Source organism: Stegodyphus dumicola, chromosome X2 (assembly GCF_044657685.1).
Source record: "Stegodyphus dumicola isolate Sdum_Otavi_A_Nest chromosome X2, ASM4465768v1".
In the NCBI taxonomy this organism is placed as follows: Eukaryota; Metazoa; Arthropoda; class Arachnida; order Araneae; family Eresidae; genus Stegodyphus; species Stegodyphus dumicola.
In genome coordinates, this window is record NC_140781.1 from 25,405,795 (window position 1) to 25,549,973 (window position 144,179).

The 144,179-nt window shown below is 33.0% G+C and overlaps 3 protein-coding genes and 1 long non-coding RNA gene across 10 annotated transcripts; 2 read left to right on the forward strand and 2 right to left on the reverse strand.

The window, feature by feature from the left end:
• The first annotated feature begins 9,117 nt into the window (after nucleotides 1–9,117).
• On the forward strand, nucleotides 9,118–34,594 carry LOC118202878 (aspartate aminotransferase, cytoplasmic-like). Its single transcript, XM_035375091.2, has 9 exons — nucleotides 9,118–9,358; nucleotides 23,383–23,564; nucleotides 24,613–24,721; nucleotides 27,146–27,258; nucleotides 28,268–28,372; nucleotides 31,229–31,379; nucleotides 31,541–31,706; nucleotides 32,903–33,045; nucleotides 34,053–34,594. The coding sequence occupies exons 1-9, from the start codon at nucleotides 9,127–9,129 to the stop codon at nucleotides 34,202–34,204; spliced, it is 1,353 nt and encodes a 450-aa protein (XP_035230982.1). The 5' UTR covers nucleotides 9,118–9,126; the 3' UTR covers nucleotides 34,205–34,594.
• Nucleotides 34,595–44,581: 9,987 nt separating this feature from the next.
• On the forward strand, nucleotides 44,582–77,341 carry LOC118202877 (uncharacterized). Of its 4 annotated transcripts, none has more exons than XM_035375086.2 (3): nucleotides 44,582–44,727; nucleotides 61,687–61,922; nucleotides 74,575–77,341. In XM_035375086.2, exons 2-3 carry the CDS (start codon nucleotides 61,712–61,714, stop codon nucleotides 75,045–75,047), a joined length of 684 nt encoding a protein of 227 aa, XP_035230977.1. In that variant the 5' UTR covers nucleotides 44,582–44,727; nucleotides 61,687–61,711; the 3' UTR covers nucleotides 75,048–77,341. The 4 variants fall into 4 exon arrangements, with proteins under 4 accessions (XP_035230977.1, XP_035230978.1, XP_035230976.1 ...); XM_035375087.2 differs by having other exon boundaries at nucleotides 44,605–44,752; XM_035375085.2 differs by having other exon boundaries at nucleotides 44,646–44,784.
• A 16,231-nt stretch (nucleotides 77,342–93,572) lies between these two features.
• Nucleotides 93,573–101,734, reverse strand: LOC146992706 (uncharacterized). Its single transcript, XR_015038824.1, has 3 exons — nucleotides 100,770–101,734; nucleotides 96,699–96,788; nucleotides 93,573–93,695 (listed from the first exon to the last, which is right to left on the reverse strand). It is a non-coding gene; the product is annotated as an uncharacterized LOC146992706 (long non-coding RNA).
• A 1,282-nt stretch (nucleotides 101,735–103,016) lies between these two features.
• LOC146992707 (uncharacterized) lies at nucleotides 103,017–104,626 on the reverse strand. 4 transcript variants are annotated; one of them, XM_085808767.1, is made up of 6 exons: nucleotides 104,410–104,626; nucleotides 103,969–104,328; nucleotides 103,789–103,846; nucleotides 103,601–103,679; nucleotides 103,464–103,500; nucleotides 103,019–103,300 (listed from the first exon to the last, which is right to left on the reverse strand). In XM_085808767.1, the coding sequence occupies exons 1-3, from the start codon at nucleotides 104,621–104,623 to the stop codon at nucleotides 103,842–103,844; spliced, it is 579 nt and encodes a 192-aa protein (XP_085664893.1). In that variant the 5' UTR covers nucleotides 104,624–104,626; the 3' UTR covers nucleotides 103,019–103,300; nucleotides 103,464–103,500; nucleotides 103,601–103,679; nucleotides 103,789–103,841. The 4 variants fall into 4 exon arrangements, with proteins under 4 accessions (XP_085664891.1, XP_085664893.1, XP_085664892.1 ...); XM_085808765.1 differs by having other exon boundaries at nucleotides 103,017–103,300; nucleotides 103,789–104,328; XM_085808766.1 differs by having other exon boundaries at nucleotides 103,601–103,846.
• Nucleotides 104,627–144,179: the final 39,553 nt, after the last annotated feature.

Genomic DNA, 144,179 nt, shown 5'->3' on the forward strand with positions numbered 1-144,179 from the left:
TCCTAAAGAAAGACGTGTGCTTGACAACTTTCAAAATCCAAAATATTTCATTAAAAATCTACGCCTACCTAAAATTCCTTTATTTCCTAATTTTATAATTCTTTGATTTATTTTTCTTCATGTTTTGTAGAATAACAACCGAGGTTACGCTGAAAACTAGATATTTCAATTAAAATCTAATTGAACTGAAGAGAGAGTTTTAACATTCTATGGAGAGTAAAAAATTTTTAAAAAGAAACAAAATTAATTTACGAATGAAAATCACTTAAAAATCATATCAAACTATTTAAAATATATCCTTACTTATAGATTTAAAATATTATTTCCTTAGAAATTTCCCTTTTCGTTTTAAATTCAAATTGAATTTACTTATCTTAAGGCATTAAACTACTACAATACAGACAAATGATCAAATTTCTAACACTTTTTTTACAGACCATTCTCTCATTAGAAGTACCGAGATTAGTCAAAGAAAAGTGCAGAGCTCATTTGTTTCTTGGAAAAATTTCGCTCCTAACATTTCGCTCCTAAAAACTAGGGAATTGCTGCAATTTTGTATATACATAATGTTGAAGTAACAAATAATTAATGATATAAAGAACAGACAAAGAAATTAATATTTCTTTAGTGTAAAAAATGTTTTTTAACTTCTTCATCTCAATTTTTCATTCATTGCTTTCTTTCTCCATACACAAACGACAGAATAATAACACGAAATGCAGTCCCTCATACTTTGTACTAGCGATACTCCCATTTCTGTTAACAATTAATTCACGCATGCAGTTATAGATTATAAATCCAATATTATATTTCTGTATGTTTTCCATAATTCGAATCTTTAGAATTGCTGGTGACTTTTTTATTAATAAGTGACCTTGGTAATATATCTTTCTCAAGGAATCAAAGAAAGACATTTGGCTTACCTTGACTGGATATGAGAGCAGGAAATAGAAATCTACACTGAAAAATCTTTACAAGTTTATATTTTACCAAGGATACATTATTACAAATTATGATGTTAAAGGTTCTTGAAGGTTTTTTAGCCGGAAAAGAAGTTCCTATCTGACTAAAATGCGCGTATGCATTTAGCATGATAAATACAAAAGAAAGCCTACTTGAAAATGAAATCCTTACGCTTGCGTCAGCCTCCAAATGTTTTAATTTGCTTTTATAAATGCTTTTTAGCATAGACGTGACCTGCCCATTAACGAGCCCTTTTTATTCCATATTCTAATTCACTTTCATTTCAATCACGTTCCGTTCTTGTGAAAGAACATTATGCGCACTCATCTTACTGAGTAAAATGCAGCCCTTTCATAGAAATGGTTTCAAATATTTTCAGAATATAGTGCTCAGTTTGCTAAGATGTAACTATCCTTTATCACTACTATTATTTCAATTTTCATATCTAAAATCCTTAATTTCCGAGTTCTATTTATCAGTAACTACAAATCCGAAAGATTTCTTCCTGTTTTATCACCGACAAGGATTCTTTCTTCCTGTTTCATCACTAACAAGGATTTTTGTCTTCCTGTTTTATCACTGTCAAAGATTTCTCTTTTCCAGGTCACTCTTCTTTTGTAGGCCTTAGGAAGGCATTTAGTAAATTTTTTAATTCAAAGTAGTTCTAAATAGTCACTTTTGAAAAAGATTACTTATAAAAGACTTGTTTTAATTTATCTTTATACTAAATATGTAGAGGCTATTGTACACAATTTTTCTGAGACTTAAAGCAAAACATGCAGTCTGAAGTTCTAATGTTGAATATAAAATATGAAAAGCAATTGGTACGCATTTTATGAAACGCCATCATCAGCATAATTTTAAGTAAGAGATGACTCGCCTAGTTAAACGAAACGTTCTTCATATTTTGAATTAAAACAACATTGTTTATTAGTTTTGGGGAATCAATAAAGAAAGGTTTTATCTTTAACAAGGATTAATAACTTTATTTCGTGCCAGAAAATAACACAGCATTTTAATTGTATTAATTTACGTAAAGAGCAAAATTTTCTCAGTTTTCTGAGAGTTAAACTGATTGATGTGACAGAAAATTGCTCAGAAGAAAATGTTAAAATTCTAGTTGTTTTTTTGCATAACAAGAATTGTAGATTCTTATCCGGTTATTATGCTTTAATTAATAAGAGTATTTAAAAACTGCACATTCCCAGGAAATATTTAATTTGTGAAGAAAACATTAGCTAGTTTTCTGCCTGGAAAAAGGAATCTTAAATAACTTCTGTCAAGATGGGGACTGTTAAAAGGTTTTGAATCGTTTCAAAGAAGAAATAATTGAGAATATTTCTAATGGTTTCTTCTTTGCATTTTACAACTGTTATTTTTTTTTAACTGGGAATCATTTCAAAGAGGCAATAAATAAATATTGGAAAATTTAAATAAACTTTTCTAGCATTTGAATGAGCGTTAATTTATTGAAATTCAGCTGTGAATACGGGCATTATTTGCATTAAATTAATTTGTATGTAATGGTTTGTGTTTTTATAACCTGTGATGAGTTTTGCAAAATATTTTAATGTGTGTTAATTTAATTTATTCTGCAATGAAAACTGTTAAAAAACTAAGAATGCCTTTTTATTGAAAGTTTTTACCAAACACTTGAGCACATTTTAACTGGATTTTCTTAGGAACTTGTAAACACATTTAGATGTTATAATTAAAACAGAAATTCTATCCCAGGAGCAAGTGACTTCTCAGTCAAAAGGTCCAGCTACAGTTAACTTTTGTAACAATAAATAGTTAACTATTGAACAAATTTAAGCATCAATTAAAAAATTATGATTATAAACAGATAACTGTTGCGAAAAATTCTCTAAAAACATGAAAAATTTTGACAAAGACTTACATGTTTAACAGATGTTTCTGAACTGCTCGTATATGTAGTCAAAAACTGAATTGCGGCATACTTATGATTATCTAACTCTAAAATCTAACGACACATCCCAGTCACAAACAAATAATTCGAGTTTTTCCCCCTAAGGTAGACATTTTCTGAATTAGGTTGAGAACTTCTGTAGCTAAAACATTCTTAACCCTTCTGTAGCCGAAACTTCCCTAACATTTCGTTTCCCATAACTGAAACTTTCTTTTTTTCTCACTTTAAGATTTATATTTCAATCAAATGATTAATCTGTTATGGCATGTGTACGCACAAAATATTGTCCCCATATTACTCGCAAATTTAGAAAACTCATATTTAACCTTTCATAACTTCACTGAATTAGAGCCGATACGCACCAAATTGGCTCGTTTGGCTTTCAGAATCCCAGTTTTTCCAATGATTAATTTATTTACTTATATCAGAAACTTAACGTTATGATTGCAGTGAATATTAAGTAAGAAACTAAAGAAAGAATAAAAGACGAAGGGAAAGGAAAGCGCTTTTATATATCATGAATTAAAATTCATCATTTTCCTTTAAAATGTTTTAATTACCAGTAAACTGCAGCTGACTCTTCAGCAACGTGCGAGTTAGGGACACCAACAGCCCACGTTGTCTAAAGCCCATGTGTCACTTTTGAATTTATAGAGCACTTCTGTCTGTTGCCGATAGCATAAACAGCCAATTAATATCGTTTCTTGTCTGTAATAAGCTCTACGCTCTGTTTTCTTTTAGTAAAGCAAATTAGAGGAAATGAAACATCATTATACAAACCCTACTGCGAAAATACTTTTGTAACACTATAGTGTGTATTTCAAAACCTAATTAAATTAACTTTCTCTGTTTATAAGGAGAATTGCCTGTTTATCTGGATCTGCATAAATATTATGTTATAAACAAATGTTAAACACCCTGTACTGCTAACAATAAGTGATAAAAATGAATTTTTGGACTACATTTGTCTATATGTTACTCTAATGAAAGGAAAAAAAAAATAAGATATACTTAAATTTATAATTATGTTTTCATAGTACACTCATTTTTGGCTAATATTTTATAGTTTTAAGTTACATGATTCCTTTGCAAGTTATTTAAACTGTGGTAAATCTTGAGACATTTTTTAGAACACTTTCTGAACAAATTCGCGTATAAGTAGGTGCAGCCGTGCGTTTCAAATCCTCACTGTTCAAAGGGCAACCAACCATATTGATGTCCCCGTAGGACTTCGTTGCTTATGATAGGTTTATCAAACATGCACATGCTTTTAGAAAAGATGTTAACAGCTTTTATGTTAAGCAAGTTACCAAAGAATTTGTCCTTACCCATTTCAAAAGTGTTCACAATATGTGTTTATGAGATTTAACGAGTCGTTCATCCGATAACTTAACATTTCTGCATGCAGTGAAGCGACATTTGAGATTCAACAACGATAACTTAGACAAGCTGCAACATAACATAAACCCAATTTGTGTCGCTAGTGTCTTATCCTTCACTTTTAATAAACGGTCAAGCATCTCGAATACAAATGTATGGAAAACGTTCTGGCATATTTGAGACTTTAGAGATGTCAGGTAATAACCGAAATTAAAGCAATATTGAAGCAACATGATTTTTTTTCGCTTTGCCGAATATATTGAAGAATGAAAAAACAGCATATAGTAATTCTACAAACATATGAGTAAAATTTATTATTAAGTAAATTATTTCATACTTTATTTATATTTAATCAATTTTTGTTTTCAAACCGTCAGCATTACCAGTGCATGAAGTCAAATAAAGTTCGAATGTCCATTTGCTTCATAGATTCTGCTCTCCACCATCCTGCCAAAAAAGTAAAAAGGGAAAGTTCATTCCATGGCGGAATATAAATATTCATTATTTCTCCATTATTATATTTTTTAGTATTTTCGGTGACTTTCATGCATGTATTTAACGTTTCGCAATCCTAACGCGAAATGATAGTAGCTGAATCTATTTTCTCTTCTTTACTGTCCATGTTTTTTGGTATCTGTGAATTCAATACACTTTGCTATTCAATAGATTTTTACAACACACTTAAGATGTTGTGAATTAACTCTTCCACAATGCAGCTAATGACATAGTAGCCAAAATATCGTTGTCTGTAAATTCTACTCATCCCTAACCAGTTTATTTTTATCGCTTTCAACCCATTCATAAATTTCGTTTCTTAAAACGTGACTAATCCTTTGTTCGAAAGAAGATTTTAAAATGTTTTAAATAAATCCGACTAGTTAGTTAAATCATCAGTATTTTTGTCTTCTTCGCTAGAATTTCGCTTCATGGTATTTGACAACAAATTTCTCCAAGCATTTTTAAAATTGCACTCTTTATATTGAACTGAACTTCGAAATCCTTGACACTACAGTCAGAATTTAATAAATTTTGCATAAAATGTCCCCCCCCTTACGTTTAAAATGTTAAGTCGTTCTTTGATATATAGGTTGGACTACCAGTATCTAGTTTCTGGTCAATTGTTAAAGTCATTTGTTTCCGTTTTACTCCTTATTCAGCCTTTTTACCAAGTTTTGAAAATGTTCTGATTAAATGAAGATAAAGAAAGCTAACGATATATACACCTGAAGTTTTGACAGAAGACTTAACTGAAAATGGTAAAAAAGATGCAAAGCAGCAATCGAGCCTTTCTCAAAATTGCCATATTGAAACACTAATTAGCACCATTTTATGGCAGAAATATCTATGAAATGGATGCTGGATTATCAGGTGGCTCCAATCGATGCTGGAATATCCGACTTTTAATTCTTCTGATCCCACTGTTAATCCTTCTGATAATTACTTGAACACTTGCCTTGAATTGTCCCCTTTCCTTTTAAAGAAAAACGGATATCGCATGTTCTAGTGCAATATCTGGTTTTTAACATTTTATTTTTTATCATTTTTTGTAAGAGCGTTTGATACTACAATACTGCTACATTTTTAACTCAGATATCTTACTCGCAGTGGTATACAGGTGTAGCAGGTGCGTTGGCACAATATTAAAAATGCAAGAAGTTTCGAAATGGAGCAAACCAAGAATTAGTGTAATTCTCACCCTGATAAAACTATTTATGAATAATTGTTAGTGTATCGCGTTTGCTTTATTGTTCCTGTCTCTATTCAGTGGTTCAAAAATAAAACTTTTATTTTTCTGATAGAGGTGGATGATTTGGACATCCTAATATTGCTTGCTTCCCATATCAGCCTGTTCTTTCCCAAGGCTTCCGCTTCTTGTGGATAAGACTCAGGTATGACTTTAACAACAACAGAACTGATGCTAATCCTTTGTCTTGCTGATAGTCCCAAAGTAACGATTTTTTTTTTTTAAATCACAGAAAAACTTTTATTCAAAACTATTACAATTCCCTTAATATCCCCAACATGAAAGCAAAATTACAGACGGTTTCTTGTTTTCAAAATGCCAATAGTTAGCATTGTTCTGGTTACAATGCAATAGCAAACATATCTCAGGTTCTATACGTAGAATAAACAGAGATACATTCAGAAATGCATTTTTGGCATCTTGCTGTCTAGACAAATTTGTCGTACATGAACGATGCCTTGTGATATATTGCTATGCTGTGACACTCATAATCCAAGTATGCAAAATACACTAGTGTGCGAATTTAAGAAAATTTGTTCTTTATGTCGAACTTCTGAGAAACTATTGGACAGATTTTAATGAAATTTGATGTGAATATACAAATGTGAATATACATATGTGAATATCACAAAGAAATAGATGTACCGATCAAAAGCCATTTTATATACGCATGATTATCAGTAACGCTCATAGTGCAGGGAGGCCTCAAATCCCTGCTGTTATATCGAACTGAAAGTTAGTCTAATATGCGGTATGGTCCTTTTTCACAACCAGACGGAGTGCGCAGCGTGGCAGCATATTGGACAGGCAGTTGATCCCACTCGTGCAGCAAGGCAGGTTTCAGCTCCAGGATGGTTCTCGGAGAGAAGAGCGAGATAAAACTGCCCTCCCAAGAACGTCCAAGACCTGCTGTATAAGGTTAAGGTCAAAAGATCTGGTTGGCCAAACGATTTGGCGAATATCCTCACTTCCCAGGTAATCTTCAACCAGCTGAACTCTATGTGGACAGGGGTTATCGCCCATTAACAGGACCATCTGCGCCCCTAAAAAGTAGAACACAAAGCTCTAAGATCTCCTCTCTATACCTCATACCAGTCAGAAAGCCTTTGTCAAACACATGCAGGGGTGTGCGGCCGTCCAACATAAAACCTTTCCAAACAATTACACCACCGTAATGATCTTTTTCCGTGAAGAAGGAGGGATGGCGTCGTATTCTAGGTTCTCTCCATACACAGGTACGCCGAGAATCAGTGTCGAAGCTGCATCTCGACTCATCCGCAAAACGCTACAGCTCTAACTAACTAAGTCTTTGGGCAGCTGTATACCGTGAAACTCGGGTTCCAGTGGCAGCATTCATCTCGCGTGAGATCTGTGGAGCTCTAACAGTCCTGTGTCGCCGCGCAGCAAGTGCCAAAGAGCTATCCTCAATCGTCGTTGTGGATCTTGGCCAACCTTGTCTTCCCTTGTCTTCTCGATATGCATACCATGTCCTGAACCTATTTCTGCAAACTTCAGACGAAACTGGGCGTTACATTGAACTCTCAAGTCACCTACGCTTGTGACTGGCCTACCTTCAGTCTAACGACAGTTATCCATATCATTCCTTCATCCATACTTTCGTGGCTACTGATTTTACCTGATACCGCATAAAATTTACCCAACTCTGGCCAGAAACATGGCGAATATCGTAAAGTAATAGGAGCATACAAGTTGCTGAAAACCTCTTATGCGCTTATATCCCTCCAAAATCACGGCTCCACAGAGTCGCGCGTGTAAGCATACGTATTCGACTTCGAATAATTCAAAATAATTCTTCGGCCGTATAATTGGCACCTTCAGTTCAATACTTTTCGTAGAAGTAGACATTATTTTTCAAATTATCTTAATTTTGCGCAGAAGTGTATTTGCTTTAATTGACAACCTGGTCCTGACCTACCGATATACTGATACTATAAAATACTTCAGCCATTAAACCGAAAAACATTGAAGAAATCAAATGCTTTACAATTAAGCTTCTAAAGTTTTCTATATTCCTTCTTTCTTCTGTTATATAATTACTAATTATGTCACAAAATACACAAAGTTTTGTTCCTCTTTTGATTTTTGAAACTGTATGTTATTTCAGGTGTACATATTAGTCTCAAATTGTGAGGAAAAGGGAATGAATTTTCTTATCACTTTTTAAACATTGAGGGAGAGAGTTTCTGCGGAAGAGTGTACACACGACAAATTTTGGAGTATATTATAAAAGCTACCTTGCAGTTGAAAACATATTTAAGTGTAATTGTAAAATACAAACACGAGTTTAAAATGAGTTTAAATGAGCTGATGTGAATTTAAACTCCGTATATTTACAATTGAACTTAAAAACCGAAACATTAACCATTCATGTGAAAGACATTCCGTAGACGTTCGAAATTAATTTTTGAAATTATTGTGAGAAATTAATTTCGAACTCTTTGTATTTAACTGTTATGTGAATATTCATAAAATTTTACTTAGCATAAATGCACTAATATTCTTTTTAAATATATGTATTTTTTCTGTAAGTGACTGTGACGCATTAGCACATTTATTTCAACAATATGTATATATAAAACTGCCATGGAGAATCACAGCGGTGTCTTTTTCAGAGAAATTCTGCCACATAATGTTTTTATTGCTTGCGATATCTACAATATTGTGTTTTCAGATTGTCCTTTAAGTGCTCAATATTCTTTCACAGATTTCTTATTCATTGAGAAAATTCTACATCCCAGAAAGAAGGAAATATATGACCAAAATAAATCCTATTTCTCAGAAAAAATACATTTCCTTTATTAATTAGAGAAAAGGGAGGGAAAGGAAGGAAACCTTCGAACTAAACAGAAATGAAATAAACAAATGATTACTCATTATCGTCGAGATTCTTTCTTATATTTGAGAAAGGTGAGCCTCGAACGGCAGCCGTAATAGAAAGCGTAACGGAGAGATTTAGAGACAGGAAGGTCGCGTGGCGATCAACCAATTAGATGACGAGTGCCAGCTTACGTCATTCGGCTAGTGGACGAACAGCGTGCCTGAGTAAGTTCAGCGCGCGAGCATAAAATGAGCTCGTGGTTAATTCTTTATGAAAACGCACACAGGGATTCAGATCGGAACTCACACCATTCACCCGTTTGTTCCTTCAGCAATGTCCCAGATGATCTACCCCTACGAGAACGGGCACCCCGACGTCCGAACTGGGGAGGACAACTCTCTCTTTTCTACCGTAGACCCAGCGCCCCCAGTAGAGATCTTTGCTCTCCACAAAGCTTATCATGAGGACAATTTTGCAAAGAAAGTTGACCTCACTATCGGAGGTAAGAACAACAGTAAAGTTCATTTCACTATCATAATATTGTAAACACAATAACCTCTCAAATAGCTCTGCAGATATCCATCATTAAAAGGTTCCTTAAATATATAAAAATATAAGTATATAAAAATCACCTATTTTAATACGGACCTTGTAGATTTTAATTTTTTTTATTAGCATTTTTTTTTTTCAAATGACATCATAAATATCATTCACAGTGAAAAGTGATTGCTGTTCAACAACATTTACTTGGGCCTTATTTTTAAAGAGAATTTAATATCAACTGGATAGAAGGATATTCAACGATGATATATTAGCAAATACAAGTATCTGTATAATTCCAAATGTGTTTCCATAATTTTCTGATACAACAGACTTCTCGATTTTATTGTGTACTCTAATTTCTCTCTTTCAGACTGTATATTTTAAATACTCACGTTTATTTAATTGCTATAAAATGCAAGAGTAACCCTACTTTCATCCCCCCCCTTTTTTTTTCCTTTTTTTGAAAAGGGGTTTCTTTGTTTAAATCAGATTAAAGCGGATGAAATATATTTCTTTCTATGTTCTCTGTTTTGATTTCAAAAATAGTTCTTGTTACTTTGAGTTTAAACTGTTAAATTTCATAAATATGCAAAGATTTCCCCTTCTTATTCTTAAATTTAAATTTACCCACATCATTTGCTTTCCATTCATCAACAAAATTAAGTCTTAGTTTCTAATATTTTTATACCCTTTTTTAGTCGAGTGACTATTTGTACTCTGTAAATTGTACGTGGATGTTTATGTATGTTTACATTGCTGTATCATTTGGAGCCTCTCTTTTAAAAATATGTTAAGAAAGAGTAATGAAGAATAAGCTACTAATATTTTAACAGTTTAATAACATCTTAAATGTCCTCGTTGTCTGTTCAATAGTAATATGAATTTTAAGACTGAGCTCTATTCCAGTTTATCATTTCTGTCTTACTACCATTTCTGAAAGAGGGTAGAGAGGAATGAATAGCATAAGTTAAAGAGAATCATTGCTCGCAAAATGCGCTCGGTATTTTAGGTAGGCAAATTATTTCGTGGATCACTCAGAGGGTTTTATATATGCCTTTTTGGGATACTTTTCAACGGAAATTTGTTGTTGAATTTCAACTGAGGAAAACCAATAGAAATACCCACTCAGCCAGCCCGCTCAACCATCGAGCATAGGTAGTGAGATAAATAACTGTCTTTCGATTATCTTATCTACCCAATCGACCTCGGCAGAGACCCCGTTATGAACAACTATTCTGATGATCTAGATGTTGTAGCTTACTGATACCTGAAGACGGAAGAATCTGAAGATTCATAAAAGCACTAGCATTCTTTCTGAAATATGCGAGCTCCAAAACTAAAGTCTCCGGAATAAGGTGTCATAGTTTTGTACATGCTGTTTCATTATAAAATGGGTAACCTTTGCAAAGAGGAGTTAGCAAAATAATTTGTGAAATTTGAATCGCATGTAGAATTATTTAAGCTACAAGCTGCAATCTATGTTTGTCACAGACACTTTTCTTATTTTAATAAATCATTATAGTCTAATAGTTTGAAAAGTAGTTTTTCAAGAAAAGAAAATATTTCTAAGGAAATTCCTGAAATAACAGGAATGACAGATGTATTGTTATTACCTGTGATTCAGATAGAAGTATCTGTTGCGCTTGAAGGAAGATGAAACAGTTTTCACCTAAAGAGGTCTATTTAGCCTTAATTGAAAATATTGATAGTTAATTGTACGGGGAGAGGTTCGTTTGGAACTCTTAATTCAAATGAAATGCGATTATAATTGTACTAATTCAAAACTTTTTAATCAAAGTAGAGCATATCAAAACTTTCACTTTAAATTATATTCAGATGCATATTCATTATTTGCTAGCTTATATAATGGGTGAAATAATTTTGATCAAGCTGATTATTTAAAAAGCAGGTAACTATGTAGAGACATTAGGATTTTTTTGGAAGCTGGTAAGATGAAAAATGAGCAATCACCTTCCTTGGGAACGAACCACGGTCCTCTGGAATACTGGCCCAGCGTGCATAACCACTACACCACGAAGGCACGCTAAGAAGGTGGGAGAAATACCTTATAACTAGTTTCTAAATAGTTAATACACTCAAAGCAAAGCTAACTTGAAATCATTGGGAAAGTTCTAAGTCACGATTATCCGTTCAAGTAATGTATTTTGATACAAAAAGTTTGATAACAAGAAATAGTAACAAAAATTTGATGATGAGTAAAAAAAATCATTAAATATTATTTTTGTTGACTCAGTGGCAAAATGAGAGATTCTGTTTTTGATCTCCTATTGAAGAAAGATTTCTAGAATATAATTACTGCATTAAGTAAGTTGTCATATTCTTAATCTTGCACTCATCTTTCAACGAGTAAAATAACCCGTACAAGTATTTTTTGTAATCGCTCTTGCGAACACTTTACATAAAGTCTTTGATCCAGATAACCAGCTTAATATTTCTTCGAATGATTTTATGAAGTTTCGCTAAATAAGAATTTAATAGTATTACGCCTCGCAGTGAAATATACATAAACAAATTTGAATGATAATCAGGATAAAAAAATGCTGCTCTTCTTACTTCTTTAAGTGTCCTCAGATTAACGGGAATCCGGTTCTTCTCGTGCTAGAGGCAACAAACTTTCACAGTTCTATGTCAAGGCCGTCATTCTCAGAAATGGTTCAAAATGCGTGAAAGGATCTGAACTTGCTCGATGATTCTGGTTGAAGGCGAAAGAACAAAAGCTCTTATCAATGTGCTTTGAAATTTTGGGTCCCATAGCAAACAAACTGAAGATAATTTGTTTTTCGGCACCAACTAGTGATTCAAAACGCGCTTGCAATCATACGACAATAAAAACATTTCCGTAAATTACGTTTGCTTCCTCAGATTAAAATGCACCTTTGTAACGCAAATAAATATTTTGCACATTAACTTTAGCACGCTATAATTGAAACTTTTACATGCATCAGATCTGGAGTGATATTTTTAATATTTCTATCTCTGTTTTATAGATTTCTATGACTTAAAGATGTTGAAACAAACTTTTTTCTTTTACCAAGATTGGAGAAAAGTCTTTTCTGTTTTAAGGAAAATTTTAAAACTATATTGCTCATTTTCAATTATTTAAATATCCACTTTTCTTTTAATTAATTCTCATTTAATTTAGGTTCTATTTTAAAATTAATTTGTACATATCCATTCTTAAGAGATTCCTCACGCTTAGTTTGTTAGCCCTTTTGTATTAAATTTTTTGAGTTGGCAGTTAATTTGTTTAATTCATTGTTTTTTTGCTTAATTGTGAACATTTTAATTGAGGAACGTTTTTCAGTGAGTTTTCCGTTCTGCATGGTGGACTTATTTCAGATTCTGATTACTTAATAAAGCCTTCTTCTTTCACTGTTAAATTTATTTCGGTTGTTATTTAGAAATATGCCGTTGCTTTGATTTAAGTCATTTCCATTGCTTAACAATATTATAATCAGGAGAATTAATTTCATTTCTTTCTCTATTTGGGTACCCAATATATGTAACATTTCTTTCTCTGTTTGAGTACCCAATATATATGTTAATTTCTTTCTCTGTTTGGGTACCCAATATATGTTACATTTCTTCTTCTGATTGAGTACCCAAATATGTGTTTCATTTCTTTCTCTGTTTGGGTACCTACGCTGCAAGTTCTTTTGTTCGATTCGTTATCACCATAAAACTGGATTTAAAAGCAAAAGTGACTTAAAACTTAAATTGAGTTGACTTAAAAACAAAACACGCAGAACGCGAGGGGGGAAGGTGAGAGGTCCCGAAGCAGTTTTTTTTTAATTTCTTTCCCACTTCCCCCCCTTCCTCCTTCTCGTTATACCAGCGTCAGTCTGTGCAACCTTAAGAAAGGCTTGTTTCAGAACTTATCATTTTATATTACTCTGTTCATTCCATTGGTAAAGAATTTTTCAGTAGCAAAGTAGCGTAATTTGCAGTACTAATTTATTTTATTAAGTTGAGAGAATGTTAAGTGAATTCTTTCTAAACGAAATCTTAAATGACTATTTTTATTTAACGATTATCAGTGGAAGTCGCTGTACCGTCAGAACAACTTTTCTATCTAAAATATGATGCAATGCAGTGTCGCTGTTGAAGTACTATGTTTCTTAAATTAAGGAAGAACTGTCATGCATAATTGCAGTTTTGATCTATCCGAAGAAGGAGGTTACAATTTAAGTTAATATTTATAGGAAAGAAATTGCTCTAGGGCTTGTAGAATTTCCGTTGTATCGCTTAAAATTTTGAAAATATTTAACTTTAAGTTTCACATTAGGAGAATTTCCATTGAATGAAATGCGATTACAATTGTACTAATAATATTCCACTGAGATAACTAAGATTTTGACTGAAGAATTAGGGTATTTCTAAATGAAGCTTTATAAATCTTCTGTTGATACTTCTACCTCAGCTGAAAACAGCAAGTTGAAAAACTAAAGCAAAGGTTATAAGGTATTTCTCCAGCCTTCCTAGCGTGCCTTCGCGGTGTAGTGGTTCTGCACGCTGGGCCGGTATCCAGAGTTCCGTGGTTCGATTCCCGGCGAAGCCGATTGCTCATTTTTCATCTTGCCTGCTTCCAAAAAATACCTAATGTCTCTACAAGGTGTCCAAGTTTTCAAAACTTCAGGGCCTCATTGCCCAAAAAGATAAGAGGAAGGCCACACAGTCTAAGAAAAGTTACGCTAAGGGCTGCAACACAGAGTTTAAAGTGTATTAAAGACAAAAAATATAATATTTCTATCTCAGTGAATGGAAATATATTTACTTTTTTATCCAAAACGTGTTTATCAAGAAAATATATGAACTCAGCAATTTTAATGTGCATATTGAGTCTTTATTATGTTAGTGCCTGTATATCTATGTATAATAGATGGACAATAGAGAGGATGTAAAGATGGATGGATGCAAAGAATGTACTCAAAAGTTCATCGAAACTTTTATTCTTATTTAACTTTGTGGTTACATCACACGGGAAAAAATACAAAGTTTGCTTTCAGACGTACATGATTTCTAAAAGAGATGTCATGAATAGTATAACTTTCATGAAATACTTTTTTCAAGAAGGTAAAATTTACAAAGTCTGCTTACATATTTCTTTACATAACGAGTTTTACTCTATATAGTACGAATTTAACTATACTTGTAAGTTCACAAGTAACTTTGATATTAACTGAGATTGGAATTTAGCAAATATAGAAAACTGCTGTTAGTTTTCAAAATCTTAAAAATCTGTCCTGAAAATTTTCTAAAAAGAAATGGTATTTGTACCACCTATATATTACTGTTTACATGGCTTTGTGAGAATCAAATGGAATTAAATTCTTTTTTATAACGAGATATTGTTCGTTGATTGCTGTCATTGTTTAAAAATACCATTTATTAATTGCTCTTTGAGTTTTTTAAGACGCAAAACTAGTTCATTAGAGTAAGCAGCCATACACATCTAGTCAGCTCTCAATTTTAAATTCAACATAGTATTTCAGTTATACGAGGCGGGCCGGATCAACCAGCGTTAGGGAGCACGAGGCTATCGGGTTAAACATGCCTGGGATAAATTAAATAATCATTTATTTTCTACTTTATTAAACACATTATAATAATTAATAAAACACTGAAATATTCTTGCATTTTTTATTATAATGATATTTTATTTTATTAGACAGGAATTCTAGGATTTTAGTATTTTTATTCTCCTCTCATGCTGAAATATGTATTAAATAAAAGAACCTCAAAACAGCAAGTATGAAGATAAATTTCGAGTTAGGAATGCAATTCACTTGTAATTTATGTTGCTGTCGACTGATTAATTTTAAGTTCCAAAAATTATCCGTCGTTGTGATTTAGGAATTCATACTTTTCAATTTGTCTAAGCAAGAATACGCTTTTTAACTTATAAGTAAAATCTCTTACTTGTTTCGTCTTCAAGTATTACAAAGCACATGTAGCTTGAAACTGCAGCTGTATTGAATTAAACAAAACACGGATCAAAAGAGGGTAGGAAATGTATCCATCTTTTAATAAAGGGCAAAGTTAAACCTCATTTAGTGGAGTCTTAAGTAATGACGTAACTTAATATTTTTTATCGCTTAAAAAGAAAAAAAGAAAACAGAAAGAATTTATTCTTTTAGCCTTTGAATGTTTGCCTAGTAAAAAATCTGACATTTAGTCAAAGTAGTTTAGTTTATTCCATTGAAAATTTTTTATTTAAACGCTGTGATATTATTATCCTTTTCCTTTTTCAAAGGTAAAAACCTTTTACATCAGTTAGAGATCTCCATGCACTTCCACACAGTTTGTAAGATAAAGTCTACCTGAAGTCAAAATGACTTCTCAAATTTTGGCTTGTGTGCTAATCCTTTCCTAATTTGTTCTTATAACAATTGTTCGATAGTAATTGCCACTAGTCCTATTTTAGTTAAATTCTTTATAGTTATTTAATTGCCTTGATGAATTTCTTTCTATCTGTGCGCACTAATATATACCTACGAATAAATAGGAAAGCAGAAAATATTAAAATAGGCAACACTCTTTTCAGACGAGAATTATGTGGTTAAAATATTTTTAATAAATAAAGTAGAGATATTACTAAGGCTAAAAAATTCCAAATTCTGAGCATGGCTAACTAGCCATTATACACCTACAAAGTCAATATATCTTGCATATGCATGTTAGAATTTTGTGCTTTAAATGTTTTAAACAAATAAGGCATAGTATTAAAGCTAACAAATTCTAAATCCTGAGCATGGATAGCTAGCTATTCCGTTTTAACTCCTTTCGGCAAAAAGACATTTTTGAGTCTGAAAGCTCAAAAGTTACTACATTGCCCGCTTTGGAAGATGGAAGAAGCATCCACCTCCCGATCTTCTTCATGCTGAGAGCCATAGACTTCCTTCCTATCAGGGGTGTCCATTTGCAATGAATCTGAGAGTCTCAAAGGCATATACATACCAGGTGGAAGGCCGTAACATGAAAATATATTCCCATATTATACTGGTGAATAGTTAGGTTTATTAATTATTACAGAGAAACATATAATTATGCATTTTAAAAGTAGCATATTTATCGAATGTGACCTAAGACTGCGATCAACATCAATTAGAAGATTTAAGATTTCCACATCAATTTCTGTTGCTGCGCATAACCAAAAATGGAGTGGGGAACAGTTTGTGAGACAGCTTTTGTAGTAATTCCTGACAGATTTCATATTAGAAAATGCCCGTTCACGTAAATAATCATTGGCGTTCACTATTTAGGAACCCATTCATTATTTTTTTGGTCTATTATAATTTTATAAAAGGACGGATCACTCTGAAGATCAGAATCACAACTGTAATTTAGATGGTTCTTCCTCACTTGAGTGGATTATTGAATAACGCAGTGTTTCTATTTATCTGATCATAATCTGTAAATTTAGACTTGAAATCGTTCATCATAATCTTTATTTTCATGCATAACTCTGAGTTCATGTCTTAACGTGCGCGATAAGCATAAGCACTCATATGCATTTCATACAAATAGAGGAATCGAAAGAGATTAAAAGAACACGAAAAAAGAAGGAAATGATGGACGTGGGTTTTATATGTTTTCCTGGAATCGTTACACTCAAAACCATCAAATGTAATCGAACGGCTACTTGAATATGTGTACTTTTCTTTCTCACTCATATAATGAACTTAATTATTTAAATTATGTATGCACTATAACTTAAAGAAATACAAGAGTGGAAAATCTCTTATATAAGCTGCTAGTTCAGTCACTCAACAGTCTGAACGAATCTTTAGAAAAAGAGAACAACTTATTCATATGCCAAATGAAGTAATTCATGATTAGCATTTAGTAGCAAGAGATTTATTAAATGACACAAGAATTAGAACTCGAAAACTAAACACTTCATGAAAATATCTCATGTAAACCGTGACACACAATTGAACGAACGTTCAGAAATTTTATTTTCTGTGCCAAGGTGTTACGCAACGATTATGGAAAGTTGTGAGTTTTGATATGACTACAAATGAGTTGGAGGGCAGAGCTCGGTCTTTAAACTAGTTCCCCTAAAACTGTGCTATGCCCCAAAATCATGTACCGACCGGTTCCCAAAGTTATTTAATCAAGTCTCCCCTTCAGTTTTTATTTCTTCTTTTTCGTCCAATGGAGGTCCTCCCACTCAAGACCTTACAGCTGGATCCTAAGTGAAAGTGGGGTTGCAGGTTTCGAGGGAATGGGTCAGTGGGGAATAAAACTTTTTAAATAAACTTTCTATCTCCAGTTGATGCCATGCTTGCTTTAGAATGCTAATGCGGCAATTACCTCCAGGCTTTTAGTTAATGGAACATAAACTGTTTTCTTCAAAATCCTGACGCAACTCTGCCTGAAAGTCTTCGGACTATTTTATTTAAAAAGGAAAGTAAATGCCTTAGAGGTTATAAGAAAAGGATTAGACTTGTGAGTTTTTTCTTTTGAATCAACAGGAGATGTTGCAGTGATATAACCTTCTTTAAGCAGCACCATTAAGTTAACGCGTTCATTTGAAGATCTTAATAGGAAACGGTATTAGGATTCCTGCGGATTACGAAACTTTTCATGCAGGAGCAATTTAATTTTGTACTCTAAAATGCACCAAGTAGAGAGAGGCTCTTGTTTCAAATAAATGAATAAGCACGACGGCTGTGGAAAAATTAAGCTGGATTTGATTAACGAGGACGACAGCAAGAACTTTCAAGGGTATTCAAGTATGGCTATCTAGTCCTCGATGATTTATGGTGTTTAGCAAACATTATTTCTTATCTCGAAAATAAACTCTTAAGACAACTTGAGTTAGTTTCTGTGAACAGGTACTAGTAAATAACCACCTTAGGTTATACAAATGATGATGGGTTACTTCTATATCGATTATTTATCTACTACAACTCTAAACAAAATTAAAGATAGAAACTTAGCATATAAGATTCTAGTATATGTTTTCCAGCTTTAGATTCCTTCTTTGGAGGTCTTAGAACTACGACGAGAGAGAGACCACGACGAGGCTTAATGCAGATGATTCCTTCCTTGCACGGACATATTGGACTATGACATTGAAATGCTTAAAATCATTTATATTAGAGGAAATCGTGTGATAGAATTTGAATTCTTCTTTTTCAAATGATTGATGATTTTAAGCAGGCAAAACTGAAAGATAAGTTTGTAAGAACTGTTACATTTCCTTTTGCATGCGTTCGTCTATCTAAAAAGTCTAAATGTCTTTCCAGGTCTGCTTCTTCATCAGTAAAAGAATTCGAAGGCAAATTATGAGTCGCACATAGATAGAAATGTCAATAGATAGAAGACATATGTTCTTTGCAAATATTATTATTTAACTATGAAGCAAATTATTTTGGGTTCTTGTTAGCACAGATATGTCTTAATTAAGCACAGCTATGTTATTTATTGCAATTACCTTCCGTAAAATAGCACAATATAAACATCATAAAAAAATATTGTTTCTTGAAATCCAAACATATTAAAGAAGAAGAAAAGTAAGATTAATTATGGCTGGATTTTTAACATATCAAATTCTATGATGTCTTTGCATGAAGTCAAAAAAATTTAAAAAGAGACTGAAATCCTGGCATTCATTTCATTATTCGATACTGACTTTAGCCTTTAAAACAAGAATAAATTTTATCAAATTTCTTGCCCTTTTTTAGTCCCACTGTGGGCAAATGATTAACTGTTTCTAAAAAATAGGGACATAACTGTCCGGATCTTGCGTTTCCTTAAAAATTTATGCAATTAAAATGCGTGTTTTTAAAGTAAAATTAAAAGCTTTTTAATGCAGTGATTTGTTTAGAAAATGTGTTATAAAATGAAAAATTATAAACTTATTTGGGTTACAAAATGTAGCTAAGTTTAAAAAAAGCAGGGGGGAACTATAAAATCTGAACTTAATATAAAATTCCGTCCCGCATAGAAGAAAACGTAATTCCATCATCAATAAAACATAAATTATGAAAATATAATTCCATTATCAGTAAAACATAAATTATGTTGACATTAATATAAATTAATATAATTAATATAAATTTCAAGAACTAAAAGTAAGATTCATCTTCTCTCACTTTTCTACCCGCAGAAGAGTTGGCCTAACTTGATCATATTTTAAAGAAATGTAAAAACCTTAAAGAAATGCAAAAGCAAAAGAAATCTACTTTCCTCAAGCAACGGAATCTACTATCATTGATATTGCACGTTTAGAGGTCAAACGCATCGCAATTAACTTGGACGTTACACAACCGGAAAAGCTGTCTGCTGAAATGGAAAAAAGAGATTAACATTATACTCTAAATTAAAAGTAATCATTCCTGAAGAGTCGACTACCCAAGTATTGAAATCCGTAATTGTGTAAACAAATCTTGAATCTTGTTTGTAAGTGAGAAAAAAACTTGGTTAAACGCGTGACTGGAATCAAATGTTTTTACAGCTTGTGGCAGGAAAGGTCACACAAAGCGAGTAAGTAGTAATACATTTCTGTAGTTTCTCGCAGGTCGTTTAACTTCATTCATATTACGCAATCTCCCTTAAAGCTCGCGTCGTTTGAAAGAGCAAAATATTGAGGTTAGGGAATTACTTAGCTCTTTATATTCGCCAGAAGTATGTATTTTATGTGATAGCTGGGTTTTTTTTTTTTTTCCTTATATTTGCCAGAAGCATGTATATTATGTGATAGGACAGAATGAGCGTTATAAACAACATTTATATATGAATAGTTATAAACAACGCCTGGGCAGAATTTTGTAAAGGATGAAAAATAATGATCCTTTTAACTGTAATATGATAGCTTAGACAAAAATTGCATAAATCCAGTTTTATTGCGATGAGCCATTAATGAATTAAATTCAAGAAACCACAGACTTTTCTCAGCCTTCCCCATGTTGTTATACATGACAATTTCACAGCAGTTCTCATGGCTGACTGTATATTAAATTAAAGTGAATAAAAATATTTAATATCCGGAGTTGAAGAATTTATCTATTAAAAGTTTTAAAAAAATACACCGTTAAAAATTCTTGCGCCGCAATTGTCAGCATACGATTCTTCTAAATGTTCATTACTTCTGAGTTTGAAAAAAATAGGTGGACGACAACTAATTTAATTTTTATTTAAGATAAAGTATTCATAATGTCAAATTAGAGGAATATATTACGGGAAACGAAAATTATAATTTTTCATGGGCGTTTGCTTAGTAAATGCTTTTTTTCCTTCAGCTGACATTTAAAGATGCCAAAAAGCAAATATAAACTTTCTCCTTAATTGATCATATTAGTAGCACATGACCAACATATACTAATAAGTTGCCTGTATAAAAAGCAATATTATGACAGATTAGTAAGTGATATTTAAATTTAATTCGAATTTTAAATATTGTAAGTCACTGCAAATGCAGCAGAATTTTTAAATAACCAGTATCTCATAGATTTCGGCAGAAAGTTTTACTTTTGTAATCATTAAGAAGCTTTATTCACGCTATGCAAGATTTATATTAGTTTCGGACGGAAACTTTTATAAAAACAAATAAACTGTTTATCAAAATTCAAATATTTCATAATATTGGTTTGCAATATGAGGTATTTGTAACTAGTTATTCTGTTAGAAAACTTGATTTTTTTTCGTTTCCCCCTTTTCTCCTTTTTTTTAAAGAAATTAACACATAGTCAAGTCAAATTAACACATAGTTCTCCTTATTCAAGGACAGCATTTTTAGTCTACTGAAAGAATGAAAATGAGAGTGTTTCAAGTCTATGTTACTAGAATTTTATATTAACGAACTTATTTTTTATATGTTCTCTAGATGGAGATAAATGTCGTCTAGAGTAGCGTAGAAAAGAATGACGTTTTGAACCTTCAAAATTCCTCTGCAAGTTCCGTTGAACTATAAACAGTTTCTTATTATTTTACTGCTGTAAACCTAACAGTGGCCTGTTGAATAAGACTCCTTAACATTTGTAGTCCGACTTGAGTTTTGGTCTTGCTGAACGTATTTGCTGCGTGAACATTTTTGCGATTTCTCTCTGCATGCAATAGGAATATGAGCTGGTATACCTGAAAAAGTCCTCCTCGAAGTCATTACTTCCTTGCCAGACAGCTTTCGTTGCTTTGCCCTGATTATAACCAAAAAGGATTACTGTTGTTTTGTATTGAAGTGTGTTGCTCCTTGTTTTCATGACTTATCTCACTTTTCTGGCAGTAATATCAGAACAAGCCCACGAAATTCATTCCGACAAGGAGTGCAAGATTGTGCCTATCGTTGGCAAGATCCTTGAGCACCATACAGGTGACAGCACAACGGTCCTTAATTCCGCCTCCAATTTTGATGGGGGGGGGGTGCTCTGCCACCCCTCTTCTCCTACCACCAACCTCTAGAAAGAACTTTAGAAAGATTCTATGTAGAAATTATTCTATATAGAAAGGATTTGCATATTTAGAGTGCCCCCATGCCGCACAGACTCTATACATTTGCAGACATCCATGGCTTCTCCAAGATTTGAACCCGGGTGGTCCTTCTGTACCGCAGTCAGTGTCGCTAACCACTGTCCTGGTTGGGCGGTTATGTTGCTCCTTTCATGAGGTTTCCCATATTAGATAATAATCCCAGAAATCAAATTTTAATGCCGAAAAGTTGGTTTTTCTACAGCACAAGTACCTTTTAAAAACTGAAGATGTCTCTTGAGTCGCATATTTACTGCTTAGTCAGTAATAGACTAAAATGAGAGCTTGAAATAAAATTTCTCGGTCCAATAAACTAAAGCAAGGTGAATAATTCATATTCCAACAGAAGTACACGCTGATCGTAATTACATCTGGCCTAGTCAGAGCACTCTGTAGTTGTAACTAAAATGCGAATTGATTCAAAAATGTGTTGATAGATAATACAAAGAATCCTCTGAAAGATTCTATAATAATTATAATAATAATTAAACAAATTTCCCGTGCGAGGCGTGTTACCTCGAAAAGAAAGCAACAAATAGAGTATTCAACATCTGGCCGCAGCTGATGGCCAGTAATCTTTCGTTCATGCAACGTTTTATATGGTTATATATGTTACATATCGCTGAGTGTCCTGAGTTGTATATGGTTATATATGTTATATATCGCTGAGTCTCCTGAGTTGTATATGGTTATATATCGCTGAGAGTAAGGGTTTTCTATATTATCAGATTTGTGTTGCTTACTAATAACTCATTTAATTAGTTGTTAATGGTCATTCTAACAACCAATATATAGGTTAAATTAATAATTAGAAGTATTTCATTTATAACTGGTATTTGCGCGCTTTAGATACAATTTAAGGTTTTTGTGACCACAGTTCTTTCAACATCATATTTTCGCTTTTTTGCTCCCAGAAATACTTATATCATTGCCTAAAATCATAAAGTTTTTTGCTTCTTTAACCAGTTAAATATAATGTATTCTTTCAATCGATTTTCTTTCTCATCATTTCATACACTCTCTCAAGGCTTTGCAAATTAGTAAAAACTAAATAAAGAAAGAATTAAGAAAACGTAGACATGAAAATTTTAGCGGGTCAGCCTTTGATTGGGCTATTAATAAAGAGAAACCGTATGTGTAAATGTATTTATATTTGTCGAGGAGAAAAACCGAATTGGCAATTCCTCAGAAAAGTAATTCGTTTAAATACTGAGGCTAAATCATTCTGTGGACATGTAATCTGTAGTGGGCTTGCTACAGTAATTTTCCCTCAAGTCATATTTGCTCTTCTTGTTTCATGAAATAATGGAAACAATTACAGGTAAAAAAGTGACTGATTTATTTCAGTGTTACATTGATGACTGATTGCTTCCATTACCCTGAAGAAAAGCTTTTTTTCACAATTGTTTTTCATTAGGCTTGCTGATGATATTTTATTATGTGTTTTTTAAACATGTTTATTCATGCCTTTAATCAAATCTTTCTCTTTAGCATACCGTGATGAGGAAGGAAGACCATGGGTCTTGCCAGTTGTAAGACAAGTGGAGGAAGAAATTACATCCGGAAATAACCTAAGCCACGAGTATCTAGGACAGCTGGGCCTTGAAGAGTTGAGCAAAGCTGCCACAAAGCTTCTGCTGGGAAATGATTGTATAGCACTGAAAAAGAACAGAGTAAGTTCATATATCTTTCCAAAACAACGTCCCCCTTCCAGAAAATGCAAGACGTATATTCTAAAACTAATGCTTCATCACTCTTTTCAGCAAAAAGAAAAATTAAAAAATTAAGAATCTATTTTTCTATGATATAAAATATATAAAATTAAGTTTAAGAAATTCTACGCATAGTTTATTCAGTTGTATTGTTATTAACAAGCTAATAACGTAAAAAGGCAGCAAGTTAGCCTAAGAGATTTTACTTTTAATTTACCTTTTTTTTTTTTTTTTTTTTTTTTTTGACGCATTTGTTCTATTGTATTCTGGGTCATAGACCTATCTGGTAAGTCATTTTGTTTTGTTTTTTTGAGATCAATTTTAAGGCCCTGCACATTAGAGATTAAAATTTGCTTTTAAAACGCAACTTGTACTCTTTCATACCTAAAGAAAAGAGTTTTTCAACAAGCACAGAGGTTCACAGAGAGACTTATCTCAGTTCAACGCGTGAAGCACTTTATAATATCAATCTCATTTTTTGTAAATATCTCTGTATTTTCCTTTTATTATGGTTTATTTTAAAAAGGAGAAGAAGGACTGTTGCGTTTTAAAAGTCATGTTTTAATTCATTTGATGATAAGAGAAAAACATTAAATAAAAGAAAGGTAGGTAAATATCAATCATTAAATAAATCAAAGGTAAATATCAGTCATGAAATTAATAAGTCATGTTAATTAACATTAAATAAATCAAAAGTAATTAAATCTCCCCCGCTTAGAGTTATTTCTCGTTTATGATGATTTGTTATTTATGTTACGAGAACTTATTTAAAGATTCTATGCTGTAGTTACCTGTTATGTCAAAATGGTTTTAGAATTCCATATTCTCTCAGAATGATTTTCGTAATTTCCGAAAATTTTGGTATTTTGTTCAATATTTAATATTCATAACAAAGTCCGTCTATTGAAAAAACTGAAACGAAGAATCTTTTTAATTAAAAGAGTGAGTATAAAGAGAAGTAGCTGCACTTGTTCTTATTTCGAAAACTGACCACTTATTTTTTATTCAGGCATTCGGGGTGCAGACTGTAGGTGGGACTGGTGCTCTCAGAGTCGGAGCGGATTTTTTGGTGAAATGTGCTAAACTTACAGTTTTCTATATGGCTGATCCATGCTGGCGTAAGTAAAATATTTATAACTTTCTTGTCTATTTCAGAAGTAATTCTGCGTATGTTATATGTATACACATACACACACACATTCACATATCCGTTTGTTACTAGCTTGTTATATTTAAGAGCAATATACTTATCTGAAGTTTCCAGTAAAAAAAGGTAAATAATTTTGCAATACACGGATTTGTTCTTTTCATATTAAAAGAAAAGAAACCTTTGATTTTTCAAATTTTAAGCAAAGTACACTTCCTTCTTAATGCGTTTGAAGAAACTTACCACCATTTATTTTAAATGCATGAGACATAAAAAGTATATATTCAAACGTCACATAAATTGCGTTCGAGGTATGGGGAAGAACATTACACAAATTAATACATTCAGAATATAAAGGAATCTATAATCTATATAAGTGCATCTATATTCTGCTAAATAAGAAACATATAATTGCATCTGTATTCTGCGAGCTATAGTTAATAAGTCCATCGTCTTACTCTTTTCCATTGAGCCAGTTGAAAATGCAATCGAACTAAAGTTCATAATAATACTTTACGAGTGTAATAATACTTTACGAGTAATAATAATACTCGTTTATGACTAGTCATAATATTATTATGACTTTACGAGTCATAATAATACTTTACGAGTGTTTATTATACTTGTAATAAGCTCGTAAATTATTGGGTTATTTAGGTTATGGCAAAGCATGCAAGTGCTGTTTGCGTAATTGGATTGAGGCTTCGCGGAGGGCTTCTTGAAGGAAACTAGTTTTTATTCATGTCACACATGGCAAAAAGCGCAAGAAATCTTATGAAACCATAATTAAATTTCTAAGTTCTCTGGAAACTCATAAAATCATGATAGGTATGATATATAAACCATGATATAAAACCGTAATGTATAACCATGACATACTGAATTAAATTGAGAATTGTACGAGAATTCCTCAGTTAAATGTAAACTGCAAAGATAACTGAAGTACATTATCTGTGAATTATTATATAAGGAAAATCAATTTTTCCTTATATAATAATTCAATCAATCATTTCTTTTCTCTTCTTTATTCATAATTCAATGTCGAAATAAAAAGTTTGATGCTCGGGAAGGAGAAAAGAACTCCATTCAGGTAAATTAAATAATATTCGAGAATAAATACTTTACTTGTAATAAGCTCGTAAAGTATGAAAATGTATTATCTGAATTCATTTTTGTTCAACTTAATTCTGTAAATGAATCTGGGTTGTACATTTAATTTCACTAATAGCTAAAGACAAAGAATAAGCCTTAATTCATAAATAATAATAACCCTAAGATTACTAAATATTAGCTTAATCCAATCTCTCACACGTCTTTCTACCTGTGCGTAACAAAATTGCAGCCCAACTGAGATTTTTGTCTTCCCTACTTTTCCTCTAAATAAGGCAGTTATAAGAACGCTGTGGATATATCTTATAGTACAGTTCGTTTTTGGTGAAAAATGTACTTTTCTTCCGATCACGATTTTCTGGGTCAGATTACCATTTTAATCATGCTCTAGCAAAACATTATTTTATTTGTTCATAACAAAAAGCGTATTCTTGAAATCTATTGTATTTCATTATGAGTTTAAAATATCTCATCTGCGTCTTTGTCACATGGAATATGTTTACATACATTGTAAACAATAATAGCAAAAAAATTTAAATTACATAACAGATGTAAATCTGTATATGATTAGTAAACACAAAATGAAAGTGTTCATGAAAACCTAAATATCAAGACTCGGTGTCTACACTGAGTTCAGTTTCTGTAACAAATTTTAAAATGCAAGCAGTTCAACATTCTATATATATAAGCAACAGACATCATTCTCGAAAGATGCTCTTCATCTGAGAACCAGTTCCTACCATTCTCTACCTATCTTACACCACAATTTTTTTTTTTTTTTCAGTCTTTATAATTACTGACAATCACAACAATTTAGAGCGGAAAATGCTCTTAACAATACTTTAGAAATATGAAGAAAGATGTTAGTTCTGTCCAAATTTTTGAAGTAATGCGAAGCGATATAGTAATCTTACTTCCTTTACAATGCTGTAACTTTAGTTCAGTTTGTATTGGTTTATTTGATTACGGCAAAGAATTCGAGGACTAGCCACCTAAGGGAAGGGATGTCTTCATGGAGAACTTTCTAAGGGAAACTGGCTCGTATGCACCTTACACATGGGGAAAACTACCATCAGCCAACCCGTTCGCTCAGATTCGAAAACCGGACCGAACTACCAGTGGCCGCTAGTGGCCACTGTAATTTTAGATAGTTTAATTGAAACATAACAAACAAAATAACCTAAAATTTCTCCTGAATGTATTTTATGTTTAGCAAAATATATTTAAAATAAAATAAAAAATATTGTGTTTTAACTTTAAAAAGAATTTCTTTTCTTATTTTCAGCCAGCCATCATCTTGTTTTCCCTTATGCTGGTTTCGCTGAATGCAGAATTTATAGGTACTGGCATGCGATGAAGAAATGTTTGGACATCGAAGGAATGCTTGATGACTTGCGAGTAAGAATCAGTGTATCATTAAGTTCATTATAATACACTGCCTAAAATAAACCAGCGAAGAAGCAGCAGTTTTAGGATAAACTTATTTAGTAGCTTCCGCTAGATCTGTTGTTCTCAACTTTTTTTTTTTTTTTGCCTCGTGCACCTCTTTCGCCATTGCTAGAATATCATTCCCTCCTCCTTTTCAAACTTAATAAAGTGCATCTATACATTTATTTAGATTATTTTCCAGTATGTTTTATAAATTAAATAAGAAAAAGTATAGAAAATATTGGCAAATACCAAAACTTGAGTGAAAGTAGTTGTTTATAGTTACAAACTAAAACTAATTCTTAAGAGTTAAATAAAAAGCTTCAAAGGAGCTCACTGCATTCCCCTTCTCTCACGAAAATATGAAATCCTCCACGAAGAAACTTCCCCGTGGTTGAGAACCCCTGCGCAGGGGGAAAAAACGCCCCGTGCCGTTCTTTGCGCCTGTGCTATACAGAAAAATAATTAAATAAAAAAAATTTCACTCTCATGCAAAAATCCAAAGCTTATTGCTTAACTACGGGATCAAAATGATGAAACATCAAATTTAAGTAAATGTGGTTATATGTAAGTAAAAGATATTTAGATTTAAGTAAATTACATATATAATTTACCTAAATTACTTTTATACTTAAGTAAATTGCATATTTATTATTTAAAATTTTAACTACATTTACAGTTTAAGCAAATTAGTTTTGATAAATTATGGTGAAAAAATTATCATTTGTAATTAAAAAGCGTGACAACTTTCATAATGAAACAAACTATATATCTAGACATTAGCCACTTAAAAATAAGTTTAAATATTAACTAACTAAAAGAGTTTAATACTACATATTCTTCACCAGCTGAAGTGTTTTTTTAATATACTTGTACTGTGCCTGTATAATTTTGTTCGTTTAAATAGTAATCGTACAAAGAAATTACAGTGAATGTTTTCCTTTAAATAGAATAATGACAGAAAAGTTTTTCTTTTCAGGATGCTCCACAATATTCTGTTGTAATTCTTCATGTGTGCGCACATAATCCAACCGGCATTGATCCTTCAAAAGAACAGTGGATGAAAATTGCTGATGTTATGGAGGCAAGTAGTAAAGCATAAAAATAACTTGAAAAATATTTTTAAAATTATGGGCTAAGTTCTGAAATATATTCTCCTCCTTATATTAATTCCAGATTTATTTCCATCAATAAAAGTTTCTGCACATTTCTTCTCTATGCGTTTATCACCTAAAAATATTTAAATTACAGCTCCTAAAATGTTCCAGAATCTCTCATTAAAATAGACAAAATTTAGAAAGTAGAGAAATCTTCCGAAGACGACAATCTACGATTTCCTTTAGAGACAATCTAAGATTCTTCTGTGCAGGTAGCCCTTTAGAGAAGCGATCAGGTGTTTATTTATGTTGTAAAAAATACTAGTTATAATCAGAGGTGATCGACCACTGGATTTATCATTACGGAAGGTTTCACTGTACAGTTTTCATTTGACAGAACTTCATAGCATTATCAGCATAACAACCAAATATGACTTCCAGAATTATTTATTTATTTTGTATGGAACTACAAATTTAGAAGATTTATATTAGCAAAGAAGTCAAACGCATAACAAGGGAAGACAGCATAACTCTTGGTTACTAAAAAGGATCAGAATTTTAAGTACAAAAGATGGATACGAATGTCTTTCAGAAAATTTGGAGAATTTAGTATTCCTAAATCATTCTTATGTGTTCGAAAATTTAGTGTAAAATTTAGAAAATTTATTTTATAAGAATCGTGTGTTTTTTCCTTCAATATTTTCCGAACCTTGAAGATTATTTATATAATTTCTTTTTTTATTTTACAATGCAGAATTTGCTATTTTACTCACATAGTGTTATTTCACTCACAGTTGCCATTTTGCTCACAATTTCTATTTGACTCTCATAATTGTGAGAGTAAATATAGACTCTCACAGTAATTGCTTAATTTTATTTATTAAAATAGTTGCATTTCTAAGTGTCATGTGCTTACCTGCAGCGCACTAGAAATATGCTAACTGTGAAACTTATCTGTGGTGAATCTGGCTAAAGTGCTGTAAAGCATTCTCATGCAAAATTTCCTTTTTCATTATCGAACAGTCGCAACAAGAATCTATTTTGCAATCCTCTAGAAAATAGAAAATTTTTCATCCTTTCTTTACGTATTTTCCTATACAACTTTAAAGGGTTGCTGATGGACCATCTATATGTGTATTCAAGTGTCTTGTTCAGTCAAGAGGTTACTATTACACACAGAGGTCGATTTCCAGTTGCTATATTTTCAAGTTTATAAATATAAAAGAATTAATGATATATTTAAAAAAGAATTCTTCAACATTATAAGTGCACAAAAAAGTTTAGCTGCACACACACATTAAAAGTTTAGATAACTTCACATTAAAAGTTCAGCTATACGAGCATCTTCGAGGCCATAATCGATTTCATCTGATGCTCGCTCTAGCTTCTCTTTTGCCACAACGCCGTAGCGTGAAAACTGCAGTGACAAACTTAAACAAATAAAAAGGATGGTATTGGAGCAAGTAAAGATACATTTAGCCTTTCTCCAATCAAACAATCATTCAGCTAAACCAAAATGCTCTGTCAGTCTGTCTGTGCTTTGACGGAAGGTACAAGAAATATCGAAGTAAGTCGTAAAATTTTATCATATGCGCTGTGAGATTTACTGCTGTAATAATAATACTAATACTAATCATGATAATAATAATAATAATAATCACGTTTTCGGTTATTCAAATTGTTATAAACTTAACTTTCTTTTCTGAAACAAACTACTTAAATCATACTCTCGGTAGGACGGCAAAGGGTTGCAAGGTAGCCTCATGCCAAATCTCAAGATTTATTTGCCACTTAAAACGTCGCCCAGGGAACAGCGTCATTTGAAGGTAGATCGGTATAGCTTCCCATTTAAATTTGTATAATGTGGTAGAAGGAAACTGGAAACAAGTGTACAAAAGGCAGAAAAATATAAAAAGTTAACCAGTTAACGCACTTTCAAAATGAAATCTCGCAGTGAGATGGAAGTATGTAAAAGGATGTAAGATTCTTAGGCGTTTTAATCTGTAGCTAAAGTTGAGGAATCTTAAGAACTGATAAGCGAATAATCGCTTGAGTTCGTGAGACAGAGAAAAATGTAAGAAAGGGTGAAATTACCCTTTATTATTCCACTAAAGTTTTAACAGACGATTCCTTTCTTGAAGCTACAATAAAGCCTCCACTCGGGCTTGAACTGAGGAAACTAAGAACTAAAACTTAACTAAAGGATATAGCTGAAGCTATCAAGATTCTAACAGACTTGGCTCCTTAACGCTAATTAACGGCGAAGCTATCAAGGGCCTAAACTACAACCGAGCGTAGTAATAGCTTAAGAGAGAGAGTAGCCTAAAAAGGCGAACGCGCGATAGTCAGAATCACTGGCTCTCTAACGAAGTCGGTAGAACTTCCCAGTTAAATATTCCTCCTCATTTGCATTTAAACGCGATTCTAAAAATACGTTCTGGACTACAGTTGTAAGCTTGAAATTAAGAAGAGATAGAAAAGTAACATTAACTCAAAATTTAACTGTTAGATAAATTAAGATAATCCTTACAAGGTATTGCAAATTTCTATTTTTTTTAGAAGAAATTTAATTTAATGCACGACAATTTCAAAAATGTATGTTAATGGTTTATGTCACTTCATCGTTACTATGTATAATTGTTCGCTTCGGGTGAATGAAAATTTCGTGAATGTATCTGCGTCCTAAATTATAATAAAAAAAGGGGGGGGACGATTCCGTATTTTTGCTTTTTGAACAGTCCGAGAAATAGAAAATTTCCTGACTACGTCTGTATTCCTCTTTAATTTACCCTAACATATGATAAGTTTATAGTGAAATCTAGATTGATTTTCTTCTTAAATAGGAGAGAAATTTATTCCCATTCTTCGACTGCGCCTATCAAGGAATTGCTTCAGGAGATTTGGACAAAGATGCATGGCCAGTTCGTTACTTCGTATCCAGAGGCTTCGAACTGCTATGCGCGCAGTCTTTTTCAAAAAATATGGGGCTGTACAGTAAGTAAAAATTAGATGTTTATGTTGAATTAACTATTAACTCACAATTTTTTATCGGTTTAACAGGCAAATAAAAGCGAACCGAAATTATTTTTTCTGGTTTTATTGGATTCATATGTTGCATTTCAAATTTAACACATTTATTATTTTATCTTCCATAGGTGAAAGGGTAGGCAACTTAACTCTAGTGTTCAGAGATCCAAATGTAATACCTAATGTTCGTTCGCATATAACCATGATGATTCGAGGCAACTATTGCAATCCCCCAAGACATGGCGCCGGAATCGCAACCAGAATTCTCAATGATCCCACTCTCATCGACGACTGGTAGGTCAAATTCTTTTTTTTTTTTTTTTTTTTTTTTTTTTTTTCATACCTCATTTATTTACATATTCTCATTAGCAGCAAAGTGACAAAAGCAGTTTATTTTTGGAAAAGATGTAGAAACTGAAACTGCAAAGCCATAGAATTTCCTTTCGAACAGGAAACGAAAGAAATCAACGATGCCCACACCGGATGTATTTTCAGTTACACCACGAAGGCATGCGGTAAGCAGAGAGAAAAAACTTGCATGCCCCGCGCTTAAAGGGCGATAGGAGAAACCCAGTCACAATTGCCAACCCCTGGGAGTGACGCCCATCATCTTTAATTTCGGCGCCAAATTTAATGTCATTAGATTTATTTCGGAGCAGAAAATGTGAAAAATATGTAATGCCCTCGCTGGGACTTGAACTCTGGAACTTACGATTGCTAGCCGGACTTGTTTTACAGTTACACAATGGAGGTACACGGTAGGAAAGCATAAAAACCTACAAAATAATCAATTTACATTTACTAAAACCTTAAATTTGCAAGTATAAAATCATTCATACAAAAAGATTTAGAAGCGTACTTGTTTTTGCGCACTTTTAACGTGTATGAATTAATAATTTTATTTTATTTTAAATAAATTTTTAAGTTTTCTTTTATTTAAGAACTGTTCAAGAAGAGAAGTGTAAGTAATATTGATGCAAAGGAATTTGAGTTAATATCATCCTAAGTAAATTTACTTGAATTTCTTTATCTTTACTACCTTTTGCCAGATCTGTGTGTAATATTTCAATCGCTATTATTTATACCTCTGCAGACAAATGATTTTGCCCACATATAATATCCTAATAAACTCTTACGAGCAACTACTGTCATTAAACGAGGAAGTTTCCCAAAAACTGAAAATTCATTATCATAATTAAGCTTTTCAAATTATTATTGTATTCTTCCTTAGACCTCAATAAGGTAAGTCTGATAATGACGAGAGCTTTAGGAGAAAAGCGTAACTAAAGTAACGAATTTTCTGACTGTTCTTGATCAATCTTAAGCTAAACTTTAGTTCCAACTCTCAGTTCAGCATTCAACTAATTATCCATTTTCGTAAAACATGCAACATAGGTAACACTGATTTCAGAATCACTTAAAAAGCTTCTTTAAAACAGCAGCATTTCAGATTTTTCAAACTCTTTTTTTTTTTTTTTTTTTTTTTTCAGGAAGAATCAAATGAAAACCATTTCCATACGTATAAAGAGAATGCGATGGGCTTTAAGAACCAAACTTCAAGAATTGGGTACTCCAGGATCTTGGGATCATATCACTCGGCAGATCGGAATGTTTTGTTACTCTGGCCTGACAGGTATATACAAATATTTAAAAAAATGTGCAAGTAATGGTAATTCATGTGGAATTAAATTTCCTTTTCAGCATTTAAAAGCAGCACATTTTGTTCAAAAATTTTAGACTTATACTGTTTTAAAAATATTTTTAAAATGCATCAACATATGCATATATTTGAAAGAGAAAAAAGACATTTCTTTGATAGGTCTGATATTTAAAACAAAATGTAATTTTCAAAATGACTTACTTCAATAAAATGTGTTAAAAGCAAAAGCTGACCCAGAAAGCTCAAAATAAATATAAATTTAAAAAAATAATTGCTGATTTAACAATAAAACCTTATTAAAATATCAGTTTCATTTATTACTCTAATTTTCGTTTAATGAAATACATTGCAGTGAGAGATATATAGCTTATTTAACGCCTAATGCTCTATTATACATTCAAGAATTACAGATAATTATAGAATTGAAAAATTTTCTCAACAAGTCCTTCAAATGCTGCCTTTTTATTCATTAAAATGTGACTCATGTACTCCCATTAGGAAATTCAAAACTTTTTACTTTCACTACAGTCTTAGTTTTTTTCATTGGCATGTATTTAGGATCAAAGTCAAAATATTAATTTGCTAATGCAGTTTTATTTTCAGAACAAAACTTTAAGCTGCCGCATAACATCACATTAAAACGCGGATCTTTCCCACAATATTTGTCTTACTCTCTGTGTCATCTTATTTCATTTATAATTTCTAAATCAATGAGCTATTTTTTACAATTTAAGTTTCACACGAAATTCTTTAAAAAAATTCTTCTTTTGAAATTTCGAAGTTTTACCGAAAAGGAAATTTGAGTTTTTAGATGTATATATATATATATATAAACTAAGTTTGCATAAATATTTTCCACTATACTGCGAAATGAATCTCTAAGAACATGATAATGTAATATGCTTTTCCTTTTTTTCATTTAACTTTTCATACAGAATACTAATAATAATTTTAATACATTTTTATGTTTCATTCCACAGAGCAACAAGTGAAATACTTGATCCAGCGTTATCACATATACCTGCCAACAGCTGGAAGAATAAACATCTGCGGACTGAACGACAAAAATGTAGAATATGTTGCCAAAGCAATAAAAGATGCTGTATTAAATTTTCCTTCAGATGATATGTAGAAGCATGAGACTGATAGACTTCTACGTTCTGCTTGCCATTTCGTTTTCAATGGTATCATAGTCATCATAAAGTTAATATAAAAAGTCATCATATAGTTTTGATAAGTTAAATGAGCAACCTTACAGAAAATGCCACCGCTGAATAATATTTTAATACCATGTAATTTTGATATGTTATTTAAATATCATTTCGCTTCCATTCTGGAGTCATGCTCATGAGCTGTGTTATGAAATGTTCAAGAAGAAAGAGAGAGAAGTAATATAAGAAAAGAAGAGAAAGATGCATCGAAGTGCTGTTCTAAGAAATTATTTAAATTAAGGAAAGTTTGTTGTCATCGTATTTTATATCGATTTCTTTAATATGTTTATAATAAAATATATTTTCAAATACTTCAGTGTTTTTATGTAAGGTATGTTCACATACACATAAAATTCTTACAAATGTATAGTTAATTATAGCTCAGCCTGTCAATCTTTAATTGAAGCATTAAATCTTCAGTCTATACAAGGACTGAAAGTAATTTTAAACTTCAATTTTCCCCTTGCGTCTTCTGGCTATAGTTCTTAGGATTCCTTCCTCCTTCCTCCAAAGCTAGTAACAAAGTGTGTATACCCTTAAACTGACAGAAAATAATCACCCTTATGATGTCTTCTAACAAAGGATAATTACTTTATCTATGAACATGTTCAAATGAGTATCATTGAAGACTTTGTCTATATCTGATAACACGCTTCCGGTAGTGTCTCGCCCCACCAGAGGTCGCGTGGTTAAAGACTGCTGAATATTGGTAGCTCGACCTGTTCAGGTTTGAGCCCACGCGAACGAGATGGCTACATAAATGGTTTTCTTGGTCTTCCCGATGTCTAACGTGAATACGAGCTATTTTTCCTTAAAAAGTCTTCAAGAAGGCATTCATTCTCTTAGGCAGATAGCCGTTCTGGCTTTGCCATATTCAGATAACCTACCACCAAGTAGTCTCCCGTCATTGTATCTCATTTGAGAGTGATAGTTTTTGTTAAATTCGAATCAAAAGGGAATATGGAAATTGTTTCTAACTTTATAGTGTTGTGAGTGTTCTATCGAGAATGGCAGCCTTGAACAGGGTTCGATTTATAAACTGGAAGCTCAGCGCAAATGTATTACGGACCCAAACTCCATTATTTTTTTTTTCAACGTAGCAAATATCCTAAAATTGAAAATATGCATGAAATTTTATTATTTTAAATGCTTGTAGAGACATTAGGTATTTTTTGGAAGCAGGAGAGATGGAAAATGAGCAATACCCTCGCCGGGACTCAAACCACGGACCTCTCGAATACGCGCCGAGCATGCTGACCACTACATCACGAAGGCATGCTAAGAAGGCGGGAGAAATACCTTATATACTCCCCCCCTTTTTAAAAGGCGACTGGGGATTAGGAGACCTAGTCTCCAAATTTTGGTGGTGGAGAATCATCATCCACCACCTTTTTTAGTTCGGGTGCCACTATAGAGACATTAGGTTATTTCGAAACATGAAAGATGAAAAATAAGCAATGCCCTCTCCGTGACTCGAACCATGGACCTCTGGAATACGCGCCGAGCGTGTTGACCACTACACCACGAAGGCATCTAAGAAGGCGGGAGAACTACCTTATAGGCTATAGGAGGATTTGGAGGTCCTCTTGAAAGTGCTGGCCCTGAATACCATTTTCTCTTTTGTCCTTGCGGAAATGTGGCATGAACTTGAGAGATATTCGAAAACTAATTTGATGACAGCTGTTTGAAGTACCTTGTAGGTTCATTTTAATTGAATATTCGAGTACAGAAAACAGTTTTCCTGAAATGCGAAAAATAATAAAGTATTAAATTGATGATTTTTAAAAGCTTAAATAAATACACCTTGGTAAATTTTTGAGCATCTTATTGTTCATCCTATCGAGAATGGAACATTTCTTGATTTTCACCCTTTAAATGGTTAGTTATCGCCAAAGGAAAACCTGGAACTATTTCTTTGAGTGCGGCTCTGTTAAGATTTATACGAAAGTGTTGCATGTCTGAATCTATTGAATGTTATTATCGGATACTGAATCTGCAGATTTTAAAAATTTGGGGCTTCCTCAATTTTATTGTATGCGTTTCCAACACAACCTGCCTTTAAAGGAGCAGAAATTTGGTGTAACCTTTCTTTGTTGGATGCAGAGCTCAGAAACGAATTTCAATCCCCAGAAGAGAACTGAAAAAGTTAGTTCTGCAGAGTTGTGCCTGTCTACTGTATTTTCTAAGTTGATGTCAATAAGAAGAAGCTTAAAAGTACTAATCATTACATCACAACTCAAAACTCGAAGAAAGAATCAACCAATATTGCAACTGTTTAAGTATAACCCTAAACAATTGCCCTTTATCTGTTTCCTGAAATGAAAAACGAATAACAAGTGCCCAGTAACACTGACCTTAGAAATGGTCTCTGCAAGATTTTAAAAAATTTAAGGACGTCGCAAACGTTCTAGTAGAAATATCCCTTTGACATACTATAAGATTTAAAAAGTTAATTATTTCCGAACACAACTATTATAGTCTTTTCTAAATTATGCAATAAATGAGTCAGAATAGAGTTTGTGGCCAGGCTGACTCTGATGTTACATAAACTTTGCAATGCAAAACAATTATTCACAGTTAGAAGAACATTTCTATATTGGAAGGATAGTCCTTTCCCGATTTTTCATTTTGCAACCATTCGTCGTAAACGAATCCTTCCAGCTATAAAAATGTTTTAAACGATGAAAATATTCATATTTTTGTGCTTTTAAATAAAGGAAAGAAAATAATTTTAAATAAAGTACGAAATCTAACTTTTCATAGGTTCATTCTTACATATATTTAGGAAAATTTTATAATTGTTTTAAAGAATAAAACTCAAAATTTTGATTCCCGTACGGCAAAAATTAACTGAGATATTGATTTCAAATTTGCGATATTTGACGTCATTTTTAAGTTGCATTCAGGGACCAGTAAATAAATAAACTAGAATAAATCGAGGTTGAATTTTTTCCCTCAATTTAAAAGCCATTCGATGCCATTTAAGGTCATTCGATGATATTCTTTTGTGATTTACTTTATTTATTATTTTGTTACATTTGGTATGCCGAAAAAATTTCGCACAAGTAATTTATAAATTTTTAAAGTCAATTTAAAAATGCGTCATTAATATTCTTATGAAGTTTTATTATTTTAAAATTATAATCTGATAATCGTAAAAATTCATTAAAATAAAAAATTCCTTTTTAATTTATTCAAATAATATTACGAGTTGGCTACGTACCAATACTGAAGCCTGCCAGTGTTTTATAGAAAACGAATTTTGTAAGATTTTGCGAATAAAATATCCATTTAAAAATATTACATTGATCATTATTTTTACAATAATCCGCATCGAAATGATTGTCACGCAACAGCCTAAAATCAGAAAACTTTTTCTTATTTTTATTTGTGTACAAAGCAAACATTTCGCTCTTTGATTTCTGTACGGCCACTGAATGAGATTCACGATTTTAAAATAAAATATCTCGGTCATTTTTTTTTTTTTTTTTTTTTTTTTCGGACGGGAGTCGAACGGACCGGAAGAAAGTGTAAAAAGTTAGATTTCGTGATTTTTATAAAAGTGATTTCTTTAAATTTAAAAATAAATATGAATCTTTGAGTCGTTTAATTTTTTTTTATAATTAGATGATGTTTGTGCTCAACTGTTGAGAAAATAAAGGCTGGTAATGATTTTTGTGGACATGGTATATAGCTTTCATCTGTCTAACCAGAAACAGTTTTCAGTGAATTTCTCTTAACACGTTATCAGAGTTTTCCAATAAACAGTTTACCATTGCCCAGATCTAACTCAAAATTTAGTAACTATCATTTCCTTAGTAAAAGCCAGAGACATGCCTAGGTATCTTTTCACCTGAAGCAAAGAGGTAAATGTGCGCCCCTTTATGCAATCAAATAAAATGTATTTGTCTACGTCTATATTTAACAAAGGTAAATATATAAAACCATGCCATAAGTCTTACAATATTTTTAATCATAATTTTTTGCATTCGGAAAGCATATAATTATTTATAATTTTTAACAGAAAACGATGAATAGTACCGTTTTGCTAAACAGCAATTGATAAACAGCAAATAACACTGAAATAAGACAACATAATTAAAACCTTAGCTATTAATTCAAAATAAATGAAACCGTGCATATTTTATCTTTGTAAACTTTAGAATTTCTTGTCTTTTAAGGCATCAGAAAAGCTTAATATTAAAACAACTAAATTGGTAAGGAGTTTAAAGTACGCATGCATTCATGACTGTGATGGATATTATTGAATAATACTTATTCGGATTAAAATTTCTAGCTTTTATAAATGTAGATTTTTTTCCATAGCTATCTAAATACATTTCAGTATTAAAATGTTATTAATACGTTTTATCCGAATTAGCTTCTCGTACTGAATAACAATCACAGTAACAGAAAGTTTATTTATGAGTAACTACATAATTAATTCCTCTTCACACTTGTTTAAAATGTATAGAATATAACAGAATGTAATCATAAAATATTAACACACAGAAATTAATATTTTTAGCCTAAATTCCGAGAATAAAGTTCTATTATTCACTGATGTTAATTAGTGTATACTTCGGTGCTTAAATTTATTGCTGGATTTTGGTCAAATTCTGATTTATAAAACTTTCATTTTATTTCACTCACTCAATTAGATGAAAGTTAAAAACCAATATAAGCCTTTTAAATTTCCTTCAAGAGTCTTCTAAATGTTTTGTTCGCCGAAAAACAAGATTTTGTGTCTTGAAACAATTCGTGTACTTTTGTTTTCATTCTTACATTTTTAGATTACATTAAGTTATGCAGTCGTTTTAAGAGTTACAAAAAGTATTTCAAACTGAGATAGTAAATGAGTTCGACAATAGCTTATATTAGTCAAGACAATGCATAATCACGGCCATTACTATACTAATTAAAGTACCGTTTTTTATGCCCGTACGGCAAGCATTAAATATTGCGTTCAGAAGGCATGAAAAAAGTAAATGACAAAAGCACTCAAAGGCTTATTCTCAACCCAAAAGGAGCAAGCTAAACACAATGTGACTGGCGTTTCCGGTTGCCACCTTAGAGAGCGCACCACCGCACCCTTACTCTCAGGTGGCGAGCATTTATAGGCTTCTTCCTGAGCCACGACCGCTTTCCTCTCAATTATTCTTCCACCTCAACGGCCACGCCCTATGCCAATGACCGATGACGCCCTATACCTACCACTTTCTAAGTAGTAACCCGGGGTAACCGCTCTGCAGAAGTTACATCAAAAGAAAGGGGAGGGGTCACTGCCATCTTGGATCACGTAACAATCGGAAGTGACGTAGACAGGTTGGAATGATGTCACGCTTTTCATAGTTTCGTTTTTATTTTACGGCAAAGATCATATTCTTCAAAGTTATCATTTTGATGGCAACGATCTCCTGAACCACATGTTTTGGAATGACATCAACTTTATTTTAGTATTTTCAATTATTTAATAAGTGATTAATTTTAAATATTTTAATATGTCATTATTTTTCAATCTTTTCAATCATTATTTTTAATTGGTTTTATTATTTACAAGGTAACCAAAAAAGTTCTTGCTGTTTCCGATATGACATTGGAAGAGTGAAACCCAATATAAAAATAGTCGCCAAACCTGACGATGAAGTAGTTAGGATGCGAGTTCGGACATTGACCAAGAGTATAAAAGCGCATTGCATCGGTACTTCAAACATAACTCACACAGCGACTGATTGAAAGGGACGAATCAAAGGCGCTCGTTCAGAGTCATTTGGTGTATGATTTTAAAGTAGGCCTGTCCCGCAGCAGAATCTAGTCGCAGAATTTGTCAGACCTTTAGGGATGATGCCGTTAACGAACGAACCGCTAGGCAGTGCTTCCAGAAGTTCAAATCAGGGAATATGTCTCATAGTAATGCACCACGCAGCGGTCGGCCACAAGCGTTGGACGATGAGGTCCTGAGAGCAGCCATAGAGAATGACAGTAGCCAAAACAAGTATCTGGGTGAAACCATCAGACTCCATCTGCATCGTATAGGAAAGGCATACAAGCTGAGCAAGTGGGTACCCCCACTCACAGTCTATGCAAACAAGCAACAGCGTTGCCTGTTTGTCATTGCTTACTCGGCACCACAATGCATCCATATTTGATCGAGTACTGACCAGCGTCAAAAAGTGGGTCCAGTATGACACAGGCGTTCCAGACATTGTGCCTCTCACGGTGAGACCTTCTCTTCATCCACGCAAGATCATGCTCTGTATCTGGTGAACTAGTCGCCAAGTGGTGTACTATGAGCTCCTGCCAGTGGGCCAAACCATCACGGCAGGCCTGTACTCGCAGGAGCTGGAATGTGTGCATTAGACACTGATGCATAAAGAGCCAGCATTGGTCAATCGTAAGGGTGCACTCCTCTTTCATGACAATGCGAGGCCGCATGTGGCTCGGGAGGCCAGGGACACCATCCAGCGACTGAGCTGGGAGACATTACCGCATCCATACTCCCCAAATCTCGCGCCAACAGACTACCACATTTCCCATTCCCTGGACAACCATCTTCGCAGGAAATCCTTCAACAACCAGCCAGACCTCGAAAGGGCCTTCATGGACTTCTCTGTGTCCAAGACTCCAGAGGCACAGTTAGCCACTCGTTAGCAAAAGGCACTGGATGCCGACGGCGATTACTTTGAGGATTAGCGGTGATTATTATTTGTTTTATGACTTTTTCTTTCTGACTGTATAAAACGGCAAGAACGTTTTTTTGGTTACTTTGTAATTTAAAATAGTATTTTTAATGAATAAATTTTATGTAATTGCACTAGATTTAAAAAACTGGGATCGAACCTGCCACTTTTTGCGTGGAAGACACGTATGACGCCCCAAGGCCAAGCTTTTGTATTTTGAATCCTGTTATTCGACCTTGTCCAGCGAAAACCCACTAGGCTAAATTTTCGAGTTTTGTTTCAATAAAGTGATTTTACATTTTTAACTTTACTAATTTTACACAAGTAATATTTATTTTCGTAAGTCGTAATTTTAATATTTTTCCCTTTTCTGTTTTCACAAAGGGAAGTTTTTATTTATTTATTTATTTATTGTTCTGCCTTTTCAAAAGTAAATTTTAATTTTTTTCTATTCACTTTTTTTTTTCGTTTTTCTAAACGCAAATTTTTTATTCTTTAAAATTTTTTCTTGTTGCATTTTTATTTTAGCCTTAACTCCCCCCCTTGTTTTAAATACTTATTAATGTTACATTTCCATTTCCCAAAAAGTAACCTTAAATATATTCTGTGTCTATGAAATTTAAGCAGGAGTTTATATGCATAAAATTTCCGTCTGGAGGCTTTCATAGACAATATTTTCTGCAACTTTAAACCAAGAAGTTCAAGATTCATTCTATATGGTTTAAGTGCAATAAAATTTTCTTACTTTTTATGCTACTAATTCTTAATAGGAGATACTCAGAACTTGTCCTTTTAATGTATTGTACTAATTATTAATGACTATTTTCTTTCAGAAACACTATACAAAATATTGTGGATTCTTTTTTACACATCTTATTTTTATTCCAAACTATGTCAAACAAGTATAAACTTTACTACTTTCTGCTTACAAATTTCCCCTTATAACATTAACTTTTATCCTGCTTCTCAAACATATTCATATTATATTTCCGATTTCTTTATCGAAAACTGAACGCACACTTATAAGGTGTTTCTCCCACCTTCTTAGCATGTCTTCGTGGTGTGGTGATCTGCACGCTGGGGGCGGTTCGATTTCCGGCGAATGCGTTGCTAATTTTTCATTTCTCCTGCTTCCAAAATTACCTTTACAGTGAACCATTTCCTTTACAGTGAAATTTGATTCTTTGCCAAATAGTGAAAGATTTACTATTTTTCGCTTCCTTTCGATTCTGTTATTAGCTTGACTTTAGATCTTTCATCCATACACATTTATTTCCGTTTGGCAAGCATACAAAAATACTTTTAACTTTAACACATATTTCACAAAAATATTTACAATTGCTTTATTTGACTTTACGAAAAACAATTTCAAATCATTTATATTCAACAAAATTGCCTGTAAAACATGCAAAAATTTCCTAAACTCAGTCTCTGAGACTAAAGTAAACACCTTGTTCATATCTTAACTTAAAAATACACTGCTATAAATGATTAAAGCGTCTTGCTCAATGCAAAAATAAAATTGTTCTCTATCGAGCCAAGAACTAAAAGAAAAATTTCCAGCAAACTCCGTATTTAGAATTAAAATAAAACTTAAATAATCTCCGCTTACCTTTTGTTTGTTGAAGTCAGCCATTCTTTTCTGAAAAAACTGTTTTCAAGAGGGAAATTTTCCTGATCTGTTGCACCCGCAGTCACTGCCATGGTCCGCCGCTGCCCTCCATGTCCATCGGCTCTTTTCGTTTTAGAAGCAGCTCTTTTTTTCCCCAAACCACCTTCTTCTGGCGTTGATTAGGGCATGTAGCTGCTGGCTGCTTCTGGGCTCTGGCCTTCGACGTTTGTTGTTCTGTAGAGGAATTACTCACCTGGTTCTTCGGAGAATTCTGCTGTTTCCGAAGAAATTTCTTGAGCTGGGATTGTGGTTCCTCCAACGGCTGATTCCATGGTGAAATCTGCTCTACCAGCCGGTTGATGACCTTCTTTCTTGGCACCTGTAATCCGGATCGCTGGTTCCTTGATTGGCGTTGTTTGTTCTTCACCCGCTCGCTGCGTCTTGTAGGGGGTCTCATTCTGCTTCCGTTTCTTATCGACCTGCTCCTCTTTCTTGCTGGCCCCCGTTTGTTCATACTGTTTCCTTTAGACTCCTCATGCTTGAGTTTTTGACGTCTGTCTCTCCCACATTGGCCTCCTTCCTTTCTTTTCTTTTCTAGAATCACCATTTTTGACGTAGAAGTTCTTTGGCGTTGGTGCTTCCTTTCTACCAAAAGTTGACTCTTGAAAAATATCTCTAAAAGTATATATATCAGAGCAGTCGTAGTATGTTTTCATTTGGTCCACGTTTGATGTCATAATCTCCCCGTTATTTCCTTTTAGGTTATATATCGTGCCACAAATTCTTGGTATAATGAACACTTCTCGAATTTTGTACAGAATTAAGCCACTTTTTCTTGGGGGGGTGTAAGACAACAAATGTTTTATTTTAAGTACTTTGTCCCCGGTTGTAAAGTGACAATCCTTTCTTTTCCGATTGTACTATAGTTTCCGTTCTGCTCTTGCAGTATTTTTTACTCTTTATATTTAATTATGAATAATATACAGTTCAGCATAACCAAATGTTCAGAATACTTAACTGAATTCAAATCCGAATTCTATTTTAAAGTCTTGTGAAATCAATTTGAAACATACTTCTCAAATAACAAAGATATGGAAATTTTTAACAGAAAACGATAAAAATATCAAAATCAAAACTGACATCTGATTCATAAAAAAGAATAACTCATTATGATAGTAAAGAAAATTTACTGGCTGAAGCAAAAAATTCTATAAGCTTCATTAAAATTTTGCCACAGTTTATATCAAGCTGTGTATCTAAGCATTTTACAAAAGGAGAGATACGAAGAACCTATTCTAATTAAATTTAACATATACACAGCAAGTATTATTACTAGTAATATGATTATTTTTCTAAGGGGGAGGGACTAAAAAATATCTTCAAAGTAATCATTCATAAAAAGTAGTAGAAGCCTTACAGCATGAAAGCTGTAAATTAATTTTATAATTTGAGGAATAAAATACAATCATTAGTGAGCAGAATATTATAATGTTGATAATAATGCAATCCATCACATTAAAAACATAAAAATTTTTTCATCCGCTAGTAAGCTTAGACGTCTAGCTATTCCATAAGTGTTTACATTTGGAACTGCTAAAATGGAGAAGCAGCGCCATCTAGTGTACGCGACATTTTAGGACCCGTTTTTTACTAGGCAGTTTCACCTCCCTCATTATGCTCCATACCCTAAACCGCGGAGTGCCCTAAACTTTCGCGAGCTAATGTAGCTCCCTCTAGTGTGCATCATGACAACCAATTATGCAATTTTCTGCTCATTGAGATATTTTTCTGATGTGGAGGTACATGGTTTTGAACCATAGGCACTCCGTAACTTATTATCATTGACATTGGCTTTTACTCATAGATAACAACGGTTAATTATTGGGAGGAAAATCACGACTGCGGTAGCGGAAGTCACGCATTTGAATTTGATTCAACCAAGGAGGTTAGAATATTCTAACCCCCTTGGATTCAACGTTAAAACTTGCACCAAAAATTATTTGGCGATTGGCAACAAATTTGGGCGACTTATGACGCAATGCTTGCGAAAAACGTAATGGAAGAGTAAATGTTTTGAAGTAGAAAAGGGGGGGGGGGTTAGTGACGCAACAGAAGTAATGTGCGTCTAGTTTTTGTCTTAGTACACAAAAAGGTATATGAATATAATTTGTTTGAAGGTGAATATTCATGGTGCTAAGGTTAATTCCGTGTATGTTATTATTGCATAAATGTTGTTTATTTTTAAATATAGCCTTTTTAATTTCATGTTTTTTTGTTTTGGGTTATGCATTATCACTGTAATGCAGCCACTATCCTGGAAAGCTGTGAAATTATAGTTATACAGTGGTTTACATTTTATATGTTTATGAATTTATTCCCGTTTTCATTTAGTGCTTTTCTATCATAAAGTATTTTGAGGTCTCTTTTATATGTATAACGATTAACATCAATTGTTTGGCGGCTTTATGTATATCATAGTAACGCAATAATAATAAATAGAGTATAATTTCTTACTATTCTGCGTATGATACTTGTGTTTATAAATTTGTAACTTTCATTCGTGCGATGTACGGTTCTTTCAGGAAATCTAACAACTGCTAGTCATTTAACTTTCGTGATTTATTATTATTTCTGAAGTCACTTTTATTTAATACTTTCTAATAAGGTCTACTTCCAGTTTCTAGACATATGACAAGTGTAATTGCTTAATAAATTTACAGATATTCGAAGACTGAATGCGCTTTGAAAACTGCTTTGAGTTGTTTTTGGTTAGATAGACTCATACGGTTAAAGCAGACTTGTGTTCATCGAAAACATGCTGTAATTTCCATTAAAAAAATTTAACAAAAAAGGATTTGTGTGTGTAGTTTTTATTACCTTTCCCCAAAGAAAATATTTTTTGGAGTTTCTGAAAGTAATGCTATGTTAAGCCGTTCAGAGACATTTATTGTAATATCAGGGAACTGGACTTTTTTTTTAATTAAGTATGCTTTGACTGATTCAGTAAAGAATTGTGTTTTATTATTTACTCAAACTTTCAATTAAAAAAAAAAGTCTTTTATAGTTCTATACTTTAATAGCTAGTAACTTAAGTGTAAATTGCTAGGTAAGGAAATGTACATTTTTAGAGCTTGTCTTAATAGGTTGGTAGAAAAGATCTTTTCAAGGTTGTATAGAGACCTAATTTTAAAGTAAGAATGAGTCTTTGAAAATGTAGTGTAATGTGTGGTGTCACAGGAGGTAAAGCAAAATTGTTTAAACTTTTACAAAAGATCTAAATTAGCACTTTTTTCACTTAACACGAGAAACCAGAAGAGGAGGTTTCACTTTTTATGAAAAAAGGAGGAAAACAAAAGTTTAATTTGGTGTTTGTTTTGTGCAGTAATTGCAAAAAACTACAGCTTGTTGTAATACAGTATAATGCTACATCATAATTAGTCATGCTTTTATAAGTTTAAAGCTGCTTCTGCAAGCTATTTTGATTTTGCATGAAGAACTTTAAGGTATCTAAAACGTGTCATTGTTAAGAGCCAAGTATACTGACTAAGTCAGAACCCTGCAAATTATTACTTTTAAACTTTAGGCACTGTGCTCTTACAAAGATAAATTATAATAAGATACAATAGAATTCTGATTATCAGCATAGGTAGGAACTGAGGCCTTTTCAGATTATGAATAATGTCTTTCTCAATTTTGTTTACATTTTTTCCCTTTCTTGTTTTCTATTAAATGTGGACCATTTGCACATACATAATTAAGAAAAACACATTCATGTCTGAAGAATTATCAGTGCTTTCTGATTTTCCACAACCGAACAAAAAGTGTCAACTTATTGTTAAATTGGCAAAAAATGGTTTTTTTGGTTAATTTTATGGATCACTGTTGTTCTGTTCATAAATGATAATAAAAATAAGTATTTAATAAGGAAAAAAATGTAAAGAGGAAAAGCAGCTTTTTTCTTTTCAGCCGGTGGATGTTATTCTGCAAAAAGTCTGTTGGATGTAAAATGAATTCACCTGTTAGATGTAAAAAGGAGGAGTGAAAAGGAGTAAAAAGGAGGACCGAAAAGAGGAGTGAATTCATGCAAGAACATGTATGCTACATGGTAACTCGAAAAGGAGCCAAAGACAAAGCAATTTTGCTGAATGTTAAAACCACAGTTGCAGATAGTCAGAAAACATCAGATTATGTGAAGAAGCTTTATTGAATATAAAACTAGTTTTTTTGGGGGGGAAGGAAAATTATATCTGTACAGGGAAAAGATGCATTGAAGAAGTAAAATAAGGAAATATTTGAACAAATAAAAAACTTAAAATTAGATAAAACAAAAACTTGTGTTCGATATAGATTTTAATTGAGACTTGATTGATTTCGAGGGCAAACAGGTACAGGTTTCTTTTCATCAGCAACAAAAAATTCTGAAGAGAAAGGAGCTAATCTTTAGAATATGGTAACAGGTAGTTTGGCGACATTTTGGTAAGGCGATAAAGGTTACTAGCTAGGACTTTTAGCAATAATCTGAAACGTACACAGTTCGAATCACAGATTATTTTGTCTCAGAGAAATGAGACAGGTCATGTGACATTTTCCAGAAAATTCCAATCATGATTTTAGCTAATAAGCACTTAGAAACAATTTCGCTACTAAAGTGCAGAATCGCTCACTTATTTGTTTGGCGCTTTTTACAAGAATAAGAAGAATTGGATTTTTTCAATTTTCTTTGACTTTTTAAGTGAAAATAAGTTGATGTGTACATAGATAAAGTCGAGAGTGTACGCAATGCCATTTTTGTGCAATTCTGGGATGTTTTTTTGAATGAAAATAGGTCGACGTGTACATGGATACTGTGTATGTGCAATTCTTAAATACGCGGCATGCAGTTTGCGATTCTGCACTTTCAATTTCGAACCTAATCTTCACCATGATTAAGCATTTTTGTTCCATAAAAGTTCTAGTGTAAGCGTAATTCGGCTAGCAGATTGTTGGAAAAAATGTTGAGTTAAAAAAAAAAAAAAATGCCTTTACGTCGTGAAAACTAGCAGGTTGCTGTATCAGGGTTGGTCGCCAAGTTACCATAATGTAAAGATTCACCGAAAGGAGGAGCCACAGATATATGTATTCCAAAAACAAAGGGTAGAGCAAATCAAACACAAGTGTATAATCCCATCTGTCCAAGGAAATAGTAAAGAAACATGAAAAATTAAGATGTTAGAATTTTAAAAGTATAGGAAAGGACTGGACTGGAAGTAATGTCATTAATTAATCAAGGTAAATTTTTGTGAATGGGAAATTCTTCAAGAAAATCCGTTTCACCAACTGAAGAAGCTTTATGGATTATTTTTGCAAGATTAAATTTCTAGCTATGATAAGCTACAAATTCCCCTCCCTCTTCTTTTCTGACATAAGATTTCCTTTTTTTTTTTTTTTTTTTTTGGCTTGATGGGAAATTTAATGCAGTTTTAGTTTGGTTAATATATCTCAAACCACACTGACAAGATATGCTGTAATTCCCCAAACATTAAATTCAGAGATGGACCTTTTTAAGAATTGAACAAAGGATTTTATTGATAGGTAAGAAAATGACTTCAAAGTGGAACTTCTGGAGAATACATGCAATTTTATAGCTGATAGTAGGATGAAATGGAATGATGACAAGGTTGTTAATATTATATCTGTCTAACAGCAGAATGTCTTCTTTAATGTTGAGGTGAAAATGTTTTAAAGGCTTTATCAGTGACAATGGGAGAAAATCCTCTGTCATTGGTAACTGGTTTCAAATAATTAAGTTTATTAGAAAACAAAGCTTCTGAGGAACAAACTTTGACAGTATGATATATATAGAAGAGTAAAAAGAAGCCATTTTTTGCCTAGCCAGGTGACATGATTCAGCATGGGAAGGCAAACGGAGAGAAAAAGGTTTACTGTAAGCAGGTAGAGCTGAATCAGATTTATGGTAAAAGTATAGTTTAGGGTACCCATTGGCGATTTTTGGCGGTACATGGATACCGATTTTGTGCAATTCTTTGACTCTTTATTTTGGGGGAAAAAAAAAAAAAAACCAAATTGCACAAAAATAGCATTGTGCACTCCTTTGACTTTATCCGTGAACACGTTGACCTATTTTCACTTCCAAAATACACAAAAATGGCATTGTGCACTCTTTTAACTTTGTCCATGTACACATCGACCTATTTTCACTTAAAAAAAATCCCAGAATTGCACAAACTTGCATTGCGCACTCTTTACTTTGTCCATGTACACTTCGATATATTTTCACTTAAAAAGTCAAAGGAGAACCAAATTCTACAATATAGGCAAACAAAAAATACATAATCTCAGTAAAATGCATTTTAAACCAAACAATAAAATAACATAAAAAAAGAAAAACATGTTATACATTTAAGCACTACCAAAAGCAAATATTCACTTACCATGATTTTCGAGTTCGCTTTGTACACCCAGAGCCACGTAAAAATCAAAATATCAGTCATACTCAAATGACTTTTTTAAAACCAGGTACTCTTTCTGATCGAACGCTTCACACAGTGACCATCTGAACCTTACTTCCTACAAACCCATTCAAACCCATCTAAACTGTTTTTACATTTGACTAGACGCATATCCTTCCTACATACAGGACACTTATAATGGCTACTAAGTAAACCTTCATTTACTTACCAGTCTATTAAAGCTCTTTTCCCCTTTCGCTCCAAATCGTACAGAAACTTCAAATTAATCTTACTACATTCAGCCATTCTACCGTCTAAAGAGAATCCAGAGATGAAAATGTAGTTTCTGAAATAATTTGACATTGAAATAGTACATGTAAATGTCAGCAAATGCACCACTGAAGGTGTTAACCATACCTAATTCTTCATTTCAACAATAATATTTATTTTGGAAAATGAACTGGCTTTCACTCAAATTTTAGTGACAGAAATTAACTACTCAATATCAGTAAGTGTGAAACTGTATTCTCAAAGCTTTGATTTTGAAACATCTTATATTAGAGCTCCTTCAAGTGAAACATTTATAAACAATTATTTAACATCAAAAGAAACCATAATTGAGCTGCTGGGAGAAATATCTTTCGAGGTTTTCATTGACTTTAAAAGAATTTTTTACAGTATAAAGAAAAATATAAGGAAAAATCTAGAAACTAAATATTTGGCCAAAAGATGTGATGCTGTTCCTAAGTTAAAAACAGTAGGTCAAAAAGGAACTCTAATTTTTGAGTAGATTTTTTTAAAACTGAGTTGCAAGTATATAAGAAGATTTAGTAGCTGTTATAGCTTTCATAAGGTTTATAAGTTGAAGATTGTTCAGGAATTTAGCAGTATGGGCGTTCAGGTTTGCGATTCCGTCAATGTATGCGTGTTTGTCCATAACAACAATCTGTCTGTCTTTATCAGTTCTTTTCCTTTCTTTGCCAAATTTTTTGCTTCCAGTGAAGAAGGACATGTACCTGTTAACCCTCGAAATCAATAGTCTCAATTAAAATCTATGCCAGACTCATTTTGCCTAATTTTAAGTTTGACAAGTTTCTTGACATAAATCTTTTTGTAAACATGCATCAAAGAATATTATGCAAAACAAAAATTATGTCTACTACAAAATTGCTTTGAGAGGTATTTTTATTCTGTTAAATGACACAAATATATTGTTTAAGGAAACCTTAGCTGTAAGGATTTTTGTAAATTCACTCTGTATGTTAATTCCGCTATTATCTTCTATGCATGTGCTATTAGATTAATGATACTGCAGAAAGTGCTAGAAATCTCGGGGAAAGTGCAGAATCACCGACTGCTTGGCACGCTTTTAAGAATTGCACAAACTCTGTATTCATATATCCATCGACTTATTTTCACCTAAAAAAAAAATCTCAGAAATGCACAAAATTGGCATTGCGCATTCCCTTGACTTTATCATGTACATATTGACCTATTTTCGCTTAAAATGTCATAGAAAATTGACAAAAATCCAATTCTTCTTACTCTTGTAAAAAGCAGTAAACAACCGCCAAACAAATAAGTAGGCGATTCAGCACTTTACCCCTCTCCATTCTTTAACCTTTTTTTTTCTTTAGTTTTTTTTCCATTTTTAATCCGCTGGTAATTCGACTTAGGTTTTCCATTTCGTGCAAATGAGCTGACTGTATTGACATTGTCGTAGTTTTTCCCATGTGGTGTAATATTGAAATGAGCCAGTTTTACTTAGAAAGTCCTCTGCAAAGACATCTATAAATAATAGCAGAAAAACAAAAAGTTACGGATGCCTTTTTAAATCGCTCAAATGAGCTACGAGTTCTCCACATGAATGACTACAACACTAGTAAAAATTAATAACTAATTATTAAGTTAAATGTAGCTTAAAATTAGCATTGCTAACAAGGAAAATCCAAGTAAGTATAGCACTACATTCTATCAACATTAGAATTCAACAACCAGCATTGGTTCCATAACAGGGAAAAGTGAAACAAGAACGTAAGTTGAAAATCATAGGTGAAGTACAGTACAAAGTCTGGGAACTTCACTTATATGTGCCCTCAAGTCGCCAAATTTCTCATCAAACATTTTTGGCGAAACATTTTTCTAAATTTTTTGTCTACATTTCAAACTTTAAGCCTAAAATGTCTTCAAAAATGTGGTTTTTGCACATGCAAAAAGCAAGTTTTGAACACACAATTTAAGCTAAAAATCTGAAACAAAAACAAAATATTTAGATAGCAAAAACATAAAGTTTCTAACCAAAAATATTTGACAAGAATCCATGTACACAGTGATATATTTTAACTTAAAAAAAATCTACGAATTGCACAATCTAGGCAGCGAAAGAATCTATGAACTACGCACACCTAGCTTTAATAAATTAACATAACAATAAATTTCAACAAATACCATGTACACAGCGTTCTGTTTCAACTTTGAAAAACATCTACGAATTGCACAATCTAGGCACTATGCACTAGTCAACAAAATAAACTAAAATAACTAAAACAAATTTCAAACAATTAAAATAAACAACAATAACGACAGAAATTTATACTAAAAATACAATGAACATAGCATTCTACAAAATAAGAACAAGAATAAAATAAAATGCACTTACCATGAATGAATGCTTTTTCAAATAGCAGAAATATCAATTTCATGCCGACATGTAATCATTATTGTATTTATATGACTGCCAGACACACTATCCAGAAAATTGATACTATGGTTCACAAATAAATGTTCAAAACCTTCTTTTCCTAAACCCTGTAAGATTTCCAGCCATTCGAAAAAATAGTTGTACAAGGCTCAATCCACTCTTTAATGCACTGCATCAGCGTTTCCTTACTTCTGTCGTGTACAGCCACTAAAAGTAATCTCCCAGACCCTCTTGCAACCGCATCTCTCATTGCAACATACACCATTTCAAAACATGCACGACCCGAATGAACGAGCATTTAATCCAATCCACCAAAGGAATATTCAAAGTCAAAAGGGTTGCCATACAATACTCAATCCTGCCAAAAACCCATGCAGAACACATATCGCCACATTTGATGATCTTAGGGCGCTTATAAGAGTAGAGCCAAAGTTTGAAATCTGGACTCGTCGGACTTCGGCGATTCCAGATTTGTGATTTTCTCAGATATTGGATCATCAGTTTAAATCTAATACCATGGCATGTGGAAATTATAAAATTAAAAATAGAAAATCATGATTTCTGAAATAATGAATATTTATGATCTAAAAGGTATCAAAATTTTCAAAAAAAAATCTTAATATTTATTTGTTTACCTTATTAAACATTACTTTCAATGTTAGTTGTTTTAAGTTGCTTCATTTTTTGTGCTAATACTTTCTCTTTAATTCTGTAGACAGACATAATCTCTTCTTGAGTTACATCGTTGAAGTCCTGTGACTTTTGTTTCGAGAATTCCGACTAACTTGTCAATCAAAATTTTCTCGTTTTCAGTAACTTCTTTGTTCTTCTTTCTTCACTATCGGTAGCGGTATTTTCTAAATTTAGAACCATACTACAGATTTTACCATATTCATGATATAAAAACTTCTTTTATATCATCTTCATTTATTACCGCTTCTTGGCATTTCTTTACAAACTCTGTTAATTGGAAAGTTTCACCTTTGTTTTGCAATAACTGAAAACCTTTAAAATTAGCAGCTATCATCATCAAATTTAGCTATCCTTCACTATACATATTTGGCTATGCATCATGAGCTTGGTGACTAACGACAAGTTGTTCTATTAAATTTTATCTTGCACTGAGGCATTTAAGCCTGAATTGTATTAGTTTAGTTATTTATTATACTTATGTCTGTTTCTTGCACATGTTTAAGGCTTATCAGAGTTCTGAATAAATAAATTCCACCATATACTTAAGCCTTATTGAGGGCCGGCGCTAGATATCTTACCTCCTGATGCAGTCTCTGTGGGTCCTAAATTCCGTGACTCGCTGTGGCCATATGATCCCTGGCCAAAGAACGTCTATGGTCACTGGGTCTGGGTTTATGTGAATAACAAATCAGTTATTCTTAATTCAAATGGCCCTAAATGTAATCTTTGGGTCTATGAGTATCATCAACAAAATCTATTTTTAGTCTATGGAAAGAAATTTTTGGTAAATTTTTCCTTGTCAGCATTTTTTAACGCATTTAATTTAAATCTGTAATCATCGCCAAGTGTAATGTCAACATAAAAGGTTACCTACTCCTTTATTATTCGATTACTAACCTAAAAAAATTTGTTTAGGCATCGCTGCATGAGTCATTACTCAAATTCTCATGTTTTGATAAACATGCGGTGATGAAAGGAAAGTATAATAAATAATGATTCAATTCAATAGTGTATCTATGTGGAATGTTTTGGTTTGAGATGTGTGCCAAGCAAACACGCAGCAACTGAGATTACTAATCGTACAAATTTATGCTAAAATGATTGTTTCTTCAATAACAAGGTACTTTATTTACTGTCAAAGAGAAATTAAGAATCAGGAACTCTCCAGATGTTTTATTATGCGCGAAGGGGGGGAATCAAACGCGCATGCGTAAAACTGTGTTCGTGATTTTGAGGTCCGATTTTTAGATCATTCCGCATATTGGATGTCCGGATTTCGGACTTTGTACTGTAGTAGTTAAGTTTAAATACCGATATTACTAATTTGACAATCTGTAGCATATTATCATCTTTCAAAGTGAAATTTAAAAATTGGAACTTTGCAGTTCAAATATAAAGCAAGCAGAATTTTCAAATTTTTGAATGTAAAATTTAAATCATTATCAGCTACACAAGTTGAATACAAGCTCACAAGGCTATTTAATGAGTGATTCCTATGGTTCTTCCTGTTCTGATTTTGGGAGGGTGCTTCAATTAAACAGTATTAGTGTTCTTAGTGGAAGAGTCTGGAATATAGTTCCAACAGATATGTCACTTTTTCTAGAAGCCTTTAAGACGTAGAGATCAGTTTTCGCCGACACTTCTAATGAATAAAGTCTTTGAGAAAGGATGTATCCTTTCACCCCTGGAGGTATTGCTCCAGCGGTGATTCATCACCGCATGTTTATCAAAACATGAGAACTTGAGTAATGACTCATGCAGCGATGCCTAAACAAATTTTTTTAGGTTAGTAATCGAATAATAAAGGAGTAGGTAATTATTCAGTCAAATGTAGCTTAAAATTAGCAGTGCTAACAAAGAAACACAAAGTATAGCATTACATTCTATCAGCATTAGAATTCAACAATCAATGTTGCTATTCCACTACATGAAAAATTAAAACAAAAACGTAAGTTGAAAATCATAGGTGAATTAGTAGTTACGTTTTAATGTTGATATAAATTATTTTAAAATCTGTAACAGCATCTCTTCTTTTAAGCAAAGCCCTCATGTGCTCTGGCATAATCAAATAAATCAAACCACTTTCAGTATTAGAAAAAACTTTCCCATTAGCAATTCCTGTCTCTTTGCTCCTAATGTAAGCATATTAGGTCATTGTGCAGAATAGGAAAGCATCTGTGCATTGCATTTAATTGAAGTTCAGTATCTCTAAAGTTATGGATAAATAAAATCTTCCTGCATGCCACATAATTCAAAATTAATTTACATAATATATTTAAAAAAATTGAGACACTGGATTATGCACCCAAAAGTAAGAATTCAAAGCAAAAATTTTAGAAATTTATAGTTTATGCTCATTAAAAAAGAGCACTGATATGGATGCAGAAACTATTAAGTAAAAAAATAAAGAAGTTTCCTTCTAGGGGCTCATAACCATATTTGGCGATTTTAGATTTGTGCCAAGATCTCGGGTATAATTTCACCAAGCTTGTGAAGCGCAAATGTGAAAATAAACAACAGAGTATATAATAACAATAACAATACTCACATGTTGTTTCCTTAGTCATTTACTACATGTTATTTCTATTTACATGATTTATGTATTTATTATGTCATTATTTGTTTTGTTGTTACTTTAGATTTCCAAGACATGTTTGATATGATTTTTAAGAATCCTTATTATTTTATCACATGTTATTGTTCCAGTCAACTGCAGCACTTTCATATATATTAAGCTGTTTGTTACACCATTTCATGGATGTCAACTCCTCTGCCCAAGAATATGTAAATCTAATAGCAATGACAAATGATATTCTGGAACTGCTGAATTAATTTTCAACATAGAGGACCTTTTTCTTTTTGCAATTTTTAACTTTGCATTTCCTAATGATTTTGTCGTTAACGTAAAGTTTCATGTTGTGGGCATTTTTGCATACTCGTTTGTCAGATAGAAGACTCTTTCTTGGAAAAATTATATAGTATCCACCTCATTACTAGGTAAATTAAAGATTGTTAATGTCATATTCACAAAAATAAAGCAATGAAGATATTTTAATTAAGCAATGCAAATTCAAAAACTTCATCAAAAATTAATAGTATAAGAATGATGCGGTGAGGGCAAAAATGCAATGCATGGTGAGGTATAAGAATTACATGGTGAGGTATAAGAACACACAGCTAGATTTTTGGCAAGATAGATATATCGTTTTATTGCCATGCGGAGTATCTGGGGGCCTCTGTAACAAAGAAGTACCAATTCTGCCAATAAATTTGCATATACTGAATATTCTGCTAGTCCTAATTCCATTTGTTTGCATTCAAAACTGAGTGAATATTACTCCCATTTTCTGATTAATCAGTCATGTATTATGAGAATTTTAGTGAAATTGTTCGTTGTCTCTGTTCTTCACCATCTCCTAAATCCCATGGCTAATTGTATCATTACTTTTGTTATACTTATGGCATCTTATGATCAATCCCTTTTTAGATTTGAAAGTTGAAAAATCATTTACATGTTATTTCTATTTACATGATTTATGTATTTATTATGTCATTATTTGTTTTGTTGTTACTTTAGATTTCCAAGACATGTTTGATATGATTTGAAAGTTCTCTTCTCCTTTTTGAAAGCAGGGGAATACTCAGAGCTTTTCTTTGTATAATATAATGATAAAAATGCAAATAATAGCAACTGTTTCTTTAAGTCATTTTGATTTATGAAAGATTTCACGAGCTTTCCAGCTCCTTTTCTAAAGCTTGCGTATGTTTATATGTCAGTATGAAATATCTCATTCTGTGGTGAATACAGTAATGTCTTAGTATCTCTATTTTTCAACTGTACATGGTTCTGAAGAACCAAAATAAATTTTTAAACTTAGCATTTAATATTGCTCACATTTCCCCAGTACAAAAATCTTCCACACACTGTTACTTGCATGTTTGTTTTATTTTCATAATTTTATTATTTTACATGCATATTTGTTTACTTTTTGTTAGACTTTTGATGTTCTCTTGTCTCATTAATTTGGAGCTCATTCAGAACTTTGCTTCTAGACATAAGTCAAGAAAATGGCTTTCTAAAAGTCAGAGTTTGCATGATTTGGTAGATTTCTGTAATAATTAACGGAACCTTCTACGATAAATGTGTGTCAAGGCAAATTAGGGCCTAAGTTCTGATGGCAGAACTCTAGATATGAGCACAATAATACCTAATACAGTAGTCATCACATTAAACATATGTGGAGTAGGCTTTGAAGTAGTAAATAAAACCGATGTAGAAGAAATAATTTTGTGCCATGATCAACAGAAGTTAACACTCCATGAACTACACTACATGTAAAGGCTACATAAACTTATCGCAGTTACCAACAAAGAAGCATTAGAAGATAAAAGAGAAATGGAAACTGTCAAGTAATATTTCTATATAAAAAGTTTATTTCCAGAGCAGCTAACTGATTGTTTCTAAATTTTATCTTCTCATTGCAAGAAAATTGAAGTTTGAAAAATGGCATTACAAATCTGTTTAAAAAATATAAAGAGTTAACACAGAGATTCTGAAAAAGAGAAAAAAATCTTGATTATACTGTTTTTTTTTAATACATATATCGGGTTCTCAACCTTTTTACTAATGCGTACCAACTAAACAAAAATTGAAAAACTTTAGTACCACTGCTACATTTTACAATTGTTATTTTTGAATTTTTTAATAGAAATAATATATATGTATTGCAAGTAATGTAAAGGTAAATGTAATAGTAATGTAAAGTTACAAAATAAAATTACTGTGCCTTCTTGTAAAGCTTTTCCTTGTTAAATAGTAAGTTTTACATTTTCAATTTAAATTACAGCACATTGGGAAAAGAGCGATATAATTGAGACTTACCAAACTTTTTTAGATCATTAAGTTGGAAGTTTCTATTAGTGAAATTGCATTTATAGTATCAGTTATTATCGTTTGACGAAACGTGCTATATGTATTAACTTGATTCGAGTTTTGAGCTACTTTTCCCTGGATAAATCCGGTTCAAACATTGAGTTAAGCTAGTTACCAAATATTGCAATTTTTTGTACATATCATGTATTTTTGAAATATGTTTAATTTTTACAAGAGTCCTTTTAAAATTATTTGCATTAAAATTTATTAATATTTTTTCTCTCCCCCCTTTTTATTTTGAAGTCATCTCAACTTGTAATTTTAACATTTAGTTTTTATAAGATAGCTTTTACTACTTTATTATTGTTTCTAGTTGATGAATGATTTTACAATTTTGCTAAGGACTATAGAGTCAAATGTATTTTTTAGCATAAGCTTTTAAACATTTGTCTTACTTCTAAAATTTTAAAATCTTTGCAGCTCACAATGCGCAAAATTCTTGACCATTAAGGTCTCTCTAATTCATGTGTCTTGATAGTATGTATATATATAGCCATTTGAACAACTAATTTGCTACTTGTATTAAATATGCATGCATAAAAAATATTAGTTTAAAAATTGGTTACCGTTTTAATTATCAAAATTTAAGTTATAATACTTTAATTCTAAAATTTACTGTGAAATTTGGGCCTGCTTAAGAGAGATCAGCTTCTTTATGTTTTGTCTTATTTCACTTAGTTTTAACCATAAATTAGGATCCAGTTTTAATTTTGTTCTGTATTTATTTTTCAAATATGACACTGAAGAAAATCCTTGTTCACACAAAAAGGTTGAGCAAAAAGGCACTAAACATGTAATAACTTTATTTGAAATGCCTTTAAATTGTTTTTTTCGGTTGAGCCAAAAGTTAAGAAATGTGTTATTTTTTAAATCTTCAGTTAGATTTCGATCGCAGGAAATTTCTATCAATTATTATTTTTCTTCGCAAGATAAAATTTCAGATACATTTGAAAAAATAGATTTCTAATCAAATTTTCTTTTTTCATAATCCTCGGGAAAATAACATGTTGAAATTATTTATCAGTAAAAAACAAGGATTTTTAATGTCGAATGCTTATTCTTTTATTTTCAAATAATTTTCAGTTAGAAAACTTTCTAAAAGTGGTAAAAAGCTTAAAATGTTATTATCCAATTCTTTGATTATTAACTTGAGTTTTTTATCAGTGCATTTATTTTATGTCTTATGGTAAACAAATAATCCTAAATTTAATTCATTTAACTTTCCAAAAATATCAGTTAAATGTGCTAAATGGGCCAACCATAATTCACTAAATGAACAGTTTTGCAATTCAAATTTTGAATCACAGAGGAAAATTTGAATTTTTGATTGAAATTTAAAAAGATGATTTAAAACTTTGCCTCTGGTTAGCCATCTTACTTCAGAATATAATAAAAGTGTTTCATGTTCACTGCACATCTCTTGGCATAAAATCGTAATTATTCTTAAATTTAAAGAATTTATATATTGATTAATATTTTCATTAAATTGGTTATTGAATCCAGTTAATATACTTCTCTAGCACTTTGTATTGTTATCAGTCTGAATTAAATTATTCAGATTTTGCATGAAATTGCTAAATTGCATTTATGTGCCCTCATAATTTTATAAGGTGATATCTACCTTCTTTGTATGTGCGTCCATGGTGGTACTGGATAGCACGGCTGGCAATCAGGAGGTCCAGTGTTCAAATCCTGACAAGGGTATTGCACATTTTTCATGTTTTCTGCATCAGTATAACCTAATGACTCTTACAGTCTCATTATGTGTAGAGAGCATTGTAAAAATCTGATACCTGCTGATAACATATAATTTTTTTTTCATAAAATTGCTGTGGTTTTATTTTTTGTTTTAGTTTTTTTAACATCAATCATATGATTCCTTGAAATTGGAAAGAACATAATTAGATCCTCATCTCTTTTTTTTTTTTTTTTTTTTACTTAATTCTTTTCATAATTACAAGTCATTTTTTAGTACTACTGTATGCATACTGTGATCTGAATATGAATTTGCACTTTTTTTTAAGTTACTCTTTCCATTAGAGAAAAGGAAACATTTTATTCAAAAAGTGTCTCAGAATGATTTTCAAACTTAAAAAAATATCATCAAAAGTTATTTTTTGTTTTCATGAAATAAAAAATTTATCACATAAGCAGGTAATGAAAGATAATTATTAAACACAGAATGTTTATTTTTTAAAAACTTCCTCAGTTATGAAATGATTTCTCCAAAAGATGGTACAGGATCCAGAAGTTTGGGAACTGTACTTATACATGGCAGTACAGTCATATAATTGTATCATTCAAAATGCTTTTCTCTCTGTAGTCAGTATGGTTTAGCCCATGGAAAGTGGTTTAACTCATGTGCTGTGGTTGGTTGTCTTTGTTCTGTGATTTTTATAAGCATGTACTGATGTAAGAATGCGACATCAAATTTTGTCATTGTTCAAATAAAACAACCACAGAAACTTTAGAAAGGTTAATAAAGGTGCACGTTGACTTTAAGATTGCAAAATTTGCAATTTACTCTAGGATAGATATGAAATTTAGTTTCATCTGGCAGTTTCCGAACTTGAATAGTTCGTCTAGATTTTTTGTTAGTTTTAGCTAACAAAAAATTCATTAAAGTGAAAAAATATATATTTTGCTTTATGAAAACAAAATCTAATGATTCCAGATAATTCCATATCTTAACATGAAATTGGAAGAACAGCAACAAGTTTTAAGTGAACTATCAATTTCTGGTTGACCATTCATAAATAAAATCTTATTTGCTTATAAATTTTATAACTCAAAGTTAATTATACTACTCATTTTTATTATTCTATTCTCCCATATAATGGACAATGATAACTATACGTGCTCATGTATATGTCCTTTCTCTATTTTTGACTTGAAAATCCCATCGATCGCAGTATATCTTCAGTCATATAGTGTTTCAGATTTTCAAGTGAATGACTTAACAGTCACAGTTTTTTTAAAAGCAGAATATCTTTAGAATTCTCACTAGTGTTAAATGTTGCTGTACATTTCTTTTTCAGTCTTTTCTCAGAGTATGATACCAGGCTTTGGTTATCTTAATCCATTTAATGCCTATCATTCTAAACATAGAATGGTATATAAATAAGTCTTTCAGATATATTGAAATTGAAGCAAGTTCTAAATAGTTTTAAATTTGAAAATTATTATTAAAAGATGTGATTAAGAAAGTAAGTACATAAAATTTTTTATAAATTTACGTCTTTTAAAAGTACTTTTATTTTCACAAATTATTCTTAGATATATGGATGGGGTACTTTTGAACTAATGATTAGGTATATAATCTGGAATCTGAACAGTTGCTTGTATTTTAAACAATGTTCTTAAATTATGAACTGCTCTACCCATTTTACCATAAAAATGCCTTAAATTAGACTTCTAATGTTCATTAAAAAAAAGTAAGGTTTCAGACTGTCCTATTCTTTGTTTCACTGTGTTGTCTGTAAGAATGCATGGAAAACTTTTTTTTTTTTTTTTAATGTTTAAACATGTTTTTAATTACAGTTTGTAATATGTTTAGACATATTTAAGCTATTTCAAAACTGATGAATATTTGTGTGATAAAAATTCTAAAGCTTTAACTGCATAATGGTATCTTGTTATACTAATGAAACTTTACTTCTTATTTCCAGCCACTGTTTCATGTTCAGATGTTTAATTTGTGTAATTCTCCATCTACCCTTATTGTAATCGATGATTCTCCATCTCATTCTCATACATTTGTGTCTACTCATTTTATCCATTAGCTTATAAAACTTGCCCAACTCTTGTGAGAAATGTGGTGAGTATCATAGAGGAGTATGAGCTCACAAATTGCCAAAAACCCCTTATATGCTTATATCCCACTCACGAAGACAGCTCCACATGTAGGCTTATGTATTTGACTCTGAATTTGTATAATTCTTCGGCAACATAACTGGTACCTTTGGTTTAATACTTTTCTTAAAAATGGACTTCATTTGCAAATTCTCATAATTTTGCACAAAAGTGTATAATGTAGCTTAGGATTAATATAGATTTTCTAAAGCTTTTCAGAGCTTCTATCTTTGTGTGTATGTTTTTCCGAGTCTTGTGTTGGAACTGGATTCTCATTTTTCATAATAACACATAGGATCACCTTAAAGTTTCAAATAAAAATGTTTTTAAATTCTGGAATAATGACATATCTTAAAACTTCCCATCCAAATAATCCAGAAGAATTTAACTTTACTGAAAGAAATTAATATTTTGACATAAAACATAGTAAATAGTTTTTATTCTTCAATGTTGGTTGTAATAAGAATCTTTTGACATTTTTAGAATTTGTACAACTTTTAATAAAGCCATGGATATGAAACAAGAGAATGCTTCACTTGAAAATGATGGGAGATACCGAAAATTTGGTCTTCCAAGCTGGATGGTAAACAACATCGAGAGGTTAAATTTTGTTACTGATTTTGAGCAGTATGCTTGTAGTCCACCAGAAAATGAATGTTTTCTCACTGATCATATGAACAACCTGGATATTCCAGCCACTGAATCCTATTGCCCTGCAGGTGAGTTCTGTATTTATTAAAAGTCAGCATTTTGATGTAATATACTGTGAAGACAAATTTGTTTGGTCTGTGAATGTTTACTGGTATTCAAAATCAGGAGATTAAATACCCCCAGGTTTCTAAAAAAAAAATTATTGAACAAAAATTAAAAAGTAGTGGTAGCATTAATATTCAGTACATAATTGTATTCGTATGTGTAGCTGTTTTATCAGTAGGCATGAAAATTCATTTGCACACATAGGCAATAATCATAATGTTTTTTGTAAACTTTCATGGGTTGGGTTATCTGAATGTGCAGAGGTATGCAAAGGCTATCTTCGTAAGAGTTTGGGTGCCTTTGTGGAGGACTTGCTAAGGGAAACTGACTTGTATTTGTATTATACATGGGGAAAACCACAAGAAGCACCCATGCAGCTAGCTTATTTTCCTGGATTTGAAAAATTCAGAGAATAGACATTGACCAGTGCAAAATTTAGGTCAAATTACGAACATTAAGCAGTGTTAATTGCTTAATCACTGGTGAGGCCATTAAATTCACATGTGCTTGGAAGAGCAATTGCATTTTACCAGGCACCTCTAAGAACCATGTAGGATCTAAAATCCTGCAAGAACTATCTAGGAGTCACCTGTATTCTTATTCTCGTCTGGGAGCGGCCACCACAGGAATTGATGAAATTACCCTTTAAGACTGTGCCATGTATGTTGTTGAATGACATGTGTGTATGACTTGTGTTGTATAACATGTGCTGTATGTTGTTGTATGACCTTTGTTAGATAAAATTATACTCCTTGTTAGCTTCATTTTAGGTGCTGTTTTGCAGCATCGGTTTTAGATATTCATAGAAATATATAAATAACCACCACCACCACCACCACCACCACCACCCATAATTATGAATAATGGCAACCTATAATTGTGAATAATGCTGCAGCATTATTCACAATTATAGGTGGCCTTTTTTCAGTTCTGTAGGGTGTAAACTGCTCTGTATTCACAACACATTTATTCAATTGTATCTAATATTTTTTAAGAACTTAAAAAAAGAGGGTGTTTAGTTGTTTAATTTTTAGCATAAGTGTATGTAATACATGTAGAATTTCTTTAGATATTCTACCTAATTAACTTACTGAATCAGATTGCGAGTTCATTTTTGGACAGATTTGAATATAGTTTTTTATTATAAATTATAAATAATTATTTAATTCTAGCAATATTTGTCTCTGTAGCCACAGTTGTCAATTCTTGTGCACGTTCATTTTGTAGCAATAAAAGGTATAGCATCTGAAATCGGATTTCAAATAAATGCATCCAAAAATTGTGCCTGTCATTTATTACTGTGCATTAAATATTTTACATCTCCATATTAGCACTTTTCAGATCTTCACTTATGGATATTTCAAAGCATTTTTAAAAATACTAAACAGTGTAATACTTAATTTGTTTTATCAAATACTAATTATTAGTAATATATTTTAGCACAATATAAGAATAGCTGCAAGCCAGGCATCTTTAAATTCAGTTTAACTTAGAATAAACTGATTTCAATATTATAAATAAACATGTCAAATGAGCTAAACAGGTACATGTGAATTAAAACATTTATGTCGGGAACATGTCTTCAGCTTATAAGTAAATCTGTTACGATTTTATATATTTATGATAAATTATGATTCTACTATGTGACTTATTTTAAATGAAGAAATGAAATTGGTGTATGTTTTTTGGTGATATCTGCTAGTTGCTAAATTGTAATTAAAAATCATATAGTTGTAACGGCATAAAATGTAAATAATTAGTTTGGGAGTAACTCACAAATATTTTTAATAATTATAAATGTTTACTTTACATATGGAAAGTATTATTGTTTTGGCAACAATTTTTATCTTAAAAATCCAATTTTTTAAAAATAACAGAAAATGAGGTTTTGACTACGGAGTTGGTGAAAAAAAATTATATTTGGTTTTGATTTGGTAATCTTTTTATTTATATATTTATTGGTAGTTCAGTCAAACATGCTGGGAATAGTAAAATTTTGTCTGCACTACGTTTTATCAACTGAGGATTCATAATAGGTGTTATATTTGGTGACCAGCAGCGTTCGACTTGTTTATTTAACATGACTATGGAAAACGTAAGAGAAGGAGCTACATTAATAAATACTAAAGTGAATAAAGTACGCATTAAAATTCCAACATTTTGGCGTGAAAACCTGATACTCAGTTTTTTCTAAGGAGAAGCCCAATTTCAAGTAAATAAAATCACAACTGAAGAGACTAGATTCAATTATTTGATATCCCAGCTTGAATTGAAGTATGTTGAAAACGTATGGGACATTATTAAAGACACTAAGCTTAATAAATATTTTATGGCAAAGGAAAGACTTTTAAATGTGTCCAAAGAAAGTGAAAATAAGCGAATTCAGTGTCTGGTTACTGGATTAGACCTCAGAGATTGTAAACCAAGTCAACTTTTGCAGCAAATGAAAAATCTAGCCACAGACAATTTTCTGGAAAAAGAGCTAAAATCTTTATGGTTAGATAAGATGCCCAATTTTATAAAGAATATTCTTCTCCCATCAAAAGGTAGTTCAAAAACTATCGAAACTGGTACTGCAAAAATTTTTTTTTTTTTTTTTAAATTTACACTGATTCTTAATGTTGGACGTTATCTTTTATTGTTATTCAGCGTGATATTTAAACTAAGCTAAAATATTCTTCTCATCAGTAAAGAAATTTAGAGAAATTGGCCTCGATGGCTGACAAAATTCATGAGATGAAATCTGGAAAAGAAATTGATGCTCTTTTGCCAAACGTTAATGATGCTTTATTTGCAAGAAAAGCTGCCCTAGAGCAAAAAAAAAAAAAAAAAAAAATTGATTCAGTGCAAATAAATGATGATTCCAGACCAAGATCTAGATATCATCATCAGAATACATCTCGAAGTTGTAGCCATTCGAAAAGATGATTTAATACAAAATATAAATATTTTTCATTTTAAATTTGATGATCGTTGTTGACCTGAGAAATGTTATTCGCCATGTGCTTGGCGAGAGAAGTCAGAAAATTCCATAGTGCGACAGCATTAGCGGCTACTACTGTTGCTGGTATCAACAACAGCTGCAAATTTTGTTTAATTGTGAAGGATAAAAAAACAGGACTGCGTTTCTTAGTAGATTCAGGTGCTCATGTTAGCCTCATTCGTGCGACTGATCGTGATACAAAAGTAGGTGATTTTAAATTATGCGCATCAAATGGAATGGAAATTCCTATTTATGGAATTAAAATTTTAACTTTAAAATTTTAATTCCATAAATTTCCATAATTCCATAAATAAATTTTCCAATTTCCGTTTATATTAGCTAAAGTTGATAAAGCTATTATAGGAGCTGATTTTCTAAATAAATTTAAACTTTTATTTGACAATCATAATAAGAAATTTATTGATGGAATAACTAACCTGTCTGTTCAAAATAATGTAACAACAGTGTTTTTTTAGTATGCTGTTAGTACTCTAAATAAAAATTCTAAATATGCTAATTTGTTACAACAATATCCAGATTTAGAACTTCTCAGTTCAACATTTAAGCATGGTGTTGGGCATTATATTACAACTAGAGGATAACCTGTGTATACCAGAGCTAGACAATTGGATCCCAAGCGATTATAAATATCAAAACAGGAATTTCAATATTATGTTAGAAAATGATGTTAATCATCCCTTTAAATTTCAGTTGGCCAGTTCTCTTCATATGGTTCAAAGAAAGATGGTTCCTTTTGAACATGCAGGGATTGTTGTCGTTTAAATGCACAAACAATACCAGATCGTTATCCTATACCCAGATTAGAAGATTTCAACCACATTTTAAAAAATACTCGAATATTTTCTAAAATTGGTTTGCATAAAGTATAGTTTCAGATTCCTATTATTGAAAATGATAAGCCAAAAACTGCCATTATAACCCCTTTCGGTTTTTATGAATTTAATGTCATGAGTTTCGGGTAGCGTAATGCATCTTCTATCTTTTAAAGATTTATTAATGAGGTATTTAGAGGACTAGAATTTGTTTTTCCATACTTGGATAATGTTTTGATTGCGTCAAATAATGAAGAGGAACACGGAAAGCATTTAAAATTAGTTTTTGATAGATTACAGAAGTATGTATTGAGACTTCATATTTCTAAATCTGTTTTTTGAGTTAATGAATTGAAATTTTTAGGTTTCCTAATTACACCTGAGAGATCAAAACCTCTTCCTGACAAGGTTAAAGCTATTTTTAATTTAATTACGTGACACTGGTCATCAGCTACGAAACTTTCTCGAAATGGTTAATTTCTACTGTCATTTTTTGAAAAATGCCACTAGTACTCAAGCTGTTTTGCATGACTACCTAAAAGATGCAAAGAAAAGAGATAATCAGAAAATAACTTGGACGGATGAGGCCATTGAGAAATTTGAAAAATGTAAACAAGCTTTAGTGGTTTCACTATATATGTATGTATGTATGTATAATAAAATGCTTGATGAAATCTTATAAAGTAGGATGCAAATTATCCATATTCAAGTTAGAATTTATTTTACACAAATTATTTAAGCACACAGGGAAATATTACAGCATTTCTAAATCGAGACTTACAGTAGCGTTTTACCATTTACCTCGTAACATCAAGTCAAAAGAGTTATAAGGCTCCCACCTTCTTGCCGTGCCTTCATGGTGTGGTGATCTGCACACTGGGCACATATTTCAGAGGTCCGTGGTTCGATTCCTGGCGAAGCCATTGCTAATTTTTCAAAGCTCCTGCTTCCAAAATACGTAATGTCTCTATACAGTCTACTCTGATGCCTGTCTGCTTTCCCCTTTTTTTGAGACCCGTCACCACCTGTTCTCCTTTGTCTTCATCTGAGGCACGCCTTTCAAGAAATATAGTCCGTTGAGATCGCTACATAAGCTATAGCTCTTCTCTCTCACCCAGACTTACCCTTTTGGTTGTGCACAGATGCTTTGGATTTGGCAGTCGGTTCAGTTTTACAACCATTTAGAAATGGTAGTTGGAAACCAATCAGATTTTTTTTCCAAGAAACTTAACATTACACATCAAAATTACACTACGTAGTATTGTGAACTTCTCACAATTTATCTTTCCATTATTTCAAACTTTTGTTAGAAGGACAAAAATTCATAGTGTATACTGCTCAAAAACCCTTAATTTATGCATTTTCTCCAAAACCAAATAAAGCTTCTCCGAGGCAAATTATGCAACTTCAATACATTTCAGAATTTACAACAGATATTAGGTACATTACAGGAGAGAATAACGTCGTAACGGATACATTATCCAGAATTGAAGAAATCGCCTTAATCATTTATGACAGAATTGCCGAAGAACAAGTGCGAGATCAACAATGAATTTAAGACATTGTTGAAATCTACAAATTTGACTTTTAAACGTTTTCCCTTCCATCTGAAAAAAAATTATGGTGTGATACTTCAACCCAGCATGTTAGACCCTATATACCCAAGTGTTATCATATTGTTTACGTTATTTTCTTCCTTCATGTTCGTACGGGGTTTGTGTGGATTTGGAGAGAATAACAACAACACTTGATGAAGTATCGAATAACACACTTTATTGGCCAGTATTGTCAGGACAACGCCAAAACACGTTTTTACAGTCGTCGATGAACTGCTATAAACACGCTCACACGATCAGTGGCACAGCCTCCAGGTTATCAGGTTATCATGGTGGAGATGGCTTCACAGCAAAGTACGGCTCGCGACTCTGCTTGGTCCTTCTCGGAACTCCACGTACTCTAGATCACCAATTTTGTCGCCAAATGTGGCAACCCTGCCTTTCTTTGCCATTTTAAGGCAACCTTAAAACTGCTTTGTGATGAAGCTATCTCACCGCGCCTGTACATTTTGTAACAGTATGAAAATATTTCATCAGTTTCACAGATTATCCCATCCTGGAATCAAATCAACAATAAAATTAAGCTCTTCAAAATTTATTTGGTCAAATAGTATCAAAAAAGATGTTCAGCATTGGGCGAAATCTTGTATTCCATGTCAAAAATCTAAAATGCCCACTAGTGGCCGAGCAGTAAAATTTGCTGAACACTGGTAGTTCCGTCTGGAGGTTCGAATTCTGCAAAGGGCTGGCTGCATGGGCGTTTTCGTGGTTTTCCCCATATGTAACGTGTATACGAGTTAGTTTCCCTTAGAAAGTCCTCGGCGAAGGCATCCCTTTCCTTGGACAGATAGCCCTAGTGTGCTTTGCCATAATTAAATAAACCAAACCAAAAATCTAAAATATTCTGGCATAAGAAATCTATAATTGGCAAATATCAAAAGCCATCAGAAAGATTTCGACAAATACACATTGATCTTGTTTGTTCGTTGCCACCATTAAATGGTAACATCTACAGATAGATACACAAATTGGATGGAAGCTATTCTGCTGTAAAAAATCTCAGCAAAAACTGTAGCGAAAACATTCTGTAGCAATTTGATAGCAAGATTTGGAATAGCCTTGCATCAAATAACTGATCAAGGAACTCAATTTTCATCTAAAGTATTTCAAATCCTGTCAAGAATCTGCAGCATTGTGCTTTCACACACTACAGCCTATCACTCGCAGTGCAACGGCAAGGTAGAACGGCTTCACAGATCAATAAAGGCCACTTTAAGAGGCCATAATAATAAAATTTAGAGTGAAACATTACCAACGGTTCTTTTAGGCCGATGAACGACAATCCATAACAATACTAACCATACTATAGTGGAGATAGTATATGGAGAAAATATAAAACTTTCTGGAGAAATCTTGAAAGAGAAAATAAGTCGTACACCACCTGGAACTTTTATACATAAATTACAAAAATTACATTAATTTGGCCAAAGGAAATACAATAGAAAGGTATCCCTAAATTATTTGTACGTAAAGATTTAGAACCAGCTTCTCACATTTTCTTTCGTATTGACAGAGTTCGGAAGCAACTCGAACCCCCATATGAAGGTCCGTATTTGGTTATCAATCGTTCACCAAAATATTTTACTGTCAAGATAAAGAAGTAAATATATCGATAGACAGATTGAAGCCAGTATATATTCAACCACAACAAATCACTGAACAAGAGAAACTTGCAACTCCAAATCATGTAAATAATGCACCTACGTCGATTGAAATTCAAACCAAAATAACTATCGCTCAAACTAAAATCAAATCAGCTCTAAGACAATTCCGAACTGGTAGAATTCTTAAGGTTAAGTTTAGAAAGTTTATATTTTGTAGATAACCTTTTTCTAAATGCTCTAATGCAATACGAATAAACTAGGGTTAAGAAAGACAATCATGTTAGTTTTGTTATGTCAGTTTTTAAATTTGTTAAATTATAGAAAAGTGAACAGTGGCACTTTTTGCATTAGTTTTCTATATGTACCGATGGACAAAATTAAGAGATGGAACACTTTTTCCCAAATATCTTGAGAAATACTGGATATAAATAAATGAAATTAGGTATAGTTTGTTGTATGGCAATAATGTATACAAACAACGAAAATGCCATTCATTAGCATGAATTATGGCTAAGCATCCAATGTGGTCCAAATACGAGTTTGAAAGATGCCAGTGAAAATGTGTCTAGTATTGTGTGTGGTTGCCTCTGACAGACAGACAGCATACACAACGAATGGCCATGCTATTAATTAGAGAGTTCAGGAGTGCTGTGTGAAAGTTGCACCCACTTCTCCACTAGAATAGTTTTTAACTCCTGAATGGTTCTGGGTTGGCTTATTGCAGTAGCCAAGAGCATCCCAAGCAGTTCAGTAGGATTAAGGTCAGGAGATTAGGCTGGCCATTCCATTCAGTGAATATCCCTGCTTTCCAGATAGTCATCAACCAGGTGGGCCCTACGTGGTTGTGTATTGTAGTCCATAAAAGTGAACTCGGGGCCAACAGCACTCCTGAAAAGTGGGACATAGGGCTCTAGGATCTCCTGCCTGTACCTCTGGGCTTTTATGGAACCAGTGTCAAACACAAGGAGCGATGTGCAGCTAACTTGCATGATCCCTGCCCTGACCATCACTCCTCCACCACGCTTTTCTATGATGTTGCCTGGGATGGTATCGGGTTGTAGACTGAATGTGGACTCATCCATGAAGAGAACATTAGCCCATTGAAGCTGTGTCCAGTGTTGGTGTTGTATGCACCATTGTATACATTCTCTTTTGTTGGAGAGAATGAGTGGGAGGCAAATAGCAGGGATTTCTGGCATGCAGACCTGTCTCATGGAGCCTTCTATCATCAAATGTCTTCCTTGAAACTGATGTTCCTGTGGCAGTAGCAAGGTCCACGAGACAGTTGATGTGCTCTGGCGCTTGGCTGAAAGTACCAAATACTGGTCGTCATTGGTCATTGTGGCACTCCGGTGACCTTGTCCTAGTTTTCTGGACACTGTTCCAGCTCTTTCTAAACTGATTCCATAAATTAAGAGATGACACTTCGTGTTGCATCCAGATATCTTGCAACCTGAGCTTGCGACTGCCCTGCTTCAAGCCTAACCACGATTCTCCATCTCATACCTTAGTCTAAACCAGGGATGGGCAGACTTTTTCGGTCGCATGCCAAGTATCGGAAAAAAAAAGTTTGGCGGGCCCAGATAAATTTTTCTTAATTTAAAAAACACCATAAGAGTTTTACAATTTAAATATGTTAATGAGATTAATGAAATTGCGATTTCATTTTTAAAGTTCCTTATATTGAGGTTCGAAGCGAGATGTACTGATTCTAAGGAACCAGGCTAAATGCTCATCTGTCAGTCTACTTCTGAAATAATTCGTTCTAAGGTTCATAGTTCAAAACACTTGTTCACATATATATGATAAAGCAAACCTAGCACTGGTTTTCTGGGTGTGAGATATTAAATTTTGGAAACTTACTTTCGATAATGATTTGTAAAACTCTAACTTTGACATATTTAGAAACAGTTGCTTGAGAAGATTGTTAGATTGCAACTCATTTAATTAAAGCTGCAAATCTGACCTCACTGCTTCACAATTTACATTGAAAGGCATGAAAAAATATCCATTTCTGTTTGAATGCCATTGAAATCTGCGTTTGAACTCAAAATGCAGTTCAATTTTCAAGCCATCTCCATAATTATTAAGCTTCTCTTCATTTACTAAGGGTATTGGATTTGACCTGGGGAAATGAGACAAGTCATTCTTAGCTAGCTGCCCAGCAAACAGATTAAGTTTTAGTTTAAAAGCTTTGAGATGGGGCCAGATATCATCAATAAATTGATTTTCCCCTTGCATCTTGGCATTCAAGTTGCTCATATCACAAAGATCTGTGAAAAATGCAAAGTCTGAAAGCCATTCTGTATCTTCTAGCATTTCACACTCCGCAGAACACTGTTTGTCATGGAAAAACAATACAATGTCATCTTTCAGCTGCTAAACTTGCTCAAAAACACATCCTGCACTCAGCCACCATACTTTCATGTAATACAGTACATCAGAGAATTCAGACTGCTTGAATTGAAGAATCTCTTAATTGCCTGTGAGTAAGCCCACGAGATCAAATAGTATTTACAAGCTTCATGACTGCATCAAGCACGAATTTCATATTCAATGCAGATTTACGGAGAGCATTTTGATGTATAACACAATGTAGATAAACAACATTGTTTCTGTGATAGTTTTGGTTAAAAAGTTCAAGAAATCCAGATTTTTTTCCTGTCATATTTGGTGCTCCATTGGTCTTAATATTACATATATTTGTTATAAGCACTTTCAAAATTAAAAGCCCTTTCTGAAATACACAAAAAATATCACATTCCGTTATTGTTCCCTGTGAAGAATGCGTGCACGCCAATTCTTTTTGTAATTTCAAAGTTCTCATCAACACCTCTTATAAAAAATACTAATTGAGCAATATCATTTATATCAGTGCTTTCCTCCATAGCTATGGAGCAAAATTTAAACAAAACTTTTAAATAAAAATGATCTTTGACTCTAATTGTGATGTTAAATTTTTATTGATGACTTTGATTCTAGAAGTCACCATTTTTCGAGATAAGCTTACAGTCTCAAAATTATTTTTCTTGTCTGGACATAAAACATCACAAACTTGGAGCATGCATTGTTTAACGAACTCCACTGAGGGCTTTATTATTTTAGCAATATTGTATGCTACAATGTAACTTGCATGTGTAGCTAGCTGCTTCTTGGATACTGTTTTTACCTTCTTGAAAAAATTTTGTCCACCTGACAATTTTTTTACAAAGACTTTCTGCATTTTGTTTTCTTTCATATTCGGACATTGCCTCGTAATTGGAATTCTTATGCTTAGATGTGAAATGACGGGAAATGTTATAGTCTTTGAAGACTGCTACAGCTTCATTGCAGATGAGAGACACACTGGTTTATCTTTTACAACTGTAGAAAAATATTTCCGGGTCCATTCTAGAAGTCACCGTTAATCATTAAAAGCACGGCACTCTAAATCAACTTTACGTTTTTTAGTAGCCATTGTGGGGTTGAAGTATTTTACAAATAACTCAAACAAGTACTAGCTACACTATACTTTTAATAATTTCACCACTATTCACAATGATGCTATATGTCCGCAATCTTTCCATTGCTCAATCAATAATATTAGAACTTGTGCCAAAAGAAAAAAGCAGCTGGCTGGAGTTTAAAATGCGCAGTCTGCCACATGTGATTCATCCATATTGAATTCCCATATGTCTGCTCCCCGAGAAAGAGATAACACTTCTTGACGCCAATCTACAGATATAACTAACAAAGAACTTCCGCTTTTAACACTTTACCGCTTGAAAGCTGTCTCTGCTTGCTATTTCCGTCGATTTACACTTTGTAGAACAAAAACAGAAAGTAAAAAGATCATCAGTCCTTTGAAAAAAAAGGAGGGAAAAAATATTTAAATAAAGTAGAAAAGGAGATGGATATATAATATATAAATGTATATTTCTTTTAATTTGCCTTCGGACCAGCAAATTAAAATTTAATCCGTGGGCCGTACAGAACCTTCCGGCAGGCCGGAGTTGGCCCAGCTCTGGTCTAAACAATGATGTGTACTCATTTTACTCAAAAAAACAACAAGATTGTTAAAAAAAGACAACAAAAATCACTACTGTACTGCAGAGTGGAATAAGTTGAGCTACTGGACGGGGACTTTTATACCTCCTGCTGGGCGTAGCAACACCCACAAGAATACGTAAACTCATCTCAGTGACACAAGTGCCACAATGACATTATATGGCAATTAACTGTCCAGATTTTGTGTCGTATTTTAGGAGAAATGTGAGAAAATGTTTTCCATCTCTGAATTTTTTTTTACCACTGTACGTTAGCCACTATACTACAAGGTAATCAAAAAAGTTCTTGTCGTTTTGGGCAGTCAGAAAGAAAAAGTCCTAAAACAAATAGTAATCACCACTAATCCTCAGAGTAATCACCGTCGACATCCAGTGCCTTTTGCCAACAAGTGGCTAGCTGTGTGATGCCATCGCAGTAAAACTCATGAGTTTTGGACTCAAAGAAGTCCGTGAGGGCCTTTTCGAGGTCTGGCCGGTTGTTGAATGATTTCCCGCGAAGATGGTTATCCAGGGAATGGAAAAGTGGTAGTCTGTTGGTACAAGGTCTGGGGAATATGGGGATGATATCCCTGGCCTCCCGAATCACATGAGCTCTTGCATTGTCATGAAGGAGGAGAACACCCTAATGATTGTCCAATGCTGGCTCTTTATGCATCAGTGCCTGATGCACGTGTTCTCATTGCTACGAGTGAAGGCCTACCGTGATGGTTTGGCCCACTGGCAGGACCTCCTAGTGTCCCATTTGGCAACTAGTCTGCTGGATACAGAGCATGATCTTGTGTGGGTGGAGAGAAGGTCTCGCAATGTGAGGTGCAGGGTCCTGTCGTGACAACTAATGTCTGGAATTCCTGGGTGTGTCATACTGGACCCACTTTTCGTCGCCAGTGAATACTCGCTCAAATATGGATACATCCTGGTGCCAAGTAAGCAATGACAAACAGGCAGCAATATGCCGTACCTTGTTTGCATCAGACTGTAAGTGGGGTACCCACTTGCTCAGCTTGTATGACTTTCTTATGCGATGCAAATAGAGTCTCATTGTTTCATCAGATACCTGGAAGTGTGTAGCAAGCTCACCACATGTTTCACTACTGTCACTCTCTGTGGCTGCTCTCAGAGCCTAATCATCCAGCACTTGTAGTCAACCGCTGCATGGTGCATTACTAAGAGACCTATTCCCTGTCCTGAACTTCTGGAACCATTGCCTAGCGGTTCGTTTGTTAACGGCATCATTGCCAAAGCCCTGGCAAATTTAGTGACTTGATTTTGCTGCTGACAGGCCCATTTTAAAATCATACAGCAAACAACTTCGAATGGCAACTTTTTATATTGGAGTCCACTCTTCCAATGTCATATCAGAAATGGCAAGAACTTTTTGGTTACCTAGTAATTTGGCTGATCAAATTATAAGCACTTTTTGGGGGAGGCAGAAGACAGCATGTAGAAAATTTTGTTCAAAACATTTTCAAAACAGTTTGTATGTAATTGTGTTCTTTATGCATGTACTTATATTCATTAAATTGCTTTTTGCAGTTGAACCTAGTAACTTGTCTGACACTCCAAAGATTGAAGTAGAGAATACTGCTGCGACTGCTTCAAAAGAAGTTGAAATACCAACCTCAGATCCTTATATCAAAACAGTAGATCATTCACCTACTCTGTATCATTCCATTTTAAATAGCATAAAACATGAAGAATTTCATTCATCTCCAGATAGTACACCATGTGCAACTCCTGAACCATCACCTGCACCTCGTAGAAAGATGAGTGGGCAAAAAGATACTGTACAAACTAATCCAGGACGATGGTTTTATTTAGGCAATTTAAAGAAACCAAAGCAAAATGTTAAAGGACAAACACTTAGTGTTAAGGAGAATAAGAGTAAAGAAGTAAAGAAATCATCAGATTCTGTTCTTGCAGAAAATGATGAAAGATCTAAAAGGGAAGCAGTTAAATTGGTAATTTCCAACTTCGATATAAATGCTATAAGTCCAACATCATGGTAATCTTGATGAATAATTTTTAAGCGATATATTGTTTACTTTTGTTTTTATTATTTTAATAATTCTGTATTTCTAACTTTTCTTCAGTAAATAAATTTTGATCACTTAAAACTTTATGAAAGTTTTGAATCATTGTTGTATCATTGACTTCCATATAAAGAATGCACTAACCGATATTGTTCATAGAGTAGTAGTTATGTACTTTTAATTTTTTTTTTTTTTAAATTTTAAATGTAACTGTTTGAACAATCAGTGAAACTGTATATCCTATAATTTTTATTCATCTTTTGTTGTTGAAAGTACTTGAATATCTTTTTTAAAAGTTTGAGTAAATATTATTACATGTATATTTTGTTGTATTTTTTAACCCAATGTTGTGTCTGAGCTATCTGTTTTAAATTTTTTATTTGTTTATTCTACCCCATTAGCAAAACGTTTTTATGTAGTATTTATCTTTTAGAACCAAAGAATTGTTAAGCTTGAAGGTAAATCTGTCATATGTGAAGGAAATATACTGCAGCTGTTTCCTTGTAATTTTTGTTTTTAAAGTCATTTTTACTCTGCATTTGAATGGGGGTATAAAATAATTCATTCATAAATATCATTCTCATTTGAAGAATGTTTTCTAAAAAAGGCTGTAATATAAATATGTGTTTATTTCAGTTTGTTTTTATTTTCCCTTATTTTATTTCGGTGTTGTGGATGTTTGCTTTATTCCATAATTAATAACTTTCTATCACATTGGTTTATAGTATCTATTAAAACTTTGAAATTTTCTTTTATTTAATAGTTATATTTTTATGGTTTGTTTTTAAAATCAAGCTGTATTTCATCAAGTATTGGGGATCTCTTAAATTTTATTCATATTCACTCATTCTTTTTCTGTATTTTTGCTAGTCATACTTTCAAATATTTAATCTCTCCAAAAAATTATTTCATCAGTTTTGTATTATATCCTAACATGTAATGAAATTACCAAGAAGTCGTTGCTTAGAATGCATGGTGTTTTAATGAATATTTAATTATTGTTATAAGTTGTTATTGTTATAATTTGTTAAATTGTAAATTGTATTCTGATGTCAACCTGTAAGTAGAAAATGGAGAATTATGTTTAGCTTTTGTGCTTAAAACGGTGATTACAAACTTCTTTTCTTAACCCCGAGTGGCATGACAGTCTTTATCTGGTCATGAGATTTTTTGTTATTTGCTATGTGTTATCATATTGTTTGAAATATTGTTTTCTGGTTTACTTAAATGATCTGAATATTATCTTAATAAGAGATTATGAAAATTATACTAAAATAAAAAATTTTACAAATTTGAATAATCACTTCTGTAATACAGTTTTCATAAGCAGACCCAAAACACGATGCCACTCTGGGTTAAATCAACTATGTAATGCATTTTCAGTGGTAGTGTTCATTGTATTGAAGTGTAAAATGTGTAAGTTTTGAATTTTTAAGCTGTAAACTGATAAGCTATGTACTGATACTCTGTGTCTTAAAATTTCCTGCAATATGTACAAATGAAAGGTATTATAAAGACAGAAATTTCTGTTTTGAATATAATGCTGAATTTCTGTAAATAGCATAAATTAGTAGATTAGGAAATTGCTGTTATTCCTGACAAAGAAGAATTGTGTGCTTTTCAAAATGTTTACTGAGTGTAATTTTCATAAATTATGAAATACCTAAAGTGGGCAGAATGCAATAATTTTATATGCTGCAATTGCTTTGTGCAGTAATATTTTTATAGCAATAGACTTATGTGTTGTACCTTAATATTTCATTTTTACTTCAGTAATCTTGAAAGATAACCAATAATCTTGAATAAAAGCGCTTACTGAAGATGAATGTCCAGGATAGCATTAATTGAGAAATTGTGCTCAATCCATGTGTGCTTTATGATAAATGAGAGAAACTAATGTGATGGCCTTTCAGCCTACATAGAATCATGTCTGGATTAAAATTAAGCATGTATAATGTTCTTGTAAAATACATCATGTATGATTTTTAGTGTATTTGCTTATTTTATATTAAAATGTTACTTTATGTTTGAAACCATTTTTAAATATTGACTTTGAATGTGTTTAAGTCATCTCAGTTACATTAGTAAATAATTTGTTGATTTATATTGAAGTTTGAGTTGAGAATTAGTGGATATTATATAGTACATAGAATTATCTTTTATGAAATGTATTTTGTGAATTTATTTCAGTTAAAATGCAGTTGTATTCCACTGCCAAATTTCAGGTGGCAGAAAATATAAAATGCAATTAAATTTGTTTATATTATGTTTCTGTTGGCTTTGTCTTTTCCTTTTGAAAAAGAAAATATATTTTAATGGTAACAAGTCATTACATGATTGTTCATTGGTACGGATTTTGTATGAAATTCAAGTTGCAGTTTTATATAAAATCGCTACTTGTTTAAAGTTCCCACTCCACCTAATTCTATATTTTACATGATGTGTTTGTTTTCTTCATAGATTACTATATTTGTCACCAGTATGTATCACATTAAAAGGAAAATTTCATAAAAGAATTGGTGCCCCAAAAAGCAAATGCTGACCAGCTCAGGCCAGGACCAAAGCCCCAAATTTCACTCCTTAAACTTTATTGACCCTCAAGAAAGAGAAAATTGGTTACAGCACTTAATAATTTTTCTTCAAAAAAAAAAAATTGTCATGCATTTTTCACCTTGTTATCCTAAGCACATGCTGAGCAAAGCTAGCATCATTCAAAAAGTCGGCGCTTGGAACCCTTGACAGCTTCTGCTTCAGTAGCATAGCTAAGAGAGGGCACAATTTTAGAGATGGTATTTTTTACGTGTAACATAATTTTGTAGGTGTTTCTAGACATAGGAACAAAGCACGCAAGGACAGATAGCTTAGGTGTGCTTTGCCATATTCGATTAAACGAGCGTTCCGGGACATTGCTTTCTTTCTTTTTGTTTGTAGATTGAGAAAAAAGCAACCTAACTTTGGAGTGGCAGTGGTGGAGTTAAAAATGTTTTTTCTTAGTAGGCAAATTTTGTCTTTCGTGTCCCTCACCTCTTTCCTTTATCCCTGGAAAATTTTTGCTTTAGTAGATAACTGTAATGTTTGTTTGAAGATAAGGTTTAATCCTTATGCCTGCAACTGAAAATTTTGCATGGTAGCTCTGAAATAATTTATTACTGGTTGGATGAGAAACTCAAACTGAAAATGTTCTTAAAACATTCAGATGTGTCGCCATAAGATTTCTTTGATAAAAAGGCAACTTTCTCACAGACAAGCCCCCTTGTTTGATGACGGGATTGAATTCTTCCTTCCCGCGTCTATGTGTAATGTAAATTGAAATGCTTCTATTCGTGTTCTAAATGATGTATGTCAGCCTTTACCAAAGTTATTTTGTTTCGCCCCATCATCATGATACAAAATTGAAATTATGCCACATCTCAAGGACCAATACTGATTGTTTTCTTTAACTTATTTAGAAATCTTCAATAAACAGTGGTTTCTCAATGGCATTCGATACGCAGAACACTGTTTTCCATAAGTTACTATGGGAATAATTCTTATCAGTCCCGCAAGTCTGGTTCAAAATCCTTAACTATCCTAAAAAAGTGCAGATAATAATAGAAACACCACTAATATTGGAAATGCTAAGTAATTTAACTAATTTAAAAGTTTTAAAATGTTTACATGCAGTAAATATGTACACAGTTCTCAGACTTTTAGTTCAGCTGTCATTGGCCTGCTTCCACAACTGCATTTGGTTTCATGGGAAGTTACAATTTCAAGACCTTGTTTAAAGTAGTGTAGGAATTGCCTTGACGTTTCTTCAAAATCATCCTGAAATTGTGCATGGCACTGTCAGAACAAATCAGTCACTTTGTTCATCTCAGCTTACTGAGATCTGCTGTCTACCTTTGACATGGCTCTCTTCTAATTAAATTTTCACTTTAAGTCATGTGAGATCAGTCTTAATTTTGACTCACAATTTCTTTATAGTCTTAATTTTGACATGAATATTTTGTGTTCATCACATATTCACAAGAAAAAGAAATTATCTCTGGGCTACTTCATGTTTGTGGTTATGAAAGTCTTGCAATTTTTGTGCGATAATGTACTATGAAATGTGGTTATTTGCTCGATTCCTCTGCTTGTTTACTTTTCATATACAGGTCATTTTTTATATTTAATTTCGATTCATATGTGTAATTGTTATGCAAAGTATCACTGTAAATGGGAATAATTCATCACCATATATATTCTTAATGGGACCTTATAACAGCTTCAAACATTTCAGCAGTACGACATGTAGAAACAAAGGCTAATACAGTATGTAATGATTAGATTGGTCATGTAGATTTGAAATTTGTGGTATGCTTACAGTGCAGGCCATTTGCCAATTGTCATTTTCTAAATAATTCTGACTTCAATCAAGCTCTGACCCTCACTGCGGGAAATGCTTTAACTTAACACGCTTTAACACTTTAACTGACAGCAAAATTTCTGATCAGACCCAACCGATCACCTGAGTTCCGTATTCAGGTATAGTTCTTTTGAGTACTTTGAGGTAAAGAAGGTATTTGAAAAAAATGATTGTTGAAAGAAAGAAGCGAAAATGGTTGTTGTAGATAGGTAAATTCATACCGTTCACTAAACTGAAATAAGATTTCTTCGGTATCAATTTTTCCTTCTTCCTAAACAACCAGTTCTTGTGAAATATGATCGGTAGAATCTACACCCCATGTATTATCACTGCATTTATCAGTACTCGAATCAGAATCTGAACATGCAAATTTGCTTATAATTATATTTCTGAAAACCCTCGACTGTTCCGTATCATTACTTTTCGAATTTTTGTAAGCCTGGCAACAGGTTTCTTCTTCACTGCTACACTGACTACCAGTAAGTATTTGGACACCTATGCAAATGACAATATCTGCGGTCCAAAGGTATGTCACGGACTCCGCCGGTATATATCATGTAGGAAACAGCATCGGCTTTAGTCGCATGCAAGATGCCTCGCAATTCGGAGCTCTCTGATTTCGAGAAAGGTATAATTTTCGGGTATCGCAAATGTGGCCGATCCTTAAGGAACATATCTAGCGATCTGAAGTACCTAAAATCAACAGTGACCTATGTGATTAAGAAGTGGAAGGTGAGCGGTGATTGTCAGAATGTGCCCCGAGTCGGCAGACCAACGAAACTGGGAGATAGAGACCGACGAGTGCTGTCCAAAGAAATTCGGAAGAACCGCACCCAACCGATGGCCCTTATCCGCGTGGAGTTTCAACAGGCATCCAGGAGTATTGTTTCAATGAATACCACCCGTAAGGAAGCGCATCTGCTTGGTTTTCATGGTTGTGCTGCCGCCCATAAACCTTTGATCACAAAGTCCAACCGCGCTGCTCGGTTAATGTGGTGCTAAGCACATCGAAATTGGACCGTAGATCAGTGGAAACTGGTTCTTTGGAGTACTGAATCAAGGTTCACCCTTTACCGTTCGGATGGCAGGGTCTGAGTCTGGCGTCTACCTGGAGAGCGTCTCCTGCCGGAATGCATTGTGCCAACAGTCAAGTTCGGCGGAGGTGGAATTAGGGTGTGGGGGTGTTTCTCCTGGTATGGGCTGGGACCCTTGGTCCCCATTTTTTCATGGTAAGCTCAACTACGATGCCTACTGCACTATTTTGGATGACAATCGGCTTCCTACGTTGTGGCAGTTTTACGGGTTGGACCCCTGTTTCTTTCAGGACGACAATGCCAGTTGTCATGTTTCGACGTTAATCAAGGCTTGGTATGATGCCAATGGAGTTCATCGAATAGACTGGCCTGCCCAGAGTCCAGACCTGAACCCTATCGAGAACTTCTGGGACGAGTTGCATCGCCGAATTCAGGGGTGCACTACCCTTGCAAAATCGGTGAAGGAACTTCTATGTCTTCTCCAAGCCGAGTGGGAAGAAAATACCATTAGCTGTCATACAAAGACTTGTGGAAAGTATGCCCTGGAGGGTCCACGCTGTAATTACCTCTCGTGGAGGCTCTACCAACTATTGATTTTGAATAAAGTTAGTTTTTCTTTTATATCACAGGTGTCCAAATACTTATTGGTAGTCAGTGTATATGGTTCACCTAAAAATTATTCAATAATTTTTCTTTTAGACATCGCAAGAAGTTGGAGCAAAAATTTTAACCCCCGAAAAGAAATTCAATCATTTGTCACTATAGGAAAAAATATTTGAAAAAGAAGAGATAATTTTCGAATCTCGTACCCTTTCTTAGATACTTCGTTCTTCAGGAACGATTTTAAACTAAATGCATGTCTCAAAATGTTTCGTTCTAGACTCCTACGACCGGAAACAATTTTGACGCATGGCATAGCAGCGCTCGTGGCCTAAAAGAGGGTTTTCTTATAAACTTCACTTGGCAGTCAACGTGTTAAAAATATCAAGCTTGTATATCTCGATATTGGGTTTCGAAACAAACTTTTCCCCAATGCCTTTGAATCAAAACCCGACTTTTCAAAATGGACATTGCTATGGCAACTTTCTTTTGCTCTCGAACTGTATATAGTAAGATGTGGTTGCCAATCTCTTTTACGATACCTAATTGCGAGCTTCTACCATCAAAAGTGAATCAAAGTGTAGTACCATCAAAAGTGGCTTTATCGAAGCTATCATAGCATTTACGAGATACACGAAATCTATTGTCTGCCTTTACAGAAGCTTAACTAAATCTTTCTGATTCTTCAAGCATACTTAACCATGAACGATGGACATTAATACACGGAATCTAAGTACTTTAAATTTTAAAATATAGCTTCGTGAAGACAATCTAGTGACTTATCGGCTCAGCGTAATGTCTCAGTAAAGTAACTTCACAGAAGAAAGCTTTTTTTTTTTTTTTTTTAAAGGTCGTCAGCCTTGCAGCACACAGCCTGTGTAATAACAGAAATTAAACTTAGCTGCTTTAGAGGATAACAGAAACAAAACGTAAAGCAGCGATGAACCTTTCTCTTACACTGACCTCTTTCAAAAGGATGGTTTTCTTCATCGACACAGTTACATTTTTTTAATACACATAAATCAACTAAAGATAACAGTTGGACAAGAAATGAATGAAAGTTTTGAGAAGTATGATATATTAGATTTATGTTTTATTACTTTTTGTGTTAATATAATTTTCTGTTTAATTTTGCAAACGTAAACGAGTTTTCATAAACAAAATCACCGATTCCAATCGCACAGAAATTCGATTTTAATTAAAGTGATGACTGTTTTTGATGTACTGATGCGGTATTTTTAATATTTGGCATAAAAGTATTTAACTTAATTCTTAAATCACCTCTTCCGAAAATATTCAACCTTTCTCTCGTTTTCTATATTTCTTGTCACTGGCCTGTTTAAAGCTTGCTTTTACTAGTCAAGAAGAGGCAAAAGTCAATTATGTAGCTCGATAACAACTTTTACTTTGAAATATGGCCCTCCGATGGCTTTTAAATTGAAAAGAATACAACGTACGTATCTTATAAATAAGACCAGAGCTTAAATTACGCCGGAGGCCTCTCCGGTACTTTTTGGTTTTTGAGATGAATCTTAAATTCTAGCCGGATCGTACCGGAGCTCTGAATCAGAAAACTCCGGCCTTTTTGTTTTATGTAACAACAACAATTTCAGTAGAAATTTGATCTCGAAAATTTAATATTTTGCAATAAAATTATATTACAAATCGTTTATTAAATTTGAATTTATCTCTTTAAATTTTATTTTATTTTAATTATTCAAACTTTAATTAACTATTTTAATAATAATTTATTTTATTTTATTTAATAATTGACAAATATTAGTTATTAATATTAATTAAGTGATAATTTCGTAATAATTATTTAATTTAAAATTATTAATGATGTTATTGGTCATTTTATTTATTTATCTGTTGTTCCTCTTTGCTGACGGTCTTCCATAGAACTCCGGCACTTCTAATTTGAGAAATTAAGCCTTGAATAAGACTTGTGCTTGAACATTCTTCGTCAGTGCAATCAAATATTCTTGCATCATAATATCAAAATCAGATAATTCTCAGTTCAGCAGTTGTATAAGACATACTAGCACATTTAAATTTTCAGTGTTTTAGCAGCCGAAATTTTGCAAGCAGCTTGTATATAACAGTATGCCTCCTAAGGAAGTTTTGCATTCTTCGTGTTTTTTGTGCATGGAGGGAGGGTGTTTTCTTGTGTTCGTGCGCTTTCCTTTTTTTATTTTGCACATTTTACATAAAAATTTATTATATTTTAAAATATATTTAATAATTTTAGTATATTCCCCCCTCTCATACTTATTTTATATGATTTTTTCTCACTACATGACAGCTTTAAATCAATAAACAAGTAATTAGTTTCACAATACTAATAATGTTTTGGTAATCATGGAATCTTAATTATGCCCATTAATTACCTGTGCATATTAGTTAAATCAATAAACAAGTAATTAGTAGTCGACCCTTTTGATCATCACTGATCTTAAACCCTTCGGCGCCTGCGAGATTAAGCAATTCTTTCTTCTCGCACACGTGCAATATTTGTCAGCTGTAAATCTGTAATGCGAGCTGTGTTCATTTGCGTCCATTGCGGTCCGTAACTGGAATCTGAGCTAAGCTTGTTCAGGATCATCAAAAGGTGAAAATTTCATTGATCCTCAGGAGATTAATAACGATAGCCGCTTGATCTAGATGATATAATTGTAACCAAGCAACACTAGAAAAGCATGTGAAGTATTTCCTTTATTAAAAATAAATATTGAGGAATATAAATTTGCTTGTTAAAAAATCAAGCTATGTAGAATTTAAGAAGGAATTGAGACAGATAAGTTGGAAATTCTTACGCTGAAAACTTTTAGAACACCAAAGATTGCCAAAAACTTGGCATCTTTCCTCGGCTTATGTTAATATTATCGAACATTTATCAAAAAATTTTCAGACATTGCCGAGGAGCTTTTGAAATTGAAAAGGAAAAAGGTCAGGTCTAAATGTTTTGAGCAGGCAGATAAGGCCTCAGAACCTAAAACAGGTACTGATCACAGCCCTGGTTTTGAAAGTGCCAGACACACAAAAGACTGCAGATTTATTTATACGGATGCAGCTTATGTTTCAATAGGAGTAGTTCTGATGCAATATCCAATACTGTATTTTAGTCGAAGTATGATTCCGGCAGGAAAAAAAAAAAAAAAAAATCCGTGACAAAACGGGAAACTCTGGCATGCATGTATGCAGTGAAGAAATTAAAGGTTTCTATCTTCGATAATGCAAGGTTAACGAAGCTGGAAAATAAATGCTAAGAATGGTCAGACGGACCTTGGAACTACAAGAATATGGTTTGAGATTTGAACAACGCTCTGGAAGGAAAAATAAAGTGCCGGGTTCTTTGTCAAGAATTAAGCTAAATGAAAACAGCGAAGAAATAAAATGCGGCATGCCCATCGTTTTGAATTTTAAGGAAGCGCTAATTAAGGAACTGGAACCGATCCAGAATTTGGGCTAATTTATGTGTATTTCAAACAGAGAAAAATTTCAGGCAGCGAAAGAAATTGCCGAGCATTATGAAATAATCGATGACATTGTTTTATAGAAAAACAGGGAGCAGGAAATTCGAATTAAAACCGGTCATCCCAGCTCTTTTTTATACTAGGTTTGCCCGAGTTATTTGAGAAGCCAATTTCAGCATATACTCTCAGCTTAGCGTAGGCAAGTTCCACGAACATGAATTAAATTGAAAAAGTATTACGAGACAGAAGGTGCGTCATTATTGAGAGAAACAGGAGTTCAATCAGGGGCACACCCCTTGTAAGTCGGAGGTCTAGGGCAACGCTGAGCAAGAAAGATTGTAAGTAATTGAGAAAAGGGGCCACCGAAGTGTAGAAAAGAGAAAGAAGTGCAGAATGCGGCCGAGAAGGGTGTGGAACAGGAAAAGAGAGAGTATAGAAAAGAGAAAGAGGTGCAGAAAGCGGTGGAGAAGGAAAGAGGTTGAGAAAAACGGGAGGACAGGATAAGGAGCTAGGTAAAAGTAAGAAGCAAGAGTCTAGGAAAATTATGGAAGCGGAGAAAAGCACTGTGGCAAGAAAATTGAAATGGGACAGCCAGACGAAAGATGGTAGTCCGACAACAAGGCCTTAACAGAAAGCAAGGATTATTGCCATGCTGAAGAAAGATTTTTCAGCCGGACACCTCATTCTTATAGAATAAACCGTACCGCTAGACTAGCATAACCGGCAACTAAAGAACTAACTAAACCAAAAAAAAAAAGGATTGGCAAAACTAAAGCTCGTCCCTTAACTCATCCTCCGAGGAGATGTGTTGGCCTTACCAACAAGCAATGGCATAACTAGAACTCTAGGGCCCCTATGCAAAAAAAAAAAAAAAAAAAAATTCTTAGACCCCTCTAATAAATTTGCAGTAACACCTTCCCCCCCCCCCAAAAAAAAAAAAAAACTCGAGGTTTCCAGGAGCCAACCTTTTGATAATGATTTTTATTAGATTAGGATTAATAATTAAAAATCTGATATGGACACAGATGATTTCCTTGTATCGCTTATTAAATTATACACACTTTCTGCTACATTTCATTTAAAGTTATTTCCTCGAGTAATTTTAATTTAATTACCCCATCCCTCAAGGCAAGTTGAAAATGACATAAAAATTGCAAATTTTGAATTAAATATCCCGGTCGGTTTTTGTTGTACGGGAGTCAAATTTCTTCTAATTTAATTTTTTATAACGAGTACAACACTTTCCCAAGTATAAATATAGAAACCAAGAGACCGAATGAAATGTTAAATTTCGTTATTTGTAGGAAATTATGAGGGTTTTTTTTTTTTTTTTAATTTGACACAGCCGACACATTTTTTTTTTTTCATTTAAAACACTTCTGCAATGGGAAGATATGCCTACGACCACCGATTCTGAAAATAAAGGCCGGGTAAGGGGGTTGATATATATATATGTGTGTGTGTACATTGCCAATTGCAATAAAAATGAGGAGTTTACAAATGGATATTATAGCAGCCCCATGTGCAAAATTTCATCGTTCTACGGCTAATCGTTTTTGAGTTATGCGATGCATATGTATGTGCATACATTTGTACATACATGCGAACATACAAATGTCGAAAAAAAATCTCTTTTGAATCCATTTTACAATCCTTTTTGGAAAAAAAAGAGTCCTTTATTCTATCCGTACTTACAGACGTGACGCTCCCCCCGCCCCAAAACTGGATGCGGTTTGGTTTATGCGATTACGGCAAAGCCTCGAGGGCTATCTTCCTAGGGAAAGGGATGTCTTCGTGAAGGTCTTTCTAGTGGAACTGGCTCGTATACACGTTACACATGGGGAAAACTATGAAGGCCTACGCAGCCAGGCCGTTCGGCGGATTCGGACTTCGGACCGAACTACTAACGTTCAGCGACTTTACCGCTCGGCCGCTGGTGGGCCCCAGACTATTTCGGGAACGGTCGAAATGAATATTTCCATTGAAATATGATAACCGAAGTTTTTCGCGATTTCGATTACTTTGTACGCGATATTCGTACAAAGAAATAAAAAAGAGAATTTTTAATTTCATCTAAAAGCTTTGTTTTCAAACAAATACTACTTAAACAATCAATTAACTCATTTTATGTTGCAGAATTCAAATAGTTAACACTGCATGAGAGCATTTTTATAACGTCATTCATCACAATGCCAACTCTTCCAATAATTTGAGCATCTTACAGGTGACAGTGCGATTTTGCTCAGTTCCGCCCCCAGTTTTGATGGACGGCACCCTCGGGAGCCCACCCACCCCTCTCCCCTTCCACCAAACCACACGAGAGGACTTTCGGCTTGCCACATATTTAGGGTGACGCCATGTCTCATCGACACTATACATTTCCAAACATCCATACCTTCCCATCTCCAGGATTCGAACCCGGGCCCTTCGGCACGGCAGTCAGCGACGCTAACCACTATACCAGTTGGGTGGCGAAAGCTCTATGGTACTCAAATAAAAGCATATAGTTTTTCTGCTTTGTATTCAGTTGAAGGTTTGGTGTATGTAACACTGAATTCAGCTTTTCTGTCTGCTTCCAAGAGCCCCCTAACTGTGTCATATGACGCAGAGGGCCCCTGAAATTTAAAAGAAGACGGATTCTATTTATATATATATATAGTATTTATAAAAGAATCCATCTTTAAGTTTAAAATAAATGTAGCTCAGCTGGACATTCAAGGGCCTCCTAAACCTTGAGGCCTCTGTGCGACGGCATTCTTTGCATACCCTTATTTGCGCCACTGCCAACAAGGTCATCTTGACCCTTATTCAGAATATTCGCAGAAATAGCGTGCGTTTTAGTTTACTTGTCCCTAAAGGCCCCCCTCGCCCGATCAAGACCGGTACTAAATGGAGTAACTATGCCTTTCGTAATGAAAGTCAATGTCGGGTGTTCTGGAACCAACCAACTAACGTTGGGGGGTGACCCGGAGCCCGGTCTAGTTACTTCTCGCACTGTGTCGAACCGACAGTTGGCGAGGCACCGAAGGCAAGACCTAACATTAAATAATACACAATAATCAAAGAAAAATACAGTATGCATCATAATGGATAACAGGAATAATAATCATGTATTTCATGACAGTATATTTCTTTCTTCTTCAAGTACCCACTGGTATCACATAGAAGACCACGACGGTTTTTATGTGCGCAAACAAGTTGTCTAGCTACGGCGGTCTTCGCTAACTAATACGAACCAAAGTTCTCAGGCATGCTGAAATCTCTTCGAAACCGTAGTTGGCTCTTGTAGCTTTTCCGGAAAGCTTCCGCAATAACAATTTGCATTATGTATACAATATCACTTTAATTAATAATATTATATCGAGAATAATTGTTAAAAATTATGTTTACCATTTATTCTTATTTACATAAACTAATCGTTAATTATAAACAAAATAGAAGAAATACATTTAGAAGCCAAACAACAACAATTTGCATTAACTATAATAATGATAATTTTGTTGTTTGACTTCTAAATTAATATTTGTTCAGCGTGTTATTTTAACCTAAAATATATTCATTTATTTTATATACTATACATAAACCTAATATTCATATTCCATTATTTACTTAATCATATAGATTAATAGCATCAACAGAATTTTTCAACATAATTTCACATCGTTTGCATTATACATGTTGTAAGGTATTTTCTCCCTCCCTTCTGCATGTCTTCGTAGTGTAGAAGCATCATGACGAGTATTCGAGAGGTCCAGGTTTCGAGTCCGGCGAGAATATTGCACATTTTCCCCGTCTTTCATATTCATAAAAAAATCTAATGACCCTACAAACAAAATTCAAATGAAACCATAAAAAAAGTTTTATTAGAGCTGTATAAATTAAAATAATATGATATATATCAATACAACTAATATAATAATTCTCCAAACGAAAAATATACATTATTAACGATTCCATTATACATAGAAATATTCATTATTCACAAACAGTGAAATATTCATACCTGTTTAAATTCATTATAATTTTTATAATGTCCAATCTGGCCATTTCAGTCATATAGAGAAATCTTTCAATATTACCTTAATCTCTTAATCTTAAATTCTATTGCAATTACTCTTAATCTTAAATTAAGAGCATTATGGTAATATTGCTAGAGCAATATTACCATAATGCTCTTAATTTAATTATGGTAATATTGCTAGAGCAATATTACCATAATGTTCTAACCTAATGCTTTTTGATAAAGGGGCAATCCCATGCATAATGGCTACTTTTTGCTTATTTACCTGACTACCCACATTTCCAATTTATTTGTCTTTTATTGAATCTTTGTAGGTATCTGAACCAAGTTGAACGAACCCAGTTTTCCTTTTCATTATTATACATGAAGCCAGAAAGAGGCTGTGATCCAGGCATGAATCCCATACATGATTATTTCTCTAACCCTGGAGCGTATCTAATAGTGAGATGTTGCGGCCCAAGACACCCCGAAAATGACCTGACAGCACCAGTATGGTCCCTGCCCAAGGTACGGACCTTGGTCCCTGCCGACCCTGAACCTGTGACCGAAGAACCGATGGTTCTGGTCCTGTGAAGAGTGATTATTTACCCCTGGTGCCAAAGCTGCCTAGGTACAGGTCTTAGCCAGTACGCAAGAGGATTTCCTTCGTCGGCGTCAATCCCCGGGGTGGGGATCCATTATTGTGTAGACTGTTTAGTTACTACGTGACAAAACGCACTGTAAAAATCCCCACCAAGGCAGGCTGCAGAGGTCTCAGTGCGATATTGTTGGCTATGTTGAAATAACCAGGATGACAGCGCTATGATGTGAACTTCTGTTCATAGTCATAATAGATTTGTACATGATTCCATAGAGTGACGGTCTGTGATGATCGGGACACTCTCGCAACACTAGCCTCCCTTTTATTGCCAAATCTAATGGTGCAAGGCCCAAAAGCATCTGTAAGAAGATGTCGGTGTAGGACGATTTGTGCGGCTTATCTTGAGAAGGAAAAACCTCTGCATTATAAGTAGGACAAGTGCCATATGAACATTTTAGACCTGGACCCCAAACAGAGGATTCATATACTGGGATCCGTTTTGCCACAATGCGGTACCGAATGAGAAGAATCTCCGGGGACATACCCTAGGTTTTCAGCTCGCTAGCATTTTAAGTGCTCCTATGCGGCACAGACACTATGCACGTAGAAAAATCCATGCATGTTTCGGGATTCGAAACCAGACTCAACTGTGAGGCAGTCAGTGTCGCTAACCATTACACCGATCATGCCGACAGCAGTTAACGGTACAGATAAAAGTGGGCTGGACACCAAAATTACAACTTTGGTCTTACAGGTATACAAGGAACTGCGGATATATTTAGAAATAAAAAAGAAAAATTGCTGAAACTCAAATTAATGTTAAAGCTCGAAGTTTCCATTTTGTAAGCAAACTCGCAGATGTTGCATGCTACACAAAAACATATAAGGTATTTCTCCCACTTCCCTAGCGTGCCTTCGTGGTGTTACGGTAGCACGCTGGGCCGTTATTTCAGAGGTCCGTGGTTCAATTCCAGGCGAAGGCGGTTGCATATTTTTCATCTTTTCTGCTTCCAATTAACCTAATGACTCTACAAGTGGCGCCCGAACTATTAGGATACTATACATGGGTTGTGGATGATGATTCTCCGCGCCCAGGATTTCGCGACTAGGTCCCCTAAAACCCTAGTCGCCCTTTAAAAAGGGGAGTATATAAGGTATTTCTCCCACTTCCCTAGCGTGCCTTCGTGGTGTAACGGTAGCACGCTGGGCCGGTATTCCAGAGGTCTGTGGTTCGATTCCCGGCGAAGGCGGTTGCATATTTTTAATCTTTTCTGCTTCCAATTAACCTAATGACTGTACAAACAAATGAAAGGAAGCCCATGAAAATTACAAATTTTTTAAACTGAAGGAACTAATGAAAGCTGAACTAACAAAGTTTGTGAATGAAATATTTCGGTCCATCTTTCGTCGTTTCTTTTGCACGCATGCAAAGCAAGATTGAACCTGAACAGAAACGGCATGAAAATTGGATAGCTAAATTAATTATTAGCCACGATCATTAATTTTAACAAATTTGTATAATTCGAATTTTGGATAATCTGAACCTTTTTACATTCGCTTCTGAATCCGAATTAACCGAGTTTGACTATATTTCGCAATGAACCTCTCAACCAACCACTGCGCACAGTTTAGGAACCACAGGTTTGTGGAATTATTAATTAAAAGCCTTTTCCGAGAAGAACTGGAAATGCGAATTAAAGCTCATATATGAAAAATGCGGAAAGCTAACTACCCACATAGCACAAAAACATCCTTGGGATATCCCAAGGATGTTGCTCGCGGGATATGCGCACATCCTCGGGACATCCCGGAATATCCCGCGAACCTCCTAAACACTTCCTCCCGAGTGCTTAATGTCACATCCCGGGATATCCTCAGGACATCCTAACCAAGTCCCATCGACAGCGTGCGGGATGTTATTAGGATATGAACTCCTACTTCCTACATCCTCAGGACATCCCACAAACCTCCTAAGCACATCCCATTATATCCTAAAAACATCCTATCTATGTCCCATAGACAGCATATGGGATGTTATTAGGATTTAAAGTCCTACTTACTACATCCTCAGGACATCCCGTAATATCCCAATTTCCTCCTAAACTCATCCTCCTGAGCGCTTAATGTCACATCCCAGTATATCCTTAGGACATCCTATCTACGTCCCACCGACAGCGTATGGGATGTTATCAGGATTTGAAACACTAGTTACAATATCCCTTTAACCTCTTAAATACATACTCTCAACTGCTTAGTGTCATCCCAGTATATATACAGAGGAAAATTCCAGTGAAATGATGTGAAGGTGTGATGATCTAAAACCTACTTTTTTTTACACAGATAGTCTCAAATCGTTCTCCTATGGTTACTATGGAAAAATCAGAAATGTTGAAAATATTTATACAACTTATTTTGTTTTTAAATCTGAATTTGTGAATATATTAAAACTGAGCAAGGAAATTAAAATGAATTATTAATACAAAATATTAAAACTGAAAATTTTGCTCTTATTTTTAAGATATTAAAAATCTTTTCATCATTTTTAAACATCCAATAGCCCCCAAATTGAATTATTCATAATTAAATTATCTTACAAAATCAGTTTCTAATTTCAGTTAATTTGTATTAAAAATTGAATAATAAAATTACCCATTTAATAATCTTTACATAAATGAATCATCTTTCTTTAAAACATGTAAGGAGTTTATAGTGTTTTGATGACACTGTTGGGAAATTGTTAAAAAGGAATAAATTGTATTTTTAAAACTAAATCAATTCCTAGCCTCAGAATAAATAAATATGTTTTCGTAACATGAGAATGCTGCAGGCTTTTTTATATATTTAATATTTAGTTGTAAAAATTTGACATTATGTTAACAATTCTTTATATCATTCAAAAGGTAACTCAAGAAGCTCTTCTAAAATTCTATCTTTCTGCTCACACAATTAAAAAAAAAAAAATCTTAAAGGCCTCAGAATTTAGCAGTCACTCAAAGAGGCTAAAAGTTCATGAATGCATAGATTATCAATACAGATGGGGCAGTGGAAATAGCAAAACATTTTATAAGATACTGACACCAGAAAGTTATATATCTTCTATATATTTGAAAAATGAAGAAATATATCATGTAATTATGTAGAAATACTAAAATGTTTTCAATTAGATATATCATGAATTAAATGCATTTTAAATCAATCAGATTAAAAATTTAAAAAAGCATTGTTAAGAACTGTGTGTAATGCTTTTAAATAGCTTGGCTTGTTAGTCAATAATATATTAGATTTTAAAGGTAAATATGTTAAATTTTGCCAAATGGCAAGACTTGAATGAAAAGCGAAACAAGTTTACGACTGACGATATGAAGTCACATTTCAAAACTAATAGCCCTTTTAGATTAAAAAAAAAGTTCTGAAAATAATTTGCAATGGTTCATTGGTATTATTTTACGCAAAATTCAGTAAAATGAAATTTACCCGTTGAAATCAGCACCAAATTAAACTTTGTAAATTCTAGCGCATGTTAAAGGTTGTCTCATCCAGAATTGTATTACATTCATTTCAGAGCAAAATAAAACAGTAATCGCCATTTATATGACAATCAATATCAAAAATTTAAATCTGCATTTTACGCAACATAGAAAAACTTCAAAAGATCTACTGTTTACCATGCAATTAAGGCATTTTATTCTGCTATCAACTTTACCAATTATTAATTCCATTAAGTATATTCAGTTTACTCTTTCTGCTCAATATATGCAATGTAAAATTTTCCATAAATTTATTAATTCATTTTATTTTAAGGTGAGCTTTTATTCAACTCTCAATGTCAACGAGAATGTTTAGTTCATTTTTTATTCGGTCTCAAAAGAGAAATCAAAATACGTGCATTTATGAATCAAAATACATGAGAAATCACAGTGAGAAAAGCACTGCTACCTTAAACTGTGATTATATATAACAAATGCAGTGAATTATAGTTAAAAAATAGTGAAAATATTTATATTTCTGAACTATTTCATATATAACATTTTCAGTTTCGCATATGTGGCAATTTAAGAACTTTTTTACGTATACCAATTTTTTGAAATATCTGCAAATTTTTGTATCTTCAAGGAAAGCTTATTCTTTCACCTTTAGTATATAAGTAATGGTAATTTACCAGATAAAATTACTTAATGGGGAATACAGAAAAATATCTAACCACTTACCTTTGTGACTTCATCTGCAAAGAGACTAAAAAAGTAGTTCAGCTAAATCTGCTATAATAAATATTTATAATAATGCTAAATTATGCAATATCTATTAATATAACAAATTTTTGTAAAGCTATTTATTTGGATGAAAAATAAACACATTCAGAAATTTATGGCACTATACTATGATTAACAGAGGAAAAACACTTTTCAAAATTCAAAATAGTTTTTATTAATCCAATTTATCACATTTTATTTGAATTCATGAAAAACAATCTTATATCCATGTATTCTTATGTATATAAGAACTCTCATTGCCTTTCACAGCACCTAAAATAAAAAAACACTCACAATTACTATATGTGAATATAATTCATAATTAAATTTAAACAAATGACTATTAGAATGCAAATTAAAGGAAGCATTTAAAATATTTTAACATTTAGTACCTATAAACAGAGTAGCAATTATTTGATTTTTCGATTATAGTAAAATAAACATGGGGGATGCCTTTTAAAATTTTTTATGTCAGAAAATAAACTTAAACCACCAGCTGAACATATGAGCAGTTTTATCAATCAGCCACTGGTAGGTAACCTGGATACTGAATCAACATATAAAGTTGCCAAGATAAAGAGAGAAACAAAATTATGATAATCACATCTTACCTATTCATAAAACTATTTTAAATTTAATGTGTAGGCAAGTCCAAAAAGAGTGAGAATGAATTTATTTTGCAACACAAAGTAAAGTCTTGCAGGAGCAAAAAAAACTTGTTTCATGAGATTGGCAAGTAAAAAATAATTAACTGCATCTGGTAACATTTATCTGACAACACATAAGTAATTGTTAGCTACATGCAGAAAATAAAATCTGATCAGGGGCATAGCTAGAGGGGGGCAAGGGGGGCATCTGTCCCCGGGTGCAGAATCCAAGGGGCGCCAAACTGATGTTAGAACATTTTAGAATTAAATGTTTCTCATCCTTGGCAAGCAGTAGGGGGCGCGAAATCTTCAGTTGTCCCTGGACGCTGAAAACCCTAGCTATGACTCTGAATCTGATCATGTTAATGCAGTTTTAAACTTTTGAATTTAACCGCAGAAATTTACAAAGAAGTACTTGTAACAGTAGTAAATGAAGGTGTGGCTAATCTTTACTGTATGGTACACCTTGGTTTCTGTCTGAAAAAAAATCGCAAAGTGGTATTGGTTGTTTGTGAAATGTGGAAGCCCATTGCGTCAAATAAGTTTTGCAGTAACCCTAATGTTGATAATGTTGGCGAAAGTAGCCTTTGGGAAAAAAAAAAAAAAAAACTTTTTTTTGTCAATAAAAAGGAGTTATTTCTGCAAATACTGCCAATGTGCTGTGATAAATTTAGTTTTGGGCTACTTTTTTAAATAGTAAACCTTTTGTACGGTCCCAGATTTTTGGTTCTTACCATTCTTTTCAATTGCTGTGTTTGGTTGCACGGAAGTGGTATGGTCTTGTATTTTGAACATGCTATTTATTATTTTGGTGTGGGTACCATCGTTCGAGTATGTCTGAGGTGACTAAGAGACAAAAAATTTAATTGAATTGCTTACCTGGAGGATGGTGGTGGGAAGCCTAAACATATGCATGTGAAAAAGGTATGTTAAAAAAAAATGACGTTTCATTTATTTTTTTGTCTCTGTGTGTTAATTTTTGTTAGAAGATTTGTTGTTTAATGTTTTTATGTTAGAAAATATGTATTTTTGGTAACTTATTCCTCTCTGTGTATTTTTGGTTGTCTGTGTGTTAAGACAGTGGTGAATTTTTTCTGGTAATTATGATATTTTTAACTTTCTGATTTTCTTAAAGTGAAAATAGATCAATGTGTACATGGACAAAGTTAAGGCAGTGCACAATGCCCAGTTTGTGCAGTTCTCTGTTTTAATAGGTCGATGTGTACATGGACACAGAGTTTGTGTATGTCTTTGACTTCTTATTTTGGTTTTGTGTAGCGGCCACCTTGAAATTGGTGCCGATCCTCTCAGGTGATGATCTTGATATAAAAAAAAAGAAACGATTCGCCAAGGGTTACAGTAAATTTTTACCAAAGATGTTCTACCATAATCACCATTTCAGTGGTTTAAACACTAGTGGAGCAGTATGCAGAGATGAAGATTTGAGTTTTGTTTACACAGCATGATGGTTTAGGCACTCCAGCCATTACAGTGAACAAAATTATAATAAACATAGCCACAATAATTGTCTATAAATATTGATGTATAACACTGCATTAACTAATATATTTCTTATGCTAGTATATACAGAATCCTTAATCGAAGGGAAAATCAGAAGACTGTGCATGAATTTTTCTTTAACTGAAACATGGATTTGACCATACAAATCTCAGTCTTACGGGACATGTCACACTATGCAGATAGACAGTAAAAAGTGCTTGTGTTGTTTTTATTTGTTAGAGGTATGAAATAAATACACTTCTAGATTTTAATTTTTTCTTTTCTTGTTTTACATTTGGATTACCTATCAAAAAGTAAGGAATTTTGATGTTATTACAATATTGGAGTTAAAATAACAATTATTGGACATGTTAAAGTAATGAAAATTTTAAATTAGGTTAAAATGTAACCCTTAATGTGGCATATTTTTGAATTAAACTCTATCGACATTAAAAACAACAAAACATCCCTCTTTATTAAGGACTTTAATTAACTAATTTTAAATACAGAGCTATGAATGAATATTTTTCCCTTGCATGTTATAATAACTGAAACAAAATTACTCTGATACAGTCAAAATTCCTAAATGCAAGTACATAAAATTTACTTTAGCAATTTAAAGAGATGAGACACACTGAACACATGAATAAATTTCTATCAAAGAATAATTTATTAAATTTGGCCCGTTCCATAGTAAACTTTAACCATTAGATTACATTATTACACCATGTTATCAGTTTGAAAAGCAAGTCATATGCCAGATCTTGGATGTAAAAGAAATGCACAAAATAATACACAGATTATTGAAAAATGATGTATACCAATGTTTATAAATATGATTAAATGTAACAGAAAATTTACTGTCACAACCACATTTTTAAGTGAAATGTATTATTTTGACATTTTACAATATTTAAGGTATGGCATTAAATGCAATTATGTGCCTGGATGTAAGTTAGTAAATTAAAAAAATAAAAAAAAATAATAATAATCAAAGAATGAATGTCATGAAAAATTTCAAAAACAAGCAGAATTTAATTTAGAAGACCTTTAGACACTTATGATAAATAAATTTGAGAATTCTTCACCCAAAATTAAATTATAATTAACTAAAACCAGTTTGACTGACCTTCTACAAAATCCTTCAGCTGCAATTTTTTCTAGCTTGAAAACCAAATTCTTCTCCACATGGTAATAACATCTTAACCAGTTGAAATTCCTGCAGAAAGTTTGATAACACAGTAATAGAATTAATAGAATAGAAAAATTAACACAAAAGTATAGAACATCATTTAAACTTAACATTATTACAAATTTTGGTGCTTTCTGACTATCTGCAAAGCTGTGAAAATTGGCAAAATGGTTAGTTTATGGTTCATATCTACTGCTCTGTTCACAAGTAGTAATTCAAATAAGCACTTTATAAGAAACAAGAAATTTTAGGATGCACACACACAAAAATATATACATTGGGTCAATATTCATATATTTTTCATCCAATGGAATATTATTCAGAAATAAAGATTAAATATAAAGCATGTAAATACATGTGTATGGTATGCATATTCATAGTTTGCTATTATCGTGTGCATACTCTTGCTGTTTTAGCATAAGTTGAAGCTGTGAGGGCAGATGATAAGAAAGTATCAGAATTTTTCATGTATAAGAAAAGATTGCCCTGACAATAGTATCTCAATTGTTTAGCACTGACATTTACATAGCGCATTAGAAATATATAGTAATATATGTATAATAAAAAGATAATTGCATATTATTAATTCATTTTTTTAAATGCCAAACTTTAACAATTCTTTCACATATAATTAAACAGAATTCTTTCACATGAACATCTAAAATCCATTCTTAACTAAAGAATAAATAATAAAACCATGTAAATTTCTTATCAAGCCCATCATTTCCGAAATGTCTACTTCTGAAAGTTCCCAGCATTTCTCAATATATTATTAAATTACTAAACTAAGCATCAATGATCGTCATGTTCGCTAATGTGGCAATATCTTTCACACTTCTTTGTTACCACAAGTAACAAGTAGGCTTCAATAAATCTTTAACTGTTACATGCTACTTTTGTCTAAAATTTGTATAAATAATAAAATTAAATGAGCTCTTTATAATATGCTCAAAGAAATAATTTTGTATGAAAATTTGTAAGTTATATATTGGCCTGATTAATGATTCAGGAAATAATTCGGGTTTTCAAAGTGCTTCCAATAATTCAAATTTCAGCTTGTGTCAAAATAAAATCTATAACACAAAAAGATAAGCAAATTTCCTTATGAACAATGCATTTTAACATTATTCAATCACTGGCAATCACACAGTACTGATTGCTTCAATAAACATTACTGTAACTGTGTTATTTAAAAGACTGTAATGTTTTAATTATTTCCTTAATTAAAACATTACAGTCTTTTCCTTCTTCTAACACCATAAGAAAACCCAGATAAGAAATATAAATATATCAGTAAAAATAAATTATATTATTGAATGACACTTTACATTAATTTCACTTATGCATATATTATTTTATTATAAATTATTTCAAAATCAAAAAAGAGAAGGGGGAGAAACTTTAATATTGACATTTCTAAAATGATATAAACATTAATCATTTAGTACAGTTTGTTATTTCAGGTAAAAAGAATTCACTTTTCTGGATAGCATTTATATTTCCATCTCACTTTCAATGAAACATTAAGAGAAATGCATATAATTTAAACACCAGTTTTTTTTATTTATCAGACAGATTATGTCAACTCGAAAAAACCTATCAGTAAAATTCGGTAGTACAGTCAAAAGTCTTTAATCCGGACTCGTCGGGACTTCGGCGATTCCGGATTATCGATTTTTCCGGATTATAGATCATCAGTTTAAATCTGGTAAGATGGCATGCAGAAATTATAAAACTAAAAATATGAAACCGTAATTTATAAAATAATGAGCAATTATGATCTAAAGGGTATCCAAATTTACCAAAAAAGAAGCCTAATATTTATTTGTTTACTTTATTAAACATTTCTTTTAACACGCGGATGCATAAAGCATACCTTACTCATAGCCGAAATTAGAAAATTGCAACCAGAAAACTATATGATTTGTATTCGTGATATTTATAATGACGAGGAATTTGATTTAAATCATATCAAAGACGGAGTACATCGAAATTAAATACTACATTTAGTAAGGAATTATAAGCCGACTAAAATAAAAACATCTGCCCTGAAGATAACGATAGTGTTGACAGATCAACTTCCAGTTCATTGCGCGCCGCGACGTGCCCCCCCCCGCGCAGAGCAGCGTGAAATTGATAAACAGATTTTGGAACGGTTAGATAAACAAAGGATATGCTTTTATTCATTTTTTGTAGCAATTCGTTTTTTGTTTGATGGACATCGAAACATACTTTCGTTTTCTAGATCCTTTGGGAGCTCCAGCATCGGAAATTCTATTTGACATAATCGAAAGTTCAAGCTTACTTTTAGAAAATTGCTCTTACAGTCTGCAAAAAATAATAAGCCGGATCCAATTTAAAGATTAAGGAACAACGCAATTATCAACATTAACTGAAATAGATAATTAGATAATTTTAGCTTATACCGTCCGTCATACATTAAACGCGCACGCGAAAACGTATTCTGCACTTGCGCAGATGTAAATGTCTTGCGCACACGAGTAAAACGCCTGTGCGCATGCGTCAATGCGGCGCATGCACAGAAAGATTTTAGCTTTGAGGTCCGGATTATAGATCATTCCGGATTACGGGTGTCCGAATTAACGACTTTTGACTGTAATAATTCTGAATGTTAGGCAACTTGCAAGATTCAACAAAAATTATCAATACTTTTATTATAATGACAATACTACAGTAACAAGAACATAAAATTAAAGTGCATATAATTATAAAATAAGCCAGCATATAATAATGGTGCATTGGTTTCTAAAACAATGGGCTCGATGAAAAAAGACATGTATTATGGTAGCTATTCATATTCTTCAGCTTTCCTAATATTCTCATGTTCACTTTACATAACTAAAGTATCTAAAATACAATAAAAATGCAAACAATATTTATGAGAAAATGTTAAAAAGCAATCATAAGCATTTGATTGAATGACCATATTTTGTCTTCCTGCAAGTCGAATCTTAAAATGATATGCAGTTTAAAAAATGCTTAATCCTTTTATACAATATTCAAAAAAGATTAAAAAAAAAGCTCATTTCGGATACCTGGCTCTTGGCTGAATTTGGCGAGTTTTTGGCCGCCATCTTGGATTTCAGAAATGCGCCAAAAAGCGCATTTCGAAATCCAAGATGGCGGCCAAATATTGTTTTCCCTATCCGAGGGAAGTGGACAGGGAAAACAATTCTGAACTGCCAAAAGGAAAAATTGAACTTACCCTTGTTCATGTTGACATGATGACGCCTGACGTTCCCTATTTCTTCAATGTTGTACAACATAGTTAATGTTATATTACTAAGCATGATATGATAACTTACTAATTGTAATTCAGTCTAAAGTAATAGAACAAGAAATTTTAATTAACGTGTACTTTAACGAGTGAAATGTTTTGCATGAAACGCTATAGGGCGAAGAAGTACTTACGCTCAAACTGTAAACAATCGATTTAAAAGAAAGCTTCCAACCTAAAAATTTGACTTGCATGTAATTTCGGCATTATATTATTTGGCATTTAAATTAATAATGAATTTATATTTAAATTAATTATGTTATGCAGGTAAGTGTATGATAGTTAAACATGATATATATGGATGAGAAATGAAAAATTAGAACATTTATTAAGGTATTTGTAATATATGCTAAGTTCTTTTTAAGAAACTTATTTTTCAGTATATAGCACTCATTTTTTTTTTTATTAATTAATCAATTTGAACATATATTTTCTATTTTTCCCTGTGTTAGAATTTCAACTTTTTTTTAATTAATCAATTTAAACATACATTTCTTAACTTATTTTTTAATATGCAAGAATTTCAACTCTTTTTAATTAATCAATTTAAACATATATTTCTTTTAACTTTTGTTTCAATATGTAAGAATTTCACCTTTTTTAATTAATAAATTTAAACAAATATTTCTTAACTTATGTTTCAATATGCTAGAATTTCATATTTTTTAATTTATCAATGTAAACATATATTGCAAAATGAAGGTACTTACCCCTAGATGACATTGCTTGTACAATCTTTGTCTTCTTAAATTATGTTATTTATATTTATATAAAAATTTCACTTTTTCACAAGAAAATTTTTATCCAGGTTCTCACAGTTTCACCTTTTCACAAGAATATTTTTATCCAGGTTCTCACAGTTTCATCTTTTCACAAGAAAATTTTTATCTAGTTTCTCACAGTTTTGCAAGAAAATATGTATCCAGGTTCTCACAGTCAACAAGTTCACAAGAAACTGTGTATATGATAACCAGGGCTAGAAAGGGGGCATATGTCCGTGGGCACATCATCCAAGGAAGGCCAAAATGATGTTACGAATTTTTAGAGTTGAATGTTTTCCATTTTTGGCCAGTAGTCGGGAGGGGCACAAAATCTTCAGTTTTCCCTGGGCGCTGAAAACAGTAACTATGACTCTGCTGATAACTTATAAAATTTCATTTTTTCACAAGAAAAACTGTTATAGATTCATTCCTTGTTAAAATCCAATACTTCGTTTCACTGAACTCCACTCTTATAGATCGAGGCCTGTTCATCAGATCTGAAAAAGAACAATTTTTACAAGCATTTTGCATTTTGAAATTAGAAATGATTCCATTTCCACATCACCTTAAGACTTACACGTACTTAAAAAAAGAAAAATCTTTTCTTCTGCTTTTTGACTATTCATTTTAATTGAAGCATTACCAAATTTTGTAAATTAGAGTTTTTATAATTATATTTAAATCAATTATTTATAAAAAATATTTATGCGGGTATTATCATATAATTTCATTTAAAAAATAGGCACTATTTTCACATTACATGACGTTACATGCAGGTTAAAGTGATTTTTAATTAAATCTAAATTTGATAAAAAAATAGAAACAGTAAGAAATGTGATTAATGATATTAGTGAAACAAAATAGTTACAAATAATCCCAATTTTTAAGCTAGTACGTGTAAGACTAGGAGGTAGGAATCCTGATGCGTTTTTTTTTTACGAGGTTTCGCCAGGAGCCATAATCCTCTAATTTTAATGTGTACACATATATTTTATATTACTTACCATTCAGCACCACATTTTGCAGTTTTCAGCAGTATTACTTGGCAGTTCACTATTTGGAGTTTTTTGTAGAGAAAATATCCACGTTGTATATGTTCAGAATACAAGATAAATAAACAAGATTTTAAATTTCATGATCATCGAGATTTCCTGTGGTGGCAGCAGTTGCTCAGTTCCTTCGCTTTCAGGTGTGGCCCGCATCAGTCGTTTCAACTCGGATGTGTTTCTTGAAAGAAAAACCTGGCTATACCCCCAGGCATTGGGTTTGTCATCCGAGTTGATTTCTCCATCTGCTTCTTCCCTCGTCTAAGTAGCAGCAAAATGTTATTTTTGAAGTCCCTAAACAAAATATCCATATTATGCATATTCAAAGTACAAGATAAGTAAACAAGATTTTAAATTTCATGATCGTCGAGATTTCCTGTGGTGGCAGCAGTTGCTCAGTTCCTTCGCTTTCAGGTGTGGCCCGCATCAGTCGTTTCAACTCGGATGTGTTTCTTGAAAGAAAAACCTGGCTATACCCCCAGGTACTGGGTTTGTCATCCGAGTTGATTTCTCCATCTGCTTCTTCCCTCGTCTAAGTGGCAGCAAAATGTTATTTTTGAAGTCCCTAAACAAAATATCCATATTATGCATATTCAAAATACAAGATAAGTAAACAAGATTTTAAATTTCATGATCGTCGAGATTTCCTGCGGTGGCAGCAGTTGCTCAGTTCCTTCGCTTTCAGGTGTGGCCCGCATCAGTCGTTTCAACTCGGATGTGTTTCTTGAAAGAAAAACCTGGCTATACCCCCAGGCACTGGGTTTGTCATCCGAGTTGATTTCTCCATTTGCTTCTTCCCTCGTCTAAGTGGCAGCAAAATGTTATTTTTGAAGTCCCTAAACAAAATATCCATATTATGCATATTCATAATACAAGATAACTAAACAAGGTTACGATAATGAAAACATAAGTTAGCGTATATATAAACACTTTTATTAAATGTTTTAATATTTTTTCTAAAAGTGTTCTTTCTGTTGTTTAGTTTTAATCTTTTGTTAACTACATACTCTTTTTAACTAGAAAATAATAATTGAACATAGTACAAAAATACACAATTACCACAAAAGGGTGGCAAGTTTAAGAAGTTAATAATGTAAGATTGAATCCTTATATTTAAAATAATAAATAAGTGGTAAAATTAAAATAATAAACGTAGTATGAAAATACATAATTAAAATAAACAGGCTGAAAACATTAAAAGTAATGAATTCACCTGTATATTTTCTGACTGAAGATTCATTTCTTTCCATGATTCATTTCTCATTTCTGCAATATTCTTTACCTGAAAGGGGTGATAAATTATCCTTAACAATAAAATGTTTTCTGGTAAGAAGTAGGCTGGAAACCTTTAAATTAATCAACTCACCTCTATGTTTGTCAATTTATCTGTCAAAATTAATTTTCTTCTTTCTTTTATTTATTTTTTTGGATTACCTAATTTGCAATAAAGTTTTTTTTACTGAAAAATAAGTAGGTAAACTTATACTAATAATAACTAAATAAATTTTACAGTTGCTTTTACTGAAGAAGTAGTATTAAAATAAAGTGAAGCAATAATTTGAAACATAAGCTGTGAATGGTTAAAATTTTGTCTTACCTCTGTCATAGTATTTCATGACATTTTGGATCTGCAGCTGTGAAAGAAAGTTTATTTTAATGAAGGAATAACAAAATATATAAAGAATAGCTCTCACGTCAAAATAAAAGTTGAGAATAACTGAAATACACATTTACCTCTTTTTGTAAAAGATATGCAACATTTTCGCAACATTTCCAACCTTTTGTTTTCTGGGCTCTGTTTTTTGGTTGAATTCTAAAAGGAAATAAAAAATAACAATTTCATGTAGTGAAAAACAAAAAGGTATTAAATCAAAATTTGTGGACCATCTGAACATTTACACAAATTATAGTAAACAATTTACTTGTATGCTTTTCTTATCATTTATTCCAGTTTTAAAACTTGGTCTGTGTTCCCTTACTCTGAAAAATAAGCACATAGATTATAATGGTATGTAATTTAATATTTAAATGCAATTTTTGTATGTATATATATGTAAATAAATAAATTATGTCAAAAATAAAGTTATATTTGTTGGTTTTACCCCATTTATCATCATCTTCCTGAATGAATGGTATATCATCATCTTGTCGGGCTGATTTCTTTGGAGGCATCAGGTCCTCAATTGCTTCGCTTTCTGATGTTGGTTCGTCCAACATTTTAAGTTCAAGGCCGACTTTTCCATGGCCTGGATACACAGCTTTAATGTCCTGTAGAAACTGAGCAAGTCTTTCTCCATCATAAGTAAAGGGCTTCAAGCGGAACCGCCTGTAATAATGTACAGCCATGTACTGCGTGCAAATATCATCTGTTCTCTTGCTCTTTATAGACCTCTTAAAAAGTTTGTTTTCACCCTCAAGATCATTTATAGTGTTCTGTTTATCATCGGGATCTACGAATACGCCTGTAAATAAAGGATTAATGAATGTTAAGGATGAAAAACAAAATGTCACTCATTAAAAAAAAAAAAAAGACACATATTTACCTTTCTTGTGATTGGTAGTTTTATGTGTTGCTGCCGGAAATAAATTTTCTATCCTTTTATATTGTGGAGCAGAGTCAGTGTATATGAAGGTGGTTTCTGGGTGAACATAACGTTTAATGTAAGGCCACAAATGCCTTTTGCTTTTTCCTTTAACCTTGAAAAATAATCCTTCTTTGTCTTCTCGACAGTAGATGCCTAAAACTACGATGGTCATATTTTTGGTTACCCTGCCGCGGTTGTACTTGTGGCGGGTCAAAAAAATGTTTCATCAATTAATATAGATTTTCCTTTACCACCTAACATTCTGCTATGATGAGAGGCAAAAATTTCGCATACCTCACGACAATATGATAAAAAGTCAACAATAGTCTCATTTGCAATTACTGGTAATTTTTGCTTTTCCCTCCATAGCTTTAGCTGCTGATTTATGTAGCTAAAACTGTGATCTAGAACAAAGTACACAGTTATGACTAAAGCTTCCCTTATTGGGATTTTTGTACCTTCAAAAAAGGTGTTTTCAATGGGGTTAATCATGCCAGAGCAGTTGTTGCGATTTCTCAGGCTGCAGACCCAACGCCATCCCAGCTTTGATTCCTTTCTCTTGTTGCTTCTCATGGGTGCCTGGCACTTGGGGCAAGGTGGTGCCTCATCCTCTCTGGGAAGAAGTCCAGCATTGGTGGCAAACTCGAGTGCAGCTGCCTCTGTATTAATTAAATGCATGTCAGTAATTAAACAGAAATATTTCAGTTTTTCATGCAAAGAAGCCATATTCAAAAAAGTCAGTACAGTGACAGAAATAGTTTAATGAAATTTATTGTTAGAAATTTCAGAAACTTGGCAATTATGCAAAAGTCAAAATTATCAGAAATAAAAAAGTTTAATAAAGATGAAAAGTAATTATAAGTTTAATTAAACAATATTAGTTCATTATAGGAAGATAGAGAAGTGAAAAGTTCAAACTAGAAAGTACTGTTACAAAAAAAAAAAAAAAAAAAAAAAAAAAAAAGGAAAATAAAAATAATAGTAATGATATGTATCTATGAAAACAAAGTATTAAAACAAATTTCAAGTGAAAAATAATATTAAAAAATGTAATGGATGAAAATAGATTAAAAGTAAACTTAGCTTTGGCAAAGTCCAAACCACGTTTTCACGTAAGTACCGAGGTACTGATTTTTTTCAGTACCTGACAGACAGACAGACAGCTGCACGGGCTTAACCGCGGCAAAATATGATCGCGAAAAATCTTCTTTTTTAAATTTATTTAAAATATTTTTGGAAAAAAAAATATTTTACTTTACAAATAAATGTTTTTCGGTACATATGTTCTTTTAAAACATTTTTAAACAGAGATGCAGAAGAATAATAGGTATTGTTATTTTTGTGTGCAGATATGCGTGCGTGATGAACTAAAAAATGATTTTGAAGGTTTCGTGGCATATTTATCCTCTCAAAAATATGCAACTTGCTCAACTTTTCGATTTTATTAAATTAAATAAGGCCTATCGATTTTTTTTTTTTTTTTTTTAAAGCACTGACAATGAAAGCTGTTATGTTCTATTTTTGCGTTTTTATCCCAAAGCGCGTTAGCCCAGAAGGGCTATTAATTTCGTTTTCGCATTTTGCGTTGAACTGTTTCTACCGAATATTATCGCTGTGTGTTATATTTAAAGATATTTAATAATAAAGAATAAGCATAAATATACGTATGTTTAACGTACATAACATTTATGCAGATACTGTGATAAAACAACGGTACCTACAGCTATGAAATTTTGAATATGTACGTCACCACCCGAATATGGGCATCTGAAAGCTCAAATTTATAATTTGTTTTATTAACTATTTAACATTTTGGAAAGCATTTATGTGTTTTTGATTAAGAAACTCGACGATTTCTAAGCGAGCAATGGCAACACTGTTCGGCGCAAGACTGTCTATCGGAAATTCTAAAGATGTGCTCTTCTTTTAAATGTTTTGTCATATTGCTGCTTAAGAGAGAAGACAATTCGGATGTACAAAATTTAAAGACCGCATGTCTGTTGATTTTGAAAATTCATTTCCATTGAATTTAACAATTGTTTTCAGTTGGCGAGAGGTATACATCTCTGTTGTACATTATTATTGGTAACCTTTAATTGTTGGTTATTTGTTACATTTTTTTGTCTTTCATATTGCCCTGGCTGCATTGGAAATTTCGTGGTTTTCTTCGTGTGTATACGAGCCAGTACAATTACACTAATGAATCATATCACTTAAATAATGTGAATAATTATAGAATTATTATATAAGTGTAGAATAATTGGGTTGGTTGTTATGTTCACGAGTTGTGTGTAAATGCGTGGCTTTGTGTGATTATGTAACTAATTAATGAAGATTTCAGCAGCGGCCTGGCGGTAAAGTGTGTGAGCACTGGTAGTTCTGTCCAAAGTTCGAATCCCGCTAATGCGCCGGTTGCTTGTTATGTTCACGAGTTGTGTGTAAATGCGTGGCTTTGTGTGATTATGTAATTAATTAATGAAGATTTCAGCAGCGGCCTGGCGGTAAAGTGTGTGAGCACTGGTAGTTCTGTCCGAAGTTCGAATCCCGCTAATGCGCTGGTTGCTTGTTATGTTCACGAGTTGTGTGTAAATGCGTGGCTTTGTGTGATTATGTCATTAATTAATGAAGGGTTCAGCAGCGGCCTGGCGGTAAAGTGTGTGAGCACTGGTAGTTCATCTCATTACACATATACTAGCTACGCATATATACATTATAGACAGTGGTGTAACTAGAATTCTTGGTCCCGTATGCAAAATAATTTCCTGGGTCCCTAAACCAATAAATTTAATGTGCTTAAAAATAAAAATTAAACTAAAGAAAAAAAACGTGAAAAGTAAAAAAAAAAAAAAAAATCAAGGATTCCTGGAGCCAATGTTTTCATGATTTTTATCACATCTGGATTAATTGTTAAAAAATAAAAGCACGTTCTCAGGGAACCATTTGAAAGTTATGTAATATGAAGAAAGAATAAAAAGGAAAATATTTCCCCTTTGCTAACTGGTGAAATGCAAATTTGCTTTAGTCTGGGTATTTGACGTCAGATGATTTTAATTCTGTAATTTAAGACTTTTTGTGTGCGTGCGTGTGAGTGATAGATAATTGATATTGACAGACAAGATAATTGATAAACTTACAGAAAAAATATTACATCAATAGATAGTACTCTGTGATTTTACTCAACTTACGAACATAATTTATGCAATAATATACAAGTACATTTGTTAAATATAAAACATATTTATCATAAACTTCATAAAGAAAACTATTTGAATATACAATTTTAGTAGAAAATATGTAATATTTTTGCTGTCCTTTTAAAAATCCTTTTGGTACACTTAACTACTTGAATACATTTTTATAAAAAAACATGAATGCTAAAGATTTTTCCTGTTTCTTTTTAATTTTCCCTCAGCCCGTACTGCTGTTCTTCTCTAATTCCCCCCCCCCTCAATAAGTGTAATTAAAGCACTGGTGACCGAAATTCATCATAAAGACAAAAATCTTTTTTATTAAAATTTGCGTCTCCTAACCTTCATTTCCGCAAAATTATTTATCAATACCTGGACGTCCATTTTCACAGCCATGTCAACTTCAACGCTCAATAGTGATAGGTTTAACAACCGATCTTGTATCATAGTGTTTCTTAAATATGTTTTTATTATTGAAAATGACCTCTCGCTCGTGGCTTTGGTTACAGATAATGAATGATAAATACAATATAAGTTAATTGCACTCCCGATTAACTGCTTGTCATGTCATAGTATTTTACCATTGCTAATTTAGCTAAATCCTTAACGGATTTCAAATTTTGGATATCTGTTCTGAAAGTATTTATAAATAATAAAAGTTGCACTTCCAGTACATTAGCAAAGTCTTCTTTATATTTTTTTCTGTATTTTTGAAACATTATTAATAATTTCCGTATTTGTTAACAATGACAAATATTCGTGATTTTCCGCATAAGTAACGTTTATGAAGTATGTTGTGGATGCATATGTGAATAAAGCGGGCACAGCCCGCTTATACCGCTGAACACTGGTAATTCGGTCCAACGTTCAAATCCCGGCTAACGGGCTGGCTGAATGCGTGTTTTCTTGATTTTCCGCATGTGTATGATGTTTGCAGTATCTTCTGGATGCATACGTGAATAAAGTGGGTGCAGCTCGCGCAAAACCGTTTAACGCTGGTAGTTCGGTCCAACTTTCGAATCCCGGAAAACAGACTGGATCCATGGGTGTTTGGGTGATTTTACGTATGTATACCGTGTATGCAGTATCTTCTGGATGCATAGGTGAATAAAGCGGATGAATCCCGCGAAAAACCGTTGAACGCTGGTTATTCGGTCCAACTTACGAATACCGGCTAGCGGGTTGGCTGCATGGGTGTTTTCGTGATTTTACGCATGTGTATTGTGTGCGGAGTATCTTCTGGATGAATACGTGAATAAAGCAGGCGTAACCCGGTCAAAACCGTTAAACGCTGGTAGTTCGGTCCAACTTTTGAATCCCGGCCAACAGGCTGACTCTATATGTGTTTCAGTGATTTTCCGCATGTGTATTGGGAATGCAGTATCTTCTGGATGCACAAGTGAATAAAGCGGGCGCAGACCGCGCAAATCCGCTGAACACAGGTAGTTCGGTCCAAAGTTCGAATCCCGGCGAGCGGGCTGCCTGCTTAGGTGTTTTCGTGATTTTACGCATGTGTGACGTGTATGCAGTATCTTCTGGATGCGCACGGGAATAAAGCAGGGGGAACCCGCGCAAAACCGCTGAACCCTGGTAGTTCGGTCCAACTATGGCATAACGGTGATATTTAACATAAGAACTCTTATACACGTCAACAATTAAAAGCGGGCTTCAGCCCGCTCAGCTGGCGGGCTTGCCCGCTAGTTATTAATAATTTCCGTATTTGTTAACAATGACAAATACGGAAATTTAAGTTCCAAAAATGAAAACATCATTGCGATTTTTGTTATTCCAGTCATTCTGTATTTTAACTGAGTATTTAAAATGTCGAGAGCAGCATAAAAAACTGTTACTTTAAAAGACATTTCGGAATTTTCAAGCCTGTTATCCTCACATAACTCATCAATATTTTCTTGTTTTTATTTTCTTCTATTTTTCAAATTTAGTTTCTATGTCCCATTTATTTTATACACAAAAATTTGTATATAAATTTGTATATTTGTATTTTTGTGAATATACAAGAATTGTATATTCAAAACTCTGCTTCTTTCATAATGTCTTCAAACTTCTTTCTCATATCTTGCATATTAATAGAACGGCTTTTTACATGTTGGTGAGCTCCATTCAAGTCGATTGATTTTCGATTGTCGTGTCGATTGATTGATTGATAGATCCTGCAGATAGAGCGCAGGACGTGTTTAAAAAATTTTGTTTTTAATTTTTGGCATTTTGCCAGAAATGTTTAATAATTTGTAGTTAAGCTCATCGACACAATGTATATTTCAAGATGAGAACGCACACTCTGTCACATGGATTTTAAAAGTAGTACACATAAATACTTGTTTTATACTTTCCTAAACAAGTATAAAGTTTAGTTAAAATAAAGTTGTATGAAACAAGTTTTGCGTACTTTGCAGAGAAATGCGCAAAACTTCATTTAATGAAAATAGGTTTGTGGTGGATCAAAAAGCAAAAATCAGTTAGGAAATGCGGATATATTTTAGGAGCATTAATATTTATGATTATTGTTATCTGCTTTATTTGCATCTTGAAAAACTATTAATGTCTCGGAAATTAATGACCTCAGATTTCCAGTTTTTACGCTGCTTATAAATTAAGCAGTATCAATTTTTTTATCTATCTATCATTAATTTATTAAAGACAAAAATATAAAAAAAAATAAATATAATGTATGGGAACATATATTAACGGAAGCTATTTATGTCTTAGAAAAGTTATGCAGTGGTTCTGAAATGAAAGATAGTAATGTACAAAGGGATTATATGAGTGAAAATCGCTTCATTTATTATTAAAACGTATTAAATAAATTTTTTAATTTGCGAAAATTATTGAAATATTGTAATAACGGGGGAGAATTCTTTACTGAAATATTCCATTCGTTTGTGTGGTGAAAATAGCAATGTAATTCGCGTTCTTTCAAATGTTGAAATGCAACTTAAAACTATTAGGTCCAACGCTGCCACTGATATGCTTAATATTTTCACTAATTAATTTATCGAAATTTACGAAGTAGTATATACTTTTAGTTGTGTGATACCATTTTTATTATCATTATTATATTATTACTGACGGTTTCACGTACTGAATGCTGTAGAAAGTAAATTAAAAGCAAAAGTAAAGTAAATTGTAAAATTTAATTTCAAATAACAATTAGAAAGGCGTTCTTGCCCTCCCGCTTATTAGTGTAAATAACAGAGAAAAAATCTATCTGCCTTTAACTTTGCCATTTGGTAATGTCAATCGTACTTCTAAATCCAAACTTTTTCTGTCCCTAACCATGCCTCTTCGTGCAACTGCACAGGTTGCAAGTACTGTCGTTTATTACATTGTGAGAACTATACATTTAAACCTGCAATTTCTTCCTTATTTAATGATAGTATTAAATACGTATTAAATAAATTTTTTAATTTGCGAAAATTATTGAAATATTGTAATAACGGGGGAGAATTCTTTTCTGAAATATTCCATTCGTTTGTGTGGCGAAAATAGCAATGTAATTCGCGTTCTTTCAAATGTTGAAATGCAACTTAAAACTATTAGGTCCAATGCTGCCACTGATATGCTTAATATTTTCACTAATTAATTTATCGAAATTTACGAAGTAGTATATACTTTTAGTTAGTAATTCCCATTTAACATTATTATCGGTTTTAATTCGCATTTAACATTATTATTTATTTATAATTATCGGTTTTAATTCATATTTACCATTATTATTTATTTATAATTATCGGTTTTAATTCGCATTTATGCATTATTATTTATTTATAATTATCGGTTTTAATTCGCATTTAACATTATTATTTATTTATAATTATCGGTTTTAATTCGCATTTAACATTATTATTTATTTATAATTATCGGTTTTAATTCGTATTTACCATTATTATTTATTTATAATTATCGGTTTTAATTCGCATTTATGCATTATTATTTATAATTATCGGTTTTAATTCGCATTTAACATTATTATTTATTTATAATTATCGGTTTTAATTCGCATTTAACATTATTATTTATTTATAATTATCGGTTTTAATTCGCATTTAACATTATTATTTATTTATAATTATCGGTTTTAATTCGCATTTAACATTATTATTTATTTATAATTATCGGTTTTAATTCGCATTTAACACTATTATTTATTTACCTACGCTCCGATCAAGTAGGAGACAAACTTCTCAACTTCTAACCACGCAGCAGAAGCGAAGAAAAATGGTCACGTGACCTTCAATATGAGCAAACAGAAGTTTTCCCTAAATCATTCCCGATACTCCGGATTCTACAGTAACCTAAACGTCAGCAGAAAGTTGTCGGGGTGGGTAGCCGGGTTTGGCGGAAATCGCGACCACCGGCCGCCGTAGCGAGGTCGCCAAGAGCCGGTTACCAGGACCGGGTTCAGAATTGAATTTATGTATGCTTGTATATTTGTATGTTTGTGTGTCTACATATACACATCTATGCACATACTTACGAACACAGGTTCATACATTTCCGATTCTGGTCCCAATAACAGAACAGTACCCCCAAAAAAACTTGAATTACAAACTAGATTCAGATAATGTTTCAAACATACATATTTTGGACAAAACAATGCAAACTCTTATTTTTATACAATTGTTCAAACTATTTAACATAAATTTATTGCTGCAATAAAATAATAAGCAATCTGATCACACATATTATTTTGAAACTGAATGCATAAACTAGACTAAAAAAAATTCAGTCATAAACATTTGGATAGCAGGGCAAATTATATTTGAAAAGACAGCCAGCCATTGAGATACACGTAATTCACGACAGAATGGTAACAATTCATAAAGCTGTGAAACATTTAACTGTCAAAATGACATAAATAACATAAATTCGAAAAGCAAAAAAAGTAAACATACAAGTATTGCAACTGAACTTACCTTTCATGCAACAAAAAATATCCACACAAGTTAACCTCATGGCGCAGCCATTTCGGATTTCGTTTCAAATCTAGAGCTGGAGCAAACCGCATGTATTCGTTACTGAGTAACGGGTACATTGATTGACTCGAAGTACCGATTCGGTACTCACAAATTCATTTCGTTACTCGCATCTGTCGTACGATGCGGTTTGTTCGAGTACGAATGATGCGGTTTCTATGCGAATACGAATGATGCGGTTTCTATGGCTGTTCGAATACGAATGATACGGTTGCGTCACAATGCCCTCATATTTTTCATAGATAATTTTGAATTTTTTTGGACATAGGGCAAACTCTTGTTTACATTATGTGTTTTAGTTGAAATACTATTTAGTTGTTGATATTTAAGAAAATGAACAATTTTGATAGCGTGAAGCGTTATTTTGTAGTTGCTTTTTACTATTGCTATTTATGTTTGTAATTTGAAAATTTAGATGATTCATCTTTTTTTTTTTTTTTCTCTTGAGCGTGCCATAGTCAGATTTTATTGATTTGAAATATTTATATACTGCACTTAGGTATTGTTTATATAAGAATATGTAGGTTAATATAGGTTCTTTACTTCCTTGTATCAAATAAAATGGTAGTAATTATTGATTTCGAGAAAACTTTTGGGTATCATATTTTAACGGAAATATCCGTTTTTGACGATTACGGAATCCATGTGAATTATTTTTTGGGCTGACGCCTGTACGTACGAACACAATGAAGGACTCTCTCTCTCTCTCTCTCTTTTTTTTTTTTTTTCCAAAAAACTTATTGTTAAATGTAATCCCATTTACTCTAAGCTGATACTTATGACTAATGATTATGACTCTAAGTTGATACTTGAAAGGGATTTTTTTCGTGATGTGTAAGTACGTATGTATGCATTTTGCATAACTCAAAAACGGTTAGTTATAGAACGTTGAAATTTTGTATATGGGTCCGTTATAACATCTAGATATGCACCTCCCTTTTTATTGCAATCGGTAATACTACCAAACGTATATATGTGTATATATATCAAATAAATTATAATTAAATGTAAAGTACACATATATATGTCTTTATAATTAAATGTAAAGTACACACACACACACACACACATATATATATATATATAATTTAAGATAAAAAGATAAAATTATATGAATCAGAATAACTAAAAACATTAATTCTTCCTCTTTATTCTAAAATCGTAATAACTTCTCTGCATTGCGTCATTTCTAGATCACTCTATGGCCCGCGCAACTCTGATGACGTAATAATTAAGAACTGAAACTGACCTTGTAAACCGAAACTTTTCTTTTCGCGTGCTTCCATCTTTCATAACTAAGCACTTCAGCTTTTGCCCTCTACTCTGCTAAGATGTAATTTCGCTGGCTTGCTTTCCTTCTCAATTATATCAAAAATGTAATGTTCTTGAATAGGCATAATTAGAGTGCCAAAGTGATTGTGGCCACAAATATCAATTGGAAATAAAAATGGAATTAAAATCGCTTCTACTGCCAAGTTTTATTTACGAAGTCAACACATTAGCTTACGACGCAATCAGATTACTTCCTCTTCAATATAGGATAACTACGCATCTACAGTGTTCTGTCTTTTCCTTTTTCTTGTGATTTTATTATTACATATATATATATATATATATATATATACTTATTTAGTGATAATTAAATAAAATAAATTAATTAATTATCACTAAATAAGTTACTTGACTTTTATTTTCGCAATCATTGGTTGTAGTCAGGACTTAATTTTTAAAATTAGAAGTGCTGGAGCTCTATGGAAGGCCATCAGGAACGATGAATAAATAAATAAATAAATAAAAATAAATAAAATAACTATTACAATAATAAAATAATTAGCAACTAGTATATTAAAGGATTTTTATTATAATTCAATAAAAATTTAAAGACAAATGAAAATTTAATTCTTAAATTAAAGATGAATAACTAAGTAATGAAATAAAATATCAAACATCGTCTTGTTTGGGGGCTGTGGCTAAAATTGCAATTTAAGAACTAAGCCGAGCATTAGCTAAATTTATGCTTTTGATGAGCAAATAATGTACTGTTTACCAGAGTATAGATAGAAATTAGAATAGCAGCAACTAGAAAATAGATAGCAACTAGAATATTAAATGATTATTATTATAATTCAATAAAAAATTAAAGACAAATGAAAATTTAATTAATTCTTAAATTAAAGATGAATAATAGTTATTCATGAGAAAATGTTTGGTAATGAAATAAAATACCAAACATCGTCTTGTTTGGGGGCTGTGGCTAAAATTGCAATTTAAGAACTAAGCCGAGCATTAGCTAAATTTATGCTTTTGATGAGCAAATAATGTACTGTTTACCAGAGTATAGATAGAAATTAGAATAGCAGCAACTAGAAAATAGATAGCAACAAGAATATTAAATGATTATTATTATAATTCAATAAAAATTTAAAGACAAATGAAAATTTAATTAATTCTTAAATTAAAGATGAATAACTAAGTAATGAAATAAAATACCAAACATCGTCTTGTTTGGGGGCTGTGGCTAAAATTGCAATTTAAGAACTAAGCCGAGCATTAGCTAAATTTAGGCTTTTGATGAGCAAATAATGTACTGTTTACCAGAGTATAGATAGAAATTTGGTTATGTAGCCCATTCTTCTAAAACGACGTTTCGTAGCTGCCTTCCACCACCAATTCCCCCCCCCCTTTTTTCGGTTTTGGTTTATTCGGTTACAGCAAAGCACACTAGGGCTATTGCCTACGGGGAGGGAGGCCTTCGTGTAGGATTTTTTAAAGGGAACTGACTCATATGCAAGTTACACACGGGAATAACAATGAAAACGCCCGTTAGCCGGGAATTGAACCCCAGACCGAACTATTAGTGCTCAGCGACTTTACCGCTCGAGCTTTGGTGGGCTCTTTTTTTCTTTTCATTCGCTGTTTGAAAAACGGGTGTTCACTTTACGATAAAGTAATCACCTGTTTACTTCAATTAAAATGTGTTAGACGATGTGACTCTTCCTACTTTAATCTCACTTAGCTTTTGATTTCTAATATCGATTCAATGTTTTCTGTAGACAAAGTATTCTGATTAGAATAATAGATTTCAAACATGTTCAAAAGGTGTGTATCTGAATATAATTAGGTTTTTATAACATAGGGCCCATTTTATTAGTTTCACATAGTTATAAAGCAATTGAAACACAGCATCGCTGTTTTGAAAGAAAGTAAAAATGTGAGAAATGTATAATGAACATTAATATACAAACTTTATTAAAAGTAGTCAGCCTTTTAAAACGTGACCGTCTATGCTTTTAGAGGATTTTTGGAGCTCTGTGCATTTGCTCTGGCATCCTAAAAAAGTCATGTTCAATATCAACGTATGTTTATGTTCTCAAAAATACAGGTTTCTTTCAGAAAGCGACCTCTTAGAAGTCGTCAATAAATAATTCAGTATAATTATTTTCTAATAGACCGTAGAATAAATTTATTTTAACGTCAATTTAAAAATGGCTGCTTGTACTAAGAGTTAAGAGCAATAAGACTCTAATTTTTCTTTCGCAATTAGCTATCATGCCAGCTGAATTGTTTTCTGCATAACCTTTATTGTGTATAATTGAAATATTTAGCTATGCATTCAACAAATATACAACAAATGTAAGACAAATCATTAAAAAAATTTTAATTTGGAACATTAATGATAATTTTTTTGTTATACATAAAATATTATTAATGAATGATGAATTTATATCATATTATATATAAATCAAAATTTAAACTCCTATTCCTTTATAATAAATTGAAGAAAAGCTATAAAGTGAATTAATTTTTAAAAACAAAACGAAAATTTAAAAAAAAAAATTGTCATATACCTAGAATCTAAAAATGACGAATACTGAATTTTACGACTCATGTGTGTATGGGTGTATTTAATTATGGCAAGGCACACTATGGCTATCTGCCTAAGGAAGGATGCCTTCGTGGAGGACTTTCTAAGGGAAACTGGCTCGTATACACGTTACACATGGGGAAAACCACGAAAACACCCATGTAGCCGGACCGTTCGCGGGATTCGAACCTCGGACTAAACTAGCAGTGTTCAGCGACTTTACCGCTCGGCCGCTGGTGGGCCGTTTTACGACTCATATAATAATAAATGCATATTCATATTGTAACAGAAATTTTGTTAGAAGTCTAGAATATGTATAGTTATTTGTGATCTTTTAAAACTGTCGTAACATGATGCATATTTATCATTATCGTGAACCAAAACAGTATGCTTTACATCCTTACAAATATACGTGATAGATTTTAATATTTATTTCTGCATATACTTACGTTTCCCAAAGACACGGAAATAAGTCAAGCAGATTTTTGCTGTGTAACTCTGTTAGCTAGTGTAACATAATTTCGGATGTTAGTGTAACATAATTTCGGACTCTATGAGCCTTCCAGAATTATTAGCAAAATAGTGGAAACGTCTTTACAAAGTGTTTTTATAAGCAAACAGCAGATGTACACTGAGCAGTGATCAACTGATATATTTCTTAAATGATTTGGTTTAGTTGATTATGACAAAACACACTGGGGCTATGTGCCTAAAAGGAAAAATGCCTTCGTAGAGCACTTTCTTAGGAAAGCTGGCTCGTATGGTACGTGGTAAGCTGGCTTGTAAGCTGGTACGGGAAAAAAACCACGAAACGCTTATGAAGCCAACCCGTTTGCCTGAGATCGAACTCAAGTCGGAACTACCAGTGTTCAGCGATTTTACCGCTCGACCGCTGGTGGGCCATTTTTTAAATGAATAAAGGTATACTCATAGCATTATGAAATATTTAGTGCTTCACTATTATCTCTAATAAAGTAACATAAAACTTTCCTTACCTTTTATAGATTTCTAAATTTCTTTTAAGTTCTTATTCTTACTTAACCTATACATTTGCAAATGTTTTTATCGATTTTATTGTTAAGTGTAAAAAGCAAGTTGATATTTATAATATAGCATTCCTTGTCTCAACAAATAACAGTCTCAACAAGGAGTTTTTGGAGAGGGGATGAATCGGGGAAATTTCACCCTTTCGTCATTAGCGGTTCTGATGAAGGGAATGGGGAAAGCAGCAAAAGAAATAACAAATAACGGACAAATAACGAAAGCTAATCTTTAATGCGGTCTCCCAGTTTCTGTATTTGTATTTGGGAAAGTTTTATGGTCATTATGAAAAAGTGAAAATTTGATATGGATTCCGCATGACTTCCTTCTACGACTATTTAAATTATGCTATTTTTTCTGCACTTCATTTAAACTTATTTCCTCGAATTATTCTAACTCAATTAAGCGATACCCGAAGGCAAGTTACAAATGGCATAAAACATTGCAAATTTTGAAACTAAATTTCCTGGTCAATCTTTGTCCTACGAGACTCAAACTTCTTGTATTTTTATTTTTTCATAACAAGTATAAAACTTTGCCAGATATAAATATAGAAACCAGAAGACGACATTAAAAGTTAGATTTCATAATTTGTCCAAAATTAATTCTTTTTTAAATTTGACATTGACAAAATATGAATATATTCGTCATTTAAAATACTTCTGTATTTTTGTTGCACCGTATTTAAACTTGCTTCCTCGAGTTATTGACATTAAATTACATTAATTCCATTATCTATCGGAAAATAATTATAGCAAATCATCTATTTACGACATCTCTAAGAGGTCACCTTTTAAGAGATCTCTATTTTTGGGAACATAAACAAACATTGGTAGTGAACATAATCTTCTTAAGACCACCACATGTAAAATCCTCTAAAAGCATGAATGGTTGCATTTAATGAGGACCCATTACTTTTAATAAGGAATGTAACATTAAGCTTAATTATACATGTTTTTGATGTGTGTGCCAAAATAGTGATAACGTACTTCTGTTGCTTTCGAAATGTGTGAAATTAAAAAAATGGATACTATACAACAAAAATGTTATTATATTCAGATACACACCTTTTGAACACGTCTGAAATTCATTATTCTGCTCAACATAATTTGTCTGCATAAAATATTAAATAATATTAAACAATCAAAAGCTAAGTCGAAGTAGAAACAGTCATCTCTTCTAAACCATTTTAATTGAAGTAAACAGACGTTCGCCTTATCGTAAAGTAAACACCTATTTTTCAAACAGCGGATGAAACGGGAAAGAGGGAATTGGTGGGGGAAGGCAGCGAACGAAATAACACTTTTTCGAGCTGGGGATGAAATGAGAAAGGACGAAACGATACTAAGCCAATAAGACAAGATCTGGTATTTTACTTTATTATTTAATTAGTCATCATAAATCTAAAAATTATTTTAATTTTTATTTGTTTTTACATTTTTATTAAATTGTACTTATAAGTATTTTATATTTCAGTTGCTAATTATTATGTTACTTTGATTATTCATTATTTTAATCACTATTTTTTATTATTTTAATTATTAAGTTTTTTAATAAGTAATTTTTTGTTATTTTAATTACTAATTAATGTTATTATTGTAATATTTATTTTTTTCTTTCTTTATTTTTTATTTTATTTTTTCCTGTTTTCCTGACAGCCCTCCGTAGGCCCTTCTGACTTTAGAAACTAAGCCCTGACAGCAATAGAAAAATTAATAATGAATCCAGTGCACCAAAAAATAATAGCCAAAATAAAGTGAATTACTTCTACCCAAAAATGCGACGCAAAACTCCATATCGCAGCACTACCCAGTTCCCGCGGGGTAGAATAGCTCACGTGATTCAATGCAATGCGACGTTTCAAGGCCCTTTTTAACGGGCGGCTAAAACCCGCCGGGAACTGGAGAAATTCAACCAATCAGAGACAACCGTTGCGCCAGGAACTTTTGGCGTCATTTTCCAATCGCCAAACGCAATTTTTGTGCAAAACTGGTATACAAGAAAGCAGTTAATGTTATGGTAACTTGTTCGTATTTCTTGGGTAGAAGCAAGGAGGTTAGAATAGAAGGAGGGAAGGTTTAACTTAAACGGTGAAGCTTGACGGCCATGTTACTGTTATCGCTGTGACTTGTGCAAGGAAGTCTGTAATTGTAACATTTTTTTTTTCCTTTTCTTTTTGAAGCATGTCAGCTTATATTGCATATGGATGCACAAATAGATTTTCGAAAAATATTCCTGGGATTACTGTTCACACGTAAGTATTGATTTTCTTTTTTTTGATGTAATTTTATAAATATGTTAAAAAATATAACAATGCCATGTTGTTTTCTTCCCAGATGTGACAAAAATAACTTAATAATAATCGAAACATGTTAAATACATTTTAATGTTTTTGCTTACAGCTGGTATCTTCGTTCCTTAACATACAATGATATATGCTAGGATTTAAACTGTATAACTTGAAAGCTTAGATAATTCGTTTTATAATTTTCATGAAAAGTAAGAAATCAATTGTTACTATTTTTATGAATTGTGAAGGTGTTAAATAAAGCAACGCTTTTCTTTATGTATTAATTACTATTCATTCTTAAGTTTTGTGAACTGTTACGGGTATAATTTGTGCATTTGATCAAGATAAACTGTTCTGTTGTTAAAATGTTTTTGCATAAGCTTACAAATTTTTCGGCAGTATAGCGATAAATGTAAGTAAAATATTTACACAATTGAACATGTGAAAAGATATATCCAAAAATTTATATAGGTATATTTCTGTAATTCAGCTTAGTTCAAGGTAATTTCTTTGAGATTCATAAATATGAAACGCGCATAAACTGAAATCATTGAATTCACATAAATCTGTTTTATTTTATTAATATTTATTTTCTTGTTGATATAAGTTGATTATTGGTTGTGAAAAGAATTGATTTAAAACTTTCATTTAAAAGAAAAGCAACATGTTACCATTTTTTTAGATAATTATCTGTTATTAATTTCAGGTAAAAATGATTCTTTAATAAATTATAATAATATTGCGAATAAATCAGAAATATCACTTCTTAAAGAAACAATTGGAAAGTATAATACCCGAGAAGTTGCTAATAAAACCTAAACAAATTCTTGAAATTATGCAGAATCATAATTTTTAAAGGCTTTAATGTTATGCACATGCATTTAATTTCGAAATATTTCTTAATGATTTTCTGTACTTAGTAAATTACAGATATCATCTTTATAACTTTAAAACAAAAAACTAACAATAGCGAAGCATTTCATTATAAATTTAACATATTTTTACTGGAAAATGCATGCATAGAACAGCTTACAAACACGTACGTTTCACTACCGTATTGCAATGTTTTGAAGTAACAAACATGGACGCTGCTTGTTCCGTGGAGTTTCATTCCCCGATAGTGGAGGAAACTGCGAACCCTCCCTCCTTCTATTCTAACCTCCTTGGGTAGAAGTAGTTCATTTGTTTTGGTTATTTTGTGTTGCCCTGATATGATTTAATATTTAATTTACTGTAGAAGCGATAAGTGAAGTATGTAAATCTCAATTTCGAAAACAAATACAATTTTATATTCCACTCAATTGGCTAACTCGATACCCAATAACTTTTCTTTACTTTTAAATAAAGGGTGAAAATAATAATTGATAAAAATTACTTACTGTGAAATTTCTGGGCTCTTTGTGTATTTGAAAATGCTTGTTGATATCTAGGTTCATATTATTTCATGTACTCTAAACATCGTGAAATTCAATAAAGAAAAATATTTTAAGAATGTGTCTTTTTTTTTTTATTTAAACTACTTTTAAAACTTTTAGAAATTTCTCTATTGTATATTTTTCCGTAGGCAAAAATCACATTAACAAAAACTCCTACTGAAATATAGAAAATACAATGATTATTCAGAGAATCTGTATATTAAAATGCTGATGTGGGATAACTCATAAAATAACCCAGGTAACCCAGTAACTCCCAAAAGAAAAAAAAAATAATTGAAAAAATTAACATGAAACTTGTTTATGCATTATTCTCCATCGAAATAATTCTGTTTCATTTCATTGTGTTATGTAAAAATAAAGATGTAATTTTTAAAGTCTTGGAACATTAGCACAATCAAGTAATTTTTATTCATGATGAATCTGTGGGGTATTTTACACTTTATATTACACCGTATGTGTTACTATGTACATTATTTTCTTTCATTGCCAAGACTTTTCTGAATAATATGCAGTAATTTATCACCTTCATTAGTCTCCAGAGTTTGTAATTATATTTTAGGAAATCACACAGTCTTTAAGCTGCAATTTTAATTCCACTTGCTTATGATTTCAGATGTCATGTATTAATCCCTAGCAGAAATTCTGTATAAGTTTTCTTGAAATCCAAAGCATTTTCTTTTTCTGTACAAATAAAATATTCCAACAACAGCTATCACCAATGGATGCCTCTAATTATTATTTTATAAAGAGCAACAAATTGTATATTGTAGTCTACACATCTGCTGCCTATGTTCCTATAATTTGCTATCATTTCTGATTGTGGTGAATTTTCATAATTCTGTATTATGCATATTAGAGCACCCATAAAAATATTTCAATTGGTAAGAGATTGTATAAGTGTTTTCTTTCTTTTTTTAAAAAAGTTCTGTATCAATGGTAGTAATTTATTTAATTCATTATTGCAAAGCAGGAAAACAGTATCTTCTTAAGGGTAGAAGACTTTCATGAAGTATATATTTAAAAGAATATGACTTCTGTTCATGCGGCACAAGAGAAATATCCCATGCAGCTAGCCTGCCTACCAGTGTTCAAACTATTAGTGCTTCTTAGTCTTATCCACTCGACTGCTGATGAATACTAATTATGGAAGATAGTAATAATTTTTCTCAGTGTGAAAATTTTGTGACCATTTTATAGAAAGTTTCTCACTGTAGTCTGCTCCAGAATCTTCGGATGAAATTATCATTACATGATATATCATAATTTATTCTTTATATTGAAACTGATTGGGGAACTTCTTTTATTTTATTTTTTTTTTCATCTGGAATAATTGTTCTTAGTAGCAGAATAACTGCACACAAAGGACTCTGTTTATAATTGTTATTCTCCAAGGAGATTTAATAAATTAACATCATTCAGTTTATTATACCAGTGTTGTATAAGAGTCAAAAACGGCTTTAAGACAAATGGGTGGTATCTGAGTATAAGTGTGCATTTAGTTACAATAATTAGTAATAATCATTTATTGTTTTACAATGGTTTACATTAATGTTATGTCTTCCTAATATCTAACATGTTAAATAACAATTCTATTTTGCTTGGTTTAAGGTTGGTTCCTAGGGACCAATGCTATATTTAATATGTTAAGAAATGACTGATGAAGTGTTAAATTGATAAAAACAACTTACTTATACATAGAAAACAAACACTTGAAATTTTGAACTTCAAGTTATATTTTGTGATTATTCATATGATCCATGCACAAAAAATATTTTAAAATATAGTATTAAAAAAGAAAATTTACAGAGTTTAAAAATTTATTAAAAAACATTCATATTATGCTACATAATCTGATATTTTGAGCAATATATTATCAGGTTCAATGTTTCTTCTAACCTTCTTCGGAAACATACAATGACCTGACTAGAACAGAGAGCTTACTAAAGCTATGTTCACTAATTGTAGTAAGTAGACAGGATACAGACGAAGGGTATACAAAACCCTTTATTTTTTCTTTATGTACAATGACTTCCGTACTTCGGAATACAATGACCCACCACTCGGGGTCTAACTTAAAAGATATCAAAATAAAACTAAACTCTAATTTAACTTTAGAATAAGATTGGCCTTATAATAACAGGAAGCGTATGTAGCACAGAGACTGTGAACACTACAATACGTTTAATTTATCAAGAGGATTAAAACCTCTGGCCTGGAAGGCAAAGTAGCAACTGCGTAACTTCTAAGGTAAGCGGCCTGCTTCGAACTCACGGCTTCCTCTCTTCTGCTTGGCAAAAAGGCCACACTTAAATACTTGGCGTTCGCCAGACAACTTTGCATAAACTCCTTCACGCTTATAATTCTGGCCGGAAGTAGAAAATAAGAAGTGATAGTAAAGATTTAAAATAAAATAAACGTTAGTAAAACTTAAGATCCTTACATACTTCCCGCCAGAGTTAATTAGTTTGAAACTGAGGTCTAAAACGACCTTGTTGAAAACTTTTAGCTCTAGAAACTAACGCGAGGCCAACCTTTTACAATCATAACTTAGCTAGAAACTAGAAAATTTTAAAAGAAAGAAATTTGTTACAATAGCAGCTCCCGGAATATACAACAATCTTTTTTCTTTTTCATCTGTACTGCATCTAAACAGGAGCTTTATTCAATTCTGGTTCCTTCCAGAGATCTGGAAGGAAAACTAGTTTAATGAAATGTTACAGAATGGCATTGCAAATAACATATAGAATATACTTTTCTTAACATTCTTATTTCATTCATGACTATTTTAATTATCTCTCCCCGTGCTCTCTGACATGTGTTGTAAAAACACAAAACACGAATGTGTTTCTGTCTATGTGTTCAACACTTCCTCCTACAATCAAAACACTAACGTGTTAAAATTCAACATACGAGACCTCTTAACACACCCTAATTTCAACTCTAGACCCTGAGGTACTATTCTGAAAGTGGCTAACTCTAAAGTGTAGCGTTAGAGAGCCTAACTACATCATTCAACCTTTAACACATATTCACCATGATTTAATCTTTACAGTCACACGAATAACAAATTTTTAACATTACTTTCACTTTTACCATATCACGGTATTTCTAAACATTCAAAATAACAGTTCACATGTATACAAGAACATATCAAGATGCCGTTAATTTTACACATTTGAAAACATACATTAGTAGTACATTGTTAACTTCTATTCTTTTCAAAGCAAGTGCCAATTCTTTCTACATTGAAATAATACTACATTTCAAAAAGTCTTTCAGACTAAAACTTCTTTCTTGTTAGAATGTTTTAAATAAAATTTATACAATAACTTTTTACAATATTTAAGTCTTTATACAACGCTATTATACATCAACTTTAGTTTTATGCGCGAGTAATTGAAAAACATAATAAGAAAATCGGTCACAACTCATTTCTCGCCCTTTTGGCGATAAAGGTAGACCTCGCATGAGGTAAAACTTCTTGAAATCTGCCACTTGCAGTAAGAATGAAAGATTAACTTAAGTTTGTAAAGTAACATAAAATTTTACTTATCTTTGTAATATTCAGACATCCTTTTCTGGGCCCAGTCTTTAAAGGTGCTGCAGACCGTAGCTTGGTTGATCCTCCTTCTTGTACGGGCTCGCCCTTCAGTGCTTTCCTCTGGAAGCTTCCGTTTTTCACCACTACGGCCACCCTTGAACATCTTCCTTTTGTGCTCTGCTTGTGGTCTTGGCCGTTTGAAGGCAGCTGGTCTTGGTGGAACCGGGAAACTTCTGTCGTGATCCTGCTTGGACCTCGTTGTTGGCCGTTCAAATTTTTCTTGTACTTTTTCCTCCGCCGCTGATGGCCCTTCCGCAGTTCGGCGACTTTTGCTGCGGAGAGTTCTGTCGGATGAGTCAATCTTCCGTTTCACAGCCGGGTTATAGTTGCCGTCCTTTCTCCCGGTCTTTTCCACATACGTCGTCCTTCTCCCTTCTTCATTCTGGGGGTGTTCGTGAACTCTGTTTTTTGGACGGTGGAACGGCTTCTTTTTCTTTTTACCTTCAGTTTTTCCGCGGGGCAATTTTCTTTTCACTTGCTTCTGTCTCTCATTGGCTTGCCCTTGTACCTGTCGTTTTCCCACCTCTGGAACTTGTACCTGCGGTGTCTGCCGTACCGGATCCTGCAAAAGATCTGAAAAGATTTGCATTTTATTACGATCGAAGTAGGGCTTGATTTGATCAATGTTTGCGGAACAGGTTTCACCATTTCTTGCCTTTAACACTACAACAGCGTGAGTTATTTTTTCTATAACATATGGTCCTTCAAAGCGTGGAAAAAATTTGGCAGTTTTATCTTCTGGTGCTGAAGAAAGTGAATGCTTAATTTTTAGTACTTCATCCCCTACTTTATAAGTTACTCCCCGTCGTTTCAAGTCATAATACAATTTTTGTTTTCTTTGTGCTACTTCCGTATTCTTTTTTGCTTCTTTTATTAGTTTTTCTATATCACTTATTTTAAATTCTGGGGCTCTTTGTTGCACGTAAAATAGTTTATCTAACGGTGTTATAACCTTTCTGCCTAGAAATAACTCAGCAGGAGTTTTGCCCGTTGTATCATGTTTTGCGGTCCTAAGGGCGAAAGCAAATTCATTGACATAGTTATCCCAGCTTTTATGAAAATTTTTAACATAACTACGGATAATTTTCACTATATTTCTGTTGACCCGTTCCGCTATATTTGATTGCGGCCGATACGGGACCATTTTTAAATGACGTATGCCCAGTTTTTGGCACATGTCTTCAAATATATTACTTACAAATTGAGGACCATTATCCGATATAACTTTTAGGGGCGCCCCGTATTTTAAAATATATTTATTTAAAATAGAATCGGTAACTAATTTCGCGGAGGCTCGTTTTAAGGGAACAATTTCGGTCCATTTACTAAAATGATCAACTATAACAAGGAGATAGCGACTTTTGTTTAACTGACTTTTTGGGAAAGGGCCCAATAAATCGATGCCGATTATTTCATTTGGAAATTCGGATTTAATACTATTTAGAAACCCGGCCGGGCGGAAATTAATATAATTAACGACTTGACATGTTGGGCAGGACTGGACATACGCCCTTGTTAACTTTTGCAGTTCAGGAAAGTAGACTGCCTCGCGTACGCGTTGAGTAGTTTTTCGAATACCAGCATGAGAAGCTAAAGGGCTGTCATGGAGCTCTTGCAGGATATTTAATCTAAGACTAGCTGGGATAACAGGTCGAAATTCGTTGTTGGAATTCGTAGTTTTTGTATAAAATAATAGACCATCTATTAGTTCGTAATGGGCCGCCCTATTTCTTATCGCCACAATATCTTGGTGGCTAAAATTTTCAGGATCCTTCAAATACTCATAAATACTTCCAAACTCAGGATCCTTACCCAGTTCGGTTATTACAGTTTCTCGGGAATTTATTGTACACGCTGTCAGCATTGCAACTTTTACGGTATTACCCTGTTCGTCTAATTTAATTCGTGACAGGGCATCTGCTACGATATTTTCCTTTCCGGGGGTATGCTTGATTACCAGATTATATTCTTGCAGCTTGAGTGCCCATCTTATTAACCTTGGGGATAAATTTTTCCCAGAGTACAATCTAGTTACCGCCGCATGATCAGAATATACTGTTATTGGCGCCTTTCCAAAATAGACTCGGAACTTTTGCACTGCTAACAGAACTGCAAGTGCCTCTCTCTCGGTCGCGGAATAGTTTCTTTGTGTTTGATTTAAAGTTCGGCTAAAAAATGCCACTGGCTGCTGATTTTGCGAAAGTACCGCTCCTACCGCATAATCCGAAGCATCCGCTGAAATTTCTAAATTTTCATCCTTTTCAGGAAATTTCAACACAGGGGCTTGCGTTAATGCTTGTTTTAATTTTTCGAAAGCACTATTGGCTTCGGCCGTCCACGAGAATCTTGCCTTTTTCCTTTTTAATTTTAACAATGGCTCAGCGATAGCCGCAAAATCTTTTATAAAGCACCTATAATATGAACAAAGTCCTAGAAAAGAAGAGAGCTTCTTTGCCGTGTTTGGAGTCGGATACTTTTGTACAGGGATTATTTTTGATTCATCTGTCTCGATCCCTTTTTGCGATATTTTGTAACCTAAATATTTTAATTCAGGGGCTGCAAATTTGCATTTTTCGACATTAACTTTTAGACCGGCCTCATTTAATAAAGAAAACACCTGTCTTAAATCCTGTACATGTTGGTCTAGATTATCACTAGTAATAATGATATCGTCTAAATAGATAAATGTGGACTTTCCGAGAACAGGTCTTAACACAATGTCCATGCATCGCTGAAATGTTGCTGGGGCGCCTGAAAGGCCAAACGGCATTCGCAAAAATGCATAAGTGCCAGACTTGGTTATAAAAGCAGTCTTAGGCACGTCCTCAGGCCTGATCCCTATTTGAAAATAACCATTCGTTAAGTCTAAAGTCGTCATAAATTTGGTTGATTTTATGTTCCTTAAAATTTCTTCTATAATCGGTAACGGATATACCGGATATTTCGTTATGGAATTTAATTTACGGTAATCAATAGCGAATCTCCACCTTTTTGGATGCTCCAAAGGATAATCATTATTTTTCTTACATAAAACCACCGGACTAGCATAACTACTTGAGATAGGCGTTATGATCTTTTTACGTAGCATATCGGTAATATGCCATTCTATAATTTTTTCCTTATTCTTATCATACCGGTATGGTTTTTGACGAACCGGCAATGCATCTCCGGTGTCAATACTATGGTTAGTAACCTGGGTAAATCCTGGAATATCACTAAATAAGGAAGCAAATTCACTTACCACTTGTCGGATTCTATCTTGCTCGTCATTAGGCAGGTGGTCGAGATTTAACCTTGGCGGTTCAACCTTTTCTACACGCACTGGTTTCATCGTCAGCTTAAGAGACGCTTCATTAAAATCCAGTGTAGCTTGTGCGTCTGAAAAAAAGTCTATTCCTAGTATTAAGTGTGCTTGCAAATTCTTTACTATAAAAAACATCACCTTTACTTGTTCGTCCTTGATACGGATGTACAAAGGTACTTTACCTACGCACTTACATTGTTCTCCTTGCGCCGCTAATACTGTTGTATTATCCGCATTATATATGCGGTATTTGCGAAAATACTTTCTAAAAAAGACTTCTGCCACACAGGAACACTGCGCGCCGGTATCCAGGAGTGCGGTGGCCGGGATATTATTTACCAAGACTTCAATCTTCGGAAGAGTTAAATTTTTCACCATTACTGTATTTAACTTGTAGGAAAAGGGGTTTTCGTGGCCTTCGGATTTCCGCACCCTCTCGTCAGCAGAAATCCGTTTTTGTTTAAATTATTTTTCCTTTCGGTGCTTTCCTTCTTTCTCCACTGGCCTTGAGACTTTTTTCCTGGGTTGCTGTTGAACTGTCGACGTTCGCCGGCTGTTTTTGAATGCTCGGGTTTCCTTGCCCACTGATTCGCTTTTTCTCCGTAGCCATGTGCTTGAGTTTGCTGTAGTCTTGGCGTACCAAATTGGTTTCGCTGTTGATATTGGCGTCTTCTTTCGACGTCCGCCGTTCTTCTACTTTCAAACTGGATTGCTAGCTCAAATAATTTTTCCAGTGTACTCGGATTTCTCAATTCAATAAAGTCTTGCACTTGGGGCAGTAACCTCGGCAAAATCACTTGAATTATTTCAGGATCCGGACGGTTTCCATACAAGAGCTTGAAAACGTGAATTTTTTTTAAAATAAAACTCGAGAGGTTTTCCATTCTTTGTTGATATATACTGAAAAGTTCTGTTTCTAATTTCGCACGATCCCTTACAACAGGGAAGGCTTTTAGTAGGGCAGTCTTGAAATTTTCGTAGGTATAGGTGGGACTTCCTGCTTGACCCAAGAGACTTCTGCCGATACATTTGAACCAGTTAAGCGCTTGGCCCCTCAAAGCGCTGGTAGCTAAGGTAACTTTTTGAAACTCGTGCACGGGGTAGAGCATGAAGTAGTCATCCAATTTTTCCAAAAAACTGGTTACCTGTGAGTTTCCATTAAACGTGGCTTCTGGTTTCATCGAAGCGCGCATTGTCTGGACAATGTACCCAAATCCTTCCAGGGCGGCAGCTGGCATTTCTGGATTCTGAGCTGTTTCTGCAGGCAGCACAGGTTCTTCTTGAAACTCGGCCATGGTTATTCTTCGTCGGGCGCCACTATCAGGTTCAATGTTTCTTCTAACCTTCTTCGGAAACATACAATGACCTGACTAGAACAGAGAGCTTACTAAAGCTATGTTCACTAATTGTAGTAAGTAGACAGGATACAGACGAAGGGTATACAAAACCCTTTATTTTTTTCTTTATGTACAATGACTTCCGTACTTCGGAATACAATGACCCTCCACTCGGGGTCTAACTTAAAAGATATCAAAATAAAACTAAACTCTAATTTAACTTTAGAATAAGATTGGCCTTATAATAACAGGAAGCGTATGTAGCACAGAGACTGTGAACACTACAATACGTTTAATTTATCAAGAGGATTAAAACCTCTGGCCTGGAAGGCAAAGTAGCAACTGCGTAACTTCTAAGGTAAGCGGCCTGCTTCGAACTCACGGCTTCCTCTCTTCTGCTTGGCAAAAAGGCCACACTTAAATACTTGGCGTTCGCCAAACAACTTTGCATAAACTCCTTCACGCTTATAATTCTGGCCGGAAGTAGAAAATAAGAAGTGATAGTAAAGATTTAAAATAAAATAAACGTTAGTAAAACTTAAGATCCTTACAATATATTAAATTGTAATTTATCAACCTAGATAAAATTTTGATTAAAATATCTAGTGGTGAGCTATTAAAATATTAACAAAGAGCACACACTTTATTTTATAAAATTCAAAATACCAAATTATGTTTAATTTTTACAAAAACGGAAAACAAATAGTAACTGTGCATGAAAAAATTTAAATAAGAAATATCATGGAAATTACATAAAATAGCAAATAAATTTCATGATGTGCACAATTTGTGCCAGAAGTTGCCCCTCACTTTTCTTCTCACATCAGTTGATCATTTGTAAGGTTTTAAGAACCAGCAGAGATTTTTCAAAAATATTCTATTCTGCTAAAGGTTTCCCCATTTAGCATTGTCTTTAAATCTAAAACTTCATGTGAGTCAAAGAAGGTCTTATTGTGGAAACACTTTTCGTTAAGCTTAAAGCCTGCTTAGCTTCACCTCTGTTAATACTAATAGTCTTTATAATAACTATACCTTCCTTTACACTATTAGGAATTCCATTATGCAGTTTTCATGTTAAAACCATCTTGATGGAAATCCTAAAATAATTTATTTATATTTCATGTTTTAATGTAAAATTTAACGTATGTTAAAGTACGGTTACAACATGCAAGACATTTTTCCCTGGAATAAGTAATAAGCAAACAAAAAGAACTAAGGACAAATTGAGCAAAGGACGCGTGCAAACTTCGTACATCTCATCACTGAAGATATCATAATGGACTTTTTGTACCCCATTTAATGTTGAAAACACTTAATATTACTGATACTAAGAATAGGCTAAATAGATTTCACTTGTATATATATCAAAGCTATATTTGCAGACATCTTTAGAAATTTCAAGACACTTTCAACTCAGACTAATTGCCAAGCAGGCTCATTTCCATTGTAGAACTGATGGTAATGAAAAAGCTGATTTCCTCACACAGAAAAAACAAATTTACTGAGTGCACTAGATTTCACTTTCTAAAGCTTTTGACGAATTTAATTTGTAAATTTTTCATGCAGAGTCATTTTGAGCATGTAATCGAAGAACTTGGAATGCTGTTCAAACAAATCCACCTGTGGTCCCAGGTTCTCAAAAATATATAGTTGTCACAAAATTTGTCAGGTCATGAATTTCAAGATTAAAATAAATCAAGAAGGCTTAGAATGATGCAGAATTTGTATAATTCTTATTAATTTTGAGTGTTATCTGATATCTGTTCTTCAAAAGGCCAGGAATAAAAACCTTTTTTCATTTTTATTGAAGAAGAGGGACCTACGTCAGTTATTTCTTAAAACTGACACAAGATTTTATGTTAAGCTGCTATTTTTGCCTTACTTTAATTTTATATGTTTTTGTCAAATATTAGATAAAAGTATGTTAAGTATGACATACTTTTATCTGCTCTTGAATGTCAGAAACATTAATTTTTCTAAACCATGGGTTGTATCAAAATAAAGTACTTTGGAAGTAGATTTAAGCAAAATAAGTATGTTTCAGAGAAGACTCATAAGTATTACAGAAATATAAATTCTAATTGTATTGGAAGCCTATAACTTTAAAATACATAATTACAAATGTTTGATATGTACATATTTGGTTATATGGTACCTGTCCCCATACTGCTTGATAAGAGTACTCTAGCTGATGTATTTTGTGTAATATCTACATGACACATATATTTCACTGGCATGTCAGTTTCCGCAGCCACAGTAATCTTGTTTGCAGATCAGACTTAATATTGGGTACAAATACTTTGTTTTTCATTTACCATTTTATACAGATCATCAGACCAGATAAGCTAAGCAAAAGGTGTCCAAATATATAGTTAGGATATAAACCTAACTATCAGTGTTCAGCAGTCTTACCATTCATGGGCTCTTTTTCAGATGATTATCAACTGCATTATATTACATTATAAAGATCTTCCCATTTTACACTCCTCATGTTATGCTAATGACAATTTTTCTAAAAATCTATTTGTTACATGCATTAATCCTTCACACATCCTTCTTTTGAAATTGGGAAAGAATTCCATATTTTATTAGATAAACAAAACAATTTAATAAAATTTCATATTAACCTTTTCAAAAATACAGTACATTTGAAATTTTTACTATCAATTTATTCAACATGCTACATTTCTTAAAAATCAAATATCACACAAAAACGTAATGCATTTTAGAAAAAGTTCAATCAAATTATTTATTATTATTTAGGAATCTTCTAATATATATATATATATATATATATATGTTCTGCATGTGGCTTTGTTAGCTAAATTTGAGTACCTAATAAATACTTATATATAAAGAAAGAAAAAAGCAACACATCTTCTGCACAGGCCAAATTAATAAGCCTTTTTCATGTGCATTTTTTTCTTGATGATCAAAAAATAAATTCTTTCTGTAATTTTCAGTGCCACAAAATAAAGTGAAATGTACAGTTTAGCATAAAACTTTTGCGATACAACACCGTACACCTTTTTTTGCGGGAACAGGCTAGAAATTTTATTACACATTTCACGTGATAATCCACCGAATTTTCCGTATTCACTACATTGTCTTCTATAACAATAAAAGTTAGAAAACTATTATAAATTGATGCGAAAAAGACGTAATCAAAAGATACGAAAAGAGGAATATGAGCGGAAAATAAATCCAAAACAAACCCTTCAATTGCTGGCATAAAAATTGGTCGCCAAAAAACAGTCTCCGGCGGTAGCTTATTCTGATTGGTTGAATTTCTTCAGTTCCCGGCGGGTTTTAGCCGCCCGTCCCTTTTTAGGGCCGTAGACCGATAAAATAGGCTCAGGATAACGATCGATTTTACCGAAAGTAACGAGTAACGATACGATAGTAACGAGTACTGGTTCACCGAGTAACGAATACATACGGGTACACAATTTCTCGTTACTTCTACAGCACTATTCAAATCAGACAGATGTTTAAGGATTTGCGGAAGAATACTAGGAACTAGTAGTTTGCCGGATACAATGTGAAATGACGCGAAAGAATATAGTTCTGTAGAACTTCCTACATTATTCCGTAATAAACAGTACTATTTCCTAATTTTTTCTTTATCTAATTAATTAATTAATAGGGAAATAGTTAAATAATGCCGAATTCATTTTTAATGAAATGTAAAATTTTGCATGTATGGGACGACCACCTTCCATCCAATATTTCTGAGAATATAAACAAATTTTGGAATCTGAGAGTATCAGTAAATAAATATATAGAATATCGCCTCTCAAACGACCACTTCTGAAAGTGACCAATAATTCTGAGATTATCAATAAATATTGATATTAAGCACTATTTCTATAAGACGACCATCTCTATATAAGACCAAAGTTTCTAGAATCTTGGATAGTCATCAGAGATGTATCTTTAGTGCGAAATTATCGCACGACTGTAATTCAATATCAATAACAGATCGCGCGATTGAAAAACATTTTCTGTCCTGTAATTAGAGGAAAAAAATTTTCCTTATGAGGTATTTCTCCCGCTTTCCTAGCGTGCTTTCGTGGTGTAATCGTTCTGCACGCTGGGCCGGTATTTCAGAGGTCCGTGTTTCGATTCACGGCGAAGGCGGTTGCTAATTTTTCATCTCTACGTCTTCCCAAAAAAATCCTAAAGTCTCTCTACAGTGGCGCCCGAATTAAAAAGGTGTTGGATGAGGTATATCCACACCCAGGATTTAGTGATTGGATCCCCTTAAAAAAAAAAGTCGGCCTTTAAAAAGAGAAGTATATAAGGTATTTCTCCCGCTTTCCTAGCGTGTCTTCGGCCCACCAGCGGCCGAGCGGTAAAGTCGCTGAACCCTGGTAGTGCGATCCGAGGTTCGAATCCCGCGAACGGGCTGGCTGCATGGGTGTTTTTGTGGTTTTCCCCACGTGTAACGTGTATATAACGTGTATACGAGCCAGTTTCCCTTAGAAAGTCCTCCACGAAGACATCCCTCCCCTTAGGCAGATAGCCCTAGTGTGCTTTGCCATAATTAAATACACCACCACCACACCTAGCGTGTCTTCGTGGTGTAGTGGTTCTGCACACTGGGCCGGTATTCCAGAGGTCCATCCTTCGATTCCCGGCGAAGGCAGTTGCTAATTTTTCATGTTTCCTGCTTCCAAAAAAATACCTAATGTCTCTATACCCAAATTTAAAAAAAAAAAAAAATTCGTTTCCGTAATTAAATATATATATATCTAATTTTATCTATATTTGTAGTAGGGTTTGTAATCTGTAAGTAATTATACATGTAATTTATACATTTTTTATAAAAAAATATATGTTATTTAGAATTTTGCAAATATTCTAAAAAATGCTAATCCATTGAAAAAAATCTTTTCCATGACTAAATAAATTTTATAAACGTCAGAAAAAATAGCAGTTAAAATTAATAACAAAATAACAAGAATAAATCAACAATCATATCAATATTTTTAATGTACAGCATTTAGAAACAACTTAGTAAAATACATATGAAAAGTAAAATAATGTGCAAGTTTCAGATGTGCAATGTCAAAAAATTAAAACTGGTAAATTTGAGAACAAATATCCTCAAAATGTTTGACAACGAAAGTCCTCCGGACAATGCAGAATGAATGTCCTCAGGATGTGGAATTGGTGAACTCCTCAGGACATCTGAGAATCAACATCTTCAGGACATCCTGTCATATCCCGGGACATAGCGACTTAAATAAGACATCCTCAGGATGTTAAATTACGATCTCCTCAGGACATCTGAGAATCAACATCCTTAGGACATCCTAACTATGTCCCGGGATATTGCGACTTAAATAGGACATCCTGAGGATGTTTTGTGCTATGGGGGATATTTCTTAACTCTTCCAAAATATGAATAATCACAATAATCGATAAATATGGCTTCGGTGACACGTAATTTTCGTACTTTAATAGCAACAGTTCTCATCTGACGATGCATTAAATAAAATTTTGAAGTTTATAGTGCATTTATAATAGTGAAGCTTGCTGAGTGTAAGAAAACAGAACGGTGATTGAAAACGCAAAGTTTATTGACTTAGCTTTTATTTTAGAAGTAAAATGAAAGCTACAACAATCGGCGATGATTTTTTTTTTTTTTTTTTTTTTGCTTGCAATCTTACTTGACCTGTCATTCTTTCCTAATCTAGCTTTTTAATTATCGCTGCGAATGTTAATTTCATCCTTTATAGAAAATAAAAGTATACGACTGTTCTTTTCTAAGCTATAAATTCATAGTTTAAGGTAGTCCCTGCATTCCTTTTCTTCAGTTAACTACTACAAAAGTGGCCACCTGAATTTTAAAATGAAATGTATCAATGAAAACAAAAGGAACACAAACATTATCCTGCAAAAAGTCAATGGCTACGAGCGCGCTTCGTTGACCTACTTTTCATTGAACGATCCGGCGCGCTGACCTAGTTACAAAGACATTGATCTTGCCTCTGCAGCCCGGAAGCATTGCCGCTTGCTTAAATCATAATGATCGGATGGTGTGTGTGTGTGGAGGAAAGGAAGGATTACAACGTAAAAAAAGTCACGCTGAAGAGGCTTTAGCCTTCTTTTCGCTCCTGAAGTAGGCGTTAGTGTTGCATTCATTTACTCCTGATGCTTTCAGGATTAATGAGATTTGCTGCTCACCTTTTAATTAGCTAATTGTATTCCACAGGTAATGTGAGAGTGTCGTTTAATAAGACAGACACATGTACATATCTATAAATATATTTTCAGTCTGGAATTCAAGGAAAGATATACGTCCTTTTTGTGCTTCTAATTAAAAATATTTACTTCATTCATTTCAAAATTTTCTGGCATGATAAAAAAATAAAATTAAATCTAAGTATATTATGTGACTGGAGTACTTACTATAACTAAGAATAACTTACTATAAATTCACATCTCTAAAGAATAAGATTTAACAAATAACACTTAATCTTTGCTTTATTGATTTCCATATCCTTCAGCTGCCGAGTTAATAAAGCCCTTGAACACTGGTAGTTTAATGTGCTTTCGATTCCCGGCGCACGGCCAGCCTTATATGACATTTTTATTGTTTCCTTCATGTGTATTATGAATGCGAGCCGTTCCTTACAAAATCCTCCAAGCAGATATCACTTCACTTTGACAGATGCCCTCGTGTGTATTGCTGTATTCATTTAAACAAATATTGAACTTCTGTTTCATTTAAAGTGTGCTCATTTAAATACAATAATAATATTCGTATTCTATGTTAAACAATTTATTTAACGTCACCTAAACAGCAGAATAAATACATTTATTTGATGCGGTTGGTTCTAAATTGAGAATTTTTAAATTCTTGCAATATATTTTACTTTGTATTTCACTTAAATTTTCATTATAACAGATCGTTAAAACAAAAATGTATCCAGTATTTGATAAGAGACTTCAACGCTTTTGCTCTTTAATTCGTTTCCTGTTTTTAAAAACACTTTTTAACTTTTGTTTAATAAAGAATTTTTAGGGGTAGATGATAACTAGAATAAGACTCCTAAAAAACTACTTTTAATGCGTTTACACCATGTAACACCTTATAGGGTTAAACTGTTAAGTTGAAATAAATCAAATTACCAAAGTAACCATAAGAGGCTGCTGGATAACTTCCGTCCGATCTCTTAGCTGATCATGAATAATAAAACTGTTACATGTAGATCTGACTGGTAAATAAACTAAAAATTTAATAGGAACAAAGCTCTGTTAACTCACGAGTTCCACGATTAATTCCCCAGATGACAAACGATAAATTGGTTTCCCCTGTCTAACGAAATCTTTTACGGAAAACTAAATTGCAATATTAAGAAAAACAAATCTAGAGTAGATAAAGAGTCAGCCTACGCTGCCAAATGCTATTTGGAAAGCATTAAACAAGATGCTCATTTAACTAATTTACATTCTGGTAAGAGATGGCGGAAGTAGAAGTTATAGAAAAGCCAAAATATAAGGAAAGTGATTAAATTAGTAGCATTAATAAAGAATTTAAAATTCTGCTTAATTTGGAGCCAAAACTTATATTAATTCAAATTTTACACGGTAAAATTTTCAACTATAAAGCTCTTGCTTGATAAGCTCTTCTTATTGTGATTCTATGAACATCTTCGTTTATATTTGCATTTCACATCCTTTACTTCAATCTCTCCGAACTTACCATGTACGTAAAGTAATCTGAATTATGCGGCTTGCATATCTACCCATTCCGGCCAACAACATCTTAGCCAACTACCCATTCCGGAACTCTAAACCCAGTGGTTTTAAACCTTTTTTCTAGCGCGAACCATCTAAACAAAAACTGAAAACCTTTATTACAACCACTACATTTTGCAATGATTATTTTTCAATTTCTGAATAGAAATATTAAATAACAATAATAATAACAATAATAACAATAATAATAAAATCTAAAAGCTTTCAGATTTTATTATTATTGTTATTATTGTTAATATTTAATATTATTGTTAAAATTAGATTTTATTATTATGAAATTTTCAGATTTTATATTACGTCCAAAGGGACGCTTTTTTAATCTTCTATATTAATCCTTTATTTATTAAATATCATGTTCTTCGCACTTAAACCATAAAATTCAATTCAATAGCAATATTGCAAAATAATTTTAAAATGAGCATATCTTTAGAATTTCCGATAAACAGTTTCGCGCGCTGGAGATAAAAATCTTGTTTCTTTCTGTATAGTTTTGCTATTGCTCGCTTTGAAATTGTTGGTTTGTTGATCAAAAATTCGTTGTAAATTAAGTTTCAGGTGTGACTTTCTTTATTTGAGAAATCACTTCGAAATATTTTCCTGTTAAAGCCCGAGCTCCTTCACTGAATACGGCAATGCATTTATTCCAAGGACATTCTCAGACATAAAAATTGTCAATTACTTTGAAAATTTCACTTGCAGTTGCTCTATCATGAAGAGGTTCATAAAATAAATGCTCTTCAGCAATTTGTTTGTCTTCTTCGAATGTATGTAAACTAATAATTGAACAAAGTTCGTTCATCATATTAGTACTTTCATCCGATTGCAATGCGAAATACTCACCGTGTTTTATTTTTTGAATAAGTGTCTCTTTTTTGGAATTTGTCATTTCATGAATTCGTCGACTTACTGTATCATTTGATAACGGAATATTATTAAGTTCATTAGCCTCTTTTTCGTTGAATAATGTTAAAACGATACCTTTAAGTACTAGTAATATGAGGTTTTCTTCAATAGTGTGAGCCTGCCCTGTCTTAGCAATTCTTAGGCTTATCAGGTAACTAGCTTCCAAAGGTTTTGTTAGTTCAAGTGAAAAAGCTTTTTCACTTGAAGTAACAAAACCTTTCATTACTTGTCTACTATTTTTGAACTCCGACAATTTCCTCTTAAAATAGCCTTCAGATTTATCCTTTAAATTGGCATACTTAGATTCAAGATATCTTTTAAGAGACGATGGTTTTATACTTTGATTGGATAATAGTTCACCGCAAGCAACACATTGAGGTTGAGGGTCCATTTCATCTCTATTACAAGTAAATCCAAATGATAAATAACTTTCATTATATTTTCTAGCAACATTTTTCTTTTCTTTTCAATGTTCCTTGTGCTAGTAGATTGTCCTAGATACATCACATGTGAATCGTCACTTTTCCGCTTAGTCAATCCTAGCCATTTTTTCATTTTGAAAAGCTAGGTTTGTTTCATTATTTTTCACAAATATTTAAGTGCATAATATATTACGAGTTCTTCAAAAACAGACGGCGATATTCTCAAATCGCGTAGAAAAGTAAGGAATACAAAGCAACAAGAAGACAAAATACCTACCGTTAGAGATAGCAGAACCGACGTAAAATATTATTCTCATGGAAAATGGAGCAATAGGAGCCCGGAAATGGCGACATATAAAGTACTGACATGCTAATAAATCGATAAACTCTAAGAGAATTAAGGAGATACAATTATCTTTTTTATAGGAACTTATATTTATTTCCCATTAAATACAGCATTTTCTATTAAAAACATCATTTATGACAAATTTTGTTATGTCTACGGCTAAAAGAATATTTGTGAAATACACAACATGGAAGAACCATGAAAACTTCCATGCAGACAGATCGTTTGCCTCTTGCTAAAGTCTATGAGCGGCTATTGATCTTAAATAAAGCTCAGATCGCATAAATTTAGGAGTGTTGAAGAAAAAGGTCAATCAGGATGTCGGGGTTTTAATTTTTGAATTTAATGGTTAAAAATACTTTGCTTCTTTTGCGTACCACCTATTTTTCTCTTGCGTACCCCCACCGGTTGAAAACCCCTGCCCTAGACCTTTAAAACACCTTATTTTCAAAATCTAAAGCCTGTCTCTTCAGTTTAAGAATAAGTGTGTGATGGATAGAATATAAACTTTTCATTCTGGAAAAATCGTTGATTGCATTTTCAATGTCTTTCATTTCATTAAATTTCTGATTACATTTTTAATGACACTTAAATTCTGCAATGAAATTCCTCAAAAAGGCTGTTTTAGTGAATGAAGGCTAGAAAATCATTTCCATTCAGTCTGAGATAACAGGATAGTTATTCATGGATGGCATAGTTCATCAGAAATCATTAGGATACAGAAAATGCTACAGTGCTTGTAGCAAATGCTTTCTGTAAGTTTAATGGTGAAAGTGAAACAAAGCTGTAATATTGATATTTGGCTTCCGTAAATTGCTTTTAAAGTAATTTTGCTTTCTCTTCCCTGGTTTTCTGTTTCTCTGCAAATATAATTTCTTTAATTACTTTTATAACTAGTTTTATTTCTGTACATTGATGAAATCGGCATTCTGAACTTTACGTAAGCAGTCATGTCTTCGATTTTACGGACACATTTTTCTGTCTCTTCACGTAATATTCATTTTTAATGTGCTTAATTATGTAGAATTTCCTTGTTGGTTAATTTCTTGCCCGCATTTTAATTGCCGAGCTCTTGGAGAATGCCATTTAGTATTCTCCACTAGGTGGCCGAACTATTAGCCCGTGTGTGTATGTATTCGTATATGTATAGCAATCGACGAAAGAAAGAATTTAGAACATAAAACTTCATGCTGGAAGAGATAACATCAGAGAAAGGTATTTCTATTAGATTCACTCCTGATATTTTTCTAGGATGAGATATGCACTCGCTTAATTTGTTAATCATATTGCGCAAGTAATGTGTGAATGTCAGTTAATAAAATGGAATGGAAACAATATCAGGAACTTTTGCAAGCAGTTATTTCTTCGTTTTAACGAAAGCAGTTTTCTGTCTTTTCGCAAAATATTCCGTCACCCAGCTGTTTCCCACAGGCTCCTCTCATGCCTGCAATCTGCATAACAATAGTAGATTGATTTTGCACCTACAAAGCAGGTCTGTATAAATAGTACGAATGACCAGGCAAGGAATCCTACGAAAGTTCTCGGTAAACTCCTGGTGCTCAGCAGCGGCTGACTATCATATAGTTCGACCATCTCAAGCGCAACCCTGGTTGGCATTCTACCAAAATACATAGACTCGTCCAAAAGGGACGGTATTACTTACTGCGACGTGAAAGGTCTTCTTTTCTTCGGAAAGAGCTATGCTGGAGGGAAAGAAAGTCCCCATCCTTCCACCCTATTTTGAGAATAATTCGGTCTGAATGACGCATGTTTGCGCTCATGGTTGCGGATGAGGCGGTCGAACTATATTTGAGCGGTGCCAGTTTATAAGGTATTTCTCCCGCCTTCTTAGCATGCCTTCGTAGTGTAGTCGTCAGCACGCTGGGAGCGTATTCCAGAGGTCCGTGGTTCGATTCCCGGCGAAGGCGTTGTTCATTTCTCATTTCCTGCTTCCAAAATACCTAATGTCTCTACAGTGGCGCCCGAACTAAAAGGGTGGTGGATGATGACTCTCCACACCCAGGATTTGGCGATTGGATCCCCTGAAAACCCCAGTCGCCCTTTAAAAGGGTGACTATATAAGGTATTTCTTCAGGCTTCTTAGTATGCGTTCGTAGTGTAGTGGACAGCGCGCTGGGCGCGTATCCCAGCGGTCCGTGGTTCAATTCCCGGCGAGGGGGTTGCTTATTTCTCATTTTCTGCTTCCAAAATACCTAATGTCTGTACAAGTTGATCATTTGATTAGTAAGAAATGCTTTCGTGAAGCACCTTTGTAAGGAATACTGATCTCGTATTCACATTACTCGCGAGGAACAGCCCGTTCAGTCACCAGGAATTGATCCTGGGGTCGAAATACAACCGTTCAGAGGTTTTCAATACTCGGTTACTGCTGGACCCAAAGTTAAGTTCTATTTGTTGAAATTTTTAGCTGTTTCACAAAATCTTCATAGAATGCTTACCCACTTATGCTAACGATTTATCTAATTTTTAACGCAATATTTGTTCCGACTTTACGTTTTCGGTTTTTTAAATATCATCTTCTCCGTACTTTATTCCGTACTATTTCTTCTAATTGCCTTTCAAACATAACTGGAGTAACATAACGACACAAATGAGAAGGGTTTAATTACCCTTTATTTCTCACAGTTTACAGCCGTTCTCGCACTTCGGGATACAAAGACCAGTACTAATGGCCTGAAAAGTAAAAATAAGAACTAAAATTAACTTAATTAAATAAGAACTAAACTCAGATATTTTACAAAGAGTAGTAACGCGAAGATTGGCCTTTTAAACTTTACGTATGTAGTGAGTAGAATGCGAGAAACTACACTACGTCTTCAAGTATCAAAGAGAACTAAGTTCTGGCCTCAAAGGCAGACAAGAACTGGCTGAAAAGCGCGCGGGCGAGGTAAGGTAGCGAGCTCTTTCTCTCTCCTGACTAAAAGCCACAATTTAAATACTTAACAGTTTGCAAGCTCAATTTGAATAAACAAATCTGCTCGCTTTTTTTCTGGCCGGAAATGGAAAATAAGAGAAGATAGTAAAGTTTCAAAACAAAATAAACATTAGTAAAACTTAAAATCCTTACAACTTAAGTAGGTCGGCTTACTCTAGTTCGGGTTACCTGGAATTTCCGCGTGAAACGGACAACACACGACAGCGTCTGAAAGACCATCTCCTCTGTATTGATTTTTATTCTTTTCCCATACTCATTTGAAGTGTTATTTATGAGGTAAAGAATTCGACATTATAAAGGAATAAATATCATCCGAGATTGCAAAAGTATGCACTTTGATTGCCCAAATACTGAACTAATTCTGGATGTTATCTACACCTGTATTTCAATAACAACAGCATATCAAAATATTGATAAATATCAAGAAAAAAAATTTACTTTAGGAAAATTCTTCTAAATGCTCTAATTTTCTTGACAGCTTTAGTTAGCTTGACTTTTCGCTGAATGCAGGCTCAACGAACCTACAAATAAATCAAATCAGCAGTTTAATTTTCGTCACAAATACGCTAGACACCTAGACAGAGTCGTAGCTAGGGTTTTCAGCGCCCAAGGGACAACTGAAGATTTCGCGCCCCCTACTGCTTGCCAAGGATGGAAAACATTTAATTCTAAAATTTCGTAACATCAGTTTGGCGCCCCTTGGATGCTGCGCCCAGGGACATATGCCCCCCTTGCCCCCCTCTAGCTACGCCCCTGACACTAAAACTATTTAATTTGTTTTTAATTGACATTAACACTTTTTATTAGCATTTTAGAAGCAAAAGTTTATTGCAATTATTAATTTTAGTTTCTTCGTAACATTTCGAGAGAAACTAATTTTGTTTGTGGGAGAAGGAAATTATTTAATATTTTAACCAATTAATTTCATTTTTTGAAAATTATTCTTTATTTATTATGTTACTTTTTTTTAACATTTTTAACATTGTTACTCTTTTTTTTTTTTTTTAGTTTTTTTTTAAAATTTACTTTTCAAAAGGATGAGTATTTATTTCTAAAGAATCTTCTATTCAAGATTCCTAATGCCCACTGAAAAAAATGAAAAAATCCGAAACTCATAAAACAGGGAAAGAAACATAACAGAACTTAACTTTTCAAAACCCTTCAATGATGAGTTTAAAACATTCCCTGGCCTTTCTTTTTATCTATCCATTAGGCCTCAACTATAAACTTGTAGAGACATTAGGTTATTTTTGAAGCAGGACACATGAAAATGGGCAATGCCCTCGTCGGGACTCGAACCACGGACCTCTCGAATACGCGCCGAGTGTCCTGACCACTACACCATGAAGGCATGCTAAGGAGGCGCGAAAAATATTGTATAAACCATTGAAAAATGTTTTAATCTATTTTTCTAAACTAAAGAGTAATGTACCAATAAGTTTTTTACATACCTTTTTACCCTTTTACAAAAACGGAATTTAGCATTTTCTCAAACAATAATAATAATAATATTCTTGCATTTCAGATATAATTACGGTAGTAACCCCGTATCAGGGGAATGCGTTCCAAGACATACCGCATATAATAGCTGAAGCTGCGTGAAACAGGATATTGATATAACATGCATAAATTCGATGAAACTTAATTGATGAATCTGGCACACTGTTAAACTTTGCTTTATATTACAGTATACTCTTTCTTTCGCTCGGGTGTATCAAGCAAGGAAAGCTGAAAATTAAAGCTGATACTATAATAAGCAAATTATACATTAAGACCAGAGCAGGAGAAAATCCGACTGGACCAGCTGTACCTAGCTGTACCTAGTTGTACCTAGCTGTACCAGCTGTACCTAGCTGCGCTCGGAAGTGTTCCATGTTTGTGGAAATTTATATGTTAGATTTTTTGTGTGTTAAATTTAAAATTAGAATAAAATATAATTTTCCTCGCAAGAGCGTAAACTTTTGGAGATTATTTTAGCCTTGTAATCAATACATTTTATTCTGACTACTATGCTACTCACAATCAGGAGTAAAAACTAAATAATATTTACTCTTCCCCCCCCACACACAACATTATCTCTTCAACAACATGGAAATTAGTAAGTGCTGTTGCAAGCTGTGAGTAATAAATAAATTAAATATTTTTGTGAAAGTGTAAGTAAATTATTAATAAAGCTTCATTAAAACTTATAATGAGTTTAATAATTAACGTTTTCCCTACAATTACATAAATGGACCTTCTACCCCGTAACTTTGTTAGTTTATATTGTGCCCGA

Bases quoted from the DNA above. Each gene is read 5' to 3' on its own strand.
- LOC118202878 (XM_035375091.2), top strand. From the start codon at position 9,127: ATGAAAACGCACACAGGGATTCAGATCGGAACTCACACCATTCACCCG. The intron at 27,259-28,267 runs GTAAGAATCAGT...TTTTCTTTTCAG, and splicing joins GAATGCTTGATGACTTGCGA to GATGCTCCACAATATTCTGT. The intron at 31,707-32,902 runs GTAGGTCAAATT...TTTTTTTTTCAG, and splicing joins CCCACTCTCATCGACGACTG to GAAGAATCAAATGAAAACCA.
- LOC118202877 (XM_035375085.2), top strand. From the start codon at position 44,732: ATGAATATAATTTGTTTGAAGGTGAATATTCATGGTGCTAAGGTTAAT. The intron at 44,785-61,686 runs GTATGTTATTAT...TGACATTTTTAG, and splicing joins GGTGCTAAGGTTAATTCCGT to AATTTGTACAACTTTTAATA. The intron at 61,923-74,574 runs GTGAGTTCTGTA...TGCTTTTTGCAG, and splicing joins TGAATCCTATTGCCCTGCAG to TTGAACCTAGTAACTTGTCT.
- LOC146992707 (XM_085808765.1), bottom strand. From the start codon at position 104,623: ATGACCATCGTAGTTTTAGGCATCTACTGTCGAGAAGACAAAGAAGGA. The intron at 104,329-104,409 runs GTAAATATGTGT...CTTTATTTACAG, and splicing joins AACTACCAATCACAAGAAAG to GCGTATTCGTAGATCCCGAT.